This window comes from Hemitrygon akajei, unplaced genomic scaffold (genome assembly GCF_048418815.1).
Source record: "Hemitrygon akajei unplaced genomic scaffold, sHemAka1.3 Scf000121, whole genome shotgun sequence".
In the NCBI taxonomy this organism is placed as follows: Eukaryota; Metazoa; Chordata; class Chondrichthyes; order Myliobatiformes; family Dasyatidae; genus Hemitrygon; species Hemitrygon akajei.
The window spans coordinates 34225-178403 of NW_027332007.1; the positions used below are offsets into that span (position 1 = coordinate 34225).

Consider the following 144179-nt stretch of genomic DNA (forward strand, 5'->3'; position numbering starts at 1 on the left):
CTTTCATTTCCGCCTCCACCACGGCTGCTGGCAGCCCATTCCATGCACTCACCACTCTCTGTGTGAGAGAGAAAAAACTATCTTCTATACCTCAAACAAATCCTCAAAGCAATGTATTATTTCCTTGTTTATGTTCAGAGCCTTTTTTTACGTGTATCAGATGATGAGGGGCATTGATTGTGTGGATAGCCAGAGGTTTTTTCCCCAGGGCAGAAATGGCTAATATGGGGGGCATACAGTCTTTTAAGGTGCTTGGAAATTGATACCGAGGGGATGTCAGGGGTAAGTTTATTACACAGAGCGTGCTGGATGTGCGTAATGCACTGCCAGCAGCATTGTTCGAGGCAGATACAATAGGGTCTTTTAACAGCCTCTTAGATAGGTACACAGAACAATAGAGGTCTGTGTGCTGGGGAAGTTCCAGGCAGCTTCTAGAGTAGGTTACATGGTCGGCACAGGACTGTGGGCCAAAGTGCCTGTAATGTGCTGTAGGTATCACTGTTGTATGTTTAGGAGCAAAACAACTTTGGTTAACTTCGCATTATTCAGGCTCCCGTTCCCCCTGCAACTTTCGATTAACCCCTCTACCCCGACCTCCCACCATGCAGCTCTATCACCCCTTTGGCTTTCCTCTCCCAGATCAATAAAAAGGAGATGCATACCAGGTACAGGCAGATAGGAACAAATGGGGTCCTTATGAAATACAGGAAATTCAAGTGAACACTTATGAAGAAATAAGAGAAGGCATGAGTTTGCCCCAGCAGACAAGGTGAAGGAGAATCCTCAGGGATTCTGCTGATATGTTAAGAGCAAAAAGATTGCAAGGGATGAAATTAATCCTTTGCAAGATCAGAATGGTAATCCATATGAGGAGACAACATAGATGGGGGAGATTTTTTTTTTGCTTCCTATTATTGCAGTAGATGAACACAGTCTGTAGAAGTGAGGCAATGCAGCATCAGATTCATGGATCCTGTACAGATTACAGAGGTGGAGGTGGTTTTACATTTGTGAGCTTGACAACAGTAGTGGAAAAGTTACTGGAATGTGTGTGCAGGAACCTGATATATAAGTATTTGGATAGATGTGGACTGATTAAGGATAGACAGCATGGCCTTGTGCATGGTAGGTCATGTCTAACCAGTCTTAGAGAGTCTCTCGAGGAAGTTATCAGGACAGTGGATGAAGGCAAGGCAGTAGGTGTTGTCTACATGGACTTTAGCAAGGCACTTGACAAAGTCTCATATGGGAGGTTGGTCAAGAAGGTTCAGTCACTCAGCATTCAAGATGAGACAGTAAATTGGATGAGACACTGTCTTTGGGAGAAGCCATAGAGTGGTAGCAGATGGTTGCCTCTCTGACTGGAGGCCTGTGACTAGTGGTTGCCACAGGGATCAGTGCAGGATCTGTTGTTGTTTGTCATCTATATCAGTAATGTGGATGATAGTGTGGTTAACTGGATCAGCAAATTTGTGGGTAGCACCAAGATTGGTGGTCTAATGGACAGCAAGGAAGACTATCATGGCTTGCAGTGAGATCTGGACCAGCGGGAAAAATGGTTTGAGAAATGGAAGGTAGAACTTAAAGCAGAAACTTGTGAGGGGTTGCAGTTTGGTAGGAACTACCAGGGTAGATCTTACACAGTGACTGGTCGGACATGGAGGAGTGTTGTAGAGTAAAGGAATCTGGACATACAGGTCTATATTTCACTGAAAGTGGTGTCACAGTTCGATAGGGACGGAAAGAAAGATTTTGACATATTGGCCTTCTTGAACCAAAGTTCTGAGTACAGGAGATGGATGTTATGTTGACTTTGTACAAGACATTGGTGAGGCCTAATTTGGAGTACTAAGTGCAGTTTTGGTCACCAACCTACAGGAAAGATGTAAGGACTTTGAAAGAGTTCAGAGAAAATTCACAAGGATGTTGCCAGGTCTGGAGTACTGGGTTATAAGGAAAGATTGAACAGGTCAGGACTTTATTCCTTTGACTGTAGGAGATTGAGGGGAGATTTGATTGTGATAGAGCGGCATAGATAGTGTAAATCCAAGCTGGCTTTCTCCACTGAGCTGGGGATGGGACTACAACCAGAGGCCATGGGTTAAGGGTGAAAGGTGAAATGTTAAGGGAAACATGAGGGGAATCTTCTTCACACAGATGGTCATCCGGGTGTGGAATGAGCAGCCAGCACAAGTGGTGCATGTGAGCTGGATTTCAAAATTTAAGAAGCTTGTACAGGTACCTGGAAGATAGGGGTATGGGAGTGGGCAGTTTAAATAGATCACCACAAACCAGATGGCCCAAAGGGTCTGTTTCTGTGTTGTAATTTTCTATAACTGTGACAAGAACCTGAAATAATAGAAAAATTTACTCTGTCCTTTTAACAGCTGTGTGGACCAGCAATTCACATCAACAGGATTTTTTTATATGGTGTTAGAATTGTGGCACTTTAAGTTAATAAGACATAAAAGAAAATCCCAGCTGCATGTCAAGAAAGACAATTTGCGTGAGACTGTTTCAGTTACTGTGTGGCCAGGCACCCATGCATCTCAGGAGGAACAGGGAATAATACCACTGGAGAGAGTCAAACTGAGCCAGGTCACAGATTGGAGATGGCAGAAATGCCCCATTCTTATAGAGACAGGAAGAGCATCAGAGAATTGATGGTCATTCCAGATACCAGCACTCTGCCCAGTCAGGATGGATGGATGGATAGATAGATAGATAGATAGATAGATAGATAGATAGATAGATAGATAGATAGATAGATAGATAGATAGATAGATACTTTATTCATCCCCATGGGGAAATTCAACTTTTTTTCCAATGTCCCATACACTTGTTGTAGCAAAACTAATTACATACAATACTTAACTCAGTAAAGAATATGATATGCATCTAAATCACTATCTCAAAAAGCATTAATAATAGCTTTTAAAAAGTTCTTAAGTCCTGGCGGTAGAATTGTAAAGCCTAATGGCATTGGGGAGTATTGACCTCTTCATCCTGTCTGAGGAGCATTGCATCGATAGTAACCTGTCGCTGAAACTGCTTCTCTGTCTCTGGATGGTGCTATGTAGAGGATGTTCAGAGTTATCCATAATTGACCGTAGCCTACTCAGCGCCCTTCGCTCAGCTACCGATGTTAAACTCTCCAGTACTTTGCCCACGACAGAGCCCGCCTTCCTTACCAGCTTATTAAGACGTGAGGCGTCCCTCTTCTTAATGCTCCCTCCCCAACACGCCACCACAAAGAAGAGGGCGCTCTCCACAACTGACCTATAGAACATCTTCAGCATCTCACTACAGACATTGAATGACGCCAACCTTCTTAGGAAGTACAGTCGACTCTGTGCCTTCCTGCACAAGGCATCTGTGTTGGCAGTCCAGATGAGAGATGATTTCTCTCTCCAAGTTGGGTTGTACCTCACTGTAACAGTGTGTTACCAGATCAAACCTTGGCAGCTCAAGTAATCTCATCTGAAATGTTGCCCTACACCCATTGATGAATTATGTAAATCTTTTCACAGGATACAAATGAGAAGGAATCTGTCGCCGGGAATCTCAAACGCGGTAGACCAGTTTTGCTGTCTCTGTCTAGATATTTAAGAAGTGTGGCAAGGGATTCAATCATCCATCCTTCCTGCTCAGACTGTGGAGAGGGATTAGGTTGGTCATTTGACCAACTGGCACACTCGTCATTTTAGACAGGAGAAAGGTCGTTCACCTGCTCAGACAGTGGGGGTGGATTCACTCGGTTATCTCAACTGAAGATACATCAGTCAAATTCACACTGGGCAAGGCCATTCACCTGTTTTGTGTGTGAGAAAGGATTCAGTCAGTCTTCCCACCTGTGGACACACCAGTCAGAGGCTGGTCATCTGCTGAATTTGTGGGGAATGATTCACTCGGCCATCTGACATAATGGCTGACCTGCGAGTTCACACCGGGGAGCAGCCGTTCACCTGCTTGGACTGTGGGAAGGGATTCACTTGCTCATCTAAATTAAAAGTACATCAGGGAGTTCACACTGGGGAGAGGCAGTTTACCTGCTCAGACTGTGGGAAGGGATTCACTCGGTCATCCGTCCTACTGGTACACAAGTCAGTTCACACTGGGGAGAAGCCATTCACCTGCTCAGACTGTGGGAAGGGATTCACTCACTCTTCCACACTATGGAGACACCAGCGAGTTCACACTGGGGAGAAGCCGTTCACCTGCTCAGTCTGCGGGAAGAGATTCACTCAGTCATCCATACTACAGATTCATCAGCGAATTCACACTGGAGAGAGGCCATTCACCTGCTCAGAGTGTGGGAAGGGATTCATTCGGTCACACCATCTGCAGAGACACCAGCAAGTTCACACTGGGGAGAAGCCGTTCACCTGCTCAGACTGTGGGAAGGGATTCACTGAGTCATCCACTCTATTGGTACATCAGCGTGTTCACACTGGGGAGAAGCTGTTCCTCTGCCAAGACTGTGGGAAGGGATACACTCAGTCATCCCACCTACATAGACATCAGCGAGTTCACACTGGGGAGAAGCCGTTCCTCTGCCAAGACTGTGGGAAGGGATTCACTCAGTCATCCAACCTACAGAGTCACTTGCGAGTTCACACTGGGGAGAAGCCGTTCACTTGCTCAGAATGTGGGAAGCGATTCACTCAATCTTCCACCCTACAGAGACATCAGCGAGTTCACACCGGGAAGAAGCCATTCACCTGCTCAGTCTGTGGGAAGGGATTCACTCAGTCATCCAACCAACAATGTCATCAGCGAGTTCACACTGAGGAGAAGCCGTTCACCTGCTCAGAATGTGGGAAGCGATTCACTCGGTCATCCCAACTACTGGCACATCAGTCAGTTCACAATGGGGAGTTGCCGTTGTTATGAATCCCGAGGTTTCGTTTGCCGTGGACTGTCATTTTAAGAGAGAGAGATAAAGAAGTCAAATCAGTTGGACTTGCAGCTTGTTTACATCGCTCACAGCTTGTTTAGTTTTAATCGAGGACACAGACACTCAGAGTCAGACGGAGATGAAGGAGGAAAAATGGAAGGATTGAAACCAGGGAACTGGTGCCCAAGGGTCACTGTTTGGAGCTTCCCTATGCCCACAAGGGTGGGTTAATTATCGATTCACTGTACATCGAATGTGTGTTTGTCACCTCGTTTGATCCATGGGAGTCAATCTGATTTGGGATATCCTGTGAAGACAACTGATGTGTTAACCCTTGCATGGCTGTGGTGAGGTAATTCACTTGAAGACAATACTCCTTGTGACAAGTCCCTTTCGGTGATAATTTGTATGTGGATTTGGAATTACGATGGATAAAATCTACACTGACTGTTCTCTCATTTTACCACCATGGAACCTGTGGAATTCAACATAATTGCCTTCTCTCAACATTTAGCCTGGATTACAAATATCTCTCTCTCATCACCTATTCCATGAATGAACTGAACTTTCATATTTTACCATCTCAAGACCATTGTTTCCCCTAAACTCAATAGTTTTAGAGTTACATTTATACACATATATACACATTACTCTGTTAACTTTTGTTTATCTTGCACAAGTTTCTACATAGTAAGTAGGTACTAATAAAGAGGGGGGTTTTCACATCAAAGCCAGACTCCAGTGTGAACTCTATTTGCTGCTGGTTTGTTTCTAAAGTGTTATGGTTCGTAATGAAATTGGGGCCTGCATCTGAAATATGAACAAATTTGGGGCGTTTTGATTGATTTATGATCAATTTCATTGGGGAAATCCCGTTTGATTTATTTGTGTGTGGAAAATCAGCAGCGGATGCTGATAGGTTTGTGGAAGCGCCAACCTCTGAGGCATTAGAGGATGCCAGACGGATTGAGTTGTTGAGTATTGCTAAAACGTTAAAACTTGTAAGGTGAAATTGACAATGAGGAGGGCACAGATGCAGAGGATAATAGCGGAACATTATGTATCTGAGGGTGTGCTTAAAGTGGAGGAGTTGGAGGTGTTTCCTGAAAGTAAACCTCATGAGCTTGAGCTCCTGTAGAAGTTAGAAAAATTAAAGATGGAAGCTACAGTAAGACAGAGGCAATTTGAGGGTAGAGAGGCAGAAAAACAGCAAGGAAGCAGAAAGAAAGAGGCTGCTCGAGCTGGAAAGGATAGAAAAATTGCAGGAAAGGTACTCTGGTGATGTTTGAGGCCAGTCGGGAAGTTAAATTGGTACCTGCGTTTGACGAGGCAGAGGTTGTTAAATATTTTCAGCGTTTTGAGAAGGTTGCTCAGAGTTTAAAGTGGCCTATTCTCATTTCATTCTTTTTCAATCTTTTTATTGATTTTCCAATAAAAAAATACAAATCAGAGGCGATAACACAAAAGACATGTAAACAGCAAAAAAAAGTATATATTGTGAAAATCAGATAAGTTTCTTTTTACTGTGTCATGTAACACCATGGTCCTCAAAAATGTTGTTTCATTTTTACTATGTACTGTGCCAGCAGTTATGTTCGAAATGACAATAACAGTGACTTGACTGGACTTGAAGTAGAATGTTATGCTGTTATAAATATAATCAAGAAACCACAACTCCTCTTAACAAATAAAAAAATAGGCCTATTCTCTTCAAAAGTGTAATTAAGGGGAAGGCTCAGCAAGCCTATTCTGCTTTGACAGTTGATGAAGCAGCTGATTATGACATAGTGAAACAGGCTGTGCTCAAAGCTTATGAGTTCGTCCCAGAATCATACAGACAAAAGTTTAGAAATTTGGTGATGAGACTGAAAATGGTGAGGTAAATCTTATTAAAGGCATTGGGGGTGGTATGGTTTTCGTGCCATTGTACAAGGTAACTTTACAGTCAGGGTTGGTTTCGGGACCTGTTAAAATTGGATTATTCTCCAGTTTACTGGTGGAAGATGTTACCTTGCTATTAGGGAATGACCTGGCAGATGGTAACGTTGTTCCTGCAGTGCTGTTGACAACTAAGCCAACCACTGACGACCCACCGATGGATTTTAACATTTATCCTTCCTCCGCAGTAACTTGAAGTATGGCTAAAAAGTCTGCCGATGCAGACGGTTCTGTGCAGCATGACTCTGATACCCATGATAGCCAAAATCGGGATTCAGGTTATGATGACTTGTCAGGGACTTTTCTGCCTTCATTGTTTCAACAGGATTCAGGTAGTAAGTCTGATGAGAAAGATCTATCCCTGTCTAGGAAGGAGTTTATAGCAGAACAGAACCGAGACCCTGAGATTGAAGCTTTAAAAGAAACAACTCTCTCAGATGATGAGATTAAGAAAGTGCCAGTAGGGTATTATCTCAGGGATGGAGTGTCAATAAGGAAGTGGAGGCCACTGGCTATACCTGCGAGTGATGAATGAGCAATTGTTCGCCAAGTTGTAATTCCTAAGGTTTATAGGACTGAAATGTTAACTTTGACCACAGTATGCCCTTAGGACGACATTTTGGAGTGAATAAAACTGTAAACAGGATTATGAAATACTTCTACATGCCTAATTTGGGGAAAGATGTTGTGACCTTTTGCAGAACCTGTCACACTTGTCAAGTCGGTGTCAGTTAGATAGGAGGCCCCACTGCGGCCTATACCTGCATTTGGTGAAACCTTTCCAAAAGTTATAGTGGATTGTGCTGGCCCATTGCCAAAGACTAAAGCTGGCCATCAGTATTTGCTAACTATTATGTGTACTGCATCCAGATTCCCAGAGGCAATACCTCTCGGAAATATTAAAGCTAAAACTGTGGCAAAGGCTTTACCGAGTTATTTTATTTGGTTTTCCTAAAGAAATCCAGTCTGATCAAGGAAGCAATTTTACATTTGGATTACTCCAGCAGGTAATTTATGAACTGGGAGCTAAACAAATTACATCGTCTGCATACCATCCAGAATCACGAGGGGCTCTAGAAAGATTTCATTCTACCCTCAAAACAATGATTAACACAAACTGTGTACCACACAATCTCTCTCTCTCTCTCTCTCTCTCTCGCTCCATGCCTTGTAAAGGCTTGAAAAAGACATCATCGGACGCACGCACGCACATGCCAAAAAAAAGACATACTGTGTTGAAAATGGAAAAGTCTAGGATGAAGGAATATATTTGCTTTTGTTCCCAATAAGAGAGTTGGTACAGGATTAACTGGGCTTTACTCCATTTGAATTTGTATTTGGTCATAGAGAGAGGGGACCTTTGACCTTGTTAAAGGAACAGTGGATTGATGGGGATGTACATGTTAACTTGTCAGACTATGTTTTAAAGATCAATGATAAACTACTCCACGCCTGTAGTCTAGTGTGACAAAACTTAAAGATTTCTCAAAACAAAATGAAGTGTTGGTTTGATAGGGTTTCTAAAGAAAATAGCAGGTAGGGGATAAGGTGCTTACCTTATGTTGAAGAATGTTGACAAATCCACTTCAGGCGAATCTCAATGGACCATATGAAATAGTCTCTCAAATTAATGATGTGAATTATGTTATCAAAACACCCGACCGACGTACACTAACACAGGTGGTACAGATAAATATGATAAAGCCTTATTTTGACAAGCAGGCACCATCTGTGAGTGTTGTTGTCAAAACATATGAATCTGGCAACCCTGAGAATGGTACAATTGACTCGTCTGAGACTTTTCACAAGCCAAACATTGTCCCAGTTAGGCTAATGAACTCGGTTGTTCTAGAAAATACTGATAACAGTTTGGCTCACCTGCAGCCAAAGCAACAACAACAGCTGAAGGAATTAATTCTGAAGTTTAAAGATTTATTCCCTGATATTCCCAGGCAAACCAGGGTCGCAGTACATGATGTAGATATTGGTCAAGCCAAACCGATTAAACACTCATATCGCATGAATGTAGACAAGTGTAAATTGGCTGAGCAAGAAATTGAAAATGCTGGAAAATGGTATTATTAGTCCTTCAGCATCAGATTGGAGTCACCCCCCGTTAATGTGCCCAAACCTGATGGTAGTGTTAGATTTTGCACTGATTATAGGAAGGTAAATGCAGTAACAAAAACAGATGCCTATCCTATCCCTAGGGTGGATGATTGCATCAATAAGGTTGGAATAGCTAATTTCTTACAAAGATTGATCTGTTGATAGGGTATTGGTGTGTTCCATTGATGGACAGAGGTAGAGAAATTTCTGCATTTGTGACACCATTTGGGTTGTATGAATACAATGTTTTGCCTTTTGGAAGGAAAAATGCTCCAGGAACATCCCAGAGAATGATGGATTTTGTAATTCGAGGGTTAGAACACACAGATGCCTATATTGATGACTTAGTCACAGGGAGTGACACTTGGGAAGAGCATATCTCTGCAGTAGAAAAGCTTTTTAACAGGCTTTCCTAGGACAACCTGACAGTTAACTTAGCTAAGAGTGAATTTGACAATGCCACTGTGACCTGTCCTGGCTATGTTGTAGGTCAATGCAAGTTGGCTCCTGTTCGGGCAAAAATCCAAGCAATTTCTCAAGTTCCTATTCTGACTGCGAAGAAGGCTGTTAGAAGGTTTCTGGGAATGGATGGATGTTATCTTAAGTTCTGTAAGCACTTTGCTGCTATCGCTCTTCCTCTGACTAATCTCCTGAAGAAGGGTGAAAAGTTTGTTAGGACCGAGCCTTGTCAGGTGGCATTTGATCGATTGAAAGTTATTATTTGAGATTAGGTCAATCAATGTAGTGCTGTCAGCAAATGTAATTAGCAGATTTTGAGCTGTGGGTGGCAGCACAAGTCATGGGTGCACAGAGAGTATTGGAGAGGGCCAAAAAAACAACCCTGTGAGTTATGTGTGCTGAGGGTCAGAGAGACAGAGGAGATGGAGCCCACTGTTACCACCTGCCGGCGATCTGACAGGAAGTCCAGGATCCAGCTACACAAGGCAGGGTGAAGGCCGAGGTCTCTGAGCTCCATGTCGATACTTCATGCCTTTGTATGGCTACTGCTCTGCCCATGACTGCAAGGAACTGCAGAGAACTTTGGAGAGCAGAGAACATCAGAGAAACAAGCCTCCCCTCCATGGACTCTTCCTACACTTCCCCTCCCTCGGAAAAGCAGGCCATGTACTCAAAGATCCTCACAACCTGGACATTCTTGCTGCAAACCCGCTCCCCCATCGGGGAAGAGATACAAAAGCCTTAAAGTGCGTAACACCAGGCTAAAGGATGGCTTCCTGTCTGCAGTTATAAGCCAAATGAATGATAAAATGGTCTCGGCCTCACAATGTAACTCGACGTGACCCTGCACCATATGTCTATCTGCACTGCAGTTTCTCTGCAGTGTTATGCCCGCAGCCCCCTCCTTTGTGAGAATCGCAAGGGCACTAGTGGGTTGGGTCAGTGGACCCAGGAAATGGGAGAGAGACGTGCCGAATGCCTCGTTCCCCGACGATGCAAAATGACGCGACATTGGCCATTGTCTCTTGGAGACGTATTTGTGGATTGGGGACTGCTACGTGCAAGTCCTCAGGCAAAGTGGGCTGGTTGAGAGAGAGATTGCATCACCCCCATCCTGATTGACATCTACTACCCTGTGAGTCAAGATAAAAGAGGGGCTGTAGAGACGGCCCCTCAGACGCACCAGAAGAAACGCTAGCGATCCCGTAATAGCGGGAGGCCATTTGAAGGAAGCCATAAGCTTGTCCCTTGTCTGGGAACCGGTGGCTGATACCACAGAAAACGACTTTGAACTAACAACGGGGAACCAACTCCCCCGACGCAACGGATTGGCCTCATCAAAAGACCCGGGCAAGTTTAAGACTGTCTCTCTCCCCAACCCGAAAAAGAGCTGAATCTTTAATGACAATTGACTTTTACTTCTTCATCGGACAATACAGTAACCCCGAGACAAACGATAGAGTTATTTCTTATTGATGATTATGAATATACCCGCGCTTTAGATTGAGTATTGACGACATATATTATCTGATTGTTTGTATTAATCCTATTTTTGTGCCCCTTTATGAATAAAGACTTCTAAAAATAGTACCATCAGACTTCAACAGACCTCTCTATCTTTGCTGGTAAGTGCCTCAGTTACGGGGTACGTAACTGCAGCCACAATGCTTAGTTACAGTGAGTGTTTTGTCATATATCAGCTCAATGTAGTGTTGTAATATATCGATCTGTGTGGATGGTACATCAGGCAAGACTTTCACTGTAGCTCAGTACATGATGATAATAAACAAATTCCCCATTTTAATTGTGTGGAAATATTAGACAGACTGAGCTTCTGCTCTGGAACCACAGAAGGAAGCTGAACTGTTGTCATTTCAGTGATAAACAAATATATGGAAAATGCTTCAATCTCACATTACGATCTGCCGTAACTGGGATCAGGTGACTGGTGGTGTGTCTCCCATATCAATATCAGAATCAGGTTTAATAACACCGGCATATGACATGAAATTCGTTGACCCTGAGGCAGCAGTAGAACCTAATTCATAACAATAGATTTTAACAATTGTGATTTAAAATAAGAATATACATATATATAGTACAAAAATGGAAAAAAATGTAATAAGCTATTTTAATTGTGTGGAGCAATTTGACTGACTGGCTGATGCTTTGGAAATTCTGAAGTGAAGCTGAACTGAACTTTACACATTTATGAGAAGCTCAGAGAAATAGAAAAGACTAAATTCTCACATAAACGGGTCAGACACCCAGAAACATCGGCTGCACTTCAGCACGTTGAAACAGTGAAATGAAACATGCAGAAACTATTGCAGAGAAAAAAAACATTGTCCACCCACAATGAGAGGATGTGACCAATCCGGATCTCACTGCCTTGTCTGAACGGGCGAAAGGTGAAGCTACACGTACACGTAGAGCAGTGACCCGCAGATGCTGCAGATCTGCAGAAAAACATGAATGGGAAACGGGATCAGGTGACGGGTGGAGGGTCTCCCTCCTGAACTGATGATTCTGCTCCTTGCCCCTCACACACTGCCCGACCCATCCACCGCATTCCCCACATTATTCCATATTTACCCCAGATACATGATTATTTTTCCACACCATATCTTCCCCGATCCCTTTCCCTCCACCCCCTGTTCACAGAGTCACCGGCTCAATTCCCATCCAGGTCCAAAACATAATTCAGACCCAAACAGGAAATGTTCACGTTTCATTTAAATCAGTTCTGTGTTTATAAACACTAATTTCTATTCACATTCCTCCGGAGCCTTGCTGGACAAGAACACTGAAACATCAAGTGAGAAACAGCAGGAGGCCATTCAGCCCCTCTAACCATCAGCAAGGTGGCGGCTGCTCTCCCATCTCAGCCACATGTTTCTGTCCGATCCTCATTTCCTCAATCCCTTCGGTCTCCACACATCTGGCGGCCTCTGTCTTATGTGAGGACGATCACTGAGTCTTCACAGCTCTCTGTGGTGGGGATTTACGGACATTCAACACCCTCGGAGTGGAGACGTTTCCCCTCATCTCAGTCCCGGACAGTCCATCCCTGTTTCAGAGACTGGGATCCCTGGTTCAACTGGTAATGATGTTGAACATTTCAATGTGTTCACCTCTCAGTCCTCGATTCTCTAAATGAAAGGGTTATCACATTTGATCTTTCTTCATATGATGACCCCACCACTCCAGGGATCAGTCAGGTGAATCTTCATTGCACTCTCTATAACAAATACTCTCTAACCTCTTTGTTAATCCTCTATGGAATTAATTTCCATCTTCTGAAGCCCCGTGTTGCCCCAACTACTCACCTCCCACCCCTGTCACTATTTCCACCTTCCCACCTCCCCCCTCACCTGGATCCACCTCTCTCTCCCCAGCTCTTGCCCCATCCCCACCCCTCACCTCTTTTCTCTGACTATTTCCCGTCCACTCTCAGTCCAGAGGGAGGGTCTCGGCCCGAAATGTTGACGGTCCATTTCCCTCCACAGATGCTGCCCGACCCACTGAGTTGCTCCGGCAGTTTGTCCTTTGGTCTGTATAACCCGTGTTAGTGTGGGGAGCGGGATTTTACACCATATTCCAGGTACAATCTCAACAAAGCACAAATAATTGTCACTTTGTCCGGACCATCGGCCCCGCTTGCAGGGCAACAGTCTGCCGGTGTTTGCCCCCTAATGTGGAGAATCCCTCTGCTCGACGCCACCGTCGGCTCAGACATTTCCACAGATGAGCCCCTCCTGTCCCCGCCGGGACAAACATCCTGTCCGCCCCCTCTCTCACCATTTTCATCCTTTCAATAAAATCCCCCTCTCCCTCCCTCCCCGGGGAACCGGCATCAAACCGACGGGCCGAGCGGTCTCCTCCTACCTTTCGGCGATACATCAGACTTCGGCCGTAGGAGACGCTTCACAAACGCCCCAACTTCCCTCGGAGGGAAATGGAAATAAATCAGAAAGCGGACATTTACTTTGAGGTTTTCTCCGCTCTGAGGAGGCGGTCGGCGCTTGAGCGGGAGACGAACTCAGCGGGGTAACGCCCACTCGGCTTGTCCACCTCCGCGATTGGCTGTAACCGGTGATTGACATCGCTTCGCACCAATGGGAATAGCGCAGCCCCTGAATCCTCTGTTGAAAGCGGTGGGGGAGGGGCTGGTCACATGATTATTAGTCCAGCCGTTAAACCGATAAAGCTCGAGCACAGCAGCGCGTGGGTGACGTAAGACACCGCGCACGTCAGGGCAGATCCCGGTGTGGGAAGCCCATGTGTGACGTCAGGCGCGTGGGGAGCTGTGTCTGACGTCACCTGTGGGCGAGCGCTGGCATTTAAAAGCACCTTAATGGAGTTTTCAGTGGGACAACAACATTAATGACGGGTTTCATCACTGAATCCAGTGTTGTGGGATGTGAAGTCCCCTGTTATGTGTCCGGCTGTGCCGTGTTGTTGGTGGAGTGGGCAGCGTGGTGTTTGTCTCGATTCGGGACACAACACCAGAATTGCCAGCGGGGTCCACACACAGTGTATTAGTCAACAGAAAACCTCTCGTCCCTGCAGTCTTTGTCTCCTGGTAAACTCAACACCCTGACAGTGTGGACCATAGATACCCCTTCCTCTCAGAGTCAGGGAATCATTCAGACAGATGATCGCTGAGAGGAATTATATTTATTGGTCATTAAAGTTCGCCCAGATTCGTTTGGACGGATTTGATGTGGAGTTCGGGGTGTCACAGTGAAAGGGCCGGACTGCCGAACTCTCTCCGTTGTCCAAACATCCTTCCAGGTGAGGCGACGCTTCACCTGTGAATCTTCCAGGGTCGCCTATTGTGTCCGCTGCTCCCGATGCGGCCTCCTCTGCACTGGTGACACCGGCTCCTCCGCAGTTGTGCGGGGTAGGGGTGTTTATTTGCGGGGGCTCGATGTTATTGTTCCCTTTTGTGTGTGTGTGTGGGGGGGGGGGTTGTGGATTGATGATCGGGATGTCGTTCTTTTTTATGCTGGGGTTGTGGTGGGAGTTTGATTTTTCTATCGAACGACTTTCGTGCTCTTTCTTTGTTTCGTGGCTCTCTGGAGAAGGAAAAGAAACTCAACGTGTGTCGGGGTGATGACTTCTTCTCTGCAGGCTGCCTCGTTACTTGGGATTCGGCCGATCAATGTAGTGTGGTCAGCAAATGTCATTAGCAGATTGGAACCCGCCACTGCAGCCCCACAGTGCACTATGTACTGATTGCAAAGCTACGAAATTGCATGTGAATAGCCTCCCCTCCCCCAACTCCACTCTTTCTGCGTCACCAGCAGACTGGGACATCTCACATCTCGCTGCCTCCGCCAGGACATTAAACTGTGAACAACTGTGGTCAGGGACTGATCTCTGGGGTACTCCAAACGCTACCTCCTTCCAGTCTGAAAACAACCCACTCATCCAGACACACACTACCGGCAGTTTATCGATCTCCAACGAAAAAGCCTAATCACCTACTCCCGATGTTCAAGACCATTGCTGACCTGAGTTGAAATGTTGTCCTTCACCCACTGACGTGCTGTATAAACTTTTAACAGTATAGAAAATTCAAAGGATTTGTGTATGGGAATCTCAAACATAACAGCACGTTAGTTCCGCTCTATCTCTCAGTTCACCAGAGCTTGAAGACAAAGTAAACTGCAGATGCTGTGGTCAAAGCAACACGTACAAAATGCTGGAGGAACTCAGCAGGTCGGGCAGCATCCGTGTAAATGAGCAGTCAACGTTTCGAGCCGAGACCGAAGACCGAGATCTACAGCTTTGCACTGGGAAGCGGCCGTTCACCTGCTCCGTGTGTGCGAAGAGACTCATTCAGTTAACCCACCTTGTGATGCTCCGGTGAGTTCACAATAAATAGAGGCGACATTTCTGTCCGGAGTGAGCAAAGAGTTTTACTCAATCATCCCAGCTGCTGCAACACCAGCAACTTCACATCAGGGAGGAAGTTCAAATCAGCTCCGTGTTAAATGTTTAACCATCACGGTGACTGAAGGCAGCTGCAGGTTCATGAGGGACTGTTACTGTCAGATTCTGCAGTTCTTGTGGCTGCTCATCGCACCCAGGACTGAACCCTGGTCACTGAGCATTGGAGGAGTCTGTTCTGCTGATGTTAGCCTTAAACTAGACTGGTGTTTAATATTGTGGAGCTGTGAAAGATAAATCAGTTCTGTATCAAATCCCATGTCGCAGGTACTTACTGTCACTGCCAAACTCACAATGTACACTAGAGAGGCCACTCGGTCTATCTGCTCTCTGCCCAGGTTTCTGTTCCATATCAGTATTTTAAAATTTATGTCTCACTCTCCCTGTTGCAACTTGTCACCGCTCTGTGGGAGAAGAGATTTCCCTTGAATTTCTTAGAATCAGAGCAATCTGCTGCAAATTACAGGCCCTTCGGCCCACAATGTTGTTCCGACCATGTAACCAACTCTAGAAAATGCCTAGAATTACCCTACCACAGAACCCTCTACTTTCCTAAGGGCCATGTACCTCTCTAAGATTCTCTTAAAAGACTCTATTGTACCCGTCTCTACCACCGTCACTGGCAGTGCAGTCCACCCACCCATCACTCTCTGTATAAAAAAATATATCTCTGACATCTCCCTTGAACTACTTCCAAGCACCTTAACTATGCCCTCCCCCCCTTTTGCTGAGTTCTTCCAGCGTTGTGTACGTAACTATGCCCCTCACGTGTTAGCCATCTCAGTCCTGGGAAAAAAGCCTTTGACTTTTCACACGATCAATGCCTCTCATCATCTTGTACACCTGCATGAATTTCCTGCATGATTTCCCCCAGGCTAATTAACACGATGAGCTCGCTGAGTATTTGACCTTCCCCAGGGCTCTGGACTAAGGTGGTTAAACTCCTTTTTCCCTGCTCTTTTCAAATTTTGTGTCATTTTCACCAATTTCAAAGGACTGTGCTTCAGACAGCTGGGTTGTTGCAATGCACCTCTAAAGCCTAACAGCAGACTAGCGAGTGAATCTTCAGTGGAGCAGAGTCAGAAACCGAAGAGTTGCCAGCCTGAGTCAGGGCTTTGGGGCTCAGGAAAGAGACGGGGTCTGGAGGTTACGAGCAGGAGGAGGAAGAGGAACCAGACCAGCAGGATGTGGCTATGAATGAAAGATGAGAAACATTTGGAAACTGGTTAATTGAAAAACAAAATGGTTAATTTCTACAAAACATTGCAGGTAATCAGCAGATCAGGCAGCAAATGTGGAGAGGAATAAATGGGCAGCATTTAAGCCGAGCCCCTTCTGCATGTCTAGACTGTGCACTCCTCTGCTTAGTTGCTGCCTGAACTGCAGAGTTCCTCCAGTATTGTGTGTGTGTGTGTGTGTGTGTGTGTGTGTGTGTGTGTGTGTGTGTGTGTGTGTGTGTCTGTCTGTCTGTCTGTATTTCCAGCAACTGCAAAATCGCTTTTGTTTCACATCTGCATTTGTAAGAGGATTGTACTTTGGCATGAGATACACGAAGTGCTTGTTGATATTGAGTGTATCGTTTATGGGCGCCGCTTTCTGCGTTAAGAAAGCTGCTGAGTTTTCTACACACAAAAAAGACCTGAGATATGGACATGGAACCGACGCTTGCAGAAATTTTTAATGGCACCATGATTACCCATAAAGCCCCGCGGTTAAAATTTCGCTGTCGTTTGAAGCACCGATCAAATGCGCAGGCGTCAGGATTGCTGCCGTCTCCGATAATTACGCATGCGCGCAGTATACAAAATGTCGGGAGGAGCGGAAAGGTAAGGGCATTTTCCACTCTAATTGAGTGACAATTGCTGTGAGAACCGGAGACTGTAGCCCGCAAACTCGGCACAGGCAGGTCTTTTTCCTCTCTCTCAGCCCCAGGATCCGTACGCGGGCCCCGGGAAGCTTCCGGCTAATCAGGGAATGGGAGCAGATAGATCTCACAGACGGAGCTGAGCTCGAGCAATCTGAATGCAAGGATTAGGAACTCTGAAAAGGAGAACAAAATCTTTCTATCAGCTGTTGAGAAAATCACCTTTGTTCTGCCTCCAACCGCAGCAAGAGAAAACCTGCAGCTGCTTGAAATCCGGAGGAATTTCACTCAAAATGCCGGAGGAACTCAGCATTAGTACTCTTTCCCATAGATGCTGCCCGGCCTGCTAAGTTCCTCCAGCATTTTGTGTGTGTTGCTTGTTCTGGAGTTTTCTACACGTGAGGATATGTTTTGACCTATTCTGTCTGGGTACATAATGATATCAAACAACTTTGCCCTGGGCAACAAGTAGCTTTCACATCACAAATGTGCCAGACTCCAATGAGACAGACTACTGCCCTTCCCTTCATATTCATTGGCATCACCAAGTTCATCACCGTCAGTCACCTGAGGGAGGGTTCAGGGGAAATATTTATGCCCAATACAGAAACTGGTGTTACCTGTGTGTATTGTGGTGATGCAAGAATTGCTGGAGAATTTGCAAGTGGAAAGAAGGGGAGTGATATTTGGAAGTCCGGCTTTTTAAAGCATCATTTAGCAAGAAAATTGCATACAGTGACATGCAAAAATTTGGGCACCTTTCTGTTCCTGTGAATAGCTAAGCGAGTAAAACAATGACCTGATTTCCAAAAGGCATAAAGTTAAAGATGACACACTCTTTAATATTTTAAGCAAGATTACTCTTTTGTATCCATCATTTACAGTTTCAAAATAATAAAAAAGGAAAAGGGCCTGAAGTGAAAGTTTGGGCACCCTGCATGGTCAGTACTTAGTAGCAACCCCTTTGGCAAGTATCACAGCTTCTAAATGCTTTCTGTAGCCAGCTAAGAATCTTTCAATTCTTGTTTGGGGATTTTTGCCCATTCTTCCTTGCAAAAGGCTTCTAGTTCTGTGAGATTCTTGGGCCGTCTTGCATGCACTGCTCTTTTGAGGTCTATCCACAGATTTTTGATGATGTTTAGGCCAGGGGACTGTGAGGTCCATGGCAAAATGTTCAGCTTGCGCTTCCTGAGGTAGTCCATTGTGGATTTTGAAGTGCATTTAGGATTATCCTGTTGTAGAAGCCATCCTCTTTTAATTTTCAGCTTTTTTACAGACGGTGTGATCTTTGCTTCCAGAATTTGCAGGTATTGAATGGATTTCAGTCTTCCCTCTACCAGTGAAATGTTCCCCGTGTCACTGGCTGCAACACAAGCCCAAATCTACCCCCATGCTAAACAGTTGGAGAGGTGTTCTTTTCATAAAATTCTGCTCCCTTTTTTCTCCAAACATACCTTTGCTCATTGCAGCCAAACAGTTCTTTTTTAACTTCATCAGTCCAGAGGACTTGTTTCCAAAATGCATAAGGCTTGTTTAGATGTTCCTTTGCAAATATCTGAAGCTGAATTTTGTGGCGAGGGCACAGGAAAGGTTTTCTTCTGATGTTTCTTCCATGAAAGTCATATTTGTGTAGGTGTCCCTGCACAGTAAAACAGTGCACCACCACTTCAGTCAGCTAAATATTCCTGAAGGTCTTTTGCAGTCAAACGGGGGTTTTGATTTCCCTTTCTGGACATCCTATGAGCAGTTCTCTTGGAAGGATTTCTTGGTCTTCCAGGCCTCAACTTGACCTCCACCATTCCTGTTAACTGGCATTTCTTAATTACATTACGAACTAAGGGAATGGCTACCTGAAAACGCTTTGCTATCTTCTTATAGCCTTCTCCAGCTTCGTGGGCATCATGTATTTTAATTTTCAGAGTGCTAGGCAGGGACTTAGAGGAGCCCATGGCTCTGATTGTTGGGACGAAGTTTGTGGAGTCAGGGTATTTATAGAGCTTTGAAATTTGCAACATCTGGCTTTTCCTAATGAAGACTGTAATTATTTGAAAACACAATAAAAAAAAGTTTAATAAAAAAAAAGACTGTGAACAAGCCATTGCTCTAACAAGCTAATTAAGGGCTGGACCTTGGTAACAGTTATCTGAGAGCTCAAATCTCTTGGGGTTCCCAAACTTTTGCATGGTGCTCCTTTCCTTTTTTTTCCACTCTGAAATTGTAAAAACAAAAATAATACTCTAATCTTGCTTAAAATGTTGAAAAGAATGTTTCATCTTTAACTTCATGACTTTTGGAGATCAGTTCATCTTCTCAGGACTTTATTCCTTGGAATGTCGAAGATTGAGGTGAGATTTGATTGTGAAAGAGGGGCATAGATGGTGTAAATTCATTTTTCAATCTTTTTTATTGATTTCCAAATAAAGAATATACAAATCGGAAGAGGAGTTTAACAAGTAGATAATATAAAAGACATATAAACAGCAACAGTAAAAACAAAAAGTATATAATATCAAAATCAAATAAGTAAAATATTATCCTGTTATATATACAATGGTCAAAAAAAACTATAACTCATAATAATCATAAAAAAAGATTGGAGATTTTATTGATAAGGAAAAAAACCCACTAACTAAACTGAAACAAAAAACAAAAAAAAAGAAAGAGAAAAAAAGGAAAGAAAAAGAAAGATTGGGCAGTCCAATTGAGGATAAAATTAAAGAAAACAGAGAGAAAAAAAATACATCCTTCCAGTCATCTCCAAACCTTCATGGATAAGGATTTTCCCCGAAGAGAATTTTAAAAAAAATAATAAATTTAAATCATGTGAAAATTTTGAATGAAAGGTCGCCAGGCTTGTTCAAAATTAAAGGATGTATCAAATGTTCGGCTTCTAATTTTCTCCAAGCTTGGACATGACATAATGGAGGAGAGCCAATAGAAAACAGTAGGTGGGTTAGATTCTTTCCAATGTAGCAAAATAGCTCTCCTAGCCGGTAAAGTTGAAAAAGCTATCACATGTTGGGTGGAAGCAGACACTTTGCTTGCTTCCTCTGGAATAATCCCAAAAATTGCTGTAAGTGGATTAGGTTAAACATCCATATCTATAACTTCAGATAATATTCCAAACACATTCCTCCAAAAATTATTTAAACTTACACATGACCAAAACATATGAGTTAAAGTGGCCATTTCTGTGTTACATCTGTCTCAAATAGGGCTTATATTCAGTAAAATATGCGCCAATTTATCTTTGGACATATGAGCCCTATGTACTATGTTAAACTGAATTAAGATATAGCATGACCAGATAGATGAATTATTGACTAAGTAATAAATTTTACTCCGTTGATTATCTGAAAGTGAATGTTGAAGTTCTACTTCCCAGGTACGTTGAACCCTATCATTAGGCGACATGTGAGCATTCATTAACTGTTTATACATGATAGCTATTAATTGTTTTTGAAAAGGTTTAAACTGAAAAATAACGTAAGCCAAATTTGAAGAGCAGGCCAAGGAGTAATTCGGTAAAAAATCATGTAAGAAATTCCTAACCTGTAAATACCTGAAAAAATGTGTATTAGAGATATCATACTTATCCATTAACTGTGAGAAAGACATTAAACAATCTTGTAAAAACAAATCTAAGAAAGTCTTTATTCCCTTAATTTTCCATGTTAAAAAAGCCTTATCCAAAGTTGATGGTTTAAAAAAGAAATTAGAATAAACATTACTAGAAAGTAAAAAATAATTTAATTCAAAAAATCTATGAAATTGAAACCAGATTTTAAAAGTATGTTTAACAATAGTGTTAAGAACTTGTCTACCTATTCTGGAGAACGAAAACGGAAGAGGAGCTCCTAATAAAGAAGCTAACGAAAACCCCATTACTGGATTTTCCTCCAACTGTAACCATGAAGGGCGATCTTGGTCGTCTGTATCATAAATCCAAAAAGTAATATAACGAATATTAATTGCCCAATAATAACATCTAAAGTTTGGTAAAGCCAGTCCTCCATCTTTTTTTGATTTTTGCAATAAAAGTTTATTCACTCTAGAGCCTTTATTATTCCAAACATAAGATAAAATCAAAGAATCTATTTTATCAAATAATGTTTTTGGAACAAAAGAGGGAACTGCTTGAAATATATATAAAATTTTGGTAGAATAGCCATTTTTATAGCATTTATTCGACCTATCAATGACATCGACATAGGTGACCATTTAGAAAGCGCCGTTTGAGTATATTCAACTAAAGGGAAGGTGTAAATTCAAGCTGGCTTTTACCACTGATTGGTGTGGGACTACAACCAATGGCCATTGGTTAAGGGTGAAAGGTGAAATGTTAAGGGGAACATGAGGGGAAACTTCTTCACACTGATGGTCATCTGGGTTTGGAATGAGCAGCCATCACAAGTGGTGCATGTGAGCTCAATTTCAACATTTAAGAGGTTCGTGTAGGTACCTGGATGGTAGGGATATATGAGAGTGGGCTATTTAAATAGTTCAGCACAAACTAGATGGCCCAAAGGGCCTGTTTCTGTGTTGTACTTTTCTACACGAACCTGAAATATTACAAACATTCACTCTAAGCCCTTTTAACAGCTGTGCGGACCAACCATTCATCTCAGCAGGAATTTTTTATATGGCGTTAAAATTGTGGCACTTTAAGTTAATAATACATAAGAGAACATCCCAGTTGCACGTCAAGAAAGACTATTTGTGTGATACTGTTTCAGTTACTGTGGGGCCAGGCACCCATGCTGCTCAGCAGGAGCAGGGAATAATACCAATGGAGAGTCAAACTGAGCCAGGTCACAGATTGGAGACGGCAGAAATGCCCCATTCTTATAGAGACAGGAAGAGCATCAGGGAAGTGATGGTCATTCCAGATACCAGCACTCTGCCCAGTCAGGAGATGATTTCTCTGTCCAACTTGGGTAGGACCTCACTGTAACAGTGTGATACCAGATCAATCCTTGGCAACTCATGTAATCTCATCTGAAATATTGTCCTACACCCATTGATGGATTTTGTAAATCTTTTTACAGGTTAAAAACAAGAAGGAATTTGTCTCCATGAAGCTCAAACACGGCACACCAGTTTTGTTGTCTCTGTCTAGATATTTAAGAAGTGGAGCAAGGAATTCAATCGACCATCCTTCCTGCTCAGACTGTGGGGGGGGGATTCACTTGGTCATTTGACCAACTGGCACGCCCGTCATTTTACACAGGAGAAAGGCCTTTCACCTGCTCAGACAGTGGGAATGGATTCACTCGGTTATCTCAACTGAAGGTACATCAGCAGGTTCACACTGGGCAAGGCCATTCTGTGTGTGGGAAATGATTCTGTTGGTCATCCCACCTGTGGACACACCAATCAGTTAGATCACATTGGGCACAGGCTGTCATCTGCTGAATTTCGGGGAAGGGATTCTCTCGGTTATCTGATCTAATGGCTCACCAGCGACTTCACACCAGGGGGCGGCCGTTCACCTGCATAGTCTGTGGGAAGGGATACACTCAGTCATCCCACCTACTGAGCCATCAGCGAGTTCACACTGGGGAGAAGCCGTTCACTTGCTCAGCCTGTGGGAAGGGATTCACTGAGTCATCCAACCTACAGAGTCATCAGCGAGTTCACACTGGAGAGAAGCCGTTCACCTGCTCAGAATGTGGAAGGAGATTCACTGTGTCATCCCAACTACTGGTACATCAGCAAGTTCACACCGGGGAGAAGCCATTCACCTGCTCTGTCTGTGGGAAGAGATTCACTTGGTCATCCCAACTACTGGCACACCAGTTTGTTCACACTGGAGAAAAGCCGTTCACCTGCTCAGAATGTGGGAAGGGATTCACACTGTCATCCCGCCTACTGGTCCATCAGCGAGTTCACACTGGGGAGAAGCCATTCACCTGCTCTGTCTGTGGGAAGAGATTCACTGCATCATCCAACCTACTGGTACATCAGCGAGATCACACTGGGGAGAGGCCATTCACCTGCTCAGTCTGTGGGAGGGGATTCACTCAGTCATTCAGACTACAGAGTCATCAGAGAGTTCACACTGGGGAGAAGCCGTTCACCTGCTTAGTCTGTGGGAAGAGATTCACTGAGTCATCCAGCCTACAGAGACATCAGCGATTTCACACTGGGGAGAGGCCGTTCACCTGCTCAGTCTGTGGGAAGAGATTCACTGAGTCATCTAGCCTACAGAGTCATCAGCGATTTCACACGGGGGAGAAGCCGTTCACCTGCTCAGTCTGTGGGAAGAGATTCACTGATTCATCCAACCTACAGAGACATCAGCGAGTTCACACTGGGGAGAAGCCATTCACCTGTTCAGTCTGTGAGAAGGGATTCACTGAATCATCCTACCTACAGAGACATCAGCGAGTTCACACTGGGGAGAGGCCATTCACCTGCTCAGTCTGTGGGAAGGGATTCACTGAGTCATCCAACCTACAGAGACACCAGCGAGTTCACACTGGGGAGAAGCTGTTCACCTGCTCAGTCTGTGGGAAGAGATTCACTGAGTCATTTAACCTACAGAGACATCAGCGAATTCACACTGGGGAGAAGCCGTTCACCTGCTCAGTCTGTGGGAAGGGATTCACTCAGTCATCCCACCTACAGAGTCATCAGCAAGTTCACATTGGGGGGAAGCCGTTCACCTGCTCAGACCGTGGGAAGAGTTTCACTGGGTCATCCCAACTACTGGCACACCAGTCAGTTCATACTGGGGAGAAGCCATTCACCTTCTGAGTCTGTGGGAAGTGATTCACTCAGTCATCCAACCTACTGGTGCACCAGTGAGTTCACACTGGAGAGAAGCCGTTCACCTGCTCACTGTGCGGGAAAGGATTCACTACCTCATCTAAACTGAAGGTACATCAGAGCGTTCACACTGGGGAGAAGCCATTCACCTGCTCAGTCTGTGGGAAGGGGTTCACTGAGTCATCCTACCTACAGAGACATCAGCGAGTTCACACTGGGAGAAGCTGTTCACCTGCTCAGAATGTGGGATAGGATTCAATCAGTCATCTCAACTACTGGCACACCAGTCAGATCACAACAGGGAGTGGCCGTTGTTATGAATCCCTAGGTTTCGTTTGCTGTGGACTGTCATTATTAGAGAGAAAGTGTGAGGTTAAGAAGGTGAATCAGTTTGACTTGCAGCTTGTTTAGTTTTAACCGAGGACATGGACGCTCAGAGTCAGACGGAGATGGAGGAAAAATGGAAGGATCGAAACCAGGGAGCTCGTGGCCAAGGGTCATTTTTCAGAAATTTCCTATGCCCACAAGGGCGAGTTAATTATCAATTCACCGTATATCGAATGTGTGGTTGTCACCTCGTTTGATCCATAGGTTTGGATCGGATTTGGCGTATCCTGTGGAGACCACTTATGTCTTACCCTTTCCTGGGTGTGACGACGATACCTCTTGTGACAATTCGCTTTCGGTGATAATTTGTATGTGGATTTGGAACGACGGATAAAATCTACAGCGACTGTTCTCTCATTTTACCGCCGTGGAACCTGTGGAATTCGACATAATTGCCTTCTCTCGACATTTACCCTGGATTACAACTATCTCTCTCTGATCACCTATTCTGTGGATGAACTGAACTTTACCATCTCAAGACTCAAAGCCTTGTTTCCCCCGAGCTCAGTAGTTTGGGAGTTATATTTACACACATTTATACACATAACACTTACCGTAGATTCCGGATTTTAAGCCGCTACTTTTTTCCCACATTTTGAACAGCTTTGAACTTTGCGGCCAATAATCCAAAGCGGCTAATGCAAGGTTTTTTTCATGCCGCCTCGTAAACATTTTGCCTCGTAACAGTAGACCAATAAAATTGATGAGTAGTTCACAGAGGTCCAATGAAATTGTACGATAAATCAAGCGCACTTTCACAATTAAATTATTGTAAATCAGTCATTTGTACTCACCCTCATCAACATGGAAAACACTCGAAGCATTGTGCTACCTACCCTACTTAGTTTAAACTATATTTGTTTTCTGTACTACATCGCGGGATGCTATGACGTCACACCCGGTTTCGCGGCGTCTTGTGGGAAAATGCCGGTTTGCGATGAAACGGAAAGGAGGGGGGAGCGGCATTACGCGAGCGGCTTTGGATCCGAGCGAACTCTGCTTTTAAATGCCGGTTTGCGATGAAACGGAAAGGAGGGGGGAGCGGCATTACGCGAGCGGCTTTGGATCCGAGCGAACTCTGCTTTTAAATGCCGTTTGCGATGAAACGGAAAGGAGGGGGGGAGCGGATTACGCGAGCGGCTTTGGATCTGAGCGAACTCTGCTTTTAAGTTAAAGGTATCAATAACTTTTCCTGGTAGGCTGCAGTATATATATTTTTTACCAGTCGTTAGGAGATATTGGAATGTTGTTCAGTAAAGAAGTATACGCAACGTATATTTAAAAGTAGCCGCGTACAGGCACGGTTCGAAAAAAAGCATTTGCAATATGTATTTGTTTTTGTTACCATATGGATTTAATTAAAAGTTAAAAAAATCCTCACGTGTAATATCTTTCTGTGTAAATATCTCATATTACAACGTGGGACACCTGCGGCCGAAAATCCGGTGCGGCCTAAAATCCGGTGCGGCGTTTACATTTAAAAAAATGATTTTATTTCTAAAATTAGTGCCAGCGGCTTAAAATCAGGTGCGCTCTGTAGTCCGGAATCTACGGTAACTTTTGTTTAAATTGTTTAAGTAACAATTTTATAAGTAGTTACAAATAAAGACAGTGGTTTTATCATCAAAACTGGACTCCAGGTGTAGTCTATTGCTGCTGGTTTGTTTCTAAAGCATTATGGTTCATAACAAAATTGGGGCCTGCGTCTGGGATATGAACAAATTTGGGGGCTTATTGATCAAATAATTATCAATCTGATTGGGGAAAATCCCTTTTGATTTATTTGTGTGTGGAAATCAGCAGCAATGGATATTTATATATGTCTGGAAGCGCCAACCCCCTGAGGCATTAGGAAAAGCAAAAAAGAATGAATTGCTGACTATTGCAAATGGGCAGAACCTTAAGGAGGAAAGAATGTGTGAAGGACCAGGGGAAGCATAAAACTGGGAGAGCAGGTACAGGTGAAAAAAATAGGGGTTTTATTACCCAAAATGTTTATAATCTCAACAGAACTGTTCTACAGTCCAAACTTGAATCAGCTAAACGGAACAAAACTGGGTTACAACAACATAGCGAAATACTCCTCAGACCTAGAGACACCACTCAGCTCCTGGCTGTGGGCTTATATTGGATGCTGGCCATTCAATAGTAAATTGCATGGGAGAGAAAACATTCCTCTCCTTAAAAAGATATGCCATAAATGAAGTAGCTCCAGAGAACACCCCTCTGGCTGTAGTAGAATGGCACAATCCAATTATCCAGCCCCAGCCCCATCAGTCGTTTCCCAGATTATCAGGAGGACGGTCGGCTACAGGACACATTAATATGCCCAGTTGATGGTGCGGCTGGGAATTGCAGCCACCATAGGGGACTATGAGAAAGCCAGAAATTCAGAGGAAAATAGTTGAGCACTATATATCTATGAAGGTATTTGATAAAGAAGTGTTAAAGAGGTTTCCTGTGAGTAAAGAGGAGATCCAGTTACGACTGGAACAATTGAAGATTGATGTACTTAAATTAGAGGCTGAAGAGAACGAGAGAAAGAGGGGGTTTGATGCTCAAGAGGCATACAAACAGACAGAAGAAGCATAAAGTTTTGAAGCTGAGGAAGCAGAAAAACAGAGGGAAGAAGGAGAAAGACAGAGGCAGTTTGTGATAGAGAAGTTAAGGCTCGAGAAAGAAGTTGCTGTCTCAAAGGAGTTGGTTGCACCGTTTATTGCCAGCCAGGAAGTTAAATTGGTCCCTCCATTTGATGAGACTGAGGTTGGTAAATACTTACAGCATTTTGATAAAGTGGCTCAAAGTCAAAAGTGGCCGAAAGGAAGCTGGACTCTTTAGTTACAATGTATAATTAAGGGTAAGGCTCAACAAGCTCATTCTGCCCTATCAATTGAAAATGCAGCTAATTATGACACAGTGAAGATGTTACTTTGCTGTTAGGGAATGACCTGGCAGATGGTAAAGTTGTTCCTGTAGTGTAGTTGACAACTAAGCCAACCACTGACGACCCACAGATAATTTTAACATTTATCCTTCCTACGCAGTAACTCAAAGTAACTCGAAGTATGGCTAAAATGTCTGCCGACACAGACAGTTCTGTGCAGCATGATTCTGATACCTACCCATGATAGCCAAAATCGGGATTCAGGTTATGATGACTTGTCAGGGACTTTTCTGCCTTCATTGTTTCAACAGGATTCAGGTAGTAAGTCTGATGAGAAAGATTTATCCCTGTCTAGGAAGGAGTTTATAGCAGAACAGAACGAAGACCCTGAGATTGAAGCTTTGAAAGAAACAGCTCTCTCAGATGATGAGATTAAGGAAGTGCCAGTAAGGTATTATCACAAGGATGGAGTGATAATGAGGAAGTGGAGGCCACCTGCTATACCAGCGAGTGAGGAATGGGCAATTTTTCACAAAGTTGTAGTTCCTAAAGTTTATAGGGCTGAAATTTTAACTTTGGCCCATAGTATGCCATTAGGTCGACATTTTCGAGTGAATAAAACTGTAAACAGGATTATGAAATAATTTTACTGGCCTAATTTGAGGAAAGATGTTGTGACCTTTTGCAGAACCTGTAACACTTGTCAAGTTGTGGGTAAACCTAATCAGGTCATCCCAGTGGCCCCACTGTGGTCTAAACCTGCATTCGGTGAACCCTTTTCTAAAGTTATCCTGGATTGAGTTTGCCCATTGCCAAAGACTAAAGCTGGCCATCAGTATTTGCTAACTATTGTGTGTACTGCATCCAGATTCCCAGAGGCAATACCTCTCAGAAATATTAAAGTTAAAACTGTGGTGAAGGCTGTTACCAAGTTTTTTTACTTTATTTGGTTTGTCTAAAGAAATCCAGTCTGATCAAGGAAGTAATTTTACATCTGGATTATTCCAGCAGGTAGTTTATGAACTGGGAGCTAAACAAATTACATCGTCCGCGTACCATCCGGAATCACAGTCGGTTCTAGAAAGATTTCATTCTACCCTCAAAACAATGATTAAGACATAATGTGTACCACACAATCTCTCTCTCTCGCTCCGTGCCTTGTAAAGGCTTGAAAAATACATAATCGGAGGCACGCACGCACACGCCAACAAAAGACATACTGTGTTGAAAATGGAAAAGACTAGGATGAAGGAATATATTTGCTTTTGTTCGCAGTAAGAGTCGGTACAGGAATCACTGGGCTTTAGTCCATTTGAACTTGTATTTGGTCGCAGAGTGAGGTGACCTTTGACCTTGTTAAAGGGACAGTGGGTTGATGGGAATGTACATGTTAACTTGTTAGACTATGTTTTGAAGTTCAAAAATAAACTACACCAGGCCTGTACTCTAGCAAGACAAAACTTAAAGATTTCTCAAAACAAAATGAAGTGTTGGTTTGATAAGCGGGCTTGCGAAAGAAAATACCAGGTGGGGGATATCTTATCTTATCTTAACTTATTTTTTCTCCAATGTTGACGAATCCACCTCAGGCGAAATTCAACAGACTGTATGAAATAGTCTCTCAAATTAATGATGTGAATTATGTTATTAAAACACCCGACCGACGTAAACTAACACAGGTGTTACAGATAATATGATAAAGCCTTTTTTTTGACAGGCAGTGAGTGTTGTTGTCAAATCATATGAATCTGGCAACCCTGAGAATGAAACAATTGACTCGTCTGAGACATTTCACAAGCCAAACGTGGTCCCAGTTAGGCTAATGAACTCGGTTGTTCTAGAAAACATTGAGAACAAGTTGGCTCACCTGCAGCCAAAGCAAGAACATCAGCTGAAGGAATTAATTCTGAAGTTTAAAGATTTATTTCCCGATGTTCCCAAGCAAACCACGGTCGCAGTACATGACATAGATATTGGTCAAGCCAAACCGATTAAACAACACCCATATCGCATGAACATAGTAAAGTGTAAATTGGCTGAGCAATTGTTTAAGTGGGGAAACAGATTCGGTAGGTCTCAAAGGCAAGGACTTCGGACACACACAGTAATGGTAGTAAAGGATTTTATTTACAGAAGTCAAGCGTGGGAAAATGGCAACAGAAGCAACACGCACACAATTTACAGCAGTCGTGGGGAAAGTCAGATCGGCAATAAAACACATACCGACAATTACTATCGAACGTGGGAAAATCGCCTGGGAACAAAGTACACGCACACATGCACAACCAAGGGAAAAGTCAATACGATACTTTCCACCCCTTGACTCTGTGAAGGCTCGGCTCTATGTTATTAGGGACAGTAATCAACGCTCCCAACAGTATTCAATACACAGCTCACCAACAATTCCTCCAGCTCCGTTCCACGGTTCTCAGCCTGGGGTGAAGCAGGGTGGCCCCTCGGAGTTGGCAAAGGGAAAGGGTCCAGCACACGTGGCATCCCTTATAGTGCAGCAGGGCTGGAGGGTCCTGCCCTGGTAATTCACAGTGGGGGCAATGGGTGGGTGCCAGCAGAATTAAGCCGATTACAAAGGCCAATTGCTCGAGGCCAAGTACAAGGAAGGCTAATTAAAGGGACCAATGGTGAGGTGCGCATTGATGGGCGAGGAGGGGTCAAACTTTGATTGGCAGGTGGTGTGCCTTCCGACCAGGTAGTGGGCAGTTCCGTCACGTGACAGTCACGACCCCTCCAATACAGTCTACCCGTCGGATCCACGCCAAAATCTGTGAGACCGACATCCCACAGCCTGGAGATGAGAGAGAGGGAGGCTGAAGGACACAGAGAGACAGGAGACGGTACAAATCCCCAGTGTTTATCAGTAACACAATTACTGATCACTTTAATGTTCAGTGTCAGACACCCAGTGACTGTAAACACAATCTCCCACAGTCTGGTACTTACTCCAGTTTCCGTATTTTACACTCCGGGTTCCTCAGAGCCGCAGACACCAGTTTCACTCCTGAATCTCCCAATTCATTACATGTAACGCAGTGAGAAGGAAAGTAACATATCTTAATGTAAGTCTTACACTTAACTATTTCTAAAGAAAGGCAGACGTGCTCTGAATAGTTTGACAAGCACAGCATAATATACACACAGAATGATAACGAGTTTGAGTGCAATCGATCAGTGAATGACAGTTGCCCACCACCCCACTGAGGACCCAAACGGCCACCAGTTTCCCCATGAGGTGTCGTGCCGGAGGAGCTTGTCCCTCGATTTTTGAATTTTTGCCACCGAGTCCCGAATGTGAGCAGCCCAGTGGGTGATGTTGCTCCAGACGTCAGGGGTAAACGTGCAGCACCCCTTACCAATGACTGCACAGGTACCACCATCAGCCGCCAGTAGGTAATCCGGGGCCTGTCGATGCTGCAGGGTGACCATCCTGACAGCCGCCAGTAGGTAATCCGGGGCCTGTCGATACTGCAGGGTGACCATCCTGGCGGCCGCCAGTAGGTAATCCGGGGCCTGTCGATACTGCAGGGTGACCATCCTGGCGGCCGCCAGTAGGTAATCCGGGGCCTGTCGATTCTGCAGGGTGACCATCCTGACAGCCGCCAGTAGGTAATCCGGGGCCTGTCGATGCTGCAGGGTGACCATCCTGGCGGCCGCCAGTAGGTAATCCGGGGCCTGTCGATGCTGCAGGGTGACCATCCTGGCGGCCGCCAGTAAGTAATCCGGGGCCTGTCGATTCTGCAGGGTGACCATCCTGACGGCCGCCAGTAGGTAATCCGGGGCCTGTCGATTCTGCAGGGTGACCATCCTGACAGCCGCCAGTAGGTAATCCGGGGCCTGTCGATTCTGCAGGGTGACCATCCTGACGGCCGCCAGTAGGTAATCCGGGGCCTGTCGATTCTGCAGGGTGACCATCCTGACGGCCGCCCGCTCTGCCGCCGTTCGGGTGAGGGCATCTTCGGTGTGTGGCAGTGTCACTGCCGTCTCGTTGGCCGGCGTCCCGAGCACACTGGTCATCTGGATCAACTCACGGGACATTCTGGCCGTGCCCTATCTGGGAGAGGCTATCATCCAGAAGCTCTCCGCCTCCATGATGGCCCTCTTGTCCCGGTGGCCGCTGTGTGTCGGGTGCTCCCCCAGATCACCCCGATCCTCAGGGAATACACGTTAATGAAATGCAGAGGTTCACCATCCAGGCGCACAGCCAGATGGAGCAGGCGGCCGGGCACGTCATCCTGAGCTTTTACCATTTCCGGCTGGAAGGTCGAGGCCAACAGGATCACCACCCCGCTAGAGTTGGAGCTGAGGAGGCTCATGTAGACCCCTCCCGGCCACTCCAGGAGCCAAGCGGACTCGTCTCCCGGGATGGTATGGTTTCCCTACAGGTCATTCACCGCATATCTCCCATGCCTGAGGACTGCGAGATTGTTTTATCTGCGGAGAGAACCCCTGCTACCATTAAAATTTAGACCAGCTACAGTGAGCTTCATGTCGGGAGTATACTAGGCCTCAGCACCAGTACCCTTCCCGGTGAGAGCGGAGGCGCCCTCAACCACACTATTCCGAAAAAGAAGCAAGAATGCTGTTTGCTTTCCGGGCCCCAGTGATGCCAACGTCACCCTGTGACCCACCGTCTCCGGAAGGAGCGAGGCTGCTTTCCACTCTGATGTCCCTCACCAGGTCATCCAGGAAGGATTTCAGCTGCCGCCTGTCATTCCTTGACACTGCATTCCTCTTCCCCTTCCGTCTGAGGATGACTCGGCCAGCGAAGCGATGCTAGTTTAGGCCGATGCTTTGCACCCACAGAGGAGTGAATGAACTCTCTGATTTCCTCCACAGGTATCAACGGCGATTTCTCAGGAATGGTGAGGATGTCCATTGTCTCGTTATCAAAAGAGTCTCCCTCCAACCCCTCACTGCAGACAGATCCCCCATCTTTCTCCTCATGTGTTCTAATAGGTGGCTGCACTTGTAACCCACACTGCGCAGCGGGTACCTCACTCAAACCTTCCCGCTCCACCAGCGCATCAGTCTTATCCACAGTTACGACGATGGAGGGATAATCCCCAGAGACTCCCTGCAGGCCATTAGTTGATGAGGTCCGCATGCAGGTTATATCACCCTCCCCAGGAGACAGGTATGAAGGGGACCCCAGCAGCTCTGATCTAAGGGATTCACTGGCAGCCTGATGCTGACAGTGAGAGAGCTTGGTCTCCTCTCCGCTCATACTGTTTAATACACTTGCCTCCAGGGAGGCGCTTACTGCTAAGTCCTGGGTGAAGTACTCCAAGTATGACTTAGTTGTGCAAACAGGGCTAGCACTAGCTTCCGGTACAGCCATTCCACCTACCACAGGACTGGTGGCTACATCTGGGGATTCAGGTAGAACCAACCTTTACCCGGATTCCCACCCTTCCTGCGACTCCCCCGCATGTATATTCCATGCCCCCTTGGGGGAACATTCCCTTCTCCTCTTAAAGCCGGAGGAGCACACAGGTGCGGGATTCACCGATGGAGCGGTACTCTCTGCTTCCATCACCCCGTCCAACTGCGCACTTCCCCGAGCCTCCCGCTCCACTTCAGGGCAAATGGGCGTGAGCTCTGCGGTCCCGGGAGAAGACTTCTTAAGGTGCTTGGACTTCTTATTCGCTTTCTTGCTCCGCACAGGCTCCACCCCGTCCCTCTCCTGAACCTCCCTGCACGTAGCCTCAGGAACACTCGCCTGAACCACAGGGGAGGAGCAGAGACTGGAACAGATGGAGGAATAGGGGCAGGCGCAGAAATAGGATCAGGGGCAGAGGTATCTGGGCATTGGTGCCGGAAGTGGACTCCCTAGGGTTTCGGGTGTTAGGACAGTCCCTCCGAAAGTGCCCCACCTCCCAGCACGCATGGCACCGTGGGCGCTCAGAGCTCCAATACACCTGATAGTCTATCCCTCGTGCTGGACAGTAAACCGGCCCTCAACGTCGTCCTCTTGTTCCAGCATGAATACCTGACGCCGGAAAGAGATTATGGTACGGAGGGTGCCTCTCTTAAATTTGTGTCTGATGGCAGATATTTCTGACCTTACTTGCCCCAAGCGTGCTAGTGTGGGAAGTAGGTCCTCGTTGGGGATGAAAGGCTTAACGTGACCGAGGACGATGCGTTGTGTGGGAGCTGTCACCAGCTCCATCTGTAAAAAGATGTTTTCCACCGTGATCCCCCTACTGAGGGCCCGATGCACCAACTCATCAGATAAAACACTGCCTTCCCGAACTCTTTCTCGGTGGCCAAAATACCATCTCTCCCCAACAAGTCCTCCATAGCCTTCGCGCACTTTTCCAGGGTAGTTCCAGTTCGCAAAATACATTGCACCCCACGTTCCACTTTCACCGACTGAAACGTTGTCCGAGGCTGGAGAGGCAGCCACCTTTGCATAACTCCCCGAAGGCCTGCGACTCACTGGAGACCTGTCCGGCATGTTGCTTCTGTGTCCGAATCGAGAATTATATGCCGCTGCTGCTTATAAAGTCCTGGAGCGAGTTGAGTAACTGGCCGGAAAAGTTTGTACTCGACAGTACCTTGCTGGCCCGGCGCCAGAAATTCCAACGCCAGGAAAGGCTCCGTTAGTCCTGCAGAACTTCCAGGCCGTGAGAGGTCGAGACGTCTCAAACGATGTTTCGGCTCCTACACCGAACGGGAGTCACGACGATAAAGGTGAAAGGAGGTTGTCCCGATGTCAGTGGGGGAACAACAGTGTTTGTCTCCGGTTTTAAAACACGAATCGGCTTCCTGGGGAGTTGCCAGCGGTCACAGCTGGGTGCTACGCAGTTAGCCGTCGAGAAACCCAGCCCAATCTGGCAGAAAACTTCAAACGATGCTTCCACACTCACCCAGCCACTCTCTCAGATGTCCAAGAGACATTTCGAGCCACTTCCAAAGATCTCACGAACTTCGTATAGCAGTTTTTCCTCGATTTCTCCCAAATGATTCAGAACGGCTCCACGCTGTGTCTGTGTGGTGAACTACATATACCTGTCTGGATACGCCCCCCCCCCCCCCCCCGCTGACTGCTCCTGTGGCTCCTCCCACTGACCGTGGCTCCTCCCACAGGCCCCGGTAGAAAGGCGATTGAAGCCTGAACCCTGCCCTCAGTCTCCAGGATGTAGCATGGTGGTCAATTGCTGCTTGTTCTTTCTTCCATTCAATTAAAGTCGATATCTCGCCTCACGTCTCAGAGAGTTATTGATGGTGCATCAGTCTGACCCCGGGAGTGTGTGATGGGACAGTGTGGAAGGAGCTTCGTTCTGTGTCTGTTCCTGGTGAGTGTGTGATCCGACGGTGCAGAGGGAGCTTCACTGTGTGTTTGACCCTAGGAGTGTGTGATGTAGAGCGGTGCAGAGTGAGATTCTCTCAACATCTGACCCTGTGACTGTGATGTGACTCTGTGTCTGACACAGGATTTTTGTAATGGCACAGGCCAGAGTGAAATGTTCTCAATAATGACCCTGGGAGAGTATCATGGGATGGTGTGGAGGGAATTCTCTGTGTCTGACCCCTGAGTGTGTGATGGGATGGTGTGGAGGACTTAACACTGTGTCTGATTTGGGAAGTATGTGATGTGACGTAATGAAGGGAACTTCACCCCGTGTCTAAACACTGGAGTGATTGATCGGACGTTGGGGAGGGAGATCACTCTGTGTCTGATCCAGGCAGTTTGTGATGGGTCGGTGAGGAAGGAGCTTCATTCTGTGTCTGACCCCAGGAGTGTGTGATGGGACAGTCTGGAGGGAGATTAATTTGACTTATCCAGGGATTCTGTGATGAGATGGTATGGATGGATCTGCACTCTGCGTCTGAGCCGGCGTGTGTCTGATGAGAAGCTTTGGAGGGAGATGCATTCTGTGTCTGATTCAGGGAATGTGTAATGGGTTGGGCTGGTGGGAGATTCACTCTGTGGCCAACAACTGTAGTGTTTAATGGAAAGACGATGAGAGAGCATTCTCCAGGGAGTGTGAGGTAGGGTGGTGCGGAGGGAGATCGTGTGAAAGGATATGTGAAGGAAGTTTCACTCTGTGTCTGCCCTTGTGTGTGAGCGATGGAATGTTGCAGAGGGAGTTTCAATGTGTGTTTTATATTGGGAGTGTGTGATGGGACGGTATTGAGGGAGATTGACTCTGTGTCTGACCCCGGGAGTGCGTGATGGGACGGTGTGGAGGGAGATTGACTCTGTGTCTGACCCCGGGAGTGCGTGATGGGACGGTGTGGAGGGAGATTGACTCTATGCCTGATCCGGGGAGTGTGTGATGGGACAGTCTAGAGGGAGATTGACTCTGTGTCTGACCCCGGGAGTGTGTGATGGGACGGTGTGGAGGGAGATTCACTTTGTGTCTGACCCCGGGAGTGTGTGCTGGGACGGTGTGGAGGGTGATTCACTCTGTGTCTGATCCGGGGAGTGTGTGATATGATGCTGCGGAGGGAGCTTCTCTGAGTTTCTGACGGGGGACTATTTGATAGGTAGGTGTCGAGGAGTTAGTCGGGGCGAGATGGTGGTGGAACGAGCTGCAGTGTGGTTCTGTCCCTGGAATTGTGTAGATGCAGATGGAGCTTCACTCTGTGCTTTAACCCTGGGAGAGTGTGATGATATTTTGAGGAGGAGGCTTCACTTTATTTCTGACCCCAGAAATATCTGATGTCTCTTTGTGGAGAGTACTTTGATCTGTGTCTGACCAAAGGAGAGATTGATGGGACGATGCAGACGGAGCTTCACTCTGACACCCCAAGCTGTTTGCTTCTGTTCCATTCTCTTTTTCACGACCTCTGTGGGCGCAGGTCAGATATTATACAGTATATTAGCTTCCAATCTCTTTTGTCGTTTTTGGCTGTGAGAGCAAGGAGAGTGCGCAGGACTGTAGGGGTCAGGATAGTACACGTATGGGTGCGGGGAAACGGTGGACAGCCTGGATGGGGATGGGGCGTGAGGAGATCCTGGGGACCAAACACCACCAGACTGACATCCCTCAGCCTGGAGCTGAGACGCTGCTGTACCTGTATGAGGAGCTCAGACCCATTATTGCAGTTCACCGGGCAGCAGTATCCCCCAGGTCACTGTATCTCCTCTAATGAGACTCAAATCCCACACCAAGACAGGAAGTTACAGTGGTTTATTGATTTCATCATGACAAATGTAAATTAAACAATGTGTGAGCTGCTGACGTGCGGGAATTAATAAACTGCTCCCGACTCACTCACAGTCACATACAATTAACTGACCGACGACAACCGGTGACAGATTGAATGATCTCACCTTCGCTCCATACCGGGGAACCGATAATCATTAAAATTACATTTGGGGGCTGTGTCCTGGATCTAGTGTCATATCTAAGGTATTTGTCAAATTAACACCATTACATTGGCCAGTCTACCAAATGCACGGTCCTCAACCCAATGTGAACAAAAGGATTATCTCCTGGGATAATCCCATCCTAGGACACCGGTTTCCCAGACTGAGCCCCGGCCCCGGGCTCTTCCTGTTTGTGTGAATTCCCGGATCTTACGTGGGGAAGCCTCAAACGCGCACATCCGACGGAGGCCGCACTGCTGGACAGCAGGCGGAAATACGTCACTGCAGGAACGCTTCCGATGTCAGAGAGCAAGAGAGTGAAGCCAGTTTCATTTGAACCGTTCGGAATTAAACCTGGCGCTCGGCCATTAAAAGTAAGGTTGGACGTTAAAGGGGAGGGCGGGGAATCGGCTAAAATGTCCCCATCCCGCGGGCGGGGATGTTCACATATTCAGATGTTCACAGCTCCACTGTCGGTCTGGGTCTGGGTTCCTGCAGAGATCTCAGTTCCTTCTCCCCGGTCCGACTGAACTGATTCCCGTACAGCCTGAAACAGATGGAAGAATAACGATGAAATAAACAGATCAGACAACAGTATCAATAGCAGGGGACTGGAGTTAATTCAGGGGTGTCAAACTACCGTCCCGCGGGATGATTTGGGGGAATAAAGAAGTATATTCACCACCAGTTATATGCATCTGTACGGCAGCCGCCCTCTTTTCCACCGCGGTGTGTGTCGCTTGCTGCACCGGCAGCTTACTGTGTGTAATTATAAAACTATAGGCGGCAGTTAACCACCCGCTGTGCATAAGCACCTACCACCAACAGTCAGTGTTCAACAAAAGTCGAGAGACTCATGATGGAGCCGTCAAGGCCGGCTATATTATTGCCAACAAAAGTCGAGAGACTCATGATGGAGCCGTCAAGGCCGGCTATATTATTGCCAACAAAAGTCGAGAGACTCATGATGGAGCTGTCAAGGCCAGCTATATCATTACCAACAAAATAGCTGCTGCGTCGAAGCCATACTCAAAGGGCCAATTCATCAAAGCACGCATGCTGACGGCGGCTGAGCTGGTGTGCCCTGAGAAGAGACAGGCTTTTGGTAATATCAGCTTGTCAAGAAATACTGCGGCAGAGAGAATCAGGAACCTTGCAGGAGATTTGAACAGTCAACTAAAAGACAAAGTGAAGTCACTTATTGCCTTCTCTGTTGCAATTGATGAGAGCACCAACGTGACTGATGTAGCTCTATTTGGAATATTTATTCGTGGTGTTGATGCGTCTTTGACCGTCACCGAGGAGTTTGTGGAGATGGTGCCCATCGCAAACACTACAACGGCGAAAGACGTTTTCTCCAGCCTCGACGAGGCCTTGGGCAGACTGGGGGTTGACTGGAGCCACGCTGTCAGCATGGCAGCAGATGATACACCGTCCATGGTCGGGAAAACGGCAGGTGTTGTTGTGAAACTCAGAGAGAATCCAGAGCAGAAATTCTGGAATTTTCTTTGTAGTTTACACCAAGGGGCATTATGTAGCAGGAGCCTTAAAATGGACAACGTCATGGATGTAGTTATCAAAGCAGTTAATGTTATTAGAGCCAAGGGACTCAACAATCGGCAATTTGAAACTCATTTGTCCGAAAGTAATATTGGACACGGCCTCCCCTACCACACAGAAGTCCGCTGGTTGAGCAGAGGGGCTGTGCTCAAAAGTTTTTATTTTCAATTACGTGCGGAAATTGGACTATTCATGAACGAGAAAGGGAAGCCAGTGGCAGAGCTGGATGACCCAGACTGGCTTCATGATCTTGCATTTTTGTTGCATATAACAGAGCACTTATCTGTGCTTAATGTTAACATGCAAGGCCGCAACAATTTTTTTATGGAATACTACGACAGCATTCATGCCTTTCAAATTAAATTAGGCCTGTGGGGGATGTAGCTGTCCGGAGCAACTCAGTTCATTTATCCTCTTTGCAGTTTGTGCGTGTCGCTCATGGGAATAATGACAATATGGACAGGTACAAGGACAAAATATCACGGTCGAAAAGTGAATTTCAGAATCGCTTCCAAGCCTTCCCTCAGCTCGAGAAGGAATTCTCACTATTTTGCTCGCCGTTTGCCGTCAACACAGCATCAGATGTGCCGGAGGAACTCCAAATGGAACTAATTAAAATTCAGTGTAACTCAACTTTGAAATACAGATTTGAGACTGTGGATCTGGACTCATTCTATCAATATCTGGGACCGATGTACCCCGAGATGACAGACTTTGTCTCAAAGATCCTTTGCATGTTCGGGACAAGATATATCTGTGAGTAGGCAGCTCCATAATGAAGATTAACAAATTCAAGCTGCGCTTGCAGCTGACACACAGACATCTAAATGACATTATGATAATCACAACTGCCCAGAAACTGGTCCCTAATATTGAGAGGCCGGTTAAAGCCAAGAGATGTCAGGTGTCTGGAAGCAGCAAGTGAAAAATTATAAATATTGAGTGTCATAATATTGTGACTCATTCATTTTTTGACTATTCTATTATTGTAAATGTGATTACTTCAATAAAAATTAGAGGCTAACTGTGCTCATTGTCTAAGTTTGATTGCTGGAAGCAGGCTAATAAAAAATTAGCTGCAGTTGTGTAGCCTACATTAACAGTTTGTTTCGTTAGGTCTACTTTTGTGTCTGCTAATGTTCGATTTCAAAAGGTTTATTAATGGCAAGGGTGTGGCTCCCAAAACAATCTTAGCTAAAAGAGCATCGTTTTTTTCTCTCTCTCGTCACAACTTTCTTGCAGCCTATGACTGTAAGTTAATACCAATAATAAAAATAATGCTTGCTAAGAAATCTTCTTCATAAGAAACGAAATTCGTAAAGTGAAACACTTTGTAGTTCTCGCAGAGACTGAGGCACATGAGAGCAGGTTGAAAAAACGGAGGCAACGAAAGCTGTGGGAGCACTCGCGTATTCACAGCTGATCCGGCCCGCATGAAGTCGCATTTTGCCCAATCCGGTCTGAGACCTAAGATAAGTTTGACACCCCTGGGTTAATATTTGAACAACACTCACAGACAAATATCACCAGAAAACCCGCGGATCCGCTGATATTTTATCAGATTGAACATTAACACAAACACTCACTGGATCCGCTCCAGACTCCGGAGGGTCAGTATGAGGCGGCGGAGGGCGGGGACAGATCGGTCTGTCAGAGAGTTATAGCTCAGGTTCAGCTCCATCAGTGATGGGTTCGTACTGAGAGCGGAGGCGAGATCCTCGACACCAGAATCTGTGAGACCGATATTGTGCAGCCTGGAGTTGAGAGAGAGAGTGAGGGTGAAGGACACAGAGAGACAGGAGACGGTACAAATCCCCAGTGTTTATCAGTAACACAGTTACTGATCACATTAATGTTCAGTGTTAGACACCCAGTGACTGTAAACACAATCTCCCACTGTCTAGTACTTACCACAGTGTCTGTATTTTACACTCCGGGTTCCTCAGAGCCGCAGACACCAGTTTCACTCCTGAATCTCCCAGTTTATTAACACTCAGATCCAGCTCCGTCAGTGATGGGTTCGTACTGAGAGCGGAGGCGAGATCCTCGACACCAGAATCTGTGAGACCGACATTCTCCAGCCTGGAGATGAGAGAGAGTGAGGGTGAAGGGCACAGAGAGACAGGAGACGGTACAAATCCCCAGTGTTTATCAGTAACACAATTACTGATCACATCACATTAATGTTCAGTGTCAGACACCCAGTGATTGTAAACACAATCTCCCACAGTCTGGTACTTACCCCAGTTTCTGTATTTTACACTCCAGGTTCCTCACAGCCGCAGACACCAGTTTCACTCCTGAATCTCCCAGTTTATTCGCCCCAAGTCTAAACATAAACAGACAAATTGATGAAGAACATGTTTTAAACTGTGGGTCTGAGGGAATGTCTCTCACTCGGCTATTTCAGCAAACATTAAACCCTCCAGTAAATCACTGATCGGAGTTCCCATCACAGTCAATGTCCCTCAATGCCCAGCTCCAGGGTATTAACCGAATGTCAGTAATATAGTCTGTCGGTGTGACCCTGTAAACTCCACAAATTCTGTCACGTTCCCAGTTGGTTAGAAAAATGTTCCTGATGTGAGAGGGTCAGTGAGTAACTGGGGAAATGCCAATTGGAGATGGTGGAAGAGACACCACCTGTGGAAAAGGGATAGGGAGACAAAACATGAAGGACGAAGAGGGATGGGGAAGAGAGATCCCACAGGAAGAAGGAGGTTGTGAAAGAGAGATCCCACAGGAGGAAAGGGATCAGGAAGAAATATCCCACAGGAAGAAGGGGGAAGAGGAAGAACCATCCCACAGGAGGAAGGGGGATGGGGAAGAGAGATCTCACTGGAGGAAATGGAATGAAGAAGAGAGATCCGACAGGAGGAATGTGAATGGGGAAGTGACAGAACACTGGATGGGGAGGAGAGATCCCAGAGAATTATACAGGATGGGGAAGAGAGCTCCCGCGGGAAGATTGATCCCACATGAGGAAGGGGGTTTGAAGGAAGGAGGATGAGTATGAGAGATCCCACTGGAGGAAGTGGGATAGGGAACAAACATTCCAGAGGAGGAATGGGAATTGGGAAAAGAGATCCCACAGGAGGAAAGGGGATGGGGAAGAGAGATCTATCAGGAGGAAGGGGATTGGGGAATTGAGATCCCACAGGAGGATACTGATGGGAAATGATAATCCCACAAGATGAGAGGATGCAGAAATAGATTGCACGGGAAGGGAACTGATGCCCACAATCTGGAGAGAAGGTGCGCCCATGGGGCTGGGTATCTGGTAGTGAGCATAGTCACTCAGATGGATTGATGGTGATAGAGAAGGGCAGGAGAGGACTATCACACAATGGTATTTCTTTCCTTCTCACTGAAACGGACTACTGACGATCTCTTGTCCCTCACCAGGAAGGGGGTGTGAATCTCTGACCCACCTGCTGTATTCAGTGTCGGTCTGGGTGTCAGTAACAGTGAGAAGGAACATTGTCAATGGACGTGTCACAGGCAGCGAGAAACACGGTCATTCCTGCGATTTACCACCATTAAACCAATGGCCGTTGTTCACTGATCTGATGAAGTCTCCAACATCCCTTCACAATGAACCACAGAAGATTCCCTTCCTTGGGGAGTTACTGACTGATCCCCTGGGCATTTGTCACAATTCTTCACTATCTGATTTACTACAGTTTTACACAAATTCCTTAACATTGAAACAAGAGAATGGAACAGTTTCATAGATCAGAGTGAGAGATAAATCAAGTTACCTCAACTCCTGGCACTTATGCAGCCCGGGTCCCAGCCGCTGGATTCCTTCACATTGAATTTGGCAGCCCTGCAGATTGAGGTGTTTTATTGTATTACAGAGACCGATGACATGAGACAGGACCGCGCAGTCAATCGGGGACATCGTCATTCCACTGAATGAAAGTGATTTCACAGACCCCAGAGTTTCGTGAGCCAGTCCATGATTCTGAGACTCAAACAGGTAGTGCAATGTGTTGAGGAGTCTCCTTTTACCAGCTTCACACTCTGTGTTTCCAATCTGGCGTTTAACCTCCTCCTTCACCCAGTCAATCACCCGGCAGGTTGCTTGATGAGGAAATGGACCCAGAAACTTCTCCAGGCCCCGAGCTGTCATTGGGGAGGAGAGACCAGCAACAAAACGGAGAAATACGTCAAATCGACCATCTGTCATGCTGTGGGCTGTGATGAGGAATTTCAGGATATCTCCGGGATGTGGATTCAGGAATTGTGCGATGGCAGCTACAAACTCTTGGATGGTGAGGTGTGGGAATGTGTACACCACGCTCCGGGCAGAATCCTCTCTCTCCAAAAGCTCCATCAGGAACCCGGACAGGAACTGGGAAGGCTGCAGATTGTAGTTGATCAAATCTCCATCTGTAAACACAATCTTCTTATCAAACACTCCTCTGAAGGCCATCTGACCTACCCTGTGTAACACATCACGGCGGTTCTCAATCTCACGGCCGTGATTTTTCAGGATGTTATAAATATAATAGGCATATAACTGAGTGATGGTCTTGGGAAGTCTCTGCGGATCCCTGACTCTTTGTGTGAAGAAGGGACCCAGTGCCAGAGCGAGGATCCAGCAGTAGGAGGGGTTGTAGCTCATGGTATACAGAATATCGTTCTCCTCTACGTGTCTGAAAACAGCTGCTGCCACTGTCTGATCTTCAAAATGGCTTTCAAAATATCCCTTCCGTTCCTCACCAACAAATCCCAGAATTTCAGCCCAGATCCCGATCTCCGCCTTTTCCAATAAATGTAACGCACTGGGACGGGTGGTCACCAGCACTGAACACCCTGGGAGCAGCTTGTGCTGGATTAAACTGTACACAATGTCAGACACCTTGCACTTGAATTCAGGGTCTGTGCATGCGTACTGAAGTTCTGTGCCTCTCCGACTGTTGGCAAAATTAATATTGTCATTGAATTCATCCAAACCATCGAATATGAACAGCAACCCCTCTGGGTTCTTCCAGACCTCTCTCAGGATATTCCCAAAGTAAGGATACTGATCCAGAATCAGTTCCTTCAGGTTAATTCGACAGTTAATACTGTTTAAATCGCGGAATTTGAAACTGAAGACAAACTGGAACTGTTGATATATTTTCCCCGTTGCCCAGTCATAAACAATCTTTTGTACCATTGTTGTTTTTCCGATCCCCGGGACTCCGGCCACTGCTGACGAACTCCCAGATTTGGATTTACTCCGGGAAAAGCTGCTCTGGAAGAACTGATCAATCCGGATTTTCTCCAGCTCTCTGCGGAGATGTTTCTCTCTCCACTCCTCGTGGTCTCTGCCTCTTGCCAGCAGCTCATGTTCCACCATTCTCCGATCTCGAACAGTAGAAATGACCGTGAGCTCAGCGTATCGATCAACCAGCTGGAAAACCTTCACCTTCTCCCTCATCAGGATCGTGTTCACTCTCAGCGTTTCAGTTTGTGCCCGCAGAGTCTCCTTGTGTTTCTGTTGAACATCTTCCATGGGAAGAGAGAACATTGTGAAAATGTTAAATAGCTCATCTGATAAAGAACTTTATAACTACATTCCAACATTCAGTGTTTGAAATTGCATGGAGTAATTCAATGCTTCCATGGATATTAGGACAGAAAGTAAAACTCTGTTCACAGACACCGGAACTGACAGTGATGGATGTCCCAGAAAATGTCCAGTCCTCATATTCTGGCATGAATTATTTGTGAAGGTGAACATTCCCCTGATATCCTATTCCAATCCTGACTGCACTCCCGTTACAACAACATTTCACTGTATTTAAAGCATTGTTTGCATCATTAACAGACGATAGGTTAATGTTAATCTGGTGGGGAAATATGGAGAGCAGGACACTCTGCATTTTGGCAAAGCTGCACACTAGGGGGTTACAGATGTCCACTGCTCTTGTATGAAAATTGGAGCAGAATATGTTGGAAATACTCAAGTCGGGCATCATCTGTGGACAGGATCACAGTGAAGATTCGGATCGATAGCCCATCGGAACGACAAGAATGAAAATGCATATTTTTCAGTCTCAGTGATGGAGGAGCGGAGGAAAGATGGAAAGGAATCTCCGTGAATGGCAAAGACCATAAGCGTCGTGTGTGTGTCGAGAGGGTGGTGAAGTCTTGGCAACTGTTACTGATCAGTCTGGCCGGTGGAGTGTGGGGCACTGTATTATGATGCCTCCGCCTATCAGAGTCGACCATGGATATTGTGTCCCAGCTGACTGGATACGCAAGACAGGACACTCTTCCATTTGTTAACTTTCTTTTCTTATGATAGTTTCTTCATTTTTATGGCTTATGTTTTCATTTCTGTTCAGTGATGTGTACCCCTTATCAGAATTACATATGCTTGTACGGAGTGCTGAATCCTCCTTGCGTTGATGAAAATATATCCTTAGAGCTAATTGTGGATTTCAGTAATGGCAAGATGAGGGAACACGACACACCAGTCCTCAGAGAGATCTGATATGGAAAGAGTAAGCAATTTCAAATTCCTGGCTGTCAATATCTCCGAGTGTCTAACCTGGCCCCAATATATCGAGGCAGCTACAAAGAAGGCACAAAAGCGGCTATATTTCATCAGGAGTTTCCAACATCACTCGAATATTTCTACAGGTGTAACGGAGTGCATTGTAACTGGCTGCATCACCGTCTGGTTCATGGGGACTACTGTACAGCATCGGAGTAAAACGCACACTCAACAATTCAGGAACAACTTCTCCTCTGCCATCCAGTCTCCGAATGGATATTGAACCCATCGATAGTGACTCACTAATCTCTTTTTTTATTTCTATTTCTACACAACTTATTTAATTTAATTTTATAGAATCACACAAATATGCGTAGCTATGCTGTATATGGTTTCTTTGGAAATTAGTACCATTATTTGAATTAATTGTGTTAGCTTTAGTGATGCAAGAACTAATTTCCGATCATCCCTGAATAGCTGTGTCAAAGTATAATCTGTTCATTATTTTTTTCTGATTTGATACCTGCTTTGTGCCCATTTCAGTAAATTAGACAACCATAGTGGGCTTTGTAATTCGCTCTGGAAAATGTCTCCATTTATTTTGATAACAGTGGTTGTTCCCCGGTGGTTGTTAATATGGCGATTATTATAAGTCACTGCTTCATCAGATGTTGTAGAAACTTCACAAAGATTGGGTGCATCTTATATATATTAGGAACTTCTCTTATACACGCGAGGGACAGAATCAAATGGTTTTTGATAGACAATATAATATTGAAAGATTTCGGCTTTCCCCAGGGCTTGCTATAGAATTGCATAATCTATTATCAGTTGTTCCTTAAATCCGTTCACACCCAAACTGTATTCTTACTACACTTCTGTATGTTTGTTGTGGCTATCTGTGTGTGGTAATTAGTTACGAGATGTATGATATTACAATATTATATGTAAAATTGTCTTGTCATTGAGAAGCCAATAATAACATAGTAGGTGACCTTTCAATCGTCTTATAAATGCAGAATTCAAGCTGTCCTTGAGGCTAGTGGTACATACATTCAGCCTTTTATATCTTCTGCCCCATGGGAATATGAAAGAGAGAATGTTTGAGGTGGTTTGGGGTTCAGCAGCGAGGTTTTGGGCGGGGGAAGTAGCATTTTGCCAACCTGATTGTGTTCTTCGAGGAGGTGCCAAAGGTGATGGATGAAGTTACACATGGATATTGTCTGCTTGGATATTATTTGGGTGTTTGACAAGGTCCCACATGGGAGGCTCATACAGAAAATTAACATGCTTGATAAATGCGGGGAATAGCCCTTGCTGACGGGGAACCACACTGGGAGAAACTTCTTTCACTGGCGGTGGTGAATCTGTGAAATTATTGTCATAAACAGCTGAAGATGACAAGTAATTGAGTGTATTTAAAATGCAGGTCGATATTTTCCTGATTAGGAAGATTGTCAACGTTTACTGGGATAATGGGGTAGAGAGGAATTGAAGAGCAAATTCACTGAGCCGAATGGCTTAGTTCTGCTCCAAGGTCTTCTGGTTTGTTGGAGCATCTGGAGTATTGTACTCACTTCTGATTGTCCAGCTCTTGGAAGGATTGGAGAGGGTGCAGAACAGATTCATCAGGGTGTTGCCTGGATTCGGTGGCATGTGCTACAAGTAGAGGTTTGATAAACTTGCTTTGTTTACTCTGTTTACTTTATTTATCTGTTGATAGAATAGAGATCTGACAGAGGTGTACAAGTTTGAGAGATAAGAGTTTGTGTACACAGCCTGTATTTTGTTGTTGTTTTTTTCACATATGACAGGTATCTAATACCAAAGGGCATTTGGTTAGGATGAGATGGGGTAAACTTACAAAACGTGGGTATTTTTTTCACAGTGCAGTGGGTTCCTGTAATTTATTTTCTGGGTCATGTCGGAGGCAACTATGATATACATTCTTCTAGATGTACACATGAAATGTGCAGGAAATGTAAGGGTACGGTCAATAATATAGAAGAGAACACCAAAGTAGTTTCGTAAAATTGAGAGGGTCGCTATCGGATAGCTGGAAAATGATGTTGCAGATATAGTAACGGGTGAAGAGGAAATGCCAGACAAACTCTGTGGAAGTCACTAGCGAAATTACAAAATGTAAAGAGCATCAGCGGACAGAATTGATTGCAACTGCTATTACGAAGGAGAAGGTGAAGTATCTGAAGATAGAAAAGTCCCCTGGACTGAACGATACAGTATATCAAGACCCTGCTTGGGGTGTGTGGGCATTCCCAGAGCGTTAGGACATGGAGTGAAGGCTTCACCAGGGCCACCAGCTGGATTAGTGGAAATATGCATGGTAGAATATTCAGGCTGCAACGGGATATTGTACCCTGAACCAGAGATCAGCGAATGATTACTGGTGAACTTTGATTCCCAGGTTCTATCAAGTCACAGTCAAACATTTCAGATCTGATTTGAACTGGTTCAAACTGAGTTTGAACATCACTCACCTATCAGGCCAGAGGGTAATTCAGATAACCCTTGGGCAATGTTCATGTATTCTTGTGGATCAGGACCTGTTTAAATCAAAATAATGTCCATGAAAATAGAACTAATATAATTAAAACTGTTTATTACAATGTGTCTTTGTGTTCAGTGTGTGTTTTTAACGTACCGAGCTCCTGTATTTCCCTCAGTATTCTGTCCAACTTTGGTAACTCAGACCTCCATGTCACAAAGGATTCCCACATCGCCCTCCGGGCCTGGGAGCCTTTGCCATTTACCAAACTGAGGAAGAGTCTGGAACCCTCTGTCCGGTTTCCTTTCTCTGTCAGTTCAGTGACTTTCTACAAAAGGAAACAATGGACTTATTGTGGAGCAGACAGACAGATATACAGAATGTGCAGGAAACAGTAACTGAATGAAACTCTAAATCTATATTGTGTAAGAATAGGGATTTACTGACACCCTGCAGTATATTCAACATGATTAATTTACTTGTCCATCAATGTGCAACATTACGGCAAAACGATGCCACAACAAGAACGGAAGAGGGGGAGAGTGAGAGAGGAAAAGAAATGGATGGCGGGCATCACTGTATCGTTGCTGAAATAAGATCATTGTTGGGTGCTTACATCTATGGATACATACTTAAATGGTTGGGTTGACTCTGTTCTCTTAGAAAAATAAAAGTCCTTATAAAGAGGTGACATCGGACTGGACGATGTAGCTGTGAAGAAACTGCACAGGAAAAATTACTCTGATGGAACAGTAACCAGGTTGTCGGCTACAAATTCCAGTGGGAATTTGAAGAGGCATGTAAAGAGGTCAATGTTAAAATAGTCATGGGGAATTTCAATATGCAGGTAGCTTTGGAAAATCAGGTCAATGCCAAGTGAGGGACTTCACAGAATGCCTCTGAGATGGCTTTTGAGAAAAGCCTGTGGTTGAACCCACTATAAGAAAGGCAGCTCTGGAGTCTCTGTTGTGTATTGCACCATATTTAATTGGGGAGCTTAAGGTAAATAAAGAGGCAGTGATCATAATATAGCAGAACTCACACTGCAGTTTGAGAGGAGAAGGTAAAAGTTAGAGGTATCCGTATTACAGTGGAATAAAGGAATTACAGAGGCATGAGAGAGGAGCTGGGCAAAACAAAAATGGAAGAGGACACTAGCAGAGGCAACAGCAGAGCAGGGATAGATGAGGATTCTGGGAGCGATTCGGAAGGCGCAGGTAGAGGTACATAATCCCAAAGATGAAACATTATACCAGAGGGAGGATGATCAACCGTGGCTGACGAGGAAGTCAATGCCAGGACAAAAGCAAAGGAGAGGGCATAGAATATAGAAAAATATAGTAGAAAGCTGGAGGACTGGGTAGCTTTTACTAGACAGCAGAAAGCAACTAAAAAGCCGTACGTAGAGAGAATATGAATGTAGCCTGGCTAATAATGTAAAATAGCTTACCATTTTTTGGATATATATGTCCTTTTAGGACAACCTATTGATTTTTGGTGTCATGAGATATCAGCTTTGTGAGTGGTAGTTCATGTGTAAGCAATCTTAATGTTTTCCCAGGAAGTTACCGGGAAAGTTGTTGAACCGAAGGATGTGTGTGTTGTCTACATGGACTTTAGCACGGCATTTGACAAGGTTCCGCAAAGGAGTGTGGGCAAGAAAGCTCAGTTCCTCAGCATTCAAGGTAAACTGGTAAACTGGATTGGACAATGGCTTTTCTGAAGAAGGCAGAGAGTGGTGAGAGACTGTTGCATCTCTGACTGGGAGTTTGTAACTCGTGTGGTGCTACAGGGATCAGTGCTGAGTCCGTTGTTGTTTGTCATCTATATCGATGATCTGGATGAAAATGTGGTTAACTGGATCAGTAAATTTGCGGATGACACCAAGAGTGGGGACGTGTGGTGGAGAGTGAGGAAGACGACCAAAGCTTGCAGTGGTGTCGAAACCAGCTAAAAAATGGGCTGTAAAATGACCGATGCAATTTAATGCAGACAAGCACAACATACAGTAACCGGTAGGGCACTAAGGAGTGTGGTAGAACAATATATCCGGAATACAGGTCCATAATTCATTAAAAGTGGCGACAAAGGTAGATAGATCAGAAAGGATTTGGCACACTAACCTTCATAAATGAAAATAGTGAGTACAGGAGATGAGATATCATGTTGAACGTGTATAAAGCGTTGGAGAGGCCTATTTTTCAGTATTGTGTGCAGACCCGATCATCTACTTATAAGACAGATGTAAAGAAGGTTGGAAGAGTGGAGAGAAAATTCACAGGGATGTTGCCGGGACTGGAGGACCTGAGGTATAAGAAAAGACTGAACAAGTCGGGCTTTATACCTTGGAATGCAGAAGATGAAAGGGTGATTTGATAGAGGTACACAAAATTATGAGGGTCACAGATAGGGTAAATGAGGGGAAACTTCTTCACTCAGAGGGTGGCGAGAGTGTGGAAGCGGCTAGCAGCGCAAGTGGTACAAGCGGTTAAGAGAAGTCTGGATAGATATATGAATGATAAGGGTGTAGAGCGCCATGGCCCAGTGCAGGTCATTGGGAATAGGCAGTTTCAGTAGTCCGGCATGGAATAGATGGGCCAAAGGGCCTATTTCTGTACTGTACTTTTCTATGACTATGACAAGTCAGCCACTCATTGCTTGGGAATTCAGACAAGCTGTGCTGTGGTTAGCAGGTTTCCCTCGCTCAAGTACAGCAGTGAAGCCATTTTGCCCAATTTACAATCCGACAGTTTAATATTCATCCTGGATTAATGAACTGAGGTGAATTTGACCGACGGTACAGGTAAAATACAAAATTAATTTTAGACTGACTGCCTGTTCAACAGTCCAGATATGCAGTCACTGTTCTTATATCACACTGATAAATACAGCAGGTATGAGAGGAAAAGGTGACGCTGAACCTGCAGTTTCCAGTGCTCCCCACCTTAACAGCTGAAACCAGATCTGTTGGAGTCAAGTCAGAGATCAAAGTCTCCATTGTCATGTCGAACTCCTAGAACGTGCAGGAGATTAATATTGATCACTATTCCCTCTGATATCAGCAGTTCAGTAACAATACACTAAATACACTCACCTCATTTTCTTCTCTGCTGAGATGTCCCTCCTTTGTCAACATCCAACCGAGTCTTTCAACCTTTTCTTCAATCGCCTGTTTGAGTCTGTCTCTGTAGTACTTTGTCAGTTGGTACAGTCGATACTCCTCCCCCTGTGCCAGGAGGTCGGAGATTGTAAACACCGGCTCTGCGAATATAAAAACCGACCCATCAATGCGCTGGGCATGACGTTACCAGAAGGACCACATTCACTAGAAACCTGTCTCTACCACCGTCCCACCCACTTGCTGATTTCAGTTTAAAATGGGCAACAAATGTTGGGACTGTCAATGATAGTCGCTTCCCAGAGATACTCTCTCCATCCTGGTGAGTACTTTTCCCATAACTCATATCCTAGAAATACTCTTTTATCCAGACAGCTGCATTTCCTCCGATACACATCTTGGAAATCCTCAGAGCAGGTAGCACATTTCCTGTAGTGGGGTAACAGGTGCCTCACTACACCACATGCACCACATCAACACATTTTCCCTCTCTGACCAGCCCTCCAACAAGGAATCACATTTACCCGCTTCCTACCTCATTCTTTGAACACATCACCCTCATATTTCACTCACCTGCTCCTTGTTGGGCACTTGACAATTCCGTGTTTAATGAGCTTCCCAGCTGACCGTCAGTCGCCTCACTTGTGCTGGTTCCAGGGTCCTGATTGGTGTCTCTGACGTCACTGTCTCTGGGCTGAATTTGCTCCTCCTCCTCTGCGGCCGGACCGCATTCCATTGGGACATTGCTCTCAATCTGACCCTGCTTTGGTACCTTGTTTCCCGTGTCCCGATCATCTTCCCTCGATGATCCGCCTGGTAAAAACCGCTTGAGTACTTTCTGTACCCGATTTAATTTCCCACCTGAAGTAAATGATGAATAGCAGGTTTAGAGTGATTTATACTCGAACAAGCATTCACAATGGGTGTCTGCAATAGAGTCGAGACTCCGCAAAACCAGAGTTGGAGTGGGACTGTGCTGGTGAATGTGAACCACACCTCCTGCCAGGTGACCATCCTGATAAGCCGGTGTCTGGACACATCCACTCCCAGAAAAAGAACTGGACAGACACAGTAACACTGATCACCGAATACACATTAGTTGAACAGACTGATAACCAGAGGTTATTACTGGAACGGCATCAGGTGATAGCGGGAATTATCACTGGGATTATCTTTCCCATACATGAATCTCTCTGGATCACAAAATGTCCAGTCACCTGTGTCACTCACAGACAAGCCACTGGATTACTCATGGTCAAATCCTCCAGATTAAATGTTCTCCGTTTGCTTTGTCACACACTGTCTTATCCCCTGGGTCACAGAATGACTATTGCCTTGAAACGAACAATGTCCAGTCTCCTGGGTTACAGACTGACCATAACCTTGAAGTCCATGATGCCTGGTCCCCTGGGTCCCATCCCGTCTCCTGGATAATGATCGTCAGGGAACAACCGTACAAATTATTGGCAAATGGAGAGTCTTGCGTGCAGTTCTAGTAGCTAAACTTAAAATCTCGCTTTTGCAGTTGCTAATCTATAGGATGGACGTGACTCAGCTGGAAAGAGTGTAGAGGAGATTGACAAGAACATTACTGGATGGGGTTGTTTGGTTTTTGTGTTATATGGTTCGGCTGGGACAGTTTGCACCGGATCATGGGAGCTTTAACGGTGCCCTTACACACGTACATAAAAAAAATCATGGTGTAGGTAGGGCAGATAGTCACAGTCTTTTTTCCCAGGTTAGGGGAGTCTGAGACTCGAGGGCAGAAATTTAAAATTATGTATAAAGTGAAAAATTGGCAGTTACCACAAGGTATCCAAAGGTTGTTTAAAATGAAAAAAAGTCGTCATGATTTAAGAGGAACATGTATATTTCAAAAACAAAGGATAAGTCCAAATGTAAAAAAATCATTGTATTTCAGTCGGAGGGGGCAACAGTTGCAGTAAGAATTAAAAAAAAAAACATTCACCACATTCAACAAGTTTAAAAAACTATTTAAAAATAATTTAATGAACAAATATAAAAATACGTGATTTTAAATGAATGGGAGTAATGTAAATAAATGATACTTGTGTCATAGTCCAGTCCGTGAAGTCCGCGTTTCGGCTCACGGTCCGGTCCGTGGACTCCAGACTCCGAATCTTCAGGCTGTCCCTTGTCTCATTTGGGGCTTTATCGTAGGCACCTGATTCTCGTCATTGATCCGGGAATTTAAGTGGCCCTGAGTTCGAGTTTAGGTGCTGGTTCGTTTTGTCAGTATCCAGTCCTTATCTCTGTGTGGTCCGTCTCGTCAGTATCCTGTACTTGCCTCTGTGTGGGTTCGTCCCATCGGTATCCGGTCCTCTCTTCCTTGCCGTTACCCTACGGTGGGATCTGACCCTCCCGGTCCTTGCCTCCGTTGGGTAAGTCAGGTTGTCATTGCCGTTACCCTGAGGCTGTACTGTTTCCTTCCTTCCCTCCGACGCCCTGCCTGGAGCCTCGCCTCTGCCTCTGCCTGGGGTCTCGCCCTGTATGGAACAGACTGTCCATTTTCACGCATTCGCTAGGTAGGTCCGACCGTTTGGCCGCTACCTAGCGTTGGGAACTGTCTTGCCGTGTTCAGCGTTCTGTGTAATGAGTCCCTGCACTACGTCCTGTACCCAAGGAGGGGTCCCGGCTCGGTGTACCATGTTCCTGTCTCTCCTTCGACTCTGTGTTCTGCTTTCCTGCTCGCCCTCGAGCAAGGCTCAGTGATCTGCGTTCCTGTTCTTCCTCGACTAAGGCTCTACGTTCCTGTCTCTTCCTCGGCCAAGTCAAGGCTTCGGGGTCTCCTACAGTCCCAGTCACGTCCAAGGTCCTTGTCCCATCCTAGCCACGGCTTTGTGTTCTCATCTTGTCATGTGCCTTGCCCTGTAGCCACGTCTTGTTCTCGCCTGGTTCTGGAGTCCGAGCCCGAGTCAAGACCCAGGTTCTGGGTTCTTGTACCGTCTCTGGCACGGAGTTCAAGCCCAGGCTCCTGGTTCCCAGTTCTATGTCGGTTCCGCTATCCTAGTTAAGTCCTAGCCCAGGACCAGAACCCTGTGTCATGTCCAGCGTCCTTTCTTCCTCACTTCCCTTGCTTCCTTCTCACGCCTACTCCCGTTCCTGGAAGTTCAGTGTCTGTGTCTTGCTTTTGGGTCCACTCCCAACACCCACCTTGTGACACTTGGAATTGGATTTCGTGTTAAAAGATGATGATTTTTTTTTGATGTGACGATTGTCTGCAAATCTGCTTTTTGTATAACAAGCTGTAGCTTCAGCCTCCGCCCTTTCGGTCAGTTTTAAAGAATATCTATGTTTTCTTGTTGTTTTTTATTATTTAGTTTTGTCTTATGAAATCATCGTTGAACATGATGTTTGTTTTTTTTTTGGTTATGCTTGTACTGACAGAAATAAAATTTCTTTCATTCATTCATTCAAAAGGGATTGAAGGGGCATTTTTTCCACGAGGTGGGTGATGTGTATTAATTATGTGTAGCCAGAGGAGGCTGTGAACACAAATAAAATTACAAAGTTGAGAAGACGTAAGCAGGAAAAAGGATCGAAGAAGTCTGCAAGGGAAATCTGGGAAAAGTGGCTGGGAAATCGGGCAAGCTCAGAGACATTTAAAACAGTATGAATTAGCTGGGACCTGTGTCCAGGCTGTAATCTGTGTTTTATTCCACCCGGAATTACAGAGTTGAGCACCATCACAATGCCTACAGGAAACAGAGACAGCTGGTCATTGGTTGTACCAGGTCTCTCATCACAGATACTGGGAATTTAAATTCAGGTAGCAGATCATCTCACGAGAGAAATACAGAGAGCTCACGTTCACCATTTGGCCACTAACCAGACATGGATTGGGGTATTAAAACAGAATCAGAATCAGGTTTATTATCACCGGCACGTGACGTGAAATTCGTTAACTCAGCAGCAGAAGTTCAATGCAAAACATAATCTAGCAGGGAAAAATATTAATGAATAAAATAAAATAATAATAATAATAAACAAATAAACCAATTACTTATATTGAATAGATTTTTTAAAAACGTGCAGAATCAGAAAGAGTGCACATCAAAAAAAACGTTAAAAAAAAAGGTAAGGTAGTGTCCAAAGATTCAAAATTCACTTAGGAATCCGATGGCAGAGGAGACAAATCTGTTCCTGAATCGCTGAGTGTCTGCCTTCAGGCTTCTGTACCTCCTACCTGATGCTAACAGTGAGGAAAGGGCATGCCCAGTGTGCTGGGGGTTCTTAATAATGGACGCTGCCTTTCTGATGCACTGCTCCCTGAAGATGACCTGGGTACTTTGTAGGCTAGTGCCCAAGATGGAGCTGACTAGACTTACAAACTTCTGCAGCTTCTCTCGGTCCTGTGCAGTAGCCCCTCCATTTCAGACAGTGATGCACCAAAGCAGACAACAAGTCTATCTAAAATGAAGTGTCTCCTGATCCTCAGCCGTTTCCAAGGCTGGCAACGTTCACGGCTTGGCTACAGAAAACACCGTTCGGAAAATTCCCCTCATCTACTTTGTGCAGCGAGGGGGGAGTTGATATCTGCCCTGACAACACCTGAAATGTTGTATTATCACAAAATCTCTGAAATCCCGGAAATGTTCTTACCTCCTGCCTCTAAATTTTATAAACGAAAGTTGGAGATGTCTTTCAACTCTAAACAGGCCCTGATGTGCAACAAACCTTGAAACTGGACTTTTACGAAACAAACAACACCGCTGTCACATTCCTGTTAGTGTTTCACTCTCAACCTGCTGATTCAGGGTCTCCTGCTTCTTTCACTCAGGTGAAGCTTTGCCTGGTGAGCGGAGTCATTTGCCTGGTGTCAGTCAGGTCCCTACACTGGAACTGTTGGATTGATCGATTACACAAAGCCGCTATACCAGTGGGATCAATGATACTGCTTGATGAAACTTTTCTCAGCCCTGTTAGCGCCTGTGTAAGTTTCTTCGTCTGAACTATTGTGCACCAACAGGGCAGAAGATTCATTATAAAGATCCCCGTGAACATACCTGCAGCCATTCTGATTCCGACTGACGGTTGTTTTGATTGTCGTCGTCTTGTTTACACTTTGATCGCTGTGCATGACAGCCCCACCTGCTGGTGATGTCCTGAATTACACAAAACAAACAGACTGTGAGTCAGAGAGAGCAGGATTACTTTGCAAATGTGACAGTATCGCCGTCCTCTGTATCCCAACAGCATTTCACTTAGAGACCAAACATCAACTCCTACGCCACGTTGTACGTCTGTCCAGTGATATCTGAGGCATCCTACTGATAGAGTCACAGAGCAAGAGCACAGGTACAAACCATTCAGCCCATCGATACAATGCTGACCACAGTGCACACAGAGATGGCCCCAATTTCCTGTATTTGGCCCATTTCCCTCCTGGCCTCTTCATTCTATCTTCACATCCCAACCACTTCTTGAATTATACCATTGTGCCTGCCTCATCCACTTCCTCTGGCAGGTCCCTCCACATAATCACCAGCCTCTCTATGAAACTGTTGCTGCTCGTGTTGGTCTTGCAATCTATTTACAACTCCTCTAAGCTACGATCATCTTCACCGTGAGTACCATCTACTAATTTTGTGTCATCCGTGAACTTACCAGTGAAGCCTTGTGCACTTGCATTCAAATCATTGCTATCAAATAACGAATATCAAATGTCCCAATTTGTAGCTTTGCGGTACACCACTAGTTACCCGCCTCCATTCTGAGGAGAAACCTTCAACCATCACTCTTTGCTTGCTACCTTCGAGGGAACTTTTGAATCCATCTAACTTCCACTCTCTGTACCGCATGGGACCTTATCTTCCAGACCAAGCTGTCATGAGGTACCTTGCCAAAGGCTTTAGTGGACTTCAATGTACAACATCCACTCCACCACCCTTATTGACAATCATCTTGAAAAACTTTAAGAAGTGTTGTTGAACACAACTTTCCATGCACCATGCCATGGTGACTCCTGATCAGTCTCTGTCGATACAAATGTTAGTAGATATTCTGTGTGTGACTGGTCCATCCTGCGGAAAATTATCTCCGGCACCTCCCCTTCCATTTTCTCCACTCACCATCAAAAAGCCAAAATGGCAACCTGTAATAAGATTATGCTTCTCCAAATGCTTAAATGCTCTAATCTGTTGTGAACCATGGTTCGTTTATATAAAAATTCTTTAACTGCGTCTGCAGCAAATCTACCCCGACCGCACTCAAGTGTTCCTGAAACAACCTTCACAGTTCCATTGTACATTTCCCTTTGAAAATGTTTTCCTAATTTACACTCCCAAGTTGCTCCTCATACCATTGTAACTATCCATCCACTAATTCAATACTGCCTTGTATCGTCTGCTACTATCCTTGTCCATGACCATGATAAAAGTTATGGTGTTGTGGTCACTATCTAAAAAGGTCACCCATCGTGACATCTGTCATTTGACCAACATCATTGCCTCATACTAGATGCAGTAGGGCAACTCCTCCAGTTAGCCCATCCACATACTATGTCAAGAATCCCTCCTGGACACGCAACGCATTCTGCCCCACTGACACCTTTTGGAACAAGGAGGTGGGATCAACATCAGGAAACTTGAGGTCAATAATGATAATAACCTTGTTGTTTTTGCACCTTTCCCAAAACTGTCAACTTATTTTCTCACATTATCCCTGTGGCTTTGGGGGAGGCCTATTGAATACTCCCTGAATGATAGCCCCCTTCCCGTTTCTGAATTTCACTTACATTGATGTCCTCTGTTTATGTTGCTGTGATACCATCCCTAATTAGTAAAGACAATTCTCCCCTTTTCACCCCCCTCCCCCCATGCGTATTATGAAATAACTAAGACCTGGAGCATCAAGCACCAATCCTGCCCTTGTAACAGTCAGGTCTGTGTAATGGTGATAACATGTACCATCCATGTTCTAAGTTACTCTTACTCTTAATACTTATTGTATTGAATTAAACATATTTCCAACTGACTACATGATGCCCTGTCCACAACCGATCCTTCCACAGTCTCTCTGAACATTGCATCTGCCTTTATATCAACTCTTCTATCATCTGACCAAACACACTGGTTCCCATTCCGCAACGACTGAGTTTAATCCGACCTTGCCAGCTCCAGCAGTTCTGCTGCAAGAACATTTGTTCATCTCAAGAACAGATTTAACCCATGCCTTTGGTACAGAGTCAAATGGGAAAATAACTTCATTGTAAAACCCAATTCTGCTTAATCACAGATTCGTAGGTTCTGACAATTTATTAGTAGAAAAGCACTTGATGACGACAGGGTATGTAAATGTAAAATATTGTTTGGCATTTTCTAGTTCGGACTGAAAGAAATGTGGTGCCGGGACATTTGGCTTCAAGAGGGTTTGCTGTTAGCAGAGGCTTGCACGACGATATACTCGAGGGCAAGTATATCATTGCAGCTTGCAATAGACAGAGGAGTCAATGACATGTTGCTGTAGTTCATAGTAATTCCACATTTCTGCAATCACTACAGCTGGAAACAACTGCGGCCTCTTATAAAGGGAGGAAATTCTCAACGCATTTTGAGAACATTGTGACCGAGCACAGACAAGCAAAGAAACTGCAGAGATGACGTTTGAAATGAGCAAACAAAATAAGGGAATATGCGTGGCTTCACAGAGCTAATGCAGACAGCACATTTGTAAATCTGGAATGATTGCAACTGGGTCTGATAGAGTCATAACTGGTATTGCTAGGCTCATTCAGTCCCACTCCAGCTATTTCCTCTATTCCTTGGTACAGAAATGTAATGTCTAAAGAACCAGTGTTTGGGTAAATGAGACTCAGCAAACTTTCTCCTGACTAAATCAATGGAAACTCCGAGTCAGATGGGTTCTCTCGAATTGGTGCTCTCAGTCCTCGGGCTGGTTCATTGTTGTTGTTCCCTTGTCTTCAGTTGCGGGTTGCTTCCAGTCGTGGACTTTTCTTCCTGTAAATCTCGCAGACCAGGGCTAACTTTAACCAGAGAGATAATGAAGCATGTTAACAATACAAAGGAGAACAAAGCATTAAACGAAAATTTAAATCTTGAACGCATATATAATGATCCGAGTGAAGGAATCTGTAACTGTCCCTCACACGTTTCAAAACCAGACATGGGATACAAAAGAACACACACAAAGGGCTGAAGGAACTCATCAGGCCAGGTCGATTCTACCCTCTTTCATAGATGCTGCCTGACCTGCTGAGTTCCTCCAGCATTTTGTGTGTGTTGCTTGTATTTCCACCAACTGCAGATTTTCTCTTATTTATGATGGGATACAATGAAGTCATTGTTCTGTCATGGTATAAGATACAGATCACAATACATAGGAGTAGAATTAGGTGATTTGGTCATGCTCTATAATCAATCTTGGAGGACTTTTTTCCAACACCATATTCTTGCTTCCCTGCTATAACACTCAACCTATTTAGCAATCCAGAACATGAATATAACCATCGGCAGTCTCCACCACCCTCTGCGGTAACAAATTCCACAGATCAACCATTTGACTAAAGTAATTTCTCTCATCACAGTTTTATAACCATATAACAATTACAGCATGGAAACAGGCCATTTTGGCCCTTCTAGTCTGTGCCGAAAGCTTGTCTCACCTAGTCCCACCTAACTGCACTCAGGCCATAACCCTTCATTCCTTTCCTGTCCATATACCTTTCCAATTTTTTTAAATGACAAAATCGAACCTGCCTCTACCACTTCTACTGGTAGCACGTTCCACACAGCTACCATTCCCTGATTAATGACATTCCCCCTCGTGTTACCATTAAACGTTTGCCCCCTAACTCTCAACTCATGTCCTCTTGTTTGAATCTCCCCTACTCTGAATGGAAAAAGACTATCCACGTCAACTCTATCTATCCCCCTCATAAGTTTAAATACCGCTATCAAGTCCCCCCTCAGCCTTCTAAACTCCAAAGCATAAATACCTAACTTGTTCAACCTTTCTCTGTAACTTAGGTGCTGAAACCGAGGTAACATTCTAGTAAATCTCCTCTGTACTCTCTCTATTTAGTTGACTTTTTTAAAGTGAAGCTTCTTTATTCTGAATCTAAACTCTTAGATCTCAGACTCTCCGTCTAATCGAGACATCCTCTCCATTCCCACTGTATCCAGGCTTGTCGTTATTCAGTTGTGAAAATCATTACCGCCGCTCACACCCCCAGCCCCCAAGCACCATCCCACTGAACTCCACTGAACACAGGCCCAGGGTCATCAGATGCTCCTCATGCATAAAACTGATCATTCCTTAGCAACAAGTGTACTGAACACATTTCCAGGAATAACAGGACAATTGGCAGGCCTGGGCAGGGTTGTATGGGAGACCGACAGTTGCCCAGGCTGCAAGACTTCCCCTCTCCACGCCACCGATGTTGTCCAAACGAAGGGCACGAGGACCCAAGCAGCTTGGCACCGGTGTCGTCACAGAGCAATGTGTGGTTAAGTGCCTTGCTCAAGGACACAAACCTGCTGCCTCAGCTGAGGCTCGAACCAGTGACCTTCAGGTTAGTAGTCCAATACCTTGTCCACTAGAACACGCGCCAACACACATACCACTAGATACTAGCTAACAGGTTCTAAAATAACAAAGCCAGAACAAACAATAAGAAGTTCGGTATATGTTGTTTTCCACTCAACAAGCTTTATCAACGCACCATGAAAAGTATCCCATCCATATCCCTGACACCTTCGTATGGATACTGCTCTGCCCGTGACTAAGAAAATGCAGAGGGCTGTGGACCCAGCAGAACAAATCATTGATCCACTCCACTGATCTGTCTATACTTCCCGCTGCCTCAGTAAAGCAGCCGAAAAATAAACGATCACCACAACCCTGAACGTTCTCACTTCTCACCCTCCCATCGGGTCGAAGATAAAATAAAACAGAAACATTCCAACGGGCTCAATGACGGTTTCCATTCGCAAACTGTAAGCATAATGCTTTCTTACACTCTGTTATTATTTTACTTGAACGTACTAACAAATAAATAAGTAAATCAATTACATGAATTGAATAGATTTAAAAGAATGTGCGAAATCAGAAACACTGTATATTAAGTAAGTGAGGTAATATCTAAAGCGTCAATGTCCATTTAGGAATCGGATGGCAGAGGGGAAGAAACTGTTCCTGAATCACTGAGTGTATGTCTTTAGGCTTCTGTACCTCCTTCCTGACTGTAACAATGAGATAATCAGTGTCCAGACGGTGCAATTAATCTGTTTAATCTTCTCTGTCTGCAAGAACACAACAGGACGAATGGCCCCTTCCAGTGTACTGGGAAAATTATCGACCCCAGGCATCGATCCGGCCGAAGCTTGGATCTGATACCGGGCCGGGTGATGGAGATGAAGTGCCCGAGGTACAACTTAACGGATGGGTTTAGTCCGGCATCACCACCTCATCCCGCTCATCGCATCGGGCTTCCCCCCTCCGGATCGGACTCAGGACTCACCGATAGGAAATTGTCGGTCTCGTTCCCGCATCGCGACCGGCCTCAATACTCATCGATGGGAACTTGATTCATCTGCCCCGTAGACAGTGTTTCGACCCCCGGCTTCACGCCGCTGATACGTTTCAACACAGAACGGAAAGAAAACCACCGCCCATCCGAAGACTGTGTGTATTTTACGCTGATAGCTGCGTCATCAGAGCATGGGCGGGGCCTCAAGCAAAAAACGAAATGGTAGGGAGAAAGGGGATCCCGTGACGTACAGACTGTCTTCCAACTGAACCTCACCTGTATCCACCACTCACTCCCCAGCTCTTGCCCCATCCCCACCCCTCACCTCTTTTCTCTGACTAGTTCCTGTCCAATCTCAGTCCAGAGGGAGGGGCTCGGCCCGAAATGTTGACGGTCCATTTCCCTCCATAGATGCTGCCCGACCCACTGAGTTCCTCTGGCAGTTTGTTCTTTGGTCTATGTAACCCGTGTTAGTATGGGGAGCGGGATTTTACAACGTAATCCCGATATAATCTCAACGAAACCCAAATAATTGTTACGGTAATTACCACACTTAAACAGGAGAAAGCTTGCAAACGCTGGAAATCCAAAGCAACACACACAAAATGTTGGAGGAACTCAGCACATCAGGCAGTATCTATGGAAAGAGTAGTTCGACATTCTGTGAAAAGAACCTTCTTCATTGCTATGGGGGGGAAGGGGAAGATATCTGAATAAAAAGGTAGAGGAGGGGAAAGAGGCGAGCTGGAAGGTGATAGGTGAAGTCAAGTGATGGACTGGTCAAGGGCTGGAGATAAAAGAATCCGAGAGTTGTCAATAGGGGAACGGGAAGGAGGAACCCGGGGAAATTATAGGCTGGTGAGCAGAAATGAAAGTTCAGAGTGGAGAATAGAGAAGTGGGAGTGGGGGAGTTTGTTTACTGGAAGGAGAATTCAATATTCGTACAATCAGGTTGGAGGGTACCAGATGGAATATAAGGTGTTGCTCCTCCACCCTGGGGGTGGTCTCATTTTGGTACAAGAGGAAAAACTTCAGCCACTGGGAAGTACCCCTTGCGGCAGATGATACAGAGATACTCGACAAAACAGTCTCCCAGTTTATGGTGGGTCTCACCAAAGCAAAGGAGGCCGCATCGGGAGCTCGGGACACAAAAAATGACCCCAGCAAATTCGCAGATGAAGTGTTGCCTCACCTGGAAGGACTGTTTTGTGTCTGAATGGAGGTGAGGGCGGAGGTGTACGGGGAGGTGTAGCATTTAGTCCGCTTGCAGGGATAAATGGCTGGAGGGAGATTAATGAGGAGGGAAGAATGAACAAGGCAATTGTTGAGTGATCCCTGTTGAAAGAAGAAGGCGGGGTGCGAGCGAGGAAGGTAATGATATGTTTAGTTGTAATATCTCTCAGGAGAACACTGTCAGTTCCGTAATCCTGGAGTCCCATCCCAGGATTATAGACCAATAACCAACACTCCCAGGACTCTTTCCTGTCGGTAATATTCAGCAGTATCTGGTCTAATCCCAGTTCTAAAATTAACACACCGCTCCATCTCATAATAGAACTAGAGCCTGATGATGCTTTAACTGGGCGGGGAACCCGGGCCATGGGTCGCCAGTTGGTGGGAATATATTTTAACTTGTCTGCAGAAGGTTAATTGAGCGCTTCTGTTTATTATCGTTATCGAACTGCGGAGCGGGACAAGGATCACTGCAATTCGCCGCCACATCTCCCATAATGAAACAATAAGAAAATGCTTTTAATATAAAACTGAAAATAAATCACTGGAAACTTAGTACAGGTTATTGTCTTTCTTATGCACAGACATAGGCTGACTGCAAGATGTTTGTGGCATCCTGAAGGGATGTGCATAAATAAATAAATATCTAAATGCATTCTTTTTCTCTTTATTCCAATATAAACATGATAAATTCCATACAGTGAATGCTCAAGGCATCCGGGCCTCCACACCGGCTCCTGAGGCCACTGAAGGACGTTGTGGAGAGAGCAATAAAATGTTCAACACTCCTTGCAACTCCAGTGAGCTGTTACCCTGGTGATGGAGGAAGTGTCTCAGCAGAACTAACTAAAAATAGGAAATAAGGAATTCACATGCTCTGAGTTTCATTATGACAAAAATGAATACTGGGCTCTCAGCCATTTTGTAATGTGGAAGATAAAATTCAAATGGCTGTTTTAACCCTGTCTCGAGGTGCCTCCAGTAAATCTGTTGGTAGTTTCATCTCCACAGAACTTCCAGCAGTGCAGAAGCTGTTCCAAAATCAAACACGTTGTTGGATGTGGCCTATCTGCTTCAAATGGCAACTATGGGATATTTACAAAAGACATCACACAATACACTGTGCTGATAACCATTAAGTGTCCTTCTTTGTTCAATTAAGTTGTTAAAAATTCCATCATATTCTTGTGTCTGCAAATAACTACGATCTACCCCAGGCATTGATCCAGGTGATATTCAGATCCTGCTACTGGACAGAATGATGGAAGAGAAAGTCCCCAGATACAACTGAATAGAGTGAGCTTGTGATCTCAGATCCTAGACTCCCCTATTGGTGAAAACATCCTGTCCCTAGCACTCTATCCAGACCTCAGGATTTCATTGACGTTTCTGTTTCCAGAGTCACCACCCCTCCACTGAGATCAGGCCCAGAAAGACCAAATGCTCCTCAGACATAAAACTTTTCATTCTAGAATCAATCTTGTGAACTTTGTAAACAACAACTGTAATGAACACATTCCCTCGGATAGAGACAATTTGGTGGCGGAATAATTTATTAAGCGACATGTATTGTTTCTTAGTGCCCGATTAACAGTCAAAAAAGATGAGTGTGCTATCTAGTCAATGAACCGAAAGAGATGGGGTACATGTTCAATGATTTTTGTTTGCCTGTATTTACTTGGCAGACAGATACACAGACTATAGAAATCGGGAAACGTTAGTCTTGTTATAGATTGTATGTAGATTACAGAACAGGTGCTTGATGAATTAGAATGGACAAACACCCCGGGCCTAAGATGGTGTTCCTTCGGACCCTGTGGGAGGCCAGTGCACAAACTGCTCGAACACTGTCAGAGACATATAGAATACATAGAGCTACAGGTGATATGCCAGAGGATGGGACGATAGATGGTTTTGCTCATTTGTGTTAGAAAGGCGAGAAAAAAAAGAAGGGATACTATATGCACGTGATCCTGACATCAGCCTTGAGTATGTCTGTGGAAGGTATTTTAAGAAATGGAATTTATCATTTTTCGAAATACTGGGCTTGATGAGGGACAGTCAGACTGGCAGGTCATGTCTTATCAAGTTATTCTGCATGGGAGGCTGGCCCAAAAGGGAAAGGTACGTAGTACTCAGGATGAAGCAAGCGGAAAAGCCAGAGAGTGCTCTGAATGGAGTCATGAAACTCGCGAGGTGCTGCAGGGAAAGCGACTGGGTGCCTGGTACTGATAGTAATGATTGAGATAACAGATGAAAATGTGGCAAACTAGAGCAGCAAACAGTTTGATTACACTGAGATGGAATGTAGCAGGCAGTGAGAAAGGCTACCAAAGGTGCGTTGTAATCTTGAGCAGCTGGGAAGTCAGGTTACAGACTAGCGGGGGAATTTAATGCAAAGAACAGCGAGCTGTTGCAATTTGGCAAGATGAACCGGGGTATGACTTGCACAGGTATTGGCAATGGTCTGTGGTACGTCAAAAGATGAACTTACATGGGAATACAGGTAAAAGATTCCTTGAAAATGACCACACAGTTAGATGTATTTACAAGCTATAAATGCAAGGCGCACTCAAGAGATAAAGAACCGAAAATAAACGAAAGGGAAAATAATAATTGAGTTGTTGTGATGCAGGCTGGACAGAGGCTGAAAAAGTTTGTTGATATATATGATTAAGGTGGAAGGATACAGACTGAACATAGGTTAAACAAGATGATTGATATATATCATTGAAGTGGAAGATAACAGACTGGACAGAGGTTGAACAAGATGGTTGATATATATCATTGAAGTGGTGGGATACAGGCTGGACAGAGGTTGAACAAGATGATTGATATATATCATTGTGGTGCTGGGATACAGGCTGGGCAGAGGTTGAACAAGATGGTTGATATATATCATTGAGGTGGTGGGATACAGGCTGGGCAGAGGTTGAACAAGATGATTGATATATATCATTGAGGTGGTGGGATACAGGCTGGACAGAGGTTGAACAAGATGGTTGATGTATATCATTGAGGTGGTGGGATACAGGCTGGACAGAGGTTGAACAAGATGGTTGATATATATCATTGAGGTGGTGGGATACAGACTGGACAGAGATTGAACAAGATGATTGATATATATCATTGAGGTGGTCGGATACAGGCTGGGAAGAGGTTGAACAAGGTGGTTGATATATATCATTGAGGTGGTGGGATACAGACTGGACAAAGGTTAAACTAGGTGGTTGATATATAGCATTGAGGTGATGGGATACAGACTGGACAGAGGTTGAACAAGATGGTTGATATGTATCATTAACTTGACGGGATACAAGCTGGAAAAATGTTGAACAAAATCGACATGGAGTAAGCTGATGGAACCAGGTGGGAGAAGGAATCAATGAAAATCACAGGTGGTCCACCAGCAACACGCAGATACTAAATTAATATTGAATGAAAAGATTCTCAGATGATGAAGTTGGAACAAATGTTACGTACCCGTGGGTATCTTTGTTCTTGTCACGTGACAGTGGTGTTGAAGCTATACTGGACTTAAGGTAATGGTCTTGTGATGGTGGAGTGACGTCATTTTCCCGCCAGTAGAGGTCATGTGACAGGTTTTTTTAACAGGGTATAAAAAGAGGATCCCTCCCTGTGAAGATTGGCAGTTCGTGGCTGGATTTGCCATTTTGACTCCATGCCACTGCGTGGTCCAATATTATGACGCAGTTTAGTTGAAAGGTGTAGTTTTATTTAATGCCTAAAGTTTAAAAGGTCATTGCTGGCAGTTTCTTTATAATACAGCCAGTTAAAAATCAGTGGAGAGTGAAGATCGGAGTTCGGGAATTAAAAGATCGAGGAAATTCGATTTCGTCAGTGAAACAGGTTTGACCTTGTTTGATCCTCATTCGGAAGGAATTCGTTGGCTGTCCCCGTGTTAACCCCTGCGAATAATAGCAGAAAGGGTTGGGTACAGTTTTGTAAAGGAAAGGTCAGTGACTTTAAGCCGTTTCATTTTCATCTTCGTAAATTCTCCGGGAAAAGTATAGTTCGACTGGGAACCGCAACAACACGACGTGAAAGAGAATTTAAATCGACTAAAAAGTCTCTTCTTTAATGGACTGTAAGCATTTCGGACTTTTGCAGTACTACTTTTAAGAACTGTTTTCGCTTTTTTCCTTTAAGAACTGTTTAAGCTTTAACCCTTTAAGAACTGTTTAAGCTGCCGCACAGCAGTTGATTTCCGGTTGCGTTAGTCGTTTTAGGGGGTTTGTTTTTCAGTGATTAATAAATGTTTTATTTGTTATAAAAACCCGTGCCTCACTCATATATTTATTGTTGCTGAATCCGTAACACAAACAACAGGAACTTTGAATTGTGACCTTTGTCCCTCACTAAATTTCATCAACCTACCATAGGGATTATCCCAACAAGATACCTTAGGCGTTCGTACGGCTCCCGCTTTACTCATGACTGCAAGGAACTTCAGAGAGCTGTGGACAGCTGAGGACATCGTGGAAAGCTGTCTGCCCACCATGGACTGTGCCTGTAGCTTCCTGTGTGATCGATAAAACAGGCACAGCATCACCTCGCAGCGCTGGACAGTCAGTCCTACTTGGGTAGAAGATTAAAAAACTAGAAAACACTACAACCAAGGTTAAGAACGGCTTCCATTCTGCTGTAAGAAAAAAGAACGGTCCACAGCAAGATAAGGTGGACTTTAACCTCACAATATAACTTGTTATGACCTTGCACCATTTGTCTACCTGCCCTGCTGTTTCTGTGAAACAATAATGCATTGCTACTCTCTGTTATTGTTTATCTGATATCAGCTCAATGTACTGTTCTGTTCTGTTGTTCTGTATGGACGGTATACTCAACAGGATTTTCATTGCACCTCGTTACATGAGAATAATAAGAAGATTCCCCATTTTAATTGTGTGATAATGGACAAACTGGGCCAAAATTATTTTAAAAGGGTGCAAAGAGACTTGGGAAGGCTTGTGTAGTTTTCCTGCAGCTTAATGTACAGGATACGTCGGTGATGAGGAGGGCAAATGCGATCTTTGGACTCATTTCTAGAGGACTGTAATATAAAAGAAAGGATGTACTGTTGAGAATTTATAAAGTCCTGATGAGGCAACACTTAGAGCATTCTTAGCACCTTTGGGCCCCTAACATAAGAAAGGATGCATTAACAATGGAGAGGATTAAAAGGCGGTTCAGGAAAATGATTCCAAGTTTGCTCCCAAAGAGCGTGTTCCAGTGATGTACTATTCTATGTTCTATCTCCACTCGACCATACGATATAGGAGCAGAATTAGGGCCATTTGGCTCATTGAGTTTACTCCACAATTTCATCATGACTGATCCAAGTTTCCTCTCATTCCCAGTCTCCTGCCTTTTCACCATATCCATTCATGCTCTGACCAATCAGGAATCTATCAACCTCTCTCTTAAATATTCACAAAGATTTGGCCACCACAGCTGCCTGTGGCAAAAGCTAAACTTCCACAGATTCAACATTCTATGGCAAAATAAATTCCTGCTCACCCCATTCTAATAGGGCACCCCTCTATTCTGAGGTACGGTCAGCTGCTTGTAGACTAGCCCATCAGAGGAACCATCATCTCCATAGCAACTCTATCAAAGTTATTTTCACCATTCGTTAGGTTTCAATAAGGTCACCCCTCATGCTTTTGAATTCTAGTGAATACTGGCCCAGAGGCATCAAACGCGGGTCATATGACATATGAATCACTTCCGTGAACAACCTTTGAATCCTATATAATTACAACACATTCCTTTCGAAGTTAAGAGGCCCAAACCTGCTCAAAACGCTCCCAGTGCGGCCTCAGCGGTGCTTTATGAAGTTTCAACATTACATCCCTGCTTTTATATTCTATTCTTCTTGAGATGAATGCTAACATCGCATTTGACTTCCCCACCACAGACTTAACCTGCAAATTAAACTTTAGGGAATCCTGCACAAGGATTCCCAAGTCCCTTTGCACCTCAGTTTTCTTTTCTATCTAGAAAATATTTAACACTTTAATTACGTTACCAAAGTGCATGACCATACACTTCTCGACACTGTATTCCATTTCATTGCCCAGTTTCCTAATTATTCTTTGTCCTTCTGTAACCTTTCTAAATCCTCAAAACCACATGCTCCTCCAACTATCTTCATACCACCTGCAATCATTGCAACAAAGTCATCATTTCAATTGTCAAAATCATTAACATATGACGGAAGATCATCGGTCCAAAAGCAGACTCCTGTGGAGTATCACGAGTCACTGGGAGTGGTTTCCAATCAAACACTGCGTTATCCATTTCAGAATCTGTCTGGTAACGCCATGATCTCGCAGCTTGTTAAGCAACATGTGTTCTGAGAATCCAATACACAGCATCAACAGATTCTCCTTTGTCTATCATGCTTATTATTTCTTCAAAGAACTCCCCATTAGATTTATCAGGCAAGACTACGGCCTATTTTCTGACGGATCTCAAAGTACCCTGAGACCACATCCTTAATAATCAACTTCTATATCGTCCTAAATACTGAGGTCAAACAAACTGACATATGGACTCCCTTCTGCCCCATTCCTTTCTTGAGGAGTGAAGTGACATTTGCAATTTTTAAGTCTTCCGGAACCATTACAGAAGCTAGTGATTCTTGAAAGAACATTATTAATGTCTCACGATCCATTCAGCCACCACTTTTAGAACTCTGGGGTACACACCATCTAGTCCAGGTGACATATCTAACTTCAGACCTTTCAGTTTCCCAAGAAATCTCTCTCTCTAAATATGCTAACTTCACACACTTCATGCCCCCTGACACCAGGAGCTTCCAATACAGTCCTAGTGTCTTCCTCTATGAAGACTGGTGTAAAATGTATCTTCAGTTCGGCCGCCATTGCTGCCCCCCCCCCCTTTACTACCACTCCTGTGTCCTTTTCCAGCGTTCTGATATCCAGTCGAGCCTCTCTTTTACACTTCATAAATCTGAAGAAACGTTTAGTAACATCTTTAATATTGGTTCGTTATCTTTGTTATTTCACCTTTACCTTCCCAATGACTTTTTGTTTGTTTTTACAACCTCACCAGTCCTCCATCTTCCCACAAATTGCTGCTCTGCTGCCATCCCTGCGAGTGATTCTGGCCAATTCCCCTCTCCTGCCTCGGTAATTCCCTGTACACCACTGCAATGATAGTACTTCTGCAATATCGATGCGCCTGTCTTTAGCTTCTCCCTCTGGAGTTTCTATTTGACTCGCACTAGCTGACCGCAGGGAACAGTGAGAGGGACTTTCCAAACACGGATTGAACACTAAACACCGGATCGTGTTTACTGGCAAACATGGAGCAGCCCATTAATTCACAGCCTCTCACTGTGAGGGAAGGAAGGGTAACTCATTTTCTTCACTGATTCCAAAGGACCTCCAGAAGAAAACATCTGAGCACAGAACATAACTACTAACTCATCACTTTATGTGCCCGAGCAGCTTGATCGACGGGTCCATTATATATAGGTCAAAACCTCTGTGATAGCCCAGGACCCAACCTCACGGGGTCCTAATCCATGCCAAAACATTCGCACATCTTCCCGACGTCTCACACAAGACAGTGTAATTAAATTGCCCCGCAACCCATGTCAATCTGACCGAAACTTTTGCTTCATTGCGGAAGGAGGAACGGTCAGTCCCATCTGTTGAAGCAATAAGCTCGGGCGAAGCCCAAACACTGCAAATACTATATTCCTTGTCTCCCCATCCTAGCCTTATAACCCATGGCCCAGGATTCTTTACTGCCCAGTAACGTGCTGCAGTGTCTCAGCTATTCCCAGTTCAAATATAACACTCCTGAACCAACCCATGACGGAATAGTAACATAGAGGAAGCTTTGTCTGGACGGGGATCGGTGTTGAATTCCGGGTCTTGTGTCACAACGCGGACGCGGATATATTTCAACTAATCTAAACTGAGCATACTTGGTGATTATTTTATCGTTGAGTGAGACCTAGACCAGGTTAGTTAGTTAGCCTTATTTCCTGTAGTGGAACAGGAACAATCTGTTTAAATATTAAATAGTTATTATAGTCCTGGAAGCTGAGTAGAGTAGATTTTTCTTTTCTTTTAATGCACAAATGTTGACTGGTTGCAAGATGCAATCCCAACATTCATTGCTCATCTCTTCATTGCAATACAGGCGTCATATATTCCATACAGTAAATGCTCAAAGCATCCTGGAATCCACACCGGTTCCTGAGGTCACTGTGCCTCCACAGTAATTACAGTTGGATAAAATCTTCCCTCCTTGAAGTTCTGGTGTCCTGTTACCCCGGTGACTGAGGAAGAGGCTCACCAGAAGCAAAGCAAAAAGGAAGTAACTGTCTCAACCTCACATGTTTTGAGTTTGCTTATGAACAGAATGAATACTGAACACTCAGAAATGTTGAAATGCTCAAACTAAAATACCAGTATCAAGTAAATCTGCTGTCAGTTCCTTCTCCACAACACTTGCAGCAGTGCTGAAGCTGGTCATTAAATACGGTCAGTCTGCTTCAAAAGTCGGTTATCTGTTATTTACAAAATACATTACACAATACATTGTGGTGATAGTCATGAAATTTCCTTCTTTGCTTAGTTAAGCGATTAAAAGTTTTCAATCAAATTTTTGTAGCTTCGAATAACGTAAAAGTACAGTTGACAATACAGGCAAGTTTCTGACCCTACTAATGGATAGAATGATGGAGGAGAAGGTTTGTAGATACATCGCAGTGATTTGTGAGGTTGTGCTATCTGTTCCAAGACATCTCTCCTGATGAAAACATCTTTATCCGTCCACTAGATGCAGACGTCAGTATTTGCCACGTTTCAGTGAGTTTCCCCGTCCCAGCGTGCCCCCATCAGCCATTTGAGAACAGGCCCAGGGACAGCGAATGCTCCAAATACATAAGGCTTCTCATTCCAGGAATCGTTATTATAAACAATTACTGTGGTAAGCACATTTCCACGAATAACAAACTCTTTGGTGGCAGTATATTTATTTAAGAAAACCCGTTGTTTCCTTACTGGCCCGTTAACTGGTTATACGAACTTCTGAAGATCAGCGTGCTCATGTACGCATGGAGCCGAAAGAAATAGGGGAGATCTTCAATGATTTATCTGGGTGTGCATGTACTTGAGAGACAGATATAGAGACATAGAAATGAGGAAACGTTCGTCAGGTCATGGGTTATGTCCAGTTTACGAAACATGTGCTTGCTCGCTTGAAGTGAGTATAGATGGATAAATCGCCAGGCCTGACAACATATTCCCTGGAAACATTTGGGACGCTAGTGTTGAAACTGCGCGAACGCTGGCAGAGACATACAAAACGGTCATAGTTATAGGTGATGTGCCAGCCGACCAGAGGAGAACTAAATATTCTCATTTTTGTGGGAAAGGTTTGATAATAGAACATAGAACAATACTGCACAGTACAGGTCATTCAGCCCACAATGTTGTGCCGACCTTTAAGCCCTGCCCCCATAATACCCTCCACCTTAAATTCCTTCATATACCTGTCTAGTCGTCTCGTAAATTTCAATAGTGTATCTGCCTCCACCACTGACTCAGTCGGTGCATTCCACGCACCAACCACTCTCTGAGTAAAAAACCTCCTAATATTCTCGTTGAAGTGTCCTCGCCTTACCTTAAAGCCACAGCCTCTTGTATTGAGCAGTGGTGTCCTGGGGAAGAGGCGCTGGTTATCCACTCTATCTATTCCTCTTAAAATCTCTATCATGTCTCCTCTCATCCTACTTCTCTCCAGAGAGTAAATACCTAGATCCCTTAATCTCTGATAATAATGCATACTCTCTAAACCAGGCAGCATCCTGTAAAATCTCCTCTGTACCCTTTCCAATGCTTCCACATCCTTCCTATAGTGAGGCGACCACAACTGGACACAGTACTCTAAGTGTGGCCTAACCAGAGCTTTATAGAGCTGCATCATTACTCCGCAACTCTTAAACTCTATCCCTCGACCTATGAAAGCTAACACCCCATAAGCTTTCTTAACTACCCTATCTAGCTGTGAGGCAACTTTCAAGGATTTGTGGACATGTACCCACAGATCTCCCTGCTCCTCCACACTCCCAAGTATCCTGCCCTTTACTTTGTACTCTGCCTTGGAGTTTGTCCTTCCAAAATGAACCACCTCACACTTCTCCGGGTTGAACTCCGTCTGCCACTTCTCAGCCCAGTTCTGCATCCTAACAATGTCTCTCTGCAGTCTTCGACAATCCTCAAAACTATCCACAACACCACCAGATTTTATGTTGTCTGTAAACTTGCCAAATCACCCTTTAACTCCTACATCCAGGTCGTTAATAAAAATCACGAAAATTAGAGGTCCCAGAACCGATTCTTGCGGGACACCAGAAGTCACAACCCTCCATTCCGAATGTACTTACTCCACCACGGCACTCTGCTTTCTGCAGGGAAGCCAATTCTGAATCCAACCGGCCAACCTTCCCTGGATCACCTCCCTTTTGACTTTCTGTATGAGCCTACCTTGTGGTACCTTGTCAAATGCCTTACTAAAGTCCATGTAGATCGCATCCACTACACTACCCTCATCTATATGCCTGATTATCTCCTGAAAAAAAACTCTATCAGGCTTGTTAGACACGATCCTTCACAGAGACATGCTGACTGTCCCTGATCAGATCATGATACTCTAAATGCCGATAGCTGCTATCTCTAAGAATCTTTTCCAATAGCTTTCCCACCACAGACGTAAGGCTCACTGGTCTATAATTACCCGGACTATCCCTACTACCTTTTTTGAAGAAGGGGACAACATTCGCCTCCCTCCAATCCTCCGCTACTATTCCCGTGGACAACGAGGACAGAAAGATCCTCAGCAATCTCTTCCTTCGCTTCGTGGAGCAACCTGGGGAATATTCCGTGAGACCCCGGGGACTTATCCGTCCTAATGTATTTTAACAACTCCAACACCTCCTCTCCCTTAATATCAACATGTTCCAGATCTTGAACCTCACTCATATTGTCCTCACCGTCTTCACATTCCCTCTCATTGGTGAATACTGAAGAGAAGTATTCATTGAGGACCTTGCTCATTTCCACAGCCTCCAGGCACATTTCCCACCTTTATCTCTAATCTGTCCTACCTTCCCTCCTGTCATCCTTTTGCTCTTCTCATAGTTGAAGAATGCCTTGGGGTTTTCCTTTACCCTACTCGCCAAGGCTTTCTCATATCCCCTTCTTGTTCTCCTCAGCCCCTTCTTCAGCTCCTTTCTTACTACCCTATATTCAGTAGAACCATCTGATCCTTGCTTACTGAACCTCATGTATGCTGCCTTCTTCCACCTGACTAGATTTTCCACCTCACTTGTCACCCATAGTTCCTTCACCCTACCATTCTTTACCTTCCTCACTGGGACAAATTTATCCCTAACATCCTACAAGAGATCCCTAAACATCGACCACATGTCGATAGTACATTTCCCTGCAAAAACATCATCCCAATTCACACCCGCAAGTTCTAGCCTTATAGCCTCACAATTTGCCCTTCCCCAATTAAAAAAAAAATCCTGTCCTCTCTGATTCTGTCCTTTTCCATGATAATGCTAAAGGCCAGGGAGCGGTTGTCGCTGTCCGCAGATTCTCACCCACTGAGTTATCTGTGATTGACCCGGTTCGTACCTAATACTAGATCCAGTATGGCATTCCCCCTAGTCGGCCTGTCAACATACTGTGACAGGAATCCGTCCTGGACACACTTAGCAAACTCTGCCCCATCCAAACCATTGAACTAATCAAGTGCCAATCAGTATTAGGGAAGTTAAAGTCACCCATTATTTTAACACCTTTCCAAAATCTGCCCCCCAATCTGCTCCTCAGTATCTTTGCTGCTACCAGGGGGCCTATAGAATACTCGAAATAGAGTGACTGCTCCCTTCCTGTTCCTGACCCACCCATGCTGACTCAGAAGAGGATCCTGCTACATTACCCAGCCTTTCTCTAGCTCTAATAATATCCCTGACCTGTAATGCTACCGTCCTGCCCTTTTTCCGCCCTCTCTATCCCTTTTAAAACACTGAAATCCAGAAATATTGAGAATCCATTCCTGCCCTGGTGCCAGCCGGGTCTCCGTAATAATTCATGTATCCAAGCTCTCAGTTCATCACCTTTGTTGCTGATACTTTTTGCATTGAAGTACACTCACTTAAGCCCTTCTACCTTTACACCCTTTATTCTGCTTCTCTTTCCTCAAAATGTTTTTAAATGTTAGATCTGGCTTTACTACGTGAACTATGCTTGCAGTTCTCGCATGACCTTTATCCTTCTACACCTCACTATCTGCCCTAATACTCTGGCTCCCCTCCCCCTGCAAATCTAGTTCAAACCTCCGGAACAGCCCTAGCCAACCTTCCTGCAAGGATATTAGTCCCCTTCCAGTTCAGTTGCAACCTGTCTCGTCTGAACAGGTCCCACCTTCCCTGGAACGAGGCCCAATTGTCCAGAAACATGAAGCCGTCCCTCCTACACCAGCTCCTTAGCCACATATTTAGCTTCATTATCTCCTTATTTCTAGCCTCACTAGCACGTGGCACTGGTAGAAATCCTGAGATTACAACCCTGGAGGTCCTGTTCTTCAACTTTGCACCTTACTCCCTAAACTCTCCTTGCAGGACCTCCTCCTTCTTCCCATCCATGTTATTGCTTAGTCCATTTTTGATCTTTACAGTGAGAGAGAGAGAGAGAGAGAGAGAGAGAGAGAGAGAGAGAGAGAGAGAGAGAGAGAGAGAGAGAGAGAGAGAGAGAGAGAGAGAGAGAGAGAGAGAGAGAGAGAGAGAGAGAGAGAGAGAGAGAGCTCATGCAGAGAAAACAGAAAACACAACGATGGCCACCCTGAACGAGAGGCCGTGAGAAATCTGGATCTCACTGCCTTGTCTGAACGGGTGAAAGATGGATCTACTCAGACAGATGGAGCAGTGTCCCGAAGGTGCGATTACTCGGTTTAACCTTCTTTGTCTGCAAGGACACAACAGGTGGAAGGGTCGCTTCCCGCGCCCTGGAATGATGTAAAACAATTGTAGACACCGACTATCGATCCAGGTGAAGTTTGGACCCGATGCGGGACTGGGTGACGAAGGTAAAGTTTGCGGGATAAACCTCAATGGATGAGTGCAGCCTCGGTATCACCACCCCATCACGCTCCCAGGACCAGGGCAAGAGGGGCTGAGCGGCGGCTCATCTCATTCGGTATGTAGTGAAGGTCCCACAACACAGACCGACCCCGGCAGGTTCTGTCCAGCAAGCGCAGAGAGGCCGCCAGATCGGGGAAGTTAACTGGGTGCATTACCTTACATCAGACGTCCACACTCGGGACCAGCCTCAGTACTCACCGATGAGAACTTGTTTTCACGCCGGGATAGTGAACTCTCCCCCGGATTCCCGATTCTGGCGGTGATGGTCGTCCCCTAATCCGGATCCTACAGACGATCCGCCGCCGCCGCCGACCCGCTTCAAAACAGAACTGAAGGGAAGTCAGGACTGTAATTTATGTCATCAGAGCTGGGGGCGGAGCCTCGAAAACAAGGCAGATCTGCGGTAAAATGGGAGCAGGAAAAGGACTCACGTGACTTACACATTCATGTACGTCCATGAAATTGTGCAAAATTTTGCAATTTCCGCCGTCAGCTGAGATTCTAACAACAAAACTTTCTTAAGAATATGCGAATATATCACAGGTCTTGTAGCTATGTTTAGATCGTGACGAGATTTGAAGGATTATTCTAAAGTGGACTGTTCCTTTAAACTAGAGAGAGAGGGAGCGAACAGCTTGTGTACTAATTCAGCAGCAGGGAGACAGAAAGTCTGTGAGTTGCCTTGGAAACTGAGAGGCAGAGCTATATGACGGACAGCTCGTGTTCAGCACTTGGAGATATATATAAGGTCAGTTGACGTTTTAATCAGACACACACCAGAGACACACAAGACACACCACAGCAGACACACACCAGAGACACACAAGACACACCACAGGAGACACACGACTCCTGAGGCAAGGAGGACACTGGTGAGCTTTGTGTGCCCACGACAAGGGTGGGGTTTTTTCTCACAGTGAGGACAGAGGGGTGACCGGTGCGGAGATATCGGTGTGTTTAACCCTGGTCTGGGGTTGATAACTCCACCACAGAAGACGGCATCCCCTTTTCTGTGGTCACAAGTTGGTGACTTTTAAATAACTTTCGGGAACAGGAGGACGACGTGGAGGATCGGCATCGGCATTGGAAGACAAACCAACACTCTAACTCTCTCTCTCCAACTCTACTCAAACCAAATTCCAGAACTGAACTGATTACTTACCATCCCACCGTGAGACTGTATCACCCAATCACCTGAGCTGGGGAAGCTTATTTACTCACCTATATATGTGCATAAACTCTGCTAAACTGTTTACTTTATCTCGTTTTATATTACTTTACTCACGTAGTTACTAATAAAATAGAGTTTATAACGGCAGACACAGACTCCGTGTGTGCCCATTTCTGCTGGCTCTTTAACCCGTTACGAGGTACTTAACAGGCGTCCAAACCCAAAGGCAGTATTCCAAGTTCGGGCTCACCGACCTCTTCAATACCTGCTGCCTCCCGTCTGAGGTGTCTGACTTTGTCTGACTCGGTGGAAAAGGAATGCCGTCTTTTTCAGCCGGATGGACTTGGTTCAGCGAATAAAGGGTTAACCTAGGTGCCAGTGGAAATTGAGGATTCTCAGTTATTTGTGTTACACGGTGTTCTAAAAGTTGGTGATGAGTTGAAAGTTGGTGATGTGAATCTTATTGGAAATATGGAGAAAGGTGCTGTTTCTGGATTTTTGAATAAAGAACTTGGGAGGTTTGGACTGGTTTCGCGACCTTTGTCCCTGCTTGCAGGGCAATGGCCTGTAAATTATGTGAATCTCTGTTGAATTTTGTTTTCGCAATAGGAAGTAAACACATTCAAGGTTGTGGAGTTGTTTTTCACGATTGTAATGCGGAGAGAAAGGATTGTTTTGGTTTTGAGAGACCACCTGACTGGGTTGCTATAGAGACGAGTAAAGCTGAAAGTCGAAAGAACAGAATGGATGGGTTGTTTGGGAATTTTCATAATGTAAACGTGGTCTTCGCAAGCTTAGTAATGGTACTGGGTTTGGTAAATATTAGGTTGGCACCTATCCAGGGTGAAGTTTATTCAGCAGTACAGCTAACAAGCAAGCTTGTGTCTGACGACACACGCACAGATACTGATGTGAACCTCACATGCGCAGTGACCCGAAGCATGTCTAAAAATCAGCTGCTGCTTTAAAGGAGATAGCTCTCACAGAAGTGTAGGTTCAGAGAGAGAGGAGTCAGTAGAATATTATCTTAAGGATGGGGTGTCACTGAGGAAGTGGAGATCCCCTACTGTGCCTGCAAGTGAGGATTGTGACATTGAACATCAAGTTGTGGTCCCGAAAGTTTACAGGGCTGAGATTTTAAACATGGCTCATAGTATGTCTTTAGGTGGACACTTTGGAGTGAGGAAGACAGTAAACAGCATTAGGAAGGAATTCTACTGGCCTAATTTAAGGAAGCATGTTGTGAACTTTTGCAGGACTTGCCATACCTGTCAGGGTGCAGGAAAACCTAATCAGGTGATCCCAGCGTCACCACTTAGACCAATAACTGCTTTTGGTGAACCTTTTTCTGGGATCATAGTGGATTGTGTTGACCCATTGCCAAGGACTGCAGCTGGTTATGAGGATTTGTTAACCATCATGTGTGCGATGTCTAGGTTCCATGAAGCGGTGCCTCTCGGGAACATCAAGGCCAAGACTGTGGTAAAATCACTTATCAAATTTTTTCACACTGATATGTCTACCTAAAGAAATCCAATCTGAAGTAACGTTACTTCAAAAACATTCCGGGGGTTGGTTAAAGAATTGAGAGATAAGCACATTGTGTCACCATCGACCCTACTCAGACAGCAATGGTCAGATCAGAATGTGTGTAGGTGCGTGCTGAGTTATGTTTAGGAATTCAGAGACAGACTTAACAAGGCTTGTGACTTTGTGAAGCAGAATTTACAACACGCCCAGATAAACATGAAACAGGACTATGACAGAAGACCGAGGGAGCAGAGATATCGTTCTGGAGAAAGGGTCCTGATCATGTTCCCTCTCCTTACCAACCCCCTGCTAGCGAGATTTAGTGAACCATGTGAAATAATTAAGAAAATTGATTCTTTAAATTATGTTATTAGAACTCCTGACCAATGGAAGGCTACGCAGATCGTCCACGTAAATATCATCAAGGGTTATCATGACCCAGACCCTGCACCAGTGAGTACCGTTATAACAACGGAGGAGATTGTGGTGTCTGGTACTGGGATACCAGAGCTCCGCGTAGTTTCCACAAGACTCAGAACTTCTGATGTTTTGAAAAATCTTGATGGAAAGACTCAGCATTTGCAGTCAAAGCAACGTAAACAACTGAAGAGTTTAATTACCAAGTATAAAGATTTATTCCCTGACATTCCAAGGCCCTGTACGGCTGTGGTGCATGACGTAATTGTAGATGAAGTTAATCCGATTAAGCAGCACCCTTACAGAATGAACCAAGACAAAAATAAAATGGTTAAACAAGGAATTGAATATATGTTAACAGCCGGCATAATTATGCCATCCACTTCAGACTGGGCGTTACCGTGCGTGATTGTCCCTACGTCGGATGGGAGTATGAGATTCTGTACTGATTACAGGAAAGTTAATGCAGTAACTAAGGCAGATGCTTATCCCATTCCAAGAGCGGATGACTGTATTGACAGAGTGGGGAAGGCTAAATACCTTACGAAGATTGACCAGTTGAAATGTTACTGGTGTGTTCCATTAACTGAAAGGGCGAAAGAAATATCTGTATTTGTGACACCATCTGGATTGTATGAGTACAATGTTTTACCGTGTGGGATGAAAATTGCTCCAGGGATGATGCAAAGGATGATGAATTCAGTGATTCAGGATTTAAAGAATACAGTGATTTATATTGATGACTTGGCTGTATGGAATAACACCTGGGAGGAGCATATCTCAGCAGTAGAGAAACTGTTTGAAAGGCTGTCAAAGGGAAATCGCACTGTAAACCTCGCTGAAAGTGAATTTGGCCGCGCCACTGTCACGTATCTTGGATATGTAATAGGCCAGGGCCAGCTGACACCTATGCAGGCCAAGGTTCAGACTATTCCTGAGGTTCCCGTTCCGACAGGCAGGAAAGCGTTATGAAGGATTTTAGGAATGGTTGGGTATTACCGTAAGTTTTGTAAGAACTTCGCAGACATTGCTCTCCCTCTAACGAAACTCCTAGGGAAGAGTGAAAGATTTGTGTGGAATGACCTCTGCCAAGAGGCATTTGACCTCCTGAAAACCATTCTGTGTTGTCACCCTGTACTGAAAGCACCTGATTTCACTAAACCATTTCCAATGGCGGTAGACGCTCTTGGTGAAGCTGCTGGGGCGGTATTGTTGCAAAAGTGCAGGTCGGTGGGACTAGGTGAGAGTCAGTGTTCGGCACGGTCTAGAAGGGCCGCGATGGCCTGTTTCCGTGCTGTAGTTGTTATATGGTTAAAGCATGATGATGAAATTGAACATCCCGTAGTTCATTTCTCAAAGAAATTTAATGTGCATCAGGAAAATTACTCCACTGTTGAAAAAGAGTTGCTAGCGCTCATGTTAGCATTGCAATGCTTCGATGTCTACATATGTCCTGCGCGGAAACCACATGTGGTTTACACGGACCATAATTCATTCGTGTTTCTGTGTAAAATGAAGGATAAGAATAGAAGGTTGCTTAACTGGAGTCTGATCTTGTAAGAGTATGACATGTAAGTAAAACACGTGAAAGGCACTGACAGTGATACAGCAGATTGTTTGACTAGATGCGAAGTTAAAGTTTGTAATGCTTTGCTGTTACCTAATAATTACACATGTATTGCTTTAAGCTGCATAATCGATAGTTAAGACGCAAATTTTGCTGTTTCATCAAAATTCTTCCTGACAGAAGAGAGGTGTGACGAGACCTGAAGGATTATTCTAAAGTGGACTTTTCCTTTAAACGAGAGAGAGAGAGAGAGAGAGAGAGAGAGAGAGAGAGAGAGAGAGAGAGAGAGAGAGAGAGAACAGTTTGTGCGCTATTTCAGCAGCAGGGAGAAAGTCTATGAGTTGCCTTGGACAACGAAAGGCGGAGTTATGTGATGGAGAGCTGGTGTTCAGCACTTGGAGATATATGCCAGGTCAGTCGACTTTTTACTCAGACACACGGGACACACAGGAGACACACGACGCCAGAGGAAAGAAGGACACTGGTGAGCTTTGAGGGCCCACGACGAGGGTGGGGCTTTTGCTCACAGTGTGGACAGAGGAGTGACCGGTGGAACGCTATCGGTGTGTTAAACCCTGGCCGGGGTTGATAGCGTTACGGTGGAAATGGTCGCCTTTCTGTGGCCACAAGATGTTGACTTTAAATAAGTTTCGAAATAAAGGAGGACGGCGTGGAGAACTGGCATTGGCATTGAAGGACAAACCAACACTAATCCCAGAGACCTGTGCCAGTACCAAAATAATGCCACCATCTCGCTATCTCCCCAGCCTCGTGTCACCCCAAACTAACCCCAATGCCCCGTTCAGTCCCAGCTTATTCTCCACAGTCCTGAGTCAGTCCTCAAACCAACCCGCTGCCCTGCTCTCTCCCCACACCCGCGTGTCAGTCCCCAATCGCATCCCCTTACCGCGATCTCTCCCCCGAACCTATGTCAGTCCCCGAATTAATCACACTGCCCAGCTCTGTCCCCGCACCCGCCTGTCAGTCCCCAAACAAATCCCGTTACCACGATCTCTCCCTACGAACCTATGTCAGTCCCCGAACTGACGACACTGTCCTGCTATCTCTCCACAGGACCGAAATTTCCAAATTAATGAATTAGCTAAATGGAATTACGATGGTTTAGGCTGGAATCTCAGAGCTAAAACTGGGAATGGATGTACCCTGGAAAATGCACAACAGAAATGAGGAGGTACTTTAGGCAGCACATACATACGGTTCTGGGTAGGTGAATCCACTATGTTTGACAGAGATGTTCATCTAGTTAAGAGAAAGAATTAAACTAACCAGGTTTAGAAAGCTAGGATCGGACACGGCTGTAGAGTTGCAAGGCAGCCAGGGACGAACTGAAGAATGGAATGAGGAGAACTTGAAACCTCTACAGAAGGCCTACAGCGGGATTAATGAAAATCCCGCGACATTCTAGATGTGTGCGAAGAAGTGGATGAGTAGAGTGAGAGTAGGACCGGTCTGGGATAATGATGAAAGATACGACTGGAGTTGGTGGAGGTGGGACAGGTCCTTAATGAGGACTTCACTTCAATTTTCACCAGTGAGAGATCCTGGCGTTTGTGAGGAACCGTCAAACGGGCTTACGTGCGACAACTGGACGAGGTTAGAAAAGAGGATGCACAGGAACGATTGAAAAACATTCGGATAGATAAGTCCTCTTGTGAAGTTGCGAGAAACCCCAGGTTACTGTGGGAAGCGGAGGAAGAGATTGCTGCGCCCTTGGCGATTACCTTTGCGTTATCACTGCCGCACATGCACTATCAGGGGATTGGAGATGGAAATATTATCTCTTTGCTCGGGAAAGGGAGTAAAGATACCATTGTATATCATAGCCCAGTGCATCCTACTTCAGTGACGGGCAAATTATTGGAGAACATTCCAAGAAACCTAATTTGCAAGGTTTGGGAGAACTTGATTTCGGAGAATCAGAATGGCTTTGGGAGAGGCAGGTCATAGCTCACTGCCTGGTTCAATTCGGTGAGGATGTAACAAAACACATTGGTAAAGGTAGAAAACTTTATCTGGTATAAATAGATCTTAATAAGGCATTTGAAACGGTTAAACATGGTAGGACCGTTCATAGCGTCAGAAGGCTTGTTATCCAGGGAGAGTTGGCTGGTGGATTCAGGACTGACGCCCACAGAAGGCAGACTGTAGTTGTAGATCAAGCGTTTTCTCCCTGGATGTCGGTAACCAGTGGTGTCCTGCACGGATCAGTTTCAGACCCCCGGCTTTTGGGTTTTTATGAATGATTTTAGAAGGTTGTCACCGATTTCAACAGGACAGTGACAGGACGCAGAGCAGCCCTGAGAAATTACAGATGGAGCTCAATCCGAATGTTACGAGGTGTTTCTCTTTGGGAGAATACATTTGAAGGCAGAGGTACTACTTGCTCGAATCCACCGACGGCCGCACATTAGTGCGAGTTCCACAATGGAAACAGAGTGGTGAGACTCTCTCCAATAAGCCGAGGGTGGCTCACCGGTACGAGAACCACAATCGGCACGGAGCGGTGCACTGCAGGAGCAGAAGGAAGTGTGATTGACAGGCGAGCTTGAACACATCCGCTGTTCTGTACATACTCATAGTGACGATTGTTTTATGAAAACAGTTGAGTGAACTCGGCCTTTTATCCTAGGAGCGACGGAGGATGAGATGTGAGCTGATTCAGGTGTATAAGGTAATGAGAGGCATTGATCGTGTGGATAACCATATATAACCATATAACAATCACAGCACGGAAACAGGCCATTCCGGCGCTCCTAGCCCGTGCCGAACTCTTAATCTCACCTAGTCCCACCTACCCGCACTCAGCCCATAACCCTCCACTCCTTTCCTGTCCATATACCTATCCAATTTTACCTTAAATGACACAACTGAACTGGCCTCTACTACTTCTACAGGAAGCTCATTCCACACAGCTATCACTCTCTGAGTAAAGAAATACCCCCTCGTGTTTCCCTGAAACTTTTGCCCCCTAACTCTCAAATCATGTCCTCTCGTTTGAATCTCCCCTACTCTCAATGGAAACAGCCTATTCACGTCAACTCTATCTATCCCTCTCAACATTTTAAATACCTCGATCAAATCCCCCCTCAACCTTCTACGCTCCAATGAATAGAGACCTAACTTGTTCAACCTTTCTCTGTAACTTAAGTGCTGAAACCCAGGTAACATCCTAGTAAATCGTCTCTGCACTCTCTCTAATTTAATGATATTTTTCCTATAATTCGGTGACCAGAACTGTACACAATATTCCAAATTTGGCCTTACCAATGCCTTGTACAATTTTAACATTACATCCCAACTTCTGTACTCAATGCTCTGATTTATAAAGGCCAGCGTTCCAAAAGCCTTCTTCACCACCCTATCTACATGAGACTCCACCTTCAGGGAACTATGCACAGTTATTCCTAGATCTCTCTGTTCCACTGCATTCCTCAATGCCCTACCATTTACCCTGTATGTTCTATTTGGATTATTCCTGCCAAAATGTAGAACCTCACACTTCTCAGCATTAAACTCCATCTGCTAACGTTCAGCCCATTCTTATAACCGGCATAAATCTCCCTGCAAGCTTTGAAAACCCACCTCATTATCCACAACACCTCCTACCTTAGTATCATCAACATACTTACTAATCCAATTTACCACCCCATCATCCAGATCATTTATGTATATTACAAACAACATTGGGTCCAAAACAGATCCCTGAGGCACCCCGCTAGTCACCGGCCTCCATCCCGATAAACAATTATCCATCACTACTCTCTGGCATCTCCCATCTAGCCACTGTTGAATCCATTTTATTACTCCAGCATTAATACCTAACGACTGAACCTTCTTAACTAACCTTCCATGTGGAACTTTGTCAAAGGCCTTGCTGAAGTCCATATAGACTACATCCACTGCCTTACCCTCGTCAACATTCCTCGTAACTACTTCAAAAAATTCAATAAGTTTTGTCAAACATGACCTTCCACGCACAAATCCATGCTGGCTACTCCTAATCAGATCCTGTCTATCCAGATAATTATAAATACTATCTCTAAGAATACTTTCCATTAATTTACCCACCACTGATGTCAAACTGACAGGTCTATAATTGCCAGGCTTACTTCTAGAACCCTTTTTAAACAATGGAACCACATGAGCAATACGCCAATCCTCCGGCACAATCCCCGTTTCTAATGACATCTGAAAGATCTCCGTCAGAGCTCCTGCTATCTCTACACAAACTTCCCTCAAGGTCCTGGGGAATATCCGGTCAGGACCTGGAGATTTATCCACTTTTAAATTTCTTAAAAGCGCCAGTACTTCCACCTCTTTAATTGTCATAGGTTCCATAACTTCCTTACTTGTTACCCACACCTTACACCATTCAATATCCTTCTCCTTAATGAATACCGAAGAGAAGAAATCGTTCAAAATCTCTCCCATCTCCCTCGGCTCCACACATAGCTGACCACCCTGATTCTCTAAGGGACCAATTTTATCCCTCACTATCCTCTTGCTTTTAATATAACTGTAGAAGCCTTTCGGATTTACTTCCACCTTATTTGCCAAACCAAACTCGTAACTTCTTTTAGCTTTTCTAATCTCTTTCTTAAGTTTCCTTTTACATTCTTTATATTCCTCGAGCAATTCCTTTACTCCATGCTGCCTATATCTATTGTAGACATCCCTCTTTTTTCGAACCAAGTTTCAAGGCTTTTTCCCAGGGCTGAAATGGCTGACGCAAGAGGACACAGGTTTAAGGTGCTTGGGTGTATGTACAGAGATGTCAGGGGTATGTGTTTTTACGCAGAGAGTGGCGAGTGCGTGGAATGGGCTGCCAACAACGGTGGTGGAGGCGGATACGATAGGGTCTTTTAAGATACTTTTGCATAGGTACATCGAGCTTTGAAAAATGGAGAGCTATGGGTAAACCTAGTAATTTCTAAGGTAGGGACATGTTCGGCACAACGTTGTGGGCCGAAGAGCCTATATTGTGTTGTAGGTTTTCTATGTTTGTATGAAAGACAATATACCGGAAAGCAGATCAGGAGAAAAACAGACAACTTCGTGGCAATTAATATCCTGAAAACCTGCGGAATGTTCACAGATTTTACCTGTTACTTTTGTTCAAACATAGAATGGATGACAAAATACTGGTAGAATTGTAGCTGGTTTGAGCATATCTTTAAAGTTAAATAGAATGCATCGCACGTCACGGGTATGTGGTGGTCAGGTCATTCACTGGCAGAGGTCAGGTTCCTGCCAAACCGCCCATGTGTGCGCTGGAAAACATTGTTCTTCAAACTGTCCTCAGCCCTCGCTAATTTCCCAGGACACGTTCCCTTTTTGATCACAGGCCTCTGGAATATCGCTGTCGATCTTTTGAATTATTTGGAGGAATAGAAGTGCAGTGTTATTGTAATACATGTCAGCTGGCATTGTCAATTCCATCACTCACACCGCCCGGAATGACGGAATGAACGAAAGAAAAGAATGAACGGATGTTCCCCTTTAATAAAGAAGTGTTCTCCAGTTCACCCGCCAGAACAAACTCCTTCCCTCAATTTCAGAAGCGAATGTGCACGGTCAAATATTACAAAATAAATCGACTTCAATATGCATGCCGACTTTAAAAGTAACACAGATACAAAAAACGTCCTATTTAAATAGCTGAAGCCATGTATCATGGAAATTAACATGGAAAATTCACATCATATTTTGTTTTAAAGTAAATAGATTGCAATATCCCTTGAGGAGTAAAATTAATGACACAGGGACATTGAGTAAAAATAGTTTAACGTTATTATTTTTGCAGTTGGTTTACACTAATGTCCCTGACGTGATCGCCACGCTAATTGCCTCAGTGGAATTGCTCTCTCCTCAATAAAAGTCTGCTAAACCGATCACCAGTCCATCTGAGCAGCTGAAACGCTCCGTACAACTGAACGCTGCTTCTGACGGAATATGGGATATGCGGCGATTTACTACATCGCGGCCATTTTCTATCCCACACTTGTAGCGGTTGGTGTCCCCGGTAAGATGCCGGAGCTGGTTACTTTATGTATGGTGCCGTCGTTACTCTGCTGCGGTATCCGCACTGTTACTGAGCACAGTTTCTACCGTCGTCTGAAACGTGTTTCCGGAATGGAGGATTCAGGCATCTAATGGTTTTATTTCCATTTTCCGTACTTCGATCGAAGTGTTTTCTTCTTCTGTCAATTATGTTGGTGCCGACATTGCCACAGTTTCATAATTTAACCATCCTAGGCTTTCTTAAGTGATGCTGGTCTCTGCTTTTCTAGGTCCGAGTCTCTATCAGTGCAGACTCTTCGACCATATAACAACGTGGGAGTTTATTTAAATGAAGGTCCAGTATATTTCCAACATGTAAGACTGTTCTTCCGTGAGTCAGTAAAGGAGCACTCGTGCTTTATATCTCCATGATGCCACGTTGTCACCGCTACAAACAATCCCTTCAGCTATTTCGCCTCTAATAATGGAAATGGTGTTGTTTACAGGAGCGATCGACTGCTCACCGGTACGTGAGTCGTGGAACTCGGATGCCTCGCTCGAAACTGTGGGAATGTCGCCAATCCACTGACACTCACATCCGTCACTGTCCTCCAGCCGGAGTGCAGCGACCGAGACCGCACACACTGGATTCCCGCTTTCCACTTCCAAACAGACCATAACCTGCATAGCATCGGTAGAATGGGGGCATTCAGGGAGCTGATCAAATTTCTATTTTGTTTCCAAATTTCTTGCAGTTAATTTAACGGCGATTGTGATCCTTTCTCGAGGAAAATGCGGACTCTCCAAATGCATCACCCGTTACCTGGTTGGAATGGCAGCAGCGGATCTAATGGTGGTTATCGTTGTTGCTTTAGTGGAACAAACCAACAATATCCACATGTATTCCAGAACCCTGCTCATCACTCCTGTATGCGCACTGACACTTGTATTTCGGGTTGTAACGAGGGACTGTTCTGTCTGGTTCACGGTCAGTTTTACCTTCGATCGCTTCATCGCAATATGTTGCCGAAAGCTGCGGGAGAGATACTGCACGACAGAACAGCAACGCTGGTGATCGTGACCGTTGTTATAGTGAGCTGCGGGAAATGTGCCCCCTTTTACTTTGCCATTGAACCTTACGTCATCATTGATAACATGCCCTGGCGTTGCGCCCTTACATATAAGTACGCTACTTCACCCGTGTGGAGAGGATACGCATTACTGGACCGTATTTTAACGCCATTGATACCAATAGGCTTAATCCTGGTGTTTAACGGGTTAACCGTAAGGCATATCGTTGTGGCAAATAGAGTCCGCAGAAGGCTTCGGCACAGCAGCGACAATCAGAAAGATGCCGAGGTGGAAAAACGCAGAAAATCGATGATTTTGTTGTTTTCTATATCAGTTAATTTCATATTATTTTCGATGCCCTCTGTAGCCTATTCTCTGAAATGGCAAGCGCAAAACTATTATTACCAGGACAGATATTTGAGTTCCCCGGTATACATCCTACAGCAATTTGGGTTCATGTTTCAAATGCTCAGCATGTGCACCAATACTTGTATCTATACACTAACACAGAGGAAATTCAGAGAGGAGCTGAGGAATGGAATGAAGTATGTGTTTACTTTAAATGGCCATCTGTGTAGATAATGCCCGTGTCTACTGACGATTCAGCGGAGTTTTCAAATAAAGCCGTTTTATAGTGAACAGGCTTGGCAAATATGTCATTAATTCAAACAATCTTATGCCTGGGGTTCCGGAAAATGCAGAATTGGCGGAGTATTGCTGACTTCATACAGTTCAGGTAGGTAGCAATACAAACGTTCAATGCTACTGGCGTGATTGTTATACTTGTTGAAGTATTTTCCAAACTATCACAGACACTCGACTGTCACAAGGGCAGGGATGGCTTCAGGAATTTCCGGGGTTTAGATGTTTCAAAATGGGCAGGTTCGGGTAACAAAGTGGAAAGTGAGTGCGATGGGAAACCAGGGATAGTATCGCAGCTGCAGATACGGACGGCAGCAGTGAGACAAACAGAGGTATGTGATCAGCTCACTTGGACTATTCTATACAGCAGCCCCTCTAACAAAAGAAAAAAAACTGCAACGGGAACAGTGAGGAACCGATCAGGAAGCGGGACATGGACATTTGTCATGTTATTGGCACGGGTAACTTAAACTTCCATAATATTCTTTGGAAACTCCCTAAGGAAAAATGTTTCGTTATAGCATAATTTCTCAGTTGTGACCAGGAAGGATTAATGTCACTATAAGAAGACAGGTGGTCTAGCGAACAATTCGTACCGGATCTAATATTAGAAAAGGAAACGGATCAGGTGACAGATCTTTCCGCGGCTCAGCACTACAGAACAACAGGGCACAACTCCCCTCCATTTACCTTGATCAGGGAGCATGGGATCTATTTAATTGGGGATCAGCGAATTATGGTGCGACCTGACAGCAACTTGGGAAGGTAAATTGGGAAATGATGCACTCAGGGAAATGCGCAACAAATATGAGGGGATTTTATTGGGAGTACTGACATAGGGTTCAGTATAGGCTTGTCTCCCTGAAGCAGGGAAAGGATGATAGCGTAAAGTAACTCTGGGTGACAAGAAAGTTGGAACAACTCTTCAAGAGGAAGAAAGAACGATAGTAAAAAATTAGGAAGAAAGAATCAGGTAAGGCTATAACGGGTCAAAATGTAGAAAGGAAAAAATAAACAATCGAGTTAGAAGAGGTAGAAGGGGACTTGAGAAGTTTTTTGCGAATTGCACTGTGAAGAACAGGCGGAGACTGGAGAGAGTCTGGGCAGATCAGAGGACAACTTGTGTCTGGAGTCCCAAAAGGCAGTGCAGCTCCTCACTGAATACATTGATGAATGTGAACACAGCGTAAAACGGCAGACGCTCAGAAAGAGGATTCGGGGGAAACTTCGAAAACATTATGATAGATGATTCCCCGGTGCCAGAAGGGATATAGTCCAGGTAATTTGGGAAAGCGAGAGAAGATATTAGTGAGCTTTTGGACAGAATCTTTGTGTCTTCGCTGGCCACGAAAGTAGAACTGGATGACTTGGGGAGGGGGAATATTATTCATTTGTTAACGAAAGATAATAGGGATACTTCTTGGAATTACAGACCAGGGAGCCTTACATCAGTAGTGGGTAAACTACTGGAGAGGATTATTGAAGAAGGAAATTATGAATATTTAGAGAAATGTTGTCTGGCTACGGAGAGACAACATGGCATGTTGTCCTCTATGAGCCAGATTGAATTATTTGGAAAAAAAATGAAAATAATACCAACAGATGACGCAGGACAGTCGATGTGGGGGCATTAATTCTGGTCAGATGTTGGATCAGTTCCCCATAGTGGACTCATTCAGAAAGTCAGAGGCATGGGATCGAAGGAAACCTGGTTGCGTTGCTTCAGATTTGGCTTCCTAACAGAATGTAGATCATGTAGTAGATAGGGTGACTTCCTGCTGGAAGACAGCGGACAACCGTGTTCCGCACGGAGGGTCGAAATTGTGGTACAAGTTACAACTCTATTTTGGACTCTGCAGTTACAGTGTTCCGCGAAACAGGGCTGAGTGAAATAACCGATTTAACTTGACCACCCAGCAACAGCTGGAAAGTTAATGGAATTAGGGGTGACGATGTAAGCAAATCGCTGAACTATTGACGGCACCGGCACGTTATCTTAACTATCCCGTCATTTACATATTACAGTAACGATGCTAATTTATGGAAATAAGGCCGAAGACGTAAACAGATCGCTCAGCTATTGACTGAACCGCCACGTTATCTAATCTGACCCGTCATTTACATATTACAGGGCAGATGCTACAATGACTTCAAAGCAATCATTTACAGTGGAGCCCTACAACTTAAAAACAGCATTTCAAAGTGTTCAGCAGGTTTTAATAACTAGCCTTCCAAAATTCCAATTCCAAATTCCCAGTTCAAGTACGCATCAATTTATCCTAATGCAAATTTACCTCTGAATCGTGGTTTTATCATATCGAGTGTAGATACGCTCATATTTCGATCTATTTAACCCTGAATCCACATGGCCGGTGTGGAATCCGTGTCTCCCTCTGAAATCAATAATAAATGAAACACACAAAACTACACAAACTAAAAACGCAGCGAAGGCAAAGCAAATATTCGGGCTGACACTTGCCTTCCTTCAAAACCATCGCAGGCTATTGGAGAATACAGAATAAGCAACTTCCAAAGCTTCCATCCATCATCATCTCACATCTGCGCTTCCATCTTCTCATGCTGTAACCATCCATTAACTCAGTCTCCATGCTTCAGTGTGTGCAAGGACAGAGGAATCGAACAGTATCAACGACTTTCTAGATTGGTCGGTGCTGTGAGACACTGAAGCTCTAACCCAGATATCCAGTGAGATACCCAGAGGAAACCACTGCACAGAAACAGGGTCTTCAGCCCGTCCGGTCAGTGAGGAATTATTTAAACTGCCTACTGCCATCGACCTCACCCGGACCGTGGCCATTCATATACCAGTACCTATCCAGTCATCTCTTAAACGTTCACATCGGAATCTCAATAACCATTTACGTAGGCAGCACTGTCTACACTTTGGAGTCCATCTGGGTGAAGAAGCTTCCCCTCCTATTTTCCTTAAACATTTCACATTTCACCCTTCACCCATGATCTCTAGTTGTATTCTCGCCCAACATCAGTGGAGAAAGCCCGCTTGCATTTATACTCTCTATACGCGTCTTAATGTTGTATACCTCTATCTTAATCTCCCCTCAGTCTTCCACCCGCTCGGGAATAAAGTGCTAACATACCTAATCGTTCCTTTTAATTCAAAACATCCTGTCCCGGCAATAGCCTTGTAACTTTGTTCTGTATTCGTTCAAACGTATTTATTTCTGCCCTGTTGGTAGTTGAGCAAAAACACAACATTATTCCAAATTAGGCCTCAATAATTTTTTAAGCAGCATCGACATAACAGCCCAAATCCTGTACTCAGTACTTTCGTCTATGAGGGCCAATGTACGAAAAGCTTTCTAACTGCGCCACAACTTCCATTGAATATGGACCTGCATTCCCAGATTCATTTGTTCTGTCGTACTCCTCAGTGCCCTGTTTCTCAGTGTGTCAGATCAACCCTGGCTGGTCTTCCCAAAGTGCAACATCTGACACTTGTGTATGTGTTACATGCGTCCCGCCATTTTTCAGCCCGTTGTTCAAATTGGTCCAGATCCCGCTTAATGCTCCGTTAGTCTTCCTCACTGAGGAGAAAGAGACTGGGGAATGTAAAGAGACGGTGGCGAGAATCTGAGAAGGACGGGAGGGAGAGAGACGCAGCCGAGATTTTAGGAGAGGAGAAACGGCAGTGGGGGAGAGAAACTGAGCGAGACCGGGTGGGGCGGGGTAGAGGGAGAGACCGAGGGCTTAGAGAAAGACCAGGGGGAGGGAGACCGGGGAACTCGAGAGATCTGGAGTGAGAACAGAAATTTGTGATGTGGAAAAATCAATGTGAGGAGGAAGATTGGAAGAGAACTCGGAAAGGGAGAGCCCAAGACAGCGGTGGGGGGTGTAAGATATGAGTGAAAGCGGGTAGGGAGAGAAATTGGCCGGGGGGAAGGTGGGTTGGGGAGACTGCTGGATACAGAGAGACGCGAAATTAAAATACTTGGGAGGGAAATAGACACTATGGGTTGAGAGAGAGACTGGGATTAGGTCGGAAAGTGTGAGTCAGAGAATACTGTCCATAAATGCACTGAGCGATTAGAGGACTTTTCGTCCTGCAGGGAATTCTGGGATTACAGCGCTTCCATTCTAAAGTCCTTCAGAAACAAGCAACTCGTGTAATCTCGCTGACCTCTCTCACCCCGCCTGCTTAACCACTCTCCTTCCCACACCATATCCTCGATCTCGCTTTCCTAAACTGGTCTTCGCGGTCTTCACCCTTTCTCTCCGTTTCTGTGATCACATCCGGTGGCTCCTGTTACGAACGCCGCAAAGTAATATGATGAAACACACTGAGTCATGTTAGTAACGGGACATTCTGGACAATTTACAAGTGGGTCCTTCTCCCCGGCGCCCCTCTACCCATCTGTCGGCTGTATAACCTGCCCGACCAGAAAGGGAAGCAATGGAGGCTTACCTAAATGACTCTTTCGCGGCGGGCATTATCCGACCCTCATCTTCCCCTGTAGAGGCAGGATTCTTCTTCGTGCGGAAGAAGGACAGCTCCCTGAGCCCCTGCATTGTCTACCGTGGCCTGAACAACATCACCATAAAGAATAAGTCTCCACTGCCCCTTATCACCTCTGCCTTCGAGCCCCTTCACGGAGCCACAATTTTCTCTAAGTTGGACCTGCGGAGTGCCTATCACCTGGTCAGGATAAGGGAGGGAGATGAGTGGGAAAACAGCTTGTAACACCCCTCTTGGTCATTTTGAATACCTGATCATGCCATTCGGCCTCATCAATGCCCCCGCTGTCTTCCAAGCCCTGATAAACTATGTCCTTACGAAATTTATTAACCGTTTCGTTTTCTTTTATTTGGACGACATCTCAATCTTCTCCCGCAGTCTTCAGGAACACACGCACCATGTCCGTCAGGTTCTTCAGAGGCTTTTGGAGAACAAGCTATTCGTTAAGGCAGAGAAGTGCGAGTTTCATGCCCGTTCCGTCAGTTTGCTGGAGTACATCATTGAGGGCGGCCAAGTGAGGGCGGATCCCGAAAAGACCCGGGCGGTGGCCGAGTGGCCAAACCCCACGACGCTTAAGCAACTCCAGCGATTTCTGGGGTTCGCAAACTTCTACCGTCGCTTCATCAGGGATTACAGCCGGGTGGCAGCGCTCCTTACTCGATTCACCTCTCCTGCGACACCTTTAAACTGGACCCCCGAAGCCGTCTCGGCCTTCTCGGAGCTAAAGATGCTTTCACCTCCGCTCCCATCCTGGTCCAACCTGACCCGTCTGGTCAATTCATTGTGGAAGTCGACGCCTCCGACTCTGGGGTGGGAGTGGTCCTCTTTCATCGCTCCAGCCCAGACCAAGAGCTCCATCCCTGCGCCTCCTTCTCTCGCCGCCTAAACCCCGCAGAACGGAACTACGACGTAGGGAACCGGGAGTCACTGGCCGTCAAACTCGCTTTGGAGGAGTGGAGACGCTGACTGGAGGGAACGGAACATCCATTCATCGTCTGGACGGAACACCGGAACCTCGCATACATCCAAACCGCTAAACGCCTGACCTCCCGCCAAGCCATTTGAGCATTACTTTTTGGCCGTTTCAGATTCACACTCGCCTATCGTCCAGGTCCAAGAACGGGAAGCCCGAAGCTCTCTCTCGTCAATCTTCTCCGAGTAGGGCCTTCCGAACCCCGAGACCATCCTTCCACCATCCGGTGTGGTGGCTGCCCTCACCTGGGAGATGGAATCCATAGTCAGCGAGTCGCAACGGACTCATCCTGACCCAGGGAATGGACCCGCCGGTCGTCTCTTCCTGCCCGACGCTGTTCGGTCTCAGGTTCTCCAGTGGGGGCACTTCTCGTTTCGCCTGCCATCCCGGGATCGATCGAACTCTATCCCTTCTGAAGAGACATTTCTGGTGGCCCTTCACGATAGATAGATAGATAGATAGATAGAAAGATAGATAGATAGATAGATAGATAGATAGATAGATAGATAGATAGATAGATAGATAGATAGATAGATAGATAGATAGATAGATAGATACTTTATTCATCCCCATGGGGAAATTCAACCTTTTTTCCAATGTCCCATACACTTGGTGTAGCAAAAACTAATTACATACAATACTTAACTCAGTAAGAACTAACTCGAAAAGCATTAATAATAGCTTTAAAAAGTTCTTAAGTCCTGGCAGTTGAATTGTAAAGCCTAATGGCATTGGGGAGTATTGACCTCTTCATCCTGTCTGAGAAGCATTGCATCGATAGTAACCTGTCGCTGAAACTGCTTCTCTGTCTCTGGATGGTGCTATGTAGAGGATGTTCAGGGATTTCCATAATTGACCGTAGCCTACTCAGCGCCCTTCGCTCAGCCACCGATGTTAAACTCTCCAGTACTTTTCCCACGACAGAGCCCGCCTTCCTTACCAGCTTATTAAGACGTGAGGCGTCCCTCTTCTTAATGCTTCCTCCCCAACACGCCACCACAAAGAAGAGGGCGCTCTCCACAACTGACCTATAGAACATCTTCAGCATCTCACTGCAGACATTGAATGATGCCAACCTTCTAAGGAAGTACAGTCGACTCTGTGCCTTCCTGCACAAGGCATCTGTGTTGGCAGTCCAGTCTAGCTTCTCGTCTAACTGTACTCCCAGATACTTGTAGGTCTTAACCTGCTCCACACATTCTCCATTAATGATCACTGGCTCCATATGAGGCCTAGATCTCCTAAAGTCCACCACCATCTCCTTGGTCTTGGTGATATTGAGACGCAGGTAGTTTGAGTTGCACCATATCACAAAGTCCTGTATCAGTTTCCTATACTCCTCCTCCTGTCCATTCCTTACACACCCCACTATGGCCGTGTCATCAGCGAACTTCTGCACATGGCAGGACTCCGAGTTATATTGGAAGTCTGATGTGTACAGGGTGAACAGGACCGGAGAGAGTACGGTTCCCTGCGGCGCTCCTGTGCTGCTGACCACCGTGTCAGACCTACAGTCTCCCAACCGCACATACTGAGGTCTATCTGTCAAGTAGTCCACTATCCAATCCACCATGTGAGAGTCTACTCCCATATCCGTTAGTTTGTGCCTTACGATCTTGGGCTGGATGGTGTTAAAGGCACTAGAGAAGTCAAGGAATGTGATCCTCACAGCACAACTGACCCCATCTAGGTGAGAGAGTGATTTGTGCAGCAAATACGTGATAGCATCCTCCACTCCCACCTTCTCCTTATACGCAAACTGAAGCGGATCCCGGGCGTGCCTGGTTTGTGGCCTCAGATTCTGTATTATCAGCCGCTCCATGGTCTTCATCACGTGCGACGTCAAGGCAACAGGTCTGAAGTCATTCAACTCCTTTGGTTGTGGTTTCTTCGGACCGGGACAATACAGGATGTTTTCCACTGTCTGGGTACTCTTCTCTGATCTAGGCTCATGTTGAAGATGCGTTGTAGTGGTTCTCCCAGCTCAGTCGCACAGACCCTCAGTAATCGTGGGGAAACTCCATCCGGTCCAGCCGCCTTGCTGGTACAGATCTTCCTCAGTTGACCTTCCACCTGTGCAACCGTAATCCTGGGCGTGGGCAAGGTCTCCTGTGAGTGGCTATTTTCCTGTGAGGGAAGTAAGCCTGGTGTGGAGTTCTGCGGTGAGGATGAGATTGTGCTGTCGAACCTATTGAAGAAGTTATTCAGCTGGTTCGCTTTCTCCACATCTCCACTTATGTTTGCCCCCCGCTTTGCACCGCATCTGGTGATGATCTTCATCCCATCCCACACCTCCTTCATGCTTTTTTTCTGCAGCTTTTGTTCTAGCTTCCTCCTATACTGCTCCTTTGCCCCCCTTACCTGTACTCTGAGTTCCTTCTGAACTCTTTTAAGCTCCAACCGATCACCATCTTTAAAGGCCCTCTTCTTCATGTTTATTTTAACCCCAGCTGTTGGAAAACACGTCAGCCTTGTGTGATATTAAATAGTTCGTGTGATGGAGCGAGTATAAATGAATGAGCGTGGAGATTCGTCAGCTCAAAGTTTCTCCAGCCAGATCGCGGACAGCTAGAAGACAGGGTGAATCTCAGACAGCATGCGTGAAACCTTTTACCGTGTGAGGAAGATATGGTACTTGGTCATTGCCGTGATCGGTGTTCCTGGTAAGAACACAAGCAAATTAACATTTTAAGTATTGTGTGCGCGGTCCGTGGACTCGTTCAGTGACCGACAGCGCTGCGATGTCGGAGTGTCAGAGAGTGCGGTGTTCACATTGCGACCAATCTCTGCGTTCGTTCAGAAGTTCCCTTCCTTTTTAATTCATGGCTTCTGCTGGAAGTAAACCGGCAGCTGAAGCGGCCGTAGAGAGGAAGATCGGGTAGATGGATTCATTTTGTAGATTCATAGCAGGCAGTTGTGATTTATCAATGCAAAGCCGCTGTCAAGTAAACCCAGATAATCCAGCGCGCTGGCCACCTTTACGGCTATTTGCTTTTATACCGTTTCATTAGAGCAACGTGCTTTAAATTCAAAATTCAAGGTATTGCGCTCCTATTAAAGAAATACTTGCAAATTTGAAGGGAGCGCGGGAAGCGAACGGACTTTGAAATTCAGGGGAGCGTGGTCGATTTCATTTGTAAGTCAGACTCCGAATATAAGTCAAGTAAGGACCTGTGTGCGTGTTTTGTGCCAGGGTTTATTACCACGCCCTGTTATCCGTGAAGTAAAACAGGAGTTAAGAGCAAGCCCAGCGGTGTCCGTTAGGGGTCAGATGGGGTAAGGTGCACGCGATACTCCGTTCTTGTACAATATGCTTCGGAACATTTAGAGTAATGCTGAAGTAATTCGGAGCGGCCCCAAAGGAGACAGATCTTTTGGAGTACCTACACTGTCGTTGATTACATAAGCACTAGCTTATGAAGTGAAAATACTTTAAAGTTCAGCGGGTCAAGCATAAACCTCAAAAACGAAAATTGAAACTTTCTGATCGGATTCGTTGAGAGCGTGTGAAGGAGCCCCGGCCAAGGGTAGTTGCGGATTTTAAAAGAAGCCATCCAAGCGGAGGTGGGGGTGGGGGGGTGGGGGTGCTGTGTGCGGGTGATAAACGGGAGTCAAGAAGGAGACGCAGGCATTGGAACGGTGGAAATGAATTTGCTTTGAACTTTGTGGATGGACAGAGGTGGAGGGAGCGGGACTTCGCTGCACAGTGAGAGTGCCAGGACATAGGTGACAGGAACGCGGTAATCAGCATCGCTGAGAAAGTTGCCGAGGTACCCAGGTTTTCACATTAGTCCAAAACCTGACGGGGGGAGATTTATATTGATTTCTCTCAAGCGTTCTCGGCGATCCGTTGATAACGCCTCCTTCCCAAACCCTGTTCCTTTTCCAGTATCGAGTACCTTCTCCGTTCACCCCGCATACATTCGTGAGAGGGATCTGAGATTCCCGCATTACTCCTTTTAAACCCACAGAAATGAGTTGTCTGCACAGTTTGATTGTTCTCAATTTCCAGCTTGTCTCTGCCCTGAGACCCACTGATCGGTGAGCCAGTAATTCACTCATTCTGTTTGCTGTTCCCCAAGTGAATTTAGTGGCGATTGTGATCCTGTCCCGGGGAAAGTGCGGCCTCTCCACCTGCACCACTCGCTATCTGGTGGCCATGGCAACGGCGGATCTCCTAACCATCATCTTTGATGTCATACTGTGGCGGCTCAGTTATTACTACTTCCCCGGGACTTTCCTGGACATCACCCCCGTGTGCAGTGTGATCGGTGCCCTGGGACAGGCAGCCACTGACTGCTCTGTCTGGTTCACCGTCATGTTTTCATTTGATCGGTTTGTCGCCATCTGTTGTCAGAAGCGGAAAGCGAAGTATTGCACCGGGAAAACTGCGGCTGTGGTTCTGACAACAACCGGCGTCCTGATCTGTGTTAAAAATGTGCCCGACTTCTTCATATATCACTCAGTGAAAGTGATTGACAATATACCCTGGGACTGTATTATAAAGCCGGGCTACTATACGGATCCCGGGTGGGTGGGATATGACTGGTTTGCCACAGTTCTAACGCCATTACTCCCTTTCCTGTTAATACTACTGTTCAACGCTCTGACAGTCAGATATATTTTAGTGAACAGTCGCGTTCGTAAGGGTCTGAGGGGTCTGAACCAGGCGGAGAACCGCAGTGACCCGGAGATGCAGAGCAGGAGGAGGTCTGTGATCTTACTTCTCACCATCTCCGGGAGCTTCATCATCCTGTGGTCGGTGTATGTTGCCGAATTCCTTTATTACATCATTGCCGGGTTGGATCCATATAATTACAACGATTCGGAATACATACTTCAACACGCTGGAATCATGCTGATGATATTAAGTTGCTGCACAAACACGTTTATTTATGGGGTAACTCAGTCCAAGTTCAGAGAGCAGTTCATTAGCGCAGCGAAATACCCGCTCACTTCAATTATTCAACTGATTAATGAACAGAATTTCTAAGATCTTCTCAGAGGCGGTCGCCGTGTTTTCATCTTGTTACTATGGAACTGACGGTCACCATAAACACAATCTCTCACAGTCTGGTACTTAGCACAGTTGCTGTATTTTACACTCCGGGTTTATCAGAGCCGCAGACACCAGTTTCACTCCTGAATCTCCCAGTCCATTCTTTCCGAATCTAAACACAAACAGACAAATTGAAGAACAAAGTGATTCAAACCGTACATCGGAGGGAATTTCTCTCATTCGGATAGTTCAAGAACGTTAAGCACTTCAGTAAATCACTATTCGGAGTTCCCATCACTCTCAATGTCCCTCACTGTCCATATCCAGGTTATTCACCGAATGCAGCAATTTAGTCGGCAAATGTGATTTTGTAAACTCCTCATGTTCTGTCTCATTTCCCGATGGTTACAAAAGTGTTCCTGATGTGAAATGGTCAAAAGGGCAGGCCCACAGTGAGGAAGATTTATGAATGTGGAACTGTCGATGAGAAAAGACTACATCTGAGGAAAAGATAGGGGAAGACAGAACAAGAACGTGGGACGGAAATGCGGACAAGATATTCCACATGAGGATAGGAGATGGGGAAGAGAGATCCCACAGGAGAAACGGGATGGGGAAGAGAGATCCCAAAGCAGGAAGGGGGAAGTGGAAGAGAGACCACAGAGGAGCAAGGGGATGGGGAAAAGAGATCCCGCAGGATGAAGGGGGATGGGGAAGAGCGGTCCCACAGCAGTAAACCGATGGGAGAAGTTAATCCAACAGACCGGATGACGCAGAAACCGATTTTTCTGGAGGGGTGGGTGTGACTTAAGTCCCACAATCGGGAGAGGAGATGCGCGCATGGGTTCTGGGTATCTCGTAGTGAGCACAGTCACACAGGTGGACTGATGGTGATAGTCACACATGGGGAAGGGCAGGAGAGTACAATCTCACAATGCTATTTCTTTCCTTCTCACTGGGACAGTTTGCTGACGGTCTCTTGTCCCTCACCGGGAAGGGAGTGTGAATCTCTGACCCACCTGCTGCAGTCAGTGTCGGTCTGGGTGTCAGTAACAGTGAGAAAGAATATTGTCAATGGAAGTGTCACAGGCAGTGAGAAACACGGTAATTCCTGTGATTTACTACCATTAAACCAATGGCCGTTGTTCACTGATCTGATGAAGTCTCCAACATCCCTTCACAAGGAACCACAGAACCCTCCCGCCTTGGAGATTTACTGATCGATCCCCTGGGCATTTGTCACAATTCTTCTTAATCTGATTTTCTACAGTTTTATCCAAATTCCTTTACATTGAACCAACACAATGGAACGGTTTCACAGTTCAAAGGAAGAGACAAGTCAAGTTACCTCAACTCCTGGCACTTGTGCAGCCCGGGTCCCAGCCGCAGGATTCCTTCACACTGAATGAGGCAGTGTCCCAGGTCGAAATGTTATATTGTATCACAGAGTCCGATGACATGAGACAGGACCGCGCAGTCAATCGGAGTCAGTGTCATTCCACTGAATGAAAGTGTTTCCACAGATCCCAGTGCGGCCTGAGCCAGTCCACGATTCTGAGACTCAAACAGGTAGTGCAATGTGTTCAGGAGGCTCCTTTTACCAGCTTCACTCCTCATGTTTCCACTCCGGCGTTTAACCTCCTCCTTCACCCAGTCAATCACCCGGCAGGGTTAAAAAGTACCAGCAGATTCACCTGGAGTCTGAGTCTTCCGTTATAAACTCTATTTTATTAGTAACTACGTGAATAAAGTGATATAGAAGGAAATAAAGTAAACAGGTTAGCAGAGTTTATATGTGCGCATACCTATCTATATATATATGTGTGTGTGTGTGTGTGTGTGTGTGTGTGTGTGTGTGTGTGTGTGTGTGTTTGTGTGTGTGTGTGTGTTTGTGTGTGTGAGTGTGTGTGTGCGTGTGTGTGTGCGTGTGTGTGTGTGTGTGTGTTTGTGTGTGTGTGTGTGCGTGTTTGTGTGTGTGTGCGTGTGCGTGTGTGTGTGTGTGTGTTTGTGTGTGTGTGTGTGTGTTTGTGTGTGTGAGTGTGTGTGTGTGAGTGTGTGTGTGTGTTTGTGTGTGTGTGTGTGTGTGTGTTTGTGTGTGTGAGTGTTTGTGTGTGTGAGTGTGTGTGTGTGTGTGTGTGTGTGTGTGTGTGTGTGTGTGTGTGTGCCCAAGCTTCCCCAGCTCAGGTGATTGGGTGATACAGTCTCACGGTGGGATGGTAAGTAATCAGTTCAGTTCTGGAATTTGGTTTGAGTAGAGTTGGAGAGAGAGAGTTAGAGTGTTGGTTTATCTTCCAGTGCCGATGCCGATCCTCCAAGTCATCCTCCTTGCTTCCGAAACCTATTTAAAAGTCACCAACTTGTGACCACAGAAAAGGGGATGCCATCTTCTGTGGTGGATTTATCAACCCCAGACCAGGGTTAAACACACCGGCCGTACTCACTGGTGCAGGGTCGGGGTCATGATAACGTTTGATCATTTTTACGTGGACGAGCTTGGTAGCCTTTCATCGCTCAGGGGTCCTAATAACATAATTTAAAGGATCAATTTTCTTAATTATTTCATATGGTCCACTAACTCTCGCTTGAAGGGGGTTGGTAAGGAGAGGGAACAGCATCAGGACCCTTTCTTCAGCACGATATTTCTGCTCCCTCGCTCTTCTGTCATACCTCTGTTTCATGTTTATCTGAGAGTGCTGTAAATTCTGCTTCACAAGGTCACAAGCCTTGTTAAGTCTGTCTCTGAATTCGGAAACGTAACTGAGCCCGCTCCTACTCACATTCTGATCTGATCAATGCTCTCTGAGTAGGGTCAAAGGTGACATAATGTGCTTAGCTCTCAATTCTTTAACTACCCCCTGGAATGTTTTCGAAGTAAAGTTACTTCAGATTGGATTTCTTTAGGTAGACATACCAGTGTGAAAAGTTTGATAAGTGCTTTTACCACAGTCTTGGCCTTGACGGTCCCGAGAGGCACAGCTTCATGGAACCTAGACATCGCACACATGATGGTTAACACACACTCATAACCAGCTGCAGTCCTTGGCAATGGGCCAACACAATCCACTATGACCCTAGAAAAAGGTTCACCAAAAGCAGGTGTTGGTCTAAGTGGTGCCGCTGGGATCACCTGATCAGGTTTTCCCGCAGCCTGACAGGTATGGCAAGTCCTGCAAATGTTCACAACATGCTTCCTTAAATTAGGCCAGTCGGATTCCTTCATAATGCTGTTTACTGTCTTCCTCACTCCAAAGTGTCCACCTAAAGGCATGCTATGAGCCATGTTTAAAATCTCAGCCCTGTAGTCTTTCGGGACCCCAACTTGATGTTCAATGGCCCAATTCTCACTTGCAGGCACAGTAGGTGATCTCCGCTTTCTCAGTAACACCCCATCCTTAAGATAATATCCTACTGACTCTCTCTGAACCTCCTCTCCTGTGAGAGCTGTCTCCCTTAACGCAGCAATTTCAGAATCTCGACTTTGTTCCGCTAAAAATTCATCCCAGGACAAGGACAAACCTTTCTCCTCCTCCTTACTACCCACATTCTGATGCAATGTGGAAGGCAGAAAAGTCTCTGACAAAATTCTCATAAATTAAACCACTGTCAGACCAAGGAGATGGTGGTGGAATTTAGGAGGTCTAGGCCCCATATGGAGCCAGTGATCATTAATGGAGAACGTGTGGAGCAGGTTAAGACCTACAAGTATCTGGGAGTACAGTTAGACGAGAAGCTTGACTGGACTGCCAACACAGATGCCTTGTGCAGGAAGGCACAGAGTCGAATGTACTTCCTAAGAAGGTTGGCGTTATTCAATGTCTGCAGTGAGATGCTGAAGATGTTCTATAGGTCAGTTGCGGAGAGCGCCCTCTTCTTTGTGGTGGCATGTTGGGGAGGAAGCATTAAGAAGAGGGACGCCTCACGTCTTAATAAGCTGGTAAGGAAGGCGGGCTCTGTCGTGGGCAAAGGACTGGAGAGTTTAACATCGGTAGCTGAGCGAAGGGCGCTGAGTAGGCTACGGTCAATAATGGATAACTCTGAACATCCTCTACATAGCACCATCCAGAGACAGAGAAGCAGTTTCAGCGACAGGTTACTGTCGATGCAATGCTCCTCAGACAGGATGAAGAGGTCAATACTCCCCAATGCCATTAGGCTTTACAATTCTACCTCCAGGACTTAAGAACTTTTTAAAAGCTATTAAATGCTTTTTGAGACGGTGATTTAGATGCATATCATATTTTTTTACTGAGTTAAGTATTGTATGTAATTAGTTTTGCTACAGCAAGTGTATGGGACACTGGAAAAAAGTTGAATTTCCCCATGGGGATGAATAAAGTATCTATCTATCTATCTATCTATCTATCTATCTATCTATCTATCTATCTATCTAATTGCATCAGCAGCTTTTTTAGACAGGGTTCGGGCTACTGCGCATGTGAGGTTCACATCAGTATCTGTGCGTGTGTCGTCAGACACAAGCTTGCTTGTTAGCTGTATTGTTGAATAAACTTCACCCTGGATAGGTGCCAACCTAATATTTACCAAACCCAGCAACATTACTAAGCTTACGAAGATCATGTTTACATTATGAAAATTCCCAAACAACCCATCCATTCCGATCTTTCGACTTTCAGCTTTACTCGTCTCCATAGTAACCCAGTCAGGTGGTCTCTCAAAACCAAAACAATCCTTTCTCTCTATATTGCAATCGTGAAAAACAACTCCACAACCTTGAAGGTGTTTACTTCCTATTGCGAAAACAAAATTCAACAGAGATTCACATAATTTACAGGCCATTGCCCTGCAAGCAGGGACAAAGGTCGCGAAACCAGTCCAAACCTCCCAAGTTCTTTATTCAAAAATCCAGAAACAGCCATTCTACATATTTCCAATAAAATTCGCATCACCAACTTTCAACTCATCACCAACTTTTAGAACACCGTCCAACACAAATAACTGAGAATCCTCAATTTCCACCGGCACCTAGGTTAACCCTTTATTCACTGAACCAAGACCATCCGGCTGAAAAAGACGGCATTCCTTTTCCACCGAGTCAGACAAAGTCAGACACCTCAGACGGGAGGCAGCAGGTATTGACGAGGTCGGTGAGCCCGAACTTGGAATACTGCCTTTGGGTTTGGACGCCTGTTACGTACCCCGTAACGGGTTAAAGAGCCAGCAGAAATGGGCCTACACGGAGTCTGAGTCTGCCGTTATAAACTCTATTTTATTAGTAAGTACGTGAATAAAGGAATATAAAACGAGATAAATTAAACATGTTAGCAGAGCTTATGCACATATACAGGTGAGTAAATAAGCTTCCCCAGCTCAGGTGATTGGGTGATACAGTCTCACGGTGGGATGGTAAGTAATCAGTTCATTTCAGGAATTTGGTTTGAGTAGAGTTGGAGAGAGAGAGTTAGGGTGTTGGTTTGTCTTCCAATGCCGATGTCGATCCTCACGTCCTCCTCCTGCTCCCGAAGCTTACAGTCACCGACTGTGACCGCAAGAAAGGGTTGCCGTCTTCTGTGGTGAATTTATCAACCCCAGACCAGGGTTAAACACACTGATAGCTCCCGACCCGTCACCCCTCTGTCCACACTGCGAGCAAAAACCCCACCCTTGTCGTGGGCACACAAAGCTCACCAGTGTCCTCCTTGCCTCAGGGGTCGTGTGTCTCCTGTGGTGTGTCTTGTGTGTCTCTGGTGTGTGTCTCCTGTGGTGTGTCTTGTGCGTCTCTGGTGTGTGTCTCCTGTGGTGTGTCTTGTGCGTCTCTGGTGTGTGTCTCCTGTGGTGTGTCTTGTGTGTCTCTGGTGTGTGTCTCCTGTGGTGTGTCTTGTGTGTCTCTGGTGTGTGTCTGATTAAAAAGTCAACTGACCTTGTATATATCTCCAAGTGCTGAACACGAGCTGTCCATCACATAGTTCCGCCTTTCAGTTTCCAAGGCAACTCACAGACTTTCTGTCTCCCTGCTGCTGATTTAGCACACAAGCTGTTCGCTCCCCCCTCTCTCTTTTAAAGGAACAGTCCACTTTACAATAATCTTTCGGATCTCGTCACAATCTAAACATAGCTACAAGATCTGTGATATATTCGCATATTTTTTAAGAAAGCTTTATTGATTGAATCTCAGCTGATGGCGGAAATTTCAAAACCTTGCAACATTTCATGGACGTACATGCATGTGTAAGTCACGTGAACCTTTTCCCCGCTCCCATTTTACCGCAGATCTGCCTTGTTTCCGAGGCTCCGCCCCCAGCTCTGATGACATAAATTACAGTCCTGCCTTCCTTCAGTTCTGTGTTGAAGCGGGTCGGCGGCGGCGGCGGATCGTCTGTAGGATCCGGATTGGGAGACGACCATCACCCCCAGAGTCGGGAATCCGGGGGAGGGTTCACCGTCCGGGCGTGAAAACAAGTTCTCATCGGTGAGTCCCGAGTGTGGACGTCTGATGTAAGGTAATGCACCAGGTTAACTTCCCCGATCTGGTGGCCTCCCTGCGCTTGCTGGACAGAACCTGCCGGGGTCGGTCTGTGTTGTGGGACCTTCACAACAAACCGACTGAGATGAGCCGCCGCTCAGTCCCTCTTGCCCTGGTCCTAGGAGCGTGATGGGGTGGTGATACCGAGACTGCACTCATCCATTGAGGTTTATCCCGGGAACTTTACCTTCGTCACCCAGTCCCGCATCGGGTCCAAACTTCACCTGGATCGATAGCCGGTGTCTACAATTGTTTTACATTATTCCAGGGCACGGGAAGCGGCCCTTCCCCCTGTTGTGTTCTTGCAGACAGAGAAGGTTAAACCGAGTAATCGCACCTTCGGGACACTGCTCCATCAGTCTGAGTAGATACATCTTTCGCCCGTTCAGACAAGGCAGAGAGATCCAGATCTCTCACGGCCTCTCGTTTTGGGTGGCCATCGTTGTGTTTATTTTTGTTGAATCCATGCCACTGTTCCGACTTGCTGAAGCGCAGCCAATGTTTCCGGTTTTATAACCCCAATAAATGCAACAAATAAGCCTTTTCCAGTGATCTGGGTTTCTCAAACTTGTACAGCACATTACAACAGCACATTGAGGTGATAACATATTGTTACAAATCCTTATGGTTACAGAGAGAGGGCAGTGAACATCGAGTTAGACTGGGAGATCAAGAGTCCAACTTATCACCGGGGAACATTCAATGTGCTTACAACAGCAGCCTGGACGGTTTCCTGGAGCCTGGTGCTGTGTGTTTTCAATGTTTTTTTTTTAAATCTTCGATCCGGCTGAGAAGAGAGAATAGCGAGGGTTTTGAGGATCTTTGATGCTGCCTGCTTTACTGATGCAATGGGAAGTGCAGTCACAGTCCAGGGAGGGGAGTCTGGTTTCTGTCATGTCCTCAGCTGTGCCCACATTTCCCTGCAGTTCCTTGCAGTCAAGGGTAGAGCGGTAGACTTATGAAGGCGTTATGTATCCGGATGGGATACTTTCTATGGCGCTTTGATAAGGTTTGGGGAGGGGCAATGTGCCTAAGCCAAAGTCATTGTTGTTTGATCTAGGCTTGTCATTTTAGAATCTTTTTCTAACGTTTTATTCAGTCCCTGTGTATTGCTGAATGACCACCAGTGACTGTCCTTGATCCCTCACCCAAATGTTCCATCTCCTCATTCACTCACATCTCGAGCAACCTCTCTCCAGCCCCAGTGTACCCACCTCAATGATGTACAGTATATCAGTAAAGTTTCCTGTAACATTTGACATCATTGTGAAGTATTATCCTGCACTGAGTTTTCCCAGGAATTGTTTATTTTTGTTAGTAGAACTACCAGAGGTTTAGTTGAATGCAACACCTGGTGAGGTAAGAGTTACAAGCTACGAGCCCAGGGTGTGGCAGGAAAGATTCCAGCATGTATAGAGCAGTAGTTGGTGATGGAATGTATACCTGCTTGTATACATTTTTTTATAACAATTTACTTGATTGTATCTGCGGAAATTTTGTAAAATGAATGGGAACTTCGATGAGACATAAAGTATGCTGCGGAGTTTGACAGGGACGTGGACTAAATAGTTCCTGTTTTGTGAGGGTCTGAAACCAAGCACCGCCAGCTGAAGACAGCCGAGATGTTTTTCTCTCTCCCTCTCCGGGTCTAGTGTGTCATGGTAATCACCGTCCTCAATATTCAGCAGAAGGAGAGTCTTTCATTTAATATTGTAATCCTGCAGTGTAGTGATACACAAATGAGTGAGATGTTACAGGTGAGAGGCAGGATTGATGCGCCGAGATCACAGTCTGATCTGGGTGGGTCACAGTGAATGCAAGATGCCAATGAAATTAAATATCCGCGGATAAAATCCAATGCATTGTTATTTTTTTTAAAAAAACTGTACTGTATATAAGCATGTCTCCCCTGTTTTATGTAACACCACAAGTCAAGATCACAACATATTCCTCATAGAAAAACTCGCAGGGGCAGATATCTGTCTGGTAAACCTTCCTCTGGTTTCCCACCTACCCACTCACATCTGACAGAAGGGAAACAACACTGCAGACGGTGATCCACAACAGATCTCACCAACCGACTATATAATGGAACCATCAACTCCTTACACCGCCTCCCCCCACGACCACCCCCCGCCCGGCTGTAATCTCCAGTGTGGGTGTTTCCATACTTTTGTCCACCAACCGAAATGCCGTTTAGGATGGACAGATAGTATCAATCCCGCCAGTGAAGGAATAAACAAAGCGAATCCTCAGTTCCCTCGGTCGGGGATCGGTAAAGCCCCGAGTATGGACGGATCTGTCTTCCTGTTACTGCAAGCAGTAGCCCGCGGACAGTTCCGAGGTGCGGGGAACTCGCAGCTCCCGAGTCTTTGCTGATGATTCGGAGCCGGGTTGAAAGTGCGGCGTTTCCGATAACACTGTCAACTGCCCCGGTTTCCCGCGGGAAATACACAGGAAGTCGATGCATTCAATTAGACGAAAGGAATTATTAATTTACTTAAAAGCGATTCGCTACAGTTCTAATGTCGATCAACGTTATCAATTCCATTCGTGTTCATAAAAGTGGCTGACTGCCTTTGTGATGTTTATATATCAGTATATACTGCTTCTTACCGTGTACCGCGGCTCCAGGTTCTGTTACCACCCTGTCCCAGTGAGGCTGTGTTACGGGTTCTGTAAGTAATGAACACACGCTGGTTAATGCTCAGTCAGCTCCTGGTGATAATCATTAACTAAACTCACAGCATTATCAGTGGGTCACTCCGTGACCTGTTCCTTAGCACAGGGTACGTTCTGTCTCCAAACAAACATCACCATGGAGATGAAATGTGATCTCAGTGATTTTGAGAGTGGAATGTTTGTCGTTGCCAGACGGTGCAGTTTGAATATCTCAGGAACTGCTGAACTCCTGGGATTGTCAAGTTCAACAGTCTCAGTTTGCGGAGAATGATGCTGTGAAAAAAATCAGGTAGCGGCAATTCTGAGAGAGAAAAATCGCCTTGGTAATGAGAGAGATCGGTGGTTAAAGGCGGACTGATTCAATCTGCCAGGAAGACAGTAACTCAAATAATCACGAACTACTGCACTGTGCAGAGAGGCATCACTGGACGCGAAACATGTCGAACATTGGACTGAATGAGCAACGGCAGTAGAAGACCATGGATATACAATCAGTGGCCGTATTATTAGGTACCGGAGGAGCATAACACAGTGCACATCGATATTTGTTATCAGCAATGAGATTTAACTCATAAAGTTTAATTTTTAATATCACTGACACATACTTGTTGTCTTTGCTAAAATAGCACACTCACTCCTGCAAAAAAATCAGACGGATCCGCAAAGCCACTCAATGTTAAAGACAGTATTGAAATGGTAGAAATGTCATAAGGGGACATGGAATGGACCCAAATGCAGGACGCAGGCACTGAAGTACTAGGGGCAGGACAGGGACAACTAAAGGATAGAACAAGTTGGGGTGACCGTGGCGTGAGGAACGTGGCATTCAAAGGTGATCCTGGTGTTCAGAGATAGCTCAGGCAAGGCAGGAGGATCCTGAGGATTCTGGCAAGGCAGGATCTTGGGGTTCATGGCAAGGCAGGATCTTGGGGTTCATGGCAAGGCAGGATCTTGGGGTTCATGGCAAGGCAGAGTCCTCCGCCAGGTAACGGCAATCTGACCTGACCTACCCGACGGAGGCGAGGGGTAAGTAAGGGGCAGAGACCTTTGGATGACTCATTGGCACTGCCGCCTCCCAGGCGTGAACACAGAGGCCTGGGCAAGACGCGGTAAACTGGGCAGGTGCGGGGTACCACCCGTCGGGACCGAGGGGTAGGAAAGTGGCAGAGCCCTCCGCCAGGTAACGGCAATCTGGCCTGACCTACCCGACGGAGGCGAGGGGTAAGAAAGAAGCAAAGTCCTCCGACGGGCAACGGCAATCTGGCCTGGCTTACCCGACGGAGGCAAGGGATAGGAAGGGGACTAAGTCCAGGGTGACTCTGAAACTGACTCACAGAACTAGTTGATTAGCGATGGGTACACCAAGCCGGGGCGAACAGGGACGAAGACCAGGCGAACAGCACCAGCAGGACAAACATGACGCACGGGTCTGCACAGGGAAAACAGGGCGACCAGCGCAACACAGGACGAGGAGGTCAAAACGGGATGGACAGTCGGACAGTCGGACAGCGCGAGCAAGGCAAACCGAACGGAACCGCGGGACGAGCACCTACCAGGGAAGCAGGACAAAACAGGTTCAGAGCAGGACGACCCCCAACTAGACTCAGTCTCAGAGCCCCTTATATCCACCTACCAGCCGATGGGCAACAGTTGCGCCTCCTTGAGTCCAAACAAGCCAGAATGATCCACAGGTGTGACTAATTAGCTCAAGGGTGAAAGGAGGGACGGCTACAAGACCCGGAGTCAGGAGTCCGCGGACCAGATCAAGACCCGGAATAGGGGCTCCGGACCGGACCATAACAAGAAACACTAGAAAACCTGCCGTCACAAGTGGGCGTATTAACTCATCGTAACGTTGCCCACCCACTACAGTCTCTGTGTTTACTCTGTGCTGAGCTCCTGATTCTGTTACCAGCGAATCCGAGCACCGGAGTTCCGTGGGACCAAACAGTAAGTGAACACAATCAGAGTAATGTTCAGTTGACAACACACACATAAGCCTGCACGTCACACTCATCAGCACGTAACTCCACACCCTGCTCCACAGCGCAAGAACTAAACGACACAAAAACTCCTTCGAGCCAATGGTTCTGATGTGCTGTTCGATCCAGGCTTAATTTTGCACCTCAGTAGACGGTGACAAAGATTACATACAGTATCTCACGACAAATCGATCTGCTCCAGGGAGCAACCGCGACCCGCATCCTGGTTCAGATCGGGTGGTGTCATCGCATGAAATTATTCTTTACTTTGGGACCAATTTACTTCAGTGACAGCTGAGGGCAGAAATCGCTGTGGGCTTGTAGGAAAGACGCAGTCAGGATGGGACTTCTGAACTCTGGTGAAAAGTTATGATTTTGAAATAATCTTTTCTTTTGAACACTGGACATTCCCTTTCGCCAGATTTAACTGTGCCCCGGCAACCTGGAACAGCACTGATCTCAGAGACAACTTCATACTGCAATCTTAAATATTTGTCCACAATTGGACCATTACACTGAAGGGCAACAACTATGTGGAGATTGCAAACTGGAGATAACCACGTCCAAAAGAATACAACATATTTCACCATCAGATTAGTGCTCACTTACTGGAAATAAATAACCTTATCAATCAGATGACTTTCCTGACTAAAAGGTCTATTTAAGTTACTCCCGTCGGTGTGTTACCCCGCTATCTCCTTTACTTTACAAATACCTTAGCTGTTTAAAGAAGAAGAAGTACTGGCACTATTAAGGAATATAAAAGTGGATAAGTCTCCGGGACCTGACAGGATATCTGCTAGGACCTTGAGGGAAGTTAGCGTAGAAATAGCAGGGGCTCTGACAGAAATATTTCAAATGTCATTAGAAAAGGGGGTTGTGCCGGAGGATTGGCGTATTGCTCATGTGGTTTCATTGTTTAAAAAGAGTTCTAAGGGTAAACCGAGCAATTATAGGCCAGTCAGTTTGACGTCAGTGGTGGGTAAATTAATGGAAAGTATTCTTAGAGATGGTATATATAATTATCTAGATAGAACAGTTAACATGGATTTGTGCGAAGAAGGTCATGTTTGACAGATCTTATTGAATTTTTGAAGAGGTTACCAGGAAAGTTGACGGAGGTAAAGCAGTGGATGTTGTCTATATGGAGTTCAGTAAGGCCTTTGCCAAGGTTCCACACGGTTGGTTAGTTAGGAAGGTTCAACTGTTAGGTATTAATATTGAAGTAGTAAAATTGATTCGACAGTGGCTGGATGGGAGATGCCAGAGAGTAGTGGTGGATAACTGTTTGTCACGTTGGAAGCCGGTGACTAGTGGTGCGCCTCGGGGATCTGTACTGGGACCAGTGTTATTTGTCATATACATTAATGATCTGGATGATGGGGTGGTAAATTGGAATAATAAGTATGCTGATGATACTAAGATAGGTGTCGTTGTGGATAATGAAGCAGATTTTCAAAGCTTACAGAGAGATTTAGGCCATTTAGAAGAGTAGACTGAAAGATGGCAGATGGAGTTTAATGCTGATAAGTGTGAGGGGCTACATTTTGGTAGAACTATTCATAATAAGACAATCATGTTAAATGGTAGGGCATTGAGGAATGCAGTAGAACAGAGTGATCTGGGAATAATGGTACATAGTTCCCTGAAGGTGGAATCTCGTGGATAGGGTGGTGAAGAAAGCTTTTGGTATGCTGGCTTTTATAAATAAGAGCATTGAGTATACGACTTGGGGTGTAATGTTAAAATTGTACAAGGCATTGCTGAGGCCAAATTTGGAGTATTGCGTACAGTTCTGGTCGCCGATTTATAGGAAAGAGGTCAACAAAATAGAGAGAGTACAGAGAAGATTTACTAGAATGTTACCTGGGTTTCAGCACCTAAGTAACAGAGAAAGGTTGAACAAGTTAGATCTTTATTCTTTGGAGCGTAGAAGGTTGAGGGGGGACTTGATAGAGGTATTTAAAATTATGAGGGGGATAGATAGAGTTGACGGGGATAGGCTTTTTTCCATTGAGAGTAGGGGAGATTCAAACAACAGGACATGAGTTGAGAGACAGAGAGTAAAAGTTTAGGGGTAACACGAAGGGGAACTTCTTTACTCGGAGAGTAGTAGCTGTGTGGAACAAGGTTCCAGTAGAAGTGGTAGAGGCAGGTTCGATATTGTTATTTTTAAAAAATTGGATAGGTATATGGAGAGGAAAGGAATGGAGGGTTCTGGGCTGAGAGCAGGTCGGTGGGACTACGTGAGAGTAAGCATTCGACACGGACTAGAAGGGCTGAGATGGCCTGTTTCCGTGCTGTAATTGTTATATGGTTATTTGTGAGGTGATGGACATTCAAATGAAGTAGAACTTGTACAATGAATGGCAAGGCGCTGACAAGTCAGTTCACTGAAAGGCAGGATGGTGAAAAAACTCGTTTAGCATGCTAGCCTTCATCAGTTATGGTGTACAGTTCAGGAGCGGCGAATTATTTGCAGTTACATAATTTGTTGTTGAGACCACTTTTGGAATATTATCTACAATTTTGGTTACCCTGTTATAGGAAAGACACTGCCAAGTTGGAGAGGGTGCAGAAGAGATTTAGGAGGATGTTTCTTTGGACTACAGGGCATGGATTACACAGAGGTTAGCCATGCTGGACCTTTATTCCTTGGAGAATGAGAGGTGACCTCAGAAGTCTAAAATCATAAGGGGTATTGATAAGGTGGATTGTCATTATTGGAGAGTTGGAGAGTCCGAAATGAGAGGTCACAGATAGAAGAGAGGAGGGAAAAAATTGAAAAGAGATCAATGGGTTAACTTCAGTACACAGAGGATTGTGAATACCTGGAAGAAGCTACCAGAGGAAGTGGTTGAAGTGGGTTCCACTGCCACATTTAACAGGCATTTGGACGGGTACATGGAAGGGAGAGGCTTGGAGAGTTATGGGCCAAACTAGAAAACTGGGACTAGCAGGGAGGATGCTGTGGTTGGTATGGACCAGTTGAGCCGAAGGGCTTGTTTAGATCGCATTACTCTAGGATTCCATAATTCTAAAGTGACACAAGTTGCATCCCTGTGCAAATAGTTTTACTTGTACACATCGTTCTGCTATCAGTCACTGGTGTCTTTCCACGGCTCCTGGCATCCAAGGTTTTACTCATACACATTGTGGATCATGCTATCTATCTGCCTTGTTCTGCTATCAGTTACTTGTGCTTTCTCTGGGCTCCTGGATTACAAGGTTCACTGCTCTTCATGAAGCGTAAATTCCTGCCATAGGTGATGCTGGTGCCGTTTTCCTTCAATAGATATGGGCCTGCGATGGCTTCGCTGTCTTGTCACAATTGCTTACTACTGAATGTCTGGGTGGAATCAGCCTTGCCATTGGGACTAGTTATGCCTTAGTTGTAGCCTTTCATAAAGTGGTTTGACCAATGGATGGCAGGGTGGGTGGGCCACTGCTAATTTAACTTTGAATACACTTCTCTGGTTAAAATAGAAGCAAAAAGCCAAGGTCCTTGAGTATACTTCTCTTTGTTTCTCCTATTGTAGGCATACATAGACCAGGTTGAAATGCCCTGAAAATCAGATGCTTTCAGTAGCTGTACTAACACGTTACCTTCCCTGCACTGCCATATATTCAGTTACTAATCAATGGTCAATAATAGATCATCTTCCATAGTATCAATAACCTGTGAACTTAAACTGAATGTTGACCGAGATGGGGCCTTCCTCTTTAGAGCAAAGGGGGAGGAGATGTGATTTGATAGAGGCGTATAAGTTGATAAGATGCATAGATAGAGTGGACAGCCAGCAACATTTTCCCAGAGCAGAAATGACTAATAAGATGGGGCATAATGTTAAGGTGATTAGAGAAAAGTTTAGGGGATTGTCAGAAGTAGTAATTTTTAAAAGAAAATGGTGGGTGTATGGAATGCACAGCCTGGGTGGTGATAAGGGTCGATGCATTACTGAGATTTAAGAGGCTTCCAGATAGACACATGAATGAAATAAAAAAATGGAGAGCTATTTGAGAGAGTAGGGGTACATTGATCTTGGAGCAGATTAAAAGGTTGGTGCAACATCATGGGCCAAAATGCCTGCATTGTGCTATATTGCTCTATGTCTGGCCCAGCTCAGTTTAAGCCCCGAGAGGAGTGATGAAAGCTCTGAAGCGAGGTGGAATAAAGCCTTTGGAATAATATATCTTTAATGCACCGAAAGAAACTATACGATTTTCAGTTTAATGACAGATGGTATCCTATAGGTAGATTTGTTTTTCTGCTGGGATGGAATGCTTCAGGTCAATTAAACTTTCTGTAGGGCCTTGCCTATTCCTTACCTCACCACCATTTTGAGGTTAATATTACAAAGCATTAGTGAACCTCATTACAGTTTAAACTTCTCATTCTTCTCAAGCATCATGTAAATGTAAAGTTTTCTTTGAATTACTCCATATTTTTTCTCTATTTCAGGTGAAAGATGAGAAGACATCAGCAATTCTATGTGAAAGTACTGCTGGGTGTTTTGATTACTCTGGGATTGTTCTTCATGTTCTGGAATAATGACAAACGTCGAGAGACTGATGATGTTGCAGAAACTGTTCATCGCAAAGATCTGCCCAAGGTTGTTACTGCTGATGCAACTAAATCAGTGCTCAAGCCAAAGTGCCACGCGAACAGGACATTGTTGCACCTGTCCTCATTTCATCAAGAGAAAGAGCACATAAAAAACTTCTTGATGTATAAACACTGTCGAGAATTTAACATGATTCAAAATGTCCCAGACAAATGTGGTGGTCGAGAAGGATCTCAGAATGTCTTCCTGCTCCTGGTGATCAAATCTCACCCTTTCAACCAGGATCGGCGGGAAGTGGTAAGGAAGACCTGGGGCAAAGAACGCGAATTCAATGGGGTCCTAATTAAGAGAGTCTTTATCTCTGGTGTCTCTCCTGACCAAAAAGAAAGTAGGAAATTGAATCAGCTGTTAGCAATGGAAAACAGAGAACACAGAGATGTCCTACAATGGGATTTCTTGGATACCTTTTTCAACCTCACCCTCAAACAATACAAGTTGCTGCAGTGGGTCTGTGAATTTTGCCCCAGTGCTAAATTCATCTTCAATGGAGATGAAGATGTCTTTGCCAACACCGATAACATGGTTGATTACTTGCTAGGCATGAAGGTTCACCAACACCTGTTTGTGGGCCGTCTCATTTATGGGTTTGGGCCCAAACGCCAGAAGTCGAGCAAGTATTATGTGCCAGAAATAGTGACCACTATCAAGTCTTACCCACCATACGTTAATGGAGGGGGCATACTTATGTCTGTGTATACAGCTCATATCATTTACCACATAGCCCAAGACCTTGAACTATACCCCATTGATGATGTATTTTTGGGGATGTGCCTGGCCAAGGCTGGACTAGCCCCACGCTCCCATAGTGGATTCAGGGCAGCTGGTATCAGTGTTCCTTCAACCCAAGAGGACTCTTTCAATCCTTGCTATTACCGTGAGTTACTGCTAGTGCACCGTTTTCAGCCTTTCAAACTGCTACTGATGTGGGATGCGGTGCATGATGCTAATCTGAATTGTGCTCATGCTGCCCAGAAGTCTGCATCCACGAAAAGGACCGCATGAGTCATGAGAGAATGTAGCAACTGTTGGAATGTAATGCAGTTTGTAAACATGTGTTAATCAGTTGTTTATGCAATGTAAGAAGGTTAATTCCTAAATTATATTGGAGGATACATTAATTCATAGGGTTGGTGCCTTTCTACATTCCACAAATGTTTGTAAAGCTGTCAGGTGTCATCACTCAGCCTAATTCTTACTGCACCCATAATGACATTACAATATTGATAGGCGCACCACAATTTAAGTCAATTGTAAAGTTATTCCAAGTGAGCAGTCCTTGTTGCATTGCGTGCAGATAGGTACAGCATGTTCACTTGGGGCATTTGTATAATAAGCCACCAATAAAATTTTTAGTAGCAGTTATATCTGTGTATTTTTTTCTTGCCGTTTCTTACATGTCCCTTGCAAAATATGAAAGACACAAATGTGTTTCTTGGACTGGAACTGTGAGGACAACAAAGAATCTAGATCTAAAATTGTCTCAGGGTTGGAGGAATAGAGAAACTTATGGTCATCACTTCTGTAGTCAAATGTCAGCCTGCATTGTGTCTGTGTAACTACATATCAAATAGAAGCACACACGCAGGAGATGGCTTTAACTGGAGTATTCACATTGCAGAGAGGGAAAGAGATCAATGAACATGTGCGGACAACAGGTCAATATGCATACATAGACGGCAGTCCATATGTAGTGCGAAGGGGAGTGGCATTAGATTTGGCAGGTGTCTTGTCCGAGACAATGTACTCGGTTGCCAGTGTCATGTTGCTGTCATTGCCATGGCCATCACTGAGAGGTAAGTCCGGTAGCTTTGACTAGTGGCCAACCAGGACATCGGAAATCTGGAGAGGAGGGGACTTCAATAAGGCTCATTGTCCGAGGGGCAGCTCACGGCAGTGCAATAGAGCAATCGGTGACCAATCAACTAGTGGCCAATCGGCATTTGGGATTGATTAGTAAGAGCAAATTAAAGGAAGGTGGGACAAACCCTTTTGCCGTCGTCTGAGTAGAAACATAGAAAACCTACAGCCCAATATGGGCCCCTCGGCCCACAGAGCTGTGCCGAACATGTCCCTACTTTAGACCTACCTAGGCTTTACCCATAGCCCTCTTTTTCTAAGCTCCATGTAACCATCCAGGAGTCTCTTAAAAGACCGTATCGTTTCCGCCTCCACCACCGCCGCCGGCAGTCCATTCCACGCACTCACCTCTCTCTGTGTAAAAAAATCTTACCCCTGACATCTCCTCTGTACCTACTTCCAAGCACCTTAAACTATGCCCTCTCATGCCAGCCATTTCAGCCCTGGGGAAAGCCTCTGACTGTCCACACGATCAATGCCTCTCATTATCTTGTACACCTCTATCAGGCGACCTCTCATCCTCCATCGCTCCAAGGAGAAAAGGCCGAGTTCACTCAACCTATTCTCATAAGGCATGCTCCCCAATTCAGACAACATCCTTGTAAATCTCCTCGGCACCCTTTCTATGGTTTCCATGTCGTTCCTGTAGTGAGGCAACGATAATTGAGCACAGTACTCCAAGTGGGATCCGACCAGTGTCCTATATAGCTGCAACATTACCTCTCAGCTCTTAAACTCTATCCCACAATTGATGAAGGCCAATGCACTATATGCCATCTTAACCACAGAGTCAACCTTTGTAGCAGCTTTGTGTGTTCTGTGGACTCGGACCCCAAGATCCCTCTGATCCTACGCACTGCCAAAAGTTTTGCCTTTAATGCCATATTCTGCCATTATAGTGTAGGGACTGCGGTCTGCAGTCAGGTACTCAGGATCACTCAGCATAATGTTGCACGAACATTATTAGCAAAACACTCCGACACAAGACGCGTTTCATTTTGTTACAGACAGGAATGCCAGTTTGGTACTACAAGTAAACTGCATTTCCACATTGGTGGAGAAGTGTGCTGACACACCTCACTATCTGTAAAAACTGTGACGAGATGCTAAGGTGTATTCAATATGGACTGTGCCTTTAAAAAGAGAGAAATTTGGTGTACACCGATTCAGAGAGAGAGAGAGAGAGAGAGAGAGAGAGAGACAGCGAGAGAGCACCGAGCAGGCCGTGAGTCTCCATGGTTACGGAAGGGCGGAGCTATAAATGGGCAGCTGGCGTTCAGCATGTTTGGGATATATTCAAGGTCAGCTGACTTTTCAGACAGACACACAGACACGGACAGAAATGCAGAAGAAATAGACACTGGATGAACATTCAGTGCCCACGAAAGTGTGGGTTTTGATCGCAGTGTGGCAAAGGGGTGACCGGTGGAATGTTATCGGTGTGTTTAACCTTTGATAGCTTTACTGCGTGAAGGCGGTACTCTTTTGTGTGATCACAAAACTTTAACAGGACTTTGGAAGGCAACGGAAAGATCGACGACATCAGCTTACTTGGAAAACAATCACCTCTCTCTTTCTCTCCTCAATTCTACTCAACTTAATATCACGAACTGAACTGACGTCATGCCTATACCATCGTAAGACTGTATCATTTACCACCTAAGATTGAAGAAGTTTGGGGTTTTATATTTACACACTTATATATGCATAAACTCTGCTAACCTGTTTGATTTATCTGGTTTTATATTACGAGATTACGTGGATACAGATAAGTAGTGTTTTATTTGTAACAATACCAGACTCCAGGTGTGTTCCATTTCTGCTGGTTCTTTTAACCCGTTACAGGGTACGTAACAAAACCGTTCAAACCCCTACATCACACCGCATTTCTGTAAACCCCTTCGACCCCTACAGCACTCGGCATCTCTGCAAAACCTCCATCATCCACCCCTGTGCATTCAGACGACAGCAGACCCGAGAAAGATACCGTCGTGTCAGATTGAATGGCTCATAAATCACTGTTGGCCAGAAGAAACTACAGACTGATCAAGGACAGGGAAGCATACAAACCAGTTCTCTCTGTTTTCCCCCATTTTGTTGGCTATGAACTGATTCTTGCACTGGAATAATTTAATCACAGGAGCTGAATGTGGACACAGGAAGCTTCAGGTAATGATCTGCTAAACCTGAGACCATTCTCAAACAAGTCGCCATTTGTTATGTGAAGGGCGTGGACTCTGAACTGATTCTTGACTCTGGGACAATCTAATCAGAGCAATAAACCCGAGACCATGCTCAGAAGAGTAGCTACTTGTTAAGACAAGTGTTTCCAACCCATTTTTCCAGCTGGTCCAGATTCCGCTTCATGCTTCTGTACTCTTCATCACTGTCGACTACACCCGCAATGTTGCTGTCAGCGACAGTGTGTAAATCTACGTGCTTTTAGTAGAAATAATAAAAAATACTTGTTGGAAGGAGATACAGAAGCCTGAAAGCTCATGCTCAGCGATTCAGGAACAGCTTTTTTCCCCGCCGCCACCTGTATCTCAGTTTTGTTTTCTCTATATTTATTTATCCAGTATTTCTTTGTACTGCTACCGTAAAGTTAACAATTTCGCGACGTATGTCTGTGATATTAAATCTGTTCTGATTCTTTAAATGTACCTTTGAAACCTTTGATTCTGATGGAGATGCAGGGGGGATGTGTTAGATCGAACTTACATTAGTTGAAAGCCTATCAGAACCTTGTGTATTGTGCTGTAATATTCTATGTTCTGCGTTCGACCGAGCGTACCGTATCTTGCTATAGTTAAGTAAATCGATTAATTATTTAAAGCTACAACGCCTAGCTCTTCCAGACTACTCTCAATGCGTCGGATAATAAAGTGCAGGAGAATTAAAAAAATATTAGGCCATAAATATCAGTCCCGACCGCTGGATGATCTCGATAGCTTTGCTTGGAAGGGACTCGCTCAGTATTATGTAATGATGAATTGTCCTTGTTGTTCAGACTACGCTGGTCATGGAGTATGAAGGGAAGTAACTGGACAAACAAGAACATTAGCGATAGTCAGAATGGGCCCGTGCGTAGTAGGTCATGTCTAACCAATCTCACAGAGCTTTAAGAGGTAGTTACCAGGAATGGTGTGGAAGGCAAGTCAGTGGATGCCGTCTAACAGGGACTTCAGCAAGGAATTTCTCAAGGTTCCGTATGGGAGGATGTTCGAGAAGGATCAGTCGTTTGGCTTTTACGATGAGGTAGCAAATTGGATTCGCCATTGGATACGTTGGGGAAGCTAGAGTGTGGTAATGGATGGTTGTCTCTCTGACTGCGGACCTGTGATGAGTGGAGTGCCCCAGGGATCGTTCTTGTGCCCGTTGTTATTTGTAATCTATATCAACTATCTGGATGATAATGTCGTTAACAAGATCAGCAAATTTGCCGATGACAGCAACATTGCGGGTGTAGTCGACAGCGAGGAAGAGTACCGGAGCATGAAACGGAATCTGGACCAGCTGGAAAAATGGGTTGAAAAATGTCAGATCGCATTTAACACAGACAAGAGTTAGATCTTGCACTTTGGCGGACCAGTCAGGGTTGGTCTGACACAATGAGAAATAGGGCACTGAGGAATACGATAGGACAAACGAATCTGGGAATGCAGGTCCATAATTCAATGAAAGTTACACCAGAGTAAGACAGGGTCATAAAAAAAAAGATTTTCGCACATTGGCTTTCATAGACCAAAGTACTGAGTGCAGGAGTTGTGACGTTACCTTGCTGTTGTTTAAGGCTTTATCGGGGCCTAATTTGGAATACTGTGTGCGCGAAAAATGAAAATAAATTTAAAATAATGCAGAAAAAAAATTACACGGCTAGTGCCTTGACGGACTGAATATTTTTTAATTAAAAGGAAAGATTACATATGTCAGCATTTTATTCCCGAGCGGGTAGAAGACAGATGGGAGATTTGATAGAGGTATACAACATTATGAGGCGTATAGAGAGTGTAAATGCAAGAGGGGTTTATCCACTGATGTTGGGCGAGAATACAACTGGAAATCATAGGTGAAGGGTGAAATATGAAATGTTTAAGGGAAACATGAGTGAAAACCTCTTCACTCAGAGGGTGGTCAGAGTGTTGCCAACACAAATGATAATTGAGATTCCGATGTCAACGTTTAGGAGTTGATTGGAGAAGTCCACGGATGAGAGGGATATGGATGGCCACGGTCCGGGTGAGGTCGATGGCAGTAGGCAGTTTAAACAATTCCTCCCGGTCCTGACGGGCTGGAGACCCTGTTTCTGTGCAGTGGTTTCCTATGGCTGACTGACTGTATGTCTGGGTTAGAACTTCAGTGTCTCACAGCACCGAACCATCTAGACAGTCTTTGATACTGTTCGATCCCTCTGGCCTCGCACACACTGAAGCATGGAGACTGAGTTAATGGATGGTTATTGCATGAGAAGATGGAAACTTTTGAAGTTGTTTATTCTGCATTCCCCAATTGCCTGTGATGGTTTTGAAGGAAGACAAGTGTAAGCCTGGATATTTGCTTTGCTTTCGCTGCGATTTTAGTTTGTGTAGATTTGTGTGTTTCATATATTAATGATTTTAGATGGAGACACGGATTCCACACCGGCCATGTGGATTCAGGGTTAAATAGATCGAAATATGAGCGTATCTGCACTGGATGCGATAAAACCACGATTCAGAGGTAAATTGGCATTATGATAAAATGGTGTGTACTTCAATTGGGAATTTGAAATTGGCATTTTGCAAAGGCTGGTTATTTTAATGAGCAGCAAAAGCTGCTGCTGGACACATTGAAATGCTGGTTTTGAGTTGTAGTGCTTTGAAGTCAATGTTGCATTTGCCCTGTAATACGTAAATGACAGGTCAGTTTAGACAACGTGCCGGTCCAGTCAATCGTTCAGCGATTTGCTTACGTCGTCAGTCTTAACTCCATAAATTATCCAGCTGCTGCTCTGTGTTCAGATTAAATCGACTATTTCCGTCAGCCCTATTTCAGCAGTTTAACTGCAAACTCGAAAGAAAGTTATGAAGTGTACCGAAATTTCGACTCTGCATGCGGAACACGGCTGCTCGCTGTCTTCCATCCAGAATTCATTCTGTCTACGACATCATCTGCCTTCTGTTAGGAAGCCAATCCTGAATCAACACAACCAGGTTTCCCTCGATTCCATGCCTCTGACTTTCTGAATGCGTCCACTTTGGGGAGCTGATCAAATACTTGACCGTAATTAATGCACCCACATCGACTGTTCTGATTCTTCTGTTTGTTTTATTTTCACTTTTTCAAATAATTCAATCTGACTCATAAAGGACAACATATCATGTTGTCTGTCCTTAACCAGACTACGTTTCTCTAAATACTCATAAATTCCTTCTTCAATAATACCCTCCAGTAGTTTACCCACTACTGATGTAAGACTCCCTGGTCAATAATTCCAAGAAGTATCCCTATTATTTTTCGTCAACAAATGAATAACATTTTCCACCCTCCAATTTTCTAGTTCTACTTCCATGGCCTGCGAAGACACAAATATCCTGCCCAAAAGCACAACAATATCTGAGCTCGCCTTCCAAAATTACCTGGAGTATATCCCTTCCGGTATCTGGGAATCATCTATCACCTGGAATATATCCCTTCCGGTATCGGGGAATCATCTATTACCTGGAGTATATCCCTTCCGCTATCGGGGAATCATCTATCACCTGGGGTATATCCCTTCCGGTATCGGGGAATCATCTATTACCTGGAGTATATCCCTTCCGGTATCGGGGAATCATCTATCATGTTTTCCAAGTTTCTATCGCATCCTCTTTTCAGCGTCGGCATGTTCGAGCATATCTGTCTTTTTAAGCTGTGTTCACATTGATCAATGTATTCAGTGAGGAGCTTCACTGCCTCCTTGGACTCCAGACACAAGTTTTCCTCTTTTACCTCTGATCTGCCTACACTCTATCAGGTTTCCTCCTGTTCTTTACTTATCTTAGTGCATCTTTACTCCGCTTCTAACTTTGAAGTCCATTGTTAAATTCTTTTCTGTCTACATTGTGACTCGCCATAACCCTATCTGATCCTAAACCTTAAGTATCTTCCTTTCTTCTTCTTGACGAGCTGTTCCATATTTCTTGTCAGCAAGGGTTATTTTACGCTATCATCCTTTGCCTCAATGAGACAAGCCTATACTGAACCCATGTAAGTGTTTAGTGAATAATCTCCACATATCTGTTGTGCATTTCCTTCAGTACATCATTTCCTTATTTACCATTCCATGTTCTGGCCAGTTAGCACCACACATCGCAGATCTCCATTTCAATACATCTCATGCTCCCTGGTCATAACCCCGTGTACGGTAAATGAAGGAGAGTTCTGCCCTGTCGTTCTAAAAATGTGACCTGCGGAGAGATCTGTCACCTCATCCGTTCCCTATTCTAATATTAGATCCGGTATGGACTGTTCGCTAGATTGTCTTTCTTTTTTATATTGACATGAATCCTTCCAGCACACAACTGAGAGATTATGCCAGACCGCAAGGGCAGGAATGGCTGCTGGACTTTCCCGGGTTCATATATTTCAAAATGGAATCAGGTAAAAGAAAGTAAAGGGCGTCCCATTGAAACACGGGGAGAGTATGATAGCACGCAGAGTCCGAAAGGGAAGGAACCGTGGAGTGACTGTCTATTGATAGACTGGGAGTAGATCTCAGAGCAGAAAGGGAGCAATCACTAGTTTGTGAGCATTCTGTACAGACCGCAGACCCCGCACCCAATCACCAAAAATTATATATATATAAATAAATAAAATATAATAAAATATATATGTGTGTGTGTGTGTGTGTGTGTGTGTGTGTGTGTGTGTGTGTGTGTGTGTGTGTGGTGTGTGTGTGTGGGTGTGTGTGCGTGTGGGTGTGTGTGGTGTGTGTGTATGTGTGTGTGTGTGGGTGGTGTGTGTGTGTGTGGTGTGTGTGTGCTGTGTGTGTGTGAGTGTGTGTGGGTGATGTGTGCGTGTGTGGGGGGTGGTGTGTGTGTGTGTGTGTGTGTGTGTGGGTGGTGTGTGTGTGTGTGTGTGTGTGGGTGTTGTGTGTGATGTGTGCGTGTGTGTGCGGGAGGTGTGTGTGTGTGGTGTGTGTGTGTATGGTGTGTGTGTGTGTGTGTGTGTGTGTGTGTGTGTGTGTGTGTGTGTGTGTGTGTGTGTGTGTGTGGTGTGTGTACACACACACAGATACAGAAACAGCGCGGAGATGCGGAGATATATTTTGGACAGGTGCCATATTAACAAGCTGTTGTCACAGGCAGCTTAAATTTCAATAAAATTCATCGGCACTTCCTCGCGTTAAAGGGTATAGATATGACTGAATTTCGCATTTGTGTCCAGAAATGAGTCCTGGCACAATTATCGGACAGGTGGAATGGAGAACAGGCCCTCCTGGATCCTGCAGCAGAAAAGGAGAAGGATCAGGTAATAGATCTCTTCGCGGGTCAACTATTCGAAATGTCCGATAACTACACCGGGATAGATGCAGACTGTATTTAATTGGTGCTATTGGGTAACAGCTTGGGAGCCGAATTCGGGAGAGGGTTTGCTCCTTGATCTGCACAACAGGTGATTCTTTATCGACTTGCATTGGGGTTGAGTATAGACTTGTCTCATTGAGGCGAGGTAAGGACGGTAGTGTAAAGTAAACCTGATTGACAACGATATTGAACACCTCGTCAAGAAGAAGAAAGAAAGATATTTGAGGGTCAGGAAGAAACGATCAGGCAGGGCTGTGGAATGTCACAATGTAGCCTGGACGGAAACGAACAATGAACTTAGAAAGGGACATGAGGCGTCTATGGAAAATCGCATTAAGGTACGAGAAGAACAGGAGGGTGACGAGACAGAGGGTGGGAGAGCTGGGAGATAAAATGGTAAGCATTCGTCTGAAGTGCAAGGAAGCAGTGAAGGTCCTTAATGATACTTTGCTTATATATTCAACAGTGAGCGGGACCTTGATTAATGCGGATTAAGCGTAACAAAACACAGATATACCGACGGTAACAATTAGGCGCTGGAAACTTATAAAATATTAAAATAATCATTCGCCTTTTCTAGAAGGGAGATACGTTGTTGAAAGCGGGCGAAGATATTGCTGCGAATTTGGGCATCATACTTGTGGTCTCACTATCCACAGAAGTAGTACCGGAGGATTGGAGGGTGGCAAATGTTTTTTTCTTTGTTCTAAGAATTCCGTGAGGATTGTCCTGAGTGTTACAGGCCAATGAGTTTTCCGTGAGTTGTTGGCAAGCTATTGGAGAGGATTTTTAAGGTGGAAATGTTTGAGTATCTCGAGAAACGTATTCTGGTTGGGGATAGGCAGCGTGGTTTTGTAATGGATGGTGATCATTTATGCCCATGACTGATTTCTTTGAAATTGTAAAAAAAAAATACCGCTTAAGTCCCACAAATACCGATGTGGGATGTATTAACTTGGTCATGTGTTTCACCAGGCTAGGCATGGTAGGCACGTTCAGAAAGCTAGACGGCATTCCATCTCGGGAAACCTGGTTTCGTGGACTCAGAATTAGCAAATTGGCAGATTAGATAGTAATTGGAGGGAATTCTGCCTGGAGGACAGGGACCAGTGATGTTCCGCAAGAAGGTATAAAGTTTAGTACAGTTTACTAGTTTATCTCGACTCTGCTGTTACAGTGCTCTGAGAAGCAGACTGTAATCTGACCATCCTGCAGCACTTGGATAATTTACTGATGTCAGCAAAATGGTGAATTTCAGGGTGGAACCGCACGTTATACTGTATAATCTGCACACCCGTTACATAGAACAGGGCGGATTCTACATTAACATCGGAACAACCTTTTCCAATGGAAGCCCCAAAGTCGACATTTAGCAGCATCTTGTGGTGCTATCCAAATATATCGGATGATGCAGTATAACGTGCAGTTGCATTCTGAGATTCAGCGTTTATCTAAGTGCTGCAGGATGATCAAATTAAAGTCCGACCAGGCAAGGGAACCAGCATTCCAACATGCCAAAATCAAATTCCTAATTCGAGTACAAATGCATTTATCCTAATACCAATTTCCCTTTGAATAGTGGGTTTATCATACATGGATACCTTTTTACCACGATTCCACCTGGCCGGTGTGAAATCGCCGACTCCCTCTGAAATCAATAACAAGGTAGACAAGTAAAAGAACACAATATAAATACACAGGTACATGCAAAACGAAGTGCAAGCATGCGCTTTTCTACGTTCAAAACCGTTGTAGATAACTGGCGCATACAGAATAAACAGTTAAATACCAGAGTGTAATCCCTTATCAGATATTCCAAGGACCAGAGGAAAGAAAGATCGGGGTGGTTGCGGCCCACATACGCTGACACTTCATGTAATTTCGGAAAGACCCACTCTCTGAAATTCAACTCAGTACCTGGAAATGCATTTCACTCAACGAACCAGACTTTTCCAGACAGTCATATCCTGTGATGAAACAGAGGATTAATTCAAACATCTTGTCAATTCAAACCTAACAAAGACACGACTGCTTTCCGTTCATTTACGACCGAATTACCTCTCCTTGTTTTTCAAGCGAACCCGCAAACGTCCTGTCCTCGTGAAATATTTTACAATCTCAGTGCATTCACATTATAAACTTTTGCAGATCACGCCGTACTATTAAGTGTTGAACAGTTTACAACTAAGCAATAATTAGATTCATTCAAACATTTAAGAAATCCTTTCGAGTTTCAAGCATATGGACGCTGGAGGCTATGTATCGTCTCAAGTTGATATTCAACAATTTAAAACATGCAGTCATCGCGTCACCGAATCCCCAGCGGCTTCCACGTTTTCTGGCCTCTAAATTCCGCTCAAACATAGGATGTAATTTAAATGAAAGTTTTGCTGTACAGAATCATGTTTAGTAATCCCCATAACCACCGCTGAATGAATATATATTTAACAGGGTACTGGTCTCGGCCCGAAACGTCGACAGAGCTTCTCCCTATAGATGCTGCATGGCCGGCCGCGTTCCACCAGCATTTTGTGTGTGTTACTGGGAACATTTGCCTACCAAATCCGGTCCGGAACTATCGCCTTTATCACCTAATTAAAGGTATATTACTTTAGTGTGTGTCCTCCCTCATATACTCACTCCTGCACTTACTTATTCACACGCGATAACTTTGTACTGAGTCCCCATGCTGAGTACTCCATACTCCATACTGAGTCTCCACTCCGTAGGTGTAATGACAGACCGATGAAACATTACCATAGATTTTCTATGTTGTCAGTGCTGCGACACACTAAAGTTCCGAACGAAATTTATGTGATTTCTGGCTCTAAAATGTCTCGATGTAATGTTGATTAATTAAGCGCTTGGAACACCATTCATGGATCTGACGTAAATGTGGTCAGGTGCTTGGCGCTTGTCTGGTTAGCACGTCTAGCGGTATCCTCTGTTAATACCTAGAAGTGACAACGGATTATTTAATTCTTCACTTGCTCACCATGTATTTTCGCATAGTCCAGTGTGGAGAATGTAATTCTGAGACTTTAAAAGGCAGCTAAGTGTGCTGGCACAAAAGCTTCTGGGTGAGGCAGAAAGGATGCAGTGCATGGTATATTCTGCTTTCAGATTCCTGCCTCTGTCTCCTTCCGTGGCGACTTTCTCGCTGGTCGCATGTGGGGAAGGGGATGGAAGAAGGTAGCATAGTCCTGTTTGAGTACTGGCAGGAGCTGTTTGGAAGTGGGCTGCCTATCATAGTCATAACCGTGAGGAATTGCACCACTCCTGATTTAAATCAGTATACATTGCACTCAATCCTTCCACATCGCTACAAGCTGATCTGCCTCTTATTACTCACTCTTCTTTCACAAACCATCAAAATCTGACTCAAATGCATTATTTTCTCGCTCCTCGCACCCACCCTCCTCGCAAATGTGTTGCCCTCTCAGTAAGGTGGGCAGCTTCACTTCAAGACGGGTCTCCACGTCATGGAAAACATTATTGCTTCTTATAATCGGTCCCGCTGTACTTCAGTTTGCTGCCGCCATTCTACCCAATTCTCAATTAAGCATCCTTTCTCTCTGGTTTCGTTTACCCTCCTTGCCTCACATTGTCCCATAGGTAATCATCCAAATCTTTATCACATCTTCTTTATTTTCCTGCATTCACCATGACCAGTGGAGTCTCCACTCTGAGACTTTGCGTTACCCTCTTCTCAATTACAAAACAGGCAAGTTCTGAGATTGATGTTATAGGTACAGGGGAATTTTATTTCCCAAATATTGAGTGAGGGAACCAAGAGGCTAATGGATTACAGGGAAGTGAGTTCATTGTGATATTGATTTTTTTTTTGACGCGGTATGTTAATACACCGATAAGAGGGGAGGTCTGTCTAGATTTGAAATTCTGTAACAATTCAGGATAGAATTTTGAGTGCAGAAGTTGATAAACCTTTCCAATCTCTCAAAACTTTCGCCTCAGTACAGAATTCCTGGGTTGTATCTCATAGGGGTCTGTCAAGTGTATTTAAAATTTGAGAGGAATGTTCAATAATGAATGAGGATGGAGAGAGGTGAGCAAGACAGTTCACTGGTCAACTTGGTTGAAACCGGTTCAAGCGACTATCAGTCACTGAACATACTGAGGTCAATCGACCTGTCGGAGAAAGTGCTTGGACTAAGAGGAACAATCGAGGCAAAGTAGACGGCGAGAAAGAATGTATAGTAGAGACACCAAATAATAATTTTCGCCGGTATTCATTTTCGAAAAGGGGTTTGCAGTGGCGGATTCAAAAAGGCAAGTGAAAATTCTGCTGCGACTCAGCAGAAATGTAGCCGATATCCTAATGGAATTAAATGAGAATAACTGCGGGGCTGAGTGAGGTTTGTGGACTGAAAGAGGAGAGAATACTTGGTCCAAGGTTATGACATTTTGGGGAACAATTCTGAGATGCCAGATGATAACAGGGTTGCAGAAGAGGACCCAGTTCTGAACAAGCACAAAACACTGTGGCTCAGAGAGACACGAATATCAGCCAATGATAGGCAGCCATTTTTTTTTTTGCTGGAAAGGCTGTGGTCTAAATTCGTTTGCCCGACATGTGTTATTATGCAGAGCACCATGATCGATAGATAGATAGATAGATAGATAGATAGATAGATAGATAGATAGATAGATAGATAGATAGATAGATAGATAGATAGATAGATAGATAGATACTTTATTCATCCCCATGGGGAAATTCAACTTTTTTTCCAATGTCCCATACACTTGTTGTAGCAAAACTAATTACATACAATACTTAACTCAGTAAAAAAAAAATATGATATGCATCTAAATCACTATCTCAAAAAGCATTAATAATAGCTTTTAAAAAGTTCTTAAGTCCTGGCGGTAGAATTGTAAAGCCTAATGGCATTGGGGAGTATTGACCTCTTCATCCTGTTTGAGGAGCATTGCATCGATAGTAACCTGTCGCTGAAACTGCTTCTCTGTCTCTGGATGGTGCTATGCAGAGGATGTTCAGAGTTATCCATAATTGACCGTAGCCTACTCAGCGCCCTTCGCTCAGCTACCGATGTTAGACTCTCCAGTATTTTGCCCACGACAGAGCCCGCCTTCCTTACCAGCTTATTAAGACGTGAGGCGTCCCTCTTCTTTATGCTTCCTCCCCAACACGCCACCACAAAGATCGGGTGGGGAATGTGTATTTACCCCTCAGAGGGAGAGTGGTCACGGATCGGAAACAAGATGCACGGGTGTGGAGGCAGAGTTAAGATGCCACTAAACGACTCCTTCGCACGCATCTTCGGAAACAGCTCTATTACCATCTGTCATGTTTTCATTTTTCCTCTCCAGGGTTCTTTCGAAGACCTTGACCTGGAGTTACTGGCTGACTTCGGTTCTTTGCGGGAATGGGACTGGAGTATCAGAGCTGTCCGGTATCCGATATGCCCAGGGTTCGGCCTGAGAGCCTCGGCCGCACTTGGAAGCCTGAGATCTCGGGGCTCTGGAGATGGCCGGGTCGAGGGTCGGTGTCATGGCAGGAGACCCGTGTGTCACCGGTGAGGCCGGAAACACTTTTGCTGTGGGCCAGAAGACCCGAGAGTTTTACTGTCTTCGGGCACGGATCTCGGTTGCTGTTATGTCTCCCACTCGTCGTGAAAATGGGGGACACCGCCCTCTCGCTTAGTAGGGGGAGAGAGAACCTGTGGTTTGTCGAATGCCGGATGTAACGAGAAGTCTTTGGGGAAACTGCAAGTCTGTGTCTTTGCTGTTGCCTACCTCACGTTTGTGCCCGGTGGTGGTGTTGATGCATTTTGCCCGGATTGTTGCTCGCTGCCCCACGCGGGGAGAGGGGAGCTGGGGAGGGGGAATTTGGAGTTCTCACGTTTAACCGTCATTCACTCTTTGAGGCAATTCTCTGTTTCCGTGGATGTTTGAGAAGGAAATGCTTTTCAGGATGTATATTGCATACAATTCTTTGAATTGAATTGGACCTTTCAAACTATAATCCTTTGACACCTAGCGAGGCTAAGTAGCCTCACAGTATGTCAGAAGTATCTGGATAGGGAGACAACGACCAATCCTGATCAAATTCTGCTAAACGAATTCAGATTACCTCAAACAAAGCTGCCCCGCTACTTTGTAACTGTCATGGTCCGGTCCGTGAAATTCGCGTTCTGGCTCACAGCCCGGTCCGTGGACTCCGGACTCCGCGTCATCCGGCTGTCCCTTGTCTCATTTGGGCTTAATCGGAGGCACCTGATTCTCGTCTTTGAGCCGGGAATTTCAGTGGCCCTGGGTTCGAGGCTGGCGGATGGTTCGTCTTGTCAGTATCCTGTCCTTTTCTCTGTGGGGTTTCTGTCGTCAGTATCCTGTCCTTTTCTCTGTGGGGTTTCTGTCGTCAGTATCCTGTCCTTGCCTCTGTGTGGGTTTCGTACCGTCGGTATCCTGTCCTCGCCTCCGTGAGGTAAGTCAGGCCGTCCTTGCCGTTACCCTACGGTGGGATCTGTCCCTCCTGGTCCTTGCCTCCGTTGGGTAAGTCAGGCCATCATTGCCATTACCCTGAGGCTGGACTGTTCCCTTCCTTCCCTAGGCTTGAGCCCTGCCCTGCAAACTGTGCCTGGAGCCTTGCATCGCCTCACCTTGTCTTGCCTTAATAATAAGATCATTAAGGGACTGGACACGCTGGAGGCAGGAAGCATGTTCCCGCTGATGGGTGAGTCCAGAACTAGAGGCCACAGTTTAAGAATAAGGGGTAGGCCATTTAGAAATGAGATGCGGAAAAACTTTTTCACCCAGAGAGTGGTGGATATGTGGAATGCTCTGCCCCAGAAGGCAGTGGAGGCCAAGTCTCTGGATGCATTCAAGAGAGAGTTCGATAGAGCTCTTATAGATAGCAGGGTCAAGGGATATGGGGAGAGGGCAGGAACGGGGTACTGATTGTGTATGATCAGCCATGATAACAGTGAATGGCGGTGCTGACTAGAAGGGCCGAATGGTCTACTCCTGCACCTATTGTCTATTGTCTATTGCCTCTGCCTGGAGCCTTTCCACGCTTAGCCTTGCCTCTGCCTGGAACTTTGCCTCGCCTTGCCTGTGTCTGGAGCCCAGCCCTGTTTGGAACTGTCTCATTATGTCCACGACTCCGCTAGGTAGGTCAGGTCGTTTCGCCGCTACCTTGCGTTGGGACCTGCTTCGGTGTTTTCAGTGTTCTGTGTAATGTGTCCCGGCCTTACGTACTGTACCCAAGGAGGGCTCCCGCCTCGGTGTTCCATGTTCCTGTCTCTCCTTCGGCTCTGTGTTCTGCGTTTCTGTTTTTCCCTGATCAAGGCTCTGCGTTCCTGTCTCTTCCTCGACCAAGTCAAGGCTTCGGAGTCTCGTCCAGTCCCAGTCACGTCCAAGATCCTTGTCCTGTCCAAGCCAGCCCTTTGTGTTCTCGTCTTGTCCATGTGCCTCGCCCAGCCCAGGAGTACCTTGCCCAGCCCGGTGCTGGGGTTCCCTTGTCCTGTGCTGGGCTTACCTTGTCCTGTCCAGGAGTCTCACGTCGTTCTGTTGCCTCTCCCCGTGCTGTAGCCTCGTCTTGTCCTCGCCTGGTTCTGTAGTCCGAGCCCGAGTCAAGACCCGGATTCTGGGTCCTTGTGCAGTCTCTGGCTCGGAGTCCAAGCCCAGGCTCCTGGTTCCCAGTACTATGTCCTGGTTCTGCTATCCTCGTTATTCCTAGCCCAAAGTAGCAGAGTGTGTAGAAAGTGAAACCCCGTTAACCCTAACCCACGGGATTGAGTCAAGGGTGAGTGCCAATTTTCAACATGGAGATGACAGAGCGGTGAAAGATCAATTAGACCATGGAACCTTATGAGAAATACTGGACGCTATTTAGGATTATATGGTAACGGGGCAGGAAGGGGTCATGGGTATCATCGGAGTAACAACGAAAGGTAATTCAGCCGGAATAAGTAAAAAAGCAGCAGTGTGTTCCCTATCGTTGGGAGGTGTCTAGTTGGAAGATGAGATGCCGTTCTCCTCATTTATGTTATGCATACGATGGCAGTGGAGAAGCCCCCAGACAGAGGAAAGAAGTCCGAATATCAGTGGATTAAGCATTAAATTGTGATGAGCTCAGGATCAACCATGCTCGCAGTCCGAGCAAATCCAGGTTGTGTTTTATTTTCCAATGTAGTGGAGACATCATTGTGAACCCTGAAAGTGCAGTAGGCTCGGTCGGCAGGGCACAGCCCTAACAAGCTAATTAAGTTCTGAGACCTTGGTAAAAGTTATCTCAGAGCTCAAATTTCCTGCGGTGCCCAACTTTTGAATGGTGCTCCTTTCCTATTTTTCACTGTAAAATTGTACAAAACAAGAATAATATACTAATATTGCTTAAAATGGTGAAAAAAAGTTTCATCTTTAACTTTATGACTTCTGGAGATCATTTCAACTTCTCTTAACTTAAATATTCACAGTAACATAAATTTTGACCAGTGGTTCCCCAGACCTTTGCAAGCCACTGTATGTCGCTAATAATAGTTTAGCTTCTGTGTGTAAAACCCGCTGCACCTCCGCTTCAAGGATAGAATGACAGATTCTCCGCTGATATCGGAAATGTTCCATGTTCGGCAATTTCCTGGTGAAACACTTGTGCAGCGGCTTCACAGCAATCACGTCCATCACTCACGGGGAGCAGAAAATCAGTCTACTATTATATATTATTGAATCACGGCTTTTCCGTCCGTGACGGCATCTGTTCAGAACGTATTGGATGCCCCATTGTAAATCTGCTTCCATACCTTCATTGATGTTTGGACTTCCATTTCTTTCTTCGTGTCCACATCAGCACTCCCGAGAACCCCGTCACTCTTTGTGAATATCCCAGCCATACTCACCCATGGAAGGTAAACTCGTACCTCAATATTGACCCTTGTCTGCCCTTCGCTTACTAGCTGAAAAAATGACTAATTTAATCCCACAACCGGCGACCCATTGGATATTTATTGCAACGAGTATCTAGAGATAGTGATGGGCTCTTCTCATGAGCCATTTTGTTCAGACCATTCAATACATTCGTAAATCGAGGTGGCATAATAGGAACATAACAATGTTGTGTTTAAAATGGATGTGTCAAATAGGCAAATGCCATTGTCTACAACACTATCAACAACGATAGCAATTTAGAGCATCTGCCAAACAATTGTTGTTACAAATGTAATGAATGCAGATTCTATGTCGGTTTAAACATATACACCAATTCGAGGGTCATGTGTACGGCGGTTGAATTACTTTGCTTCATACCCGTGCGAGCATTGGTGCCCGCTGGTTTACTACACGAAAGACTGCATGTATATCAATTGTATTCACATATAAAACGCTGGGGGTATCTCCGCAGGTCAGGCAGCATCTATGGGAATGAACAAACAGACAATGTTTCGGGACAAGACCCTTCATCAGGGAGTAGAAAGGAAGGAGGAAGATGGCAGAATAAGAAACTCTTGGGGAGAGGGAAGGACAAGCTAGAAGCGAATGGGTGTTGCCAGGTTGGCGAAATAACAGTCTGGGTGATGACAGGTGAACAAGGCAAAGGGCTGCAGAAGAAGGAAGCTGATAGGAGAGGAGAGTGGATCCAAGGAAAAGGGAAGGAAGAGGGGCATCATGGGAAGGCGATAGGCAGATCAGGCCGAAGAGGCCGAAGTGGGGAAAGGAAGGAGGGGAAAATACCGGAACTCAACGGAAATCGATGTTCTTGCCATGAGACTGCAGGCTACCTGGACGGAATTTGAGGTGTAGCACATCCGGCCTGAGAGTACCCTCATTGTGGCACGAGAGGAAGGCACGGGTCGACATATCGGACCGTGAACGGGGATCGGAAAGAAAATGGTTTGCCACTGGGAAATGTCGCTTCTGTTGATGGAGGTGAGGGGCGACGAAGTGTTATTTAATTTGAAGAACGGTCTTGGCCAGAAATATCGACAGATTAATCATTTCCAAAGATGCTGCCTAACCTGTTGAGTTCCTCCAGCATTTTGTGCGTGTTGCAGTAAACCTGATTAAACGTTTACATGCATTCAATATCTCCGTGAGCCTGATTATTATATTAGTTTAAGGTTCTTCACTACGTTACAGGAACGTCCAAACATGTTATTCTTTATTTTATATTTCTATTGCAAGATCTATAACCAAGACAATTACCAGAGTGAAACAGAACAGCCCATTGACATTATAATATTGGTCTATGGTGACAAAGTCCATGGATCCTCGGAATGGACAAGATCAACAATAACAATCATGAAACCGAGAGATGAGCCTGAGAGTGTTTCACAACAACATTCACTGTCTTCTCCAATCGACATTTCTTCATCTTCCAGATTTTGCAATTTCGTGTCAAGCTATTCATACCTCATCACAACTGGGAGTTTACTTGAATGACATCATGTTTATTTTAACCCCAGCTGTTCGAAAACACGTCAGCCTTGTGTGATATTAAATAGTCCGTGTGATGGACCGAGTATTAATGAGTGAGCGTGGAGATTCGTCAGCTCAGAGTTTCTTCAGCGAGATCGCGGACAGCTAGAAGACAAGGTGAATCTCAGACAGCATGCGTGAAACCTTTTACCGTGTGAGGAAGTTATGGTACTTGGTCATTGCCGTGATCGGTGTTCCTGGTAAGAACACAAGCAAATTAACATTTTAAGTTTTGTGTGCGCGGTCCGTGGACTCGTTCAGTGACCGACAGCGCTGTGATGTCGGAGTGTCAGAGAGTGCGTTGTTCACATTGCGACCAATCTCTGCGTTCGTTCAGAAGTTCCCTTGCTTTTTAATTCATGGCTTCTGCTGGAAGTAAACCGGCAGCTGAAGCGGCCGTAGAGAGGAAGATCGGGTAGATGGATTCATTTTGTAGATTCATAGCAGGCAGTTGTGATTTATCAATGCAAAGCCGCTGTCAAGTAAATCCCGATAATCCAGCGCGCTCGCCACCTTTACCGCTATTTGGTTTTATACCGTTTCATTCGAGCGACGTGCTTTAAATTCAAAATTCAAGGTATTGTGCTCTGATTAAAGAAATACCTGCAAATTTGAAGGGAACGCGGGAAGCGAATGGACTTTGAAATTCAGGGGAACGTGGTCGATTGCATTTGTAAGTCAGACTCCGAATATAAGTCAAGTAAGGGCCTGTGTGCGTGTTTTGTACCAGGGTTTATTACCACGCCCTGTTATCCGTGAAGTGAAGCAGGAGTTAAGAGCAAGCCCAGCGGTGCCCGTTAGGGGTCAGATGGGGTAAGGTGCACGCGATACTCCGCTCTTGTACAATGTGCTTCGGAACATTTAGAATAATGCTGAAGTAATTCGGAGCGACCCCTAAAGAGACAGATCTTTTGGAGTACCGACACTGTCTTTGATGATATAAGCACTAGCGTGCTAAATACTTTAAAGTTCAGCGGGTCAAGCATAAACCTCAAAAACGAAAATGGAAACTTTCTGATCGGATTCGTTGAGAGCGTGTGAAGGAACTCCGGCCAATGGTAGTTGCGGAATTTAAAAGAAGCCATCCAAGCGGAGGTGCGGTGTCGGGTGGGGGGGGGGGTGGCGGAGGTGTCTCCGGGTGATAAACGGGGAGTCAATAAGGAGACGCAGGCATTGGAACGGTGGAAATGAATTTGCTTTGAACTTTGTAGATGGACAGAGGTGGAGGGAGCGGGACTTCGCTGCACAGTGAGAGTGCCAGGACATAGGTGACAGGAACGCGGTAATCAGCATCGCTGAGAAAGTTGCCGAGGTACCCAGGTTTTACACATCAGTCCAAAACCTGACGGGGGGGGCGATTTATATTGATTTCTCTCAAGCGCTCTCGGCGATCTGTTGATAACGCCTCCTTCCCAAACCCTGTTCCTTTTCCAGTATAGTGTACCTTCTTCGTTCACCCCGCATGCATTCGTGAGAGGGATCTGAGTTTCCCGCATTACTCCTTTTAAACCCCCAGAAATGAGTTGTCTGCACAGTTTGATTGTTCTCAATTTCCAGCTTGTCTCTACCCTGAGACCCACTGATCGGTGAGACAGTAATTCACTCATTCTGTTTGCTGTTTCCCCAGTGAATTTAGTGGCGATTGTGATCCTGTCCCGGGGAAAGTGCGGCCTCTCCACCTGCACCACTCGCTACCTGGTGGCCATGGCAACGGCAGATCTACTAACCATCATCTTTAATGTCATATTGTGGCGGATCAGTTATTATTACTTCCCGGGACTTTCCTGGACATCACCCCCGTATGCAGTGTGATCGGTGCCCTGGGACAGGCAGCCACTGACTGTTCTGTCTGGTTCACCGTCATGTTTACATTTGATCGGTTTGTCGCCATCTGTTGTCAGAAGCGGAAAGCGAAGTATTGCACCGGGAAAACTGCGGCTGTGATTCTGACAACAACCGGCGCTCTGTTCTGTTTTAAAAATGTGCCCTACTTCTTTACATTTCATCCTGTGAACGTGATTGACAATATACCCTGGGACTGTATTACGAAGCCAGGCTACTATACGGATCCAGGGTGGGTGGGATATGATTGGCTTTCTACCGTTCTAACGCCATTACTCCCTTTCCTATTAATACTACTGTTCAACGCTCTGACAGTCAGACACATTTTAGCGACGAGTCGCGTCCGTAAGGGGCTGAGGGGTCAGACCAAGGCGCAGAACCGCAGTGATCCGGAGTTAGAAAGCAGGAGAAGGTCTGTGATCTTACTTCTCACCATCTCCGGAAGCTTCATCATCCTGTGGTCGGTAAAAGTTGCCGAATTCCTTGATTACAGCATCGGCGGATTGGATCCAAATAATTACAACGATTCGGAATACATACTTCAACACTCTGGAATCATGCTGATGATCTTAAGTTGCTGCACAAACACGTTTATTTATGGGGTAACTCAGTCCAAATTCAGAGAGCAGTTCATCAGCGCAGCGAAATATCCACTCACGCCAATTATTCAACTAATTAATGAACAGAATATCTAAGATCTTCTCAGAGGTAGTCGCAGTGTTTTCATCTTGTTACCATGGAACTGACAGTCACCGGAGAACGAGGCAGAGGTGAGAAATAAACAGTTTTATAGCCCGAGATAGACACAGCACGGGAACAGACTCTTCGGCATCCGCAGCCCGCGAACTCCACCTCCTAACAATTACTCAGCTCATTCCAGCATTTTCTTCACCACACTCCCGCTCTCGTTACAGCCACACCCCTTTAGACAATGATAGGGCTGTTCAGGATCTGAGGACATTTAAGACCAAATCGGCAGATATGTAAGCCATTCGTTACTTTTGCACAAGAATAAAACGAAAATGAAAGTCAACATTCCGCACGAACTTACAGTAAACCTTACACTTGTCCTTCGCGTTAGAAAACCCTGTTGTGGAGAAATATTTAACACTGCAGAAATCATGCATTCTGATTATAATTGTTCAAATTCCTATGGAAAACCCAGATGCCCACTCTGCTCCAGGGAAAGAATGTCATCTCACCTGACGATTTCGATTAAATTTCCACCCGAGGAAACTGCATGTCGAATCACCTCTGCATTCTCTCCAGTACAGTCGCAAGTTTATTATCACTTTTCTCAGCTAAAACTGGTAAAGCCTGATGTATGGACATGGGAAAGCGCACTCATTTCTCAATTGCCAGCAACTTTCGGACTATTCTGCTGGTGATCATTACCATTGTGGCTTTAGGGAGATTTACATAGATTTTGCCTGGTAATAATTCAATGTCATTGTGTGGTGACTTAGGGATAATACCAGTTGTAGATATTTATATTGGGACAATGTTTACCCTGATCGTGTACTATGGACTTTCTATTTCCTCTTTCAAGTCAACATATTTCCGGTATCTTCGCTTTTCGATTTTCTGTAAGTGGTGTGTTATCTGGAATGGTTGTATCTTTCATTTCCCTCTTTCACGCCAGCACAGTTCAGATGACTCTCCCTTACTGATTTCTGTGGTGTTCTCCGTGTTTTGGATAGTCATGCCTCTTCATAGGTTGATTTTACTGGTTTACCCTGCAATATTATATCCGGACGGGTATCGGGTACTGCCCTATCTGCAATGAACGATCAGTCATAATATAGTTGTAGGACTCGGCCTCTGAAACTGTATTTATACTAATGTATAGTACCTTTTGTTTCATGCGTTTGTCTTGTAAAGCATGGTTTTGGCGAATAACTCTTACCGCTGCTTTCTGCCTGTGTAAGAAATCAGACTGAATTAAACTGTTGTAGGACTCTGTAATGTGGTGGATAGCTTCTGTGTTTTCCTCGGCATTTTCAGCTTTTATCGTCTTGAATTTGTTGGACTTCTATTGTGTAATTTTGATATTTTTGTGCTAACCACCTGACACCCTTTTACCACAAGCAACCACTCCGTTTCTGAAAGGTGGTCTCCAACACTGAAACAGGCGTTGGACGCTTCCTGTCGACATCTACCCTGCTCCGTTTGAGGGGATGTCGATAGAAGTTCATGTCTATCCATTGGTTAATCATTTCATCCATGGCGACGCTGTAGAAGTAGCTTCACTATTTCTGACATGTGGAGTGTGTGATGGGACAGTGTGGAGTGAGATGTACTCTGTGTCTAACCACGGGTGTGTGTGATGGGACGGTGGGGAGGGAGATTCCCCCTGTGGCTGACCCCGAAAATGTGTGAAGGGACGGTGGGGTAGGAGTTTCACTCTGTGTCTGACCTCGGAAGTGTGTGATGCGAGGATGTGGAAAGAGCGTCACTTAGTGTTTGAACCCAGGTGTGAGTGATTGGGCGGTGTATACGGAATTTCGTTCGGCGTCTGACCCCGAGGAATGAGTGATGCATGATGCGGATGGAGCTGCTCTCTGTTTCGGACACAAGGAGTGTGGAATGGGATGGCGCGGAGGGAGCTTCACTCTCTGTCAGGCCCCGGGCGTGTTTGATGGGATGATGCGGACCGACTTTCACTGTGTTTCTGATCCCCGGAATGCTTAATGGAACGTGCAGGGAGTTCCACTCAGTGTCCTTGAGTTTCACCCAGGACCTTGAGGGAAGTTTGTGTAGAGATAGCAGGAGCTCTGACGGAGATCTTTCAGATGTCATTAGAAACGGGGATTGTGCCGGAGGATTGGCGTATTGCTCATGTGGTTCCATTGTTTAAAAAGGGTTCTAGAAGTAAGCCTAGCAATTATAGACCTGTCAGTTTGACATCAGTGGTGGGTAAATTAATGGAAAGTATTTTTAGAGATAGTATTTATAATTATCTGGATAGACAGGATCTGATTAGGAGTAGCCAGCATGGATTTGTGCGTGGATGGTCATGTTTGACAAACCTTATTGAATTTTCTGAAGAAGTTACGAGGAATGTTGACGAGGGTAAGGCGGTGGATGTAGTCTATATGGACTTCAGCAAGGCCTTTGACAAAGTTCCACATGGAAGGTTAGTTAAGAAGGTTCAGTCGTTAGGTATTAATGCTGGAGTAATAAAATGGATTCAACAGTGGCTAGATGGGAGATGCCAGAGAGTAGTGGTGGATAATTGTTTATCGGGATGGAGGCCGGTGACTCGCGGGGTGCCTCAGGGATCTGTTTTGGGCCCAATGTTGTTTGTAATATACATAAATGATCTGGATGATGGAGTGGTAAATTGGATTAGTAAGTATGCCGATGATACTAAGGTAGGAGGTGTTGTGGATAATGAGGTGTGTTTTCAAAGCTTACAGGGAGATTTATGCCGGTTAGAAGAATGGGCTGAACGTTGGCAGATGGAGTTTAATGCTGAGAAGTGTCAGGTTCTACATTTTGGCAGGAATAATCCAAATACAACAGACAGGGTAAATGGTAGGGCATTGAGGAATGCAGTGGAACAGCGAGATCTAGGAATAACAGTGCATAGTTCCCTGAAGGTGGAGTCTCATGTAGATAGGGTGGTGAAGAAGGCTTTTGGAACGCTGGCCTTTATAAATCAGAGCATTGAGTACAGAAGTTGGGATGTAATGTTAAAATTGTACAAGGCATTGGTAAGGCCAAATTTGGAATATTGTGTACAGTTCCGGTCACCGAATTATAGGAAAGATATCAAATAAATTAGAGAGTGTGCAGAGACGGTTTACTATGATGTTACCTGGGTTTCAGCACTTATGTTACAGAGAAAGGTTGAACAAGTTAGGTCTCTATTCATTGGAGCGTAGAAGGTTGAGTGGGGATTTGATCGAGGTATTTAAAATTTTGAGAAGGATAGATAGAGTTGACGTGAATAGGCTGTTTCCATTGAGAGTAGGGGAGATTCAAACGAGAGGACATGATTTGAGAGTTAGGGGGCAAAAGTTTAAGGGAAACACGAGGGGTTATTTCTTTACTCAAAGAGTGATAGCTGTGTGGAATGAGCTTCCTGTAGAAGTAGTAGAGGCCAGTTCAGTTGTGTCATTTAAGGTAAAATTGGATAGGTATATGGACAGGAAAGGAGTGGAAGGTTATGGGCTGAGTGCGGGTAGGTGGGACTAGGTGAGATTAAAAGTTCGGCACGGACTAGGAGGGCCGAGATGGCCTGTTTCCGTGCTGTGATTGTTATATGTTTATATGGTCTGAGGAGACGAGGTCAAATGAGCTCCACTGTGTGTCTGACCCAGTGAGTGATGCGAGGATGAGGAATGAGCCTCACTGCGGAGCTGCCTCAATGTCACAGCGTTCGGCTGGAGCAGGGGTCCGATGCAACAGTTGGGAATGAAACCCGGAGCGCGGCCGTTAAAGGGGAGGATGGCTTTAAAGTGGACGGCGGGGAACCGGCCAAAATGTCCCAATCCCAAACCACGGTTCATACATTCAGATGTTCACAATCTCACTCTCTGTCCGGGTCCGGGTTCCTGCAGAGATCTCAGTTCCTTCTTCCATTTCTGACTGACCTGATTGTACTGCAGATTGAAACAGATGGAAGGATACAGATGAAATAAACATATTACACAACAGCGTCATAACAGGAGAGTGGGTAATGTTTCAACAACACTCATTGACAAATATTGCCAGAAAACCCACGGATCGGCTGAAATTTTATCACATTATTAACACAAATACTCATCCGATCGGGAGGGTCAGTATGAGGCGGTGGAGAGCGGGGAAAGATCGGTCTGTTAGCCAGTTTGATCCCTGATCCACCAACGTCAGTGATGGGTTTATACTGAGAGCGGAGACGAGATCCTCGGCACCAGAATCTGTGAGACCGACATCGTTCAGCCTGGAGATGAGACAGAGTGGGGGTGAAGGACACAGAGAGACAGGAGACGGTACAAATCCCCAATGTTTATCAGTAACACAATTACTGATCACATTAATATTCAGTGTCAGACACGCAGTGACTGTAAACAAAATCTCCCACAGTCTGGTACTTACCACAGTTTCTGTATTTTACACACAGGGTTACTCAGAGCCGCAGACACCAGTTTCACGCCTGAATCTCCCAGGTTATTATCACTCAGGTTCAAGGGCGTTAGTGATCCTATTGTACTGAGAGCGTAGCCGAGATCTCGGCACCAGAATCTGTGAGACCGACATTGAACAACCTTGAGATGAGAGGGAGTGAGGGTGAAGGACACAGAAAGACAGGAGACGGTACAAATCCCCAGTGGTTATCGGTAACACAATTAGTGATCACATAAATATTCAGTGTCAGACACCAAGTGACTGTAAACACGATGTCCCAAAGTCTGGTACTTACCACAGATTCTGTATTTTACACTCCGGGTTCCTCAGAGACGCAGACACCAGTTTCAATCCTGAATCTCCCAGTTTCTTTTCACTCAGGTTCAGCGTCGTCAGTAACCCAGTGGGACGGGTGGTCACCAGCACTGAACACCCTGGGAGCAGCATGCCCTGGATTAAACTGTACACAATGTCAGGCATCTTGCACCTGAATTCAGGATCTGTGCATGTGTATTGGGGTTCTCTATCTCTTCGGCTGTCAGCAAAATCAATTTTGTCATTGAAGTCATCAAAACCATCCAATATGAAGAGCAACACCTCTGGGTTGTGTTCTATTTGAAGGCTACGGATGTGTTCATTAACTATATGCCGACTCTGAGACGGGTATCAGTAATATCTGACCACGTAACGTGCCAACACCGTCAAGCTGTATAAACGTTAAAGTGACAGACTCAGTCCAGATTTCCAGTGCAAGGAAATGTGCAAAATCTTCATGAAGCTAGTCATTCTCCATGACGCCGCTAGTTACTCCATTCTGTAGATACTGAACCGGGTCAAAAACTTTACTGGGTATTTTTTATAGGCGGCCCAATAGTAACAGGCATATCGAGGAGCAGATAGGGAAACGATCCTGGAAAGTTGTAAGAAGAACAGAGTTGTCGTGATGGGAGATATTAATTTCCCAAATATCGATTGGCATCTCCTTAGAGCTAGGGGTTTAGATGGAGTGGAGTTTGTTAGAACATAGAACATAGAATAGTACAGGACATTACGGGCCCTTCGGCCCACAATTTTGTGCTGACCCTCAAACTGCCTCCCATATAACCCCTCACCTTAAGTTCCTCCATATACCTATCTAGTAGTCTCTTAAACTTCACTAGTGTATCTGCCTCCACCACTGACTCAGGCAGTGCATTCCACACACCAACCACTCTCTGAGTGAAAAACCTTCCTCTAATATCCCCCTTAAACTTCCTTCCCATTACCTTAAAGCCATGTCCTCTTGGACTGAGCAGTGGTGCCCTGGGGAAGAGGCGCTGGCTGTTCACTCTGTCTATTCCTCTTGATATCTTGTACAACTCTATCATGTCTCCTCTCATCCTCCTTCTCTCCAACGAGTAAAGCCTTAGCTCCCTTAATCTCTGATCATAATCCATACTCTCTAAACCAGGCAGCATTCTGGTAAATCTCCTCTGTACTCTTTCCAATGCTTCCACGGTAAATGTGTTCTGGAAGGATTCTTGACACAATATGTAGAAAGCCTATGAAGAAATGTGGCAAAAATTCAGTAAGATTTGTCAAACATGACCTTCCACGCACAAATCTATGTTGACTGTTCCTAACCAGGCCCTGTCTTTCCAGAAAATTATATATACCATCTCTAAGAATACTTTCCATTCATTTACCGAGTCTGTGACGTCTGATGATGTCAAATGCGTTCCCACCCCCGAGTGTTCCGACTTCCTTGAGGTGTTTAGTAAATAGATGGCAACCACACTACTGCCCCATCGGTGCCATGACAATGCTCTATAGTGAGGGTATCTCGATGACAGTTTGATCTTTTTTAACCGGTGTGAGGAACATATAACACGTGTAAGGCTGGTTATTCGTAGACTATTAAGACTCGCCTGTTTGTGAAATTAGACTGAGATCCGCGTCCCCGAGGTCTCTTCTTTGGGATTTGTCTCTTAATGATTTCTGTATTTTATGTGTGTTTGGAATGGCTAGATCTAATAAATAAGCTGCCCTTGCTTGTTTATCCTGTACTACTGCACCGACCTGTTATTATGGATTGTCCAATATGCAATCAGTTGATCTGACATAATATAATTTGCGGTATTTTGACTCTAAAAATTTATCAAATTGTATGCATGTAAGGTGTGACTTCATTTCCAGGTTTGCATTTTAAAAGCCGGATTTAGATGAATGATGTTTGCATTTGATTGTGGCTGTGTAACTATTCAAATTGTGTTGAGCGGTTACAGGGTCCTGTAATGCTTTCGATTGTCTATGTTTTTTTTTTGGCATTTTTTAAATTTATCGAGCTTGCTTGGATCGTGGGGATGTCTTCCATGAAGAACCATGCTCTTCCATTGGTTCACTTTTTATGTAATATTGGTAATTACGGGGCTGTAGTTTAGGAGAAAATGGCGTCTAACGGCGACTCATTTGTTTGCATCTTCGGAAGCAGCTCTATTTAGATAGATAGATAGATAGATAGATAGATAGATAGATACTTTATTCATCCCCATGGGGAAATTCAACTTTTTTTTTCCAATGTCCCATACACTTGCTGTAGCAAAACTAATTACATACAATACTTAACTCAGTAAAAAAAAATATGATATGCATCTAAATCACCGTCTCAAAAAGCATTAATAGCTTTTAAAAAGTTCTTAAGTCCTGGAGGTAGAATTGTAAAGCCTAATGGCATTGGGGAGTATTGACCTCTTCATCCTGTCTGAGGAGCATTGCATTGATAGTAACCTGTCACTGAAACTGCTTCTCTGTCTCTGGATGGTACTATGTAGAGGATGTTCAGAGTTATCCATAATTGACCGTAGCCTACTCAGCGCCCTTCGCTCAGCTACCGATGTTAAACTCTCCAGTCCTTTGCCCACGACAGAGCCCGCCTTCCTTACCAGCTTATTAAGACGTGAGGCGTCCCTCTTCTTAATGCTTCCTCCCCAACACGCCACCACAAAGAAGAGGGCGCTCTCCACAACTGACCTATAGAACATCTTCAGCATCTCACTGCAGACATTGAATGACGCCAACCTTCTTAGGAAGTACATTCGACTCTGTGCCTTCCTGCACAAGGCATCTGTGTTGGCAGTCCAGTCAAGCTTCTCGTCTAACTGTACTCCCAGTTACTTATTAACTGTCTTTAATATCTCTCTTGTTCCCTTTTAGGTTTATTTTGAAGATCCTGGCCTGGCGTTACACGCTGACTTCGATTATTTGCGGGAATGGACCCGCCATCGGGGTCTCACGACTGGCCGTTCTTCCACTCGGCCGAGAAGATCAGGGCGCCTTTGGAGCTTCCGGATTTCGTGGCCCTGGAAGGGGGCGGACTCGAGTTTGGTGCTTCTGCAGGAAATCGGTGCCTGCTGATCGGCAGAAGATCGAAAGCAGCAAGTTGGCTGTTGGCTGTGTGCCTAGAGACCCGAGTTCTTTGGGCAGAAAAAGTGAAGCAACAG

The 144179-nt window shown here is 45.1% G+C and overlaps 2 protein-coding genes and 1 pseudogene across 2 annotated transcripts; 2 read left to right on the forward strand and 1 right to left on the reverse strand.

Moving 5' to 3' along the window:
• Positions 1-36407: 36407 nt before the first annotated feature.
• Positions 36408-75547, reverse strand: LOC140723623 (NACHT, LRR and PYD domains-containing protein 3-like). Its single transcript, XM_073038197.1, has 11 exons — positions 75433-75547; positions 55306-55404; positions 50852-51139; positions 50255-50421; positions 47317-47488; positions 47153-47218; positions 41923-43660; positions 40404-40490; positions 40073-40243; positions 39748-39915; positions 36408-37148 (listed from the first exon to the last, which is right to left on the reverse strand). Exons 2-11 carry the CDS (start codon positions 55313-55315, stop codon positions 37061-37063), a joined length of 2955 nt encoding a protein of 984 aa, XP_072894298.1. The 5' UTR covers positions 55316-55404; positions 75433-75547; the 3' UTR covers positions 36408-37060.
• Positions 75548-88389: 12842 nt separating this feature from the next.
• Positions 88390-93034, forward strand: LOC140723624 (uncharacterized). The gene is made up of 2 exons (XM_073038198.1): positions 88390-88418; positions 92527-93034. The coding sequence occupies exons 1-2, from the start codon at positions 88390-88392 to the stop codon at positions 93032-93034; spliced, it is 537 nt and encodes a 178-aa protein (XP_072894299.1).
• An 11387-nt stretch (positions 93035-104421) lies between these two features.
• LOC140723619 (N-acetyllactosaminide beta-1,3-N-acetylglucosaminyltransferase 3 pseudogene) lies at positions 104422-115329 on the forward strand (annotated as a pseudogene).
• The last annotated feature ends 28850 nt before the right edge of the window (positions 115330-144179 follow it).

Bases quoted from the DNA above. Each gene is read 5' to 3' on its own strand.
- LOC140723623 (XM_073038197.1), bottom strand. The intron at 47,219-47,316 runs GTACGTTAAAAA...TGATTTAAACAG, and splicing joins GAGGGAAATACAGGAGCTCG to GTCCTGATCCACAAGAATAC. The intron at 43,661-47,152 runs GTGAGTGATGTT...TTCCCATGGAAG, and splicing joins ATTACCCTCTGGCCTGATAG to ATGTTCAACAGAAACACAAG.
- LOC140723624 (XM_073038198.1), top strand. From the start codon at position 88,390: ATGGTGCGACCTGACAGCAACTTGGGAAG. The intron at 88,419-92,526 runs GTAAATTGGGAA...CTTCTCCCGCAG, and splicing joins CCTGACAGCAACTTGGGAAG to TCTTCAGGAACACACGCACC.